Below are 144,179 nucleotides of genomic sequence, written 5' to 3'. Positions count from 1 at the left end.
CATTTCAACGAAGTTGGGAAAACGATGTATCGCGTCTTGTGAATACACATGTGGAGCAGCATGTTTATGGTAGAGGCATTGTGTGTAATCGCTGCGCAGTACTTGCCAAAAGAAGATATTATTTGGGCACAGTCTCCGTTTCCGTCTACGTGTGCTACGAATACAGCAACTCTGTTCGTAGAAGAAGTGATGAGGAAATGGCGTGCCTTTGATGATACGATTGTGATTATAAAATACAATTTTTAATCAACCAATAATTGCGACCTGTCCGGTCGCCTGGAACCCCGACAACTACTATCGTTCTCTGGAAAGTTCATTAGCTAAACCTACACCAGTTCCCGAATCCAACACAGGGCTTTTGAATTTTAGCGCTGTAGATAGCTCTGCAAACAGTGTATACTTGTGTGCAAATATTCGTCTAACAGTTTTGCAACGTTGGAAAGCATCGGAATGATTCAGAATCACTGCGGAGTTGATACTCGGGAAGATAAGACTGGTATTTGGGAGAAACGGACCGTTGTATTTGAAAATTGAGACAGGGGAACTGCCGCGGGACAAACGTGCTACAATCGCATACCCTTCCAAGGTCGTCGCTTGGGCGACCGCGTGCGCCCAAGAAACCTTTTTTTTTCTTCTTTTTAGTGGGGAGGAGGGGAGGTGGTGTAGGCGCTGATAATCTTCTTCCAACGAGACCGGCAGAACAAGCGCATGATTCATTTCTTTCGATGGAGGCGTTCTGTCTGTGTATGCGAACGGGTAGCGGACATTTCGTCGAACGCCGTTTCATCGAACGCCGTTTCATCGAATGGACGGATATTTCATCGAACGCCGTTTCATCGAATCGCTAAGGGCCCTTTCATCGAATTTCTCTGTTATGGCTTTGTCCCGAGTTTTGGGGCATAACAGGGTTTTATAGATGTTCGACTTTGCATTTTTTAAGACTAAGGTAGTCACTTGTGAAATAGTTTTGAAGGTGGTGTCAAATTGCTAGAAAATAAAAACAATTGGCGTAAAAAGAAATAAAAACAATTGGGTATGCGACTTACTGAAAAGCTTTACTCATGTACATGTCTGAAACGACGACACTGCAAATAAAGGACAGACACTTAACACTTTTAAGTGTCTGTGCTTTCTGTTTTTGTCTCATTTTTAATTGTTTCATATGACATGGAGGAGAGGGGTCATTGGTTCATGGAGGCTTTCTTCTCGAAGCAGGATATGTTCACGGTGGAACTTATCTTGTCACTGCACCCAGTGATATAAAAACAGAAAAAAACAGAATTAGATTAAGTTGTGTATAAAAATTAAAGTAAATTCCAAAATATTACAGACTGTAACGTTGTTCGATGAAAAGGCGTTCGATAAAACGGCGTTCGAGGAAACGGCGTTCGATGAAACGGCTTCGATGGAACGGCATTCGATCAGACGGCGTTCGATGAAATGTCCGAACCCAGTATGCGAACATGATTTTTTTCCTCTTTTAGTAGTTAGTTGTTCTTGCCTTGACTCGGGTCCCAGTGGGTGCGTTGTCATTGTATGCCCACAATTTTTTTTTTTTTTTTAGTTTATGGTAGTTTTTGCGCTGATGAAATATCAAAATAGACGAAAAAAAAATGTGTGCCTCGACAAAAAAAAAAAAAAAGAAAGAAAGAAAGAAACAAAAAAAGTTGTTGCGATCAGGAGCGCTTTCAAAGCGCGGAGCACCACGCCGTCGTTCCCGTGACATGTCGCTCGCTTTCGCGTAGCACCCCTCAATTCTGAAGGCCACCGTGTTTTTCAGGGAAGGAGGCGATTTTAGGTGCGCGCAGTGTTACCAAAGGTGCAGGATTGAAAGCGTAACCCAAGCACTTGAAGGGGAAGACGGAGCTCTCTTTTTGTCGGGACTCTCTTTTATGGGTCTCCACATCGCGATTGTCCTACAATATCAACTTTCATTTATTTCTCGCTCGTCGCTTTCAAGTACTGCGCGCAACTATTGAGATTGGGTATAGTCATAGCTGATTAACACTGTGCATATTCTAACACACAATAGTTTTGCGAAATCAAGGTTTCGCTGAAATGGACAACTCACGTGCACGTACAGTTCGACGCGCAATACCTTTGCCGTATTGACTCGCGAGAGATGCTCCCAACACGGCTGAGTCTGGTGGTGTTCCAGACCTAACATCTACATTTTGTTGCCTTACCTGTTACTATTTCGCGCGCGATTTGCGGCATATCGAATTGAAAGCGCATGATGAAAGTGACGCTTGTTTTCCAAAATTTCACGCCAGCTCGTTGTCTTCGCTGGTACTTTGAGCGTTTCCCAGCGATACAGACCGTTCAACAAGAAAAAAGCGTACGATGGCATCATTCGATCGTACAATCATTACTTCTATAACACCGAGCCGTCTCGTATCCTTTTGTTTTTCTTTCATGGTACTAATTTCTTTTGCGCATTACGGCTGTTACGACGCTAAGTCTGGCTGCACCCTCGAATTTGAACTTAGCTTAGATCAGGGACGGACCAGTTTAAATCAGGAAAATATAATTAACACTGTAGCAAAATAAATCCATCATATCGATCGGAAATACGATTTGACACATTCCATCTGAACACATACTGTGCACAGCGAATGCAGTAGAGAGTCAGCGTGCAAAACGCCGCGACACTAGGCTACCATAACATCTAAGCGATTTTTGCATAGCACCGAGCACGGAAAAGAGAAAACAGATATTCATTCACATAAACGAAGCAAATTTTTTTAAAGCCCGGACACTCCGTACGTCCACCCTAGCTAAGGTTATCAATAGACTCGACCATGTCATTTGTCGAAACAGATAAAAGACGTTGGCAAATATGATTAGACTGAATAAGTGAATCTAACGCACGTATTTTACCAACCGACGGTCGCGCGCCTTCAATACCATTTCCAATTATCACTGCGCACCTTGGACACACTTTGGGAAGCAATACATATTTGCATCGCCGCCCGAGGTCTTCATTGAACGTGTAGTGCTGACCAAAATAAAATGCTAACCTGACTCTCAATCGCTCGCCGCAAAGGACGATTTCGAAGAGGCGTTACTCTAGGTCACTTGAGATAAAAATAAAAAAGAAACCAAGCTATAGAAGCGAGCGTCGTAAAAAGGGGGACCGACATTTTTATTACTACCTCCGAACAGAAACGAGCGCCACCCACTGCATCACACAGAGTAGAGGCCGGACTCGGCCACCGCGCGTATTATCACTGGCGTCCGATGCTATGCACACTAAAATTGGTTTGCTCCTTATGTCTATACAGCCTTGATGGAGATGCGCCTCAACGGGTAATCGGTCTCTAAGCTGTAGATGAGAAATTTAGCCAGTGCAGTACAACCGCTAACCTGGGATTCTGGACGTGCATCACGCAGTAGTCATCACACGAACGCGTGCCGGTACGAAACTCATCCAGATCGAAACGGGCGGGGGTGGCGGGGACTCGAACCCAGAGGGTTCCCAGCGCAAGCTTTCGCTCCACGCTCCGAGCTGAGACGCGTTAGCCCACTCGGCCACTTCCTCCCCGCTATGCACACTGAGCTGACTGACCGCAGACATACCAAGCGCGCGCGAGGGAGGGAGAAACTTCCTCCGCCGGGAGAACACGACACATTTTGGGGATCTATTTCACGCAGCGGATAACGCGGGCCTTTTCACACTTCGATACTGGCGCCATCTAGAAGTTGCTCGTTCAACCACGTTACTATCCGCGCGCCATCTGGTGGCTGAAACGGACGAATAAATAGAGGTACCGCGCCCTCTTTAACCTATCAAGCATGTTTTGCGGTCGATTGTTTTAACACATATTTTTAATCTAGCAATTGAGAACGGAATTTCCCCCCCAAAAAATGCAGGTAGCAAAGGCGTTTGTGCTATATAAAGCTGGAGATAAATACAACCTCGAAAATTGTAGACCGATTTCTGTTTTACCAATATTTTCAAAAGGTCTAGAAAAAATAATGCATCGCAGGCTGTATAGTTTCGACGAAAGGTTTTCTATCTTAACGCCCAGTCAATACGAATTAAGGAAGGGTTTCTCTACCGAACTTGCCGTGCTAAAAGGAATTAATTTTAAACACTGAAAAAGTTATTAACGCTCGGTGTATTCACAGATTTTCAAAGGCGTTTGGCTGGATCAATCATGACACATTACCTCAAAAGCTGCATATTTATGGCATTCGTGACGTTGCTCTAGATATGATTAGAAGTTATCTTCGTTAATGATACCAGTCTGTTGAAATAAATAAAAAAAAAAAACATTTGGATCTTAGGAAACAGACTGCTGGCGTACCCGCAAGGGATCATTTTGGGACCACTTCTTTTTAATCTATACATCAATGACATCATAAATATTGATAACAATGTAAGTCTCATTATTTACGCTGATGATACCAGTATATTCTTTTCAGGCGATGATACTGATCAGCTTATAAGTACCGCAAATAATGTTCTGTAAAAGTTAAGCGCCTAGACATATTCAAATTCATTAAAAATAAATGGCAGTAACACAAAGCCGTATTATTTAGATCACGAAATACGAACTGTTTTACACGTCAATTCTTTCTCTTGGAACACACTGCATACACTCCGTGCGACGCGACCGACGCGCCGCTGCGCGGCCGTTATCTAAGGTAGGCAGTGAGAGCCTCTGCGAAACGAAACCACGCCGCGTACATTGGTACGCATTGAAGTCGGGGCGGTGCGGTTGCCCTGGGTTGACAGCATGAACTGCTGCGTGGTTAAGTGCTCCAATAGTTATGCGTTGTATCTCGTGGGGACCAAGTTTCACAGTTTTTCACCTCGCCGATGTTTTGTGGGACAGCGACAACGATAGACCCGTGCCGTACGACGCGAGAAATTTGTTCTTCCGATTATGTCTGCCGCTGTGTCGGCACGGCTGACATATTCTACACTGCCGCTTTGCGCTCTGCGTTTGTTTTCGTACCAGTAATGCCTACACATCTGAGCTCGAACTGAAATGCCATCCCACACTGGCGGTTATGCAGTGCGAAGTTCGTTGAAGGAATGCCCTCCAAAGAAGTTTCGCCCCCATCATACGTGTCGATGATATTTCCGGACCAGTAAGGCACGCAGTCTGTACTTCGTGAAGAAAAATTCGGACGGTACAAAATGTGACAATTATGAATCTAAGGAAAACTACAATGAAACTTGGAATCACTGGACTATCGATGTATGAGTATGGACGTTTATGTGGTGTGCTTTCTTTTTTGATCAGTCTCCTTTTGGATGTGGAAACGCTGACACCCCGAGTCTTGTAGACAATAATTTGTTTTTCTCGGCTTTAGAGCCACCTAATCGCAAAGTTGTCCGAACTGGAAGTACCGTCCACTGGTCCCTTCTTACGGCCAGGGTTTAAAGTTTGGGGGCTCTCAGTGGGTCTCGACCCCCCCACTGATTTTAATGGATGGACTGAGACCCTCCTCTACAGCCCCAGAATTAGTGAAATAAAAATTATATCTTGCAATAAGATAGCTTGTTTTCAGGGATGTGACATTTGGGGTTGAGCGTTGCAGGTACAGCTTGGACAGAGTCAGCAGTGGGGTTTATTTTATGTGATCCTATTACATCTCATCAAAACTCCCCCCCCCCTTTCCCCTATCCTTTTGTAGGGACCCCCCTCAATTTAAGCACTGTTCTTACCTGTAAAGCGTGCACCTCCCGGCCATGATGAGTGGTATTCTCTTCACAGCCTTTGACGGTCAAAACCGGTTCTTATTTAGTTACGCCGCCCAAAAATATTTCCACCTGGTTGAACTATGCTAACTCAATCTTTTAGGTATAATAAGTGTTTTGTCAAGTTACGGTTGTCAAAGTTCCTGTGTGCCGAGAATCAGCACCTCGCACAACCAGATTACTACAGAACAGCTGACCGCAAATGCCTTTGACGGCCAAACCGTGTATTGGCCGGCAATTTGGTTTTCTCGGCTTTGAAGCCACCTTTCGTAAAGTTGTTTTAATTGGAAGTACAGTGCACTAGTCCCTTCCAACCTGTAAAGTCTCCATCTCCCACGACGAGTGGTATTCTCTTCACAGCCCTTTTACGGTCAAAACCGTTTCCCATTCAGTTACGCCACCCAAACCAAATTTCCAACTGGTTTCCCTATGCCACCTATTTTTGGTATTATAACTGTTGTGTCAAGTTACGGTCATGTCCAAGAACCTGTGTGGCCAAATCTGCACTTCGCACAACCCGGTTATAACACAACATTTTGGGTCCAATATGTGATATTCCTGACAGCTTTATTCCTTTATTCGTTCGAACCATGACTTTCACACCTGCTGTCTTAATAAAACTTGGCCCACTTAGTGCACAAACTTAGCGAATATCTCACTCACCTTCAAATATAATCGCCCCAGCAGTAGCAGTCCTACGTTTACAGCGACGAGCGAAACAAATTTCCCACTGAGAGCAATTATGGGGCGGCCGTCTTGCTTTTTGGAAAATTGCTCAAACCCCTTTTTCGACCGCAACTAAAGAAATTACCCATAATAACGACCCAAGCACAATATATAACAAGCGGAGAACAGCTAAATGTCCTTAAATCTGCCCCAGCACTCATGCAACGCCACCCTCAACTTATCGGCTCAAAAAGCAAAAGTTCCGTCCGTGCGCGCTTCCGCCGCCACAGCTTCGCACGCGAAAAGGCGCCGCAGGCTGCTGAGCGCGCCTCACTGTCGAACGCCAGCTCCTCCGTTAGCGACGCTACGCGCGTTTTTCAAAGCGCCCCCTATAGTTCCCGCATGGAGTGTATAGATATAGTTAAAAGCGTAAAAGTTCTCAAAATCATATTTAATCAATACATGTCATGGGACGAAACTGTACATCAGAAATGTCAAAAATTATCAAGAGTTGTAGGTATTATGTACAAATATCGCCACATCATCTCAAGTTCGGTTATGCTTCTTATATATAATTCCCTCTTTTACTTCAAATTTAATTATTGCTGTTAGGTATGGGAGAATACGACCGCTACAGACATAAAACTGATACATACTCTACGAAAAAAAGCCGTTCACATTATATGTAATACTGAATATAATAGTGATACTAGTCCATTATTTAGTACATTAAATATTGTACAGATTCCTAATCAGTATTATTACAAACTTTTTCTTGCATTAAAAATATCTTTTTGCCAAAAAGAAAATGTATTCACGTCTATTTCCAACCTTAGGATGAGAGAGGTTGCCTATGAAACGATAGTCGGTGACAGGTTAGGAACGAAGTGGAAGCTCCACCCACCCCTTTCCGCTTCAGCAGAGCGAATGGTGGAGAGGAGTTCGCATACTCTCCAGCGATCGCTCTCCTAAAGTGGAAAGAGGTGGGAGGAGCTTCCACTTCGTTCTTGACTTGTCACCGACTAGTAGGTCTGTGGACACATGGTTGGTGCCGTACTCCAGAACGAACTACGGTAAACAGACGATGAAATATATAGCATCTCGTTTTTTTTAAATCGCCTGACTGAATTGAATGAACAAGTTTTCAGTGAAACCATAAAAAATGTACGTTCATGTTTCTGAGAGAGAACCCCTGGAATTTGTAAACCTGGCCAGATCGATTACTTTTCTCCCCATCCCCCCTCCCCCCTCCCTGATCAAATGTTTATTTTTGTGCTATATGTGTTCTTACGAAAAACTTTATGAATATGTGCATGATTTCCTCTTTCACTGCTGTGGGGAAGCAGAGGCTCGTCAAGCAACAACTGAGTTGGGTCATTCCATGTCAAACGCCCCAGACGTTGGGCTCGACCACCCTCGATTAAAATAAATAAAATTTATGGCTTTTTTGTTGCCATGTTTGTAGCCATATCCTGAAATAGTTTTGACGAAAAAAAATGTTATGATGATGCGAGCGTGGTTTTAACTTTTAAAAAGAGCGTGAAACTAGGCATCACTCAATAATTTATGAAAAATCCACTGTTTTTTTTATAAAACACCCAACAATATCTTTTTTTTTTAATTTGTACGGCTTTCGACTTACAATGTGGTTGGGCTTGTGCAGTTTTGTTTAATTTAAATATTGTTTTTAAAACACAATTTTCTTGAAACTTTAAACATTTTTGTTATTTTATCAAAAATATATAATTGCTCCCGGGACTTAAAATAACTTTTTACCGTCCTGCCTTGTAGGTATATAATCGATAAAAAAAATGTTTAAAACCGCTCAATTAAACATCTGGCATAAAAAACAAAATCTTGAAGTTGCAAAAAAAGGGCGTTTTGATGCATAAACAGCCGTTTATTTCACCCTGAGATGGTCCAAGTAAAAATACAAAATATGGTGGGTTTGGAAGAACAATCGATTGTCTTTTGATTCTGAAAGTGTAGTCAAAGTAATATTTGTTTAAAGCGAGAACAATTTTTGAATTCGAAATCTCGCGGCACAACCCGGCGTCGCTTCTTAAAGGGGAACTGCAAAGAAAAAAAATTTAAGCAGTGATAGAGCGCAGGTGAGCTTGTAATTAATCGACATCTTGTAAACCCCGAGATGGGGAACGATAAAAAAAAACAAAAACGGACGAGCACAACAAAACCTCAAACGCAGCTGAATTTTATTGATATGAGCATACCAATAAATACTTAAATAGACTTTCAGACAAAAGGAAAAGAGAAAGGGCAAAAAGAACTCAAACGCATAAACAAGACGGGCAATGATTCCGCCCCAGACAGCCTGAGCCACCCCCGGCTCCAACACTTTCGGAAAGGGAGCCGACCGCCCGAACAACAACCCCAAGGTCAACACACAAGGCGACTTCCGAATTGCTAAAGCCTAATCGCCATTGCCTACTTCCAAGCAAACGCTACCCGGTTTCGCCGCCTACTACAAATGGAGGGCAACCGGACTCGCCTTCTCCCATAGGAACAGATTATTGTCGCAAGAAAACAGTGCCCGCCAAGAATGGCGAAAGGGCGGTCAAGGTCAAGGGAAAAGGGTGTGCGCGTGCGCAGACGCTTACTGAAAAAAGGTCCATTTCCCCGCTCGCGATTGCACGGTCTCCTTAATTAGCCTTCTAAACAATTCTTTTTCGTTACACAGAACGGAAGTTTCATCCCAAAGAGGGGAACAAAAATTAGAAGAACTAACAGGAGTTGCCATCTCAGAACCCCGCGCCCTAGTCTTTACACACTTTTTATGTCCAGTAAGACGGTCATTCAAACAACGACCTGTAGAAACGATAAAATCTTAACTGTAACCCGCCGACAGTACACGTTTGATTTGAACGCCGAAAGCGTTACCAACACAATAAAAATAAGATTTCTTCAATGCACTGCCAATCAATGATCAGTTTAGAATGAGCACTCCATCCAGAAAGAACCCTCTTCACGGTTTCCCTCCCGTAAGACCAGCAAAGCCCCTTTTTATTAAATAGTTGCAAGTCTAAAAACTCTAACTTCCCATCTTTCGCTGACTCAGAGGTGACATTCAATTCCGGTGCAGCGGTCAAAATAAAGTCATGGATTTCAGTAGCAGAAACCTGATTCGGAGCACAAACCAAGATGTCATCAACAAACCTCCGAACCAAAATCCTTTCACCACAAAAGAGCCAACAAATATATGTTATTTTCTTGTCAAGAGTGTTAAGATAAAACTCAGTCAACACTGGAGCCACCGCCGCAGGGGAATTGTGTGAGCTTCCTTGGTTATCAGTGATCGGATGAAAGAGTGTTTGCTTGTGTGAGGGGGGCTTTGCAAACTTGAAGAGGGGGGGGGGGGGGGGGGGGGGAGAAAACCAAGAAGCGTTTGCTTGGAAGTAGGAAATGGCGATTAGGCTTTAGCAATTTGGAAGTCGCCTTGTGTGTTGACGTTGGGGTTGTTGTTGTTCGGGTGGTCGGCTCCGTTTCCGAAAGTGTTGGAACCGGGGAGTGGCTCAGGCTGTCTGGAAACTCGTTGCCCGTCTTGTTTATGCGTTTGAGTTCATTTTGCCCTTTCTCTTTTCCTTTTGTCTGAAAGTCTATTTATTGGTATGCTCATATCAATAAAATTCAGCTGCGCTTGAGATTGTGTTGTGTTCGTCCGTTTTTTTATCGTTCCCCATCTCAGGGTTTGCAAGATGCCAAAGAAAAAAGCTATTTTTTTTTAACAGCCTAATTTGGACATGCATGTCAAAAAACAATTTTTCCGCGAGAAAATTTTTTTCAGCAATATTTATTGCGTTAGACTGATTTTAGTTTGCGGCTATTTCGACCGTTTTAAATCGCGCACCACGAAGTTGGTGTTCCGTGACGTTTAGCCCCAATCGGCTGCTATACTTCTCATCGGCTAAGAGTTTGACTGACAGCTTAGATCTTGGTTGTTAAACCTTTGTTATATGTTGTAATTTCCTTTTGAGCGGCATATTTTTACGCTTAAAGGATAACCCACGTAACGAGAGTTATTATTTTTTACAAAAGGTTTACAAGACGGGCACTTCCGTTTGGATCCATACCATAACAAAACAAAAGCTTCGCCATTCTTTCATGGCCGCCGAAGTCTCTGTTCCCGCCTGTCTCATCTACCTCGGCTATACTTTGTCTCATCCTAGGATGGACTAAAGGCCAAAGCCACGGGCCGCCAGGTCCAATCCCATTCCACGCTATACTATGACACGCCAAACAGTGATTAGGGGTGGACGAATAATGCTCCGAATCCAAAAGCGCCGCATCATTTCTATAGATTCGACGCTGCAAAGAGCCTTCATGTCGTGGCTTTCTTTGCGATGTAAAATTGTCGAGTGACTTAGTGCTCTTCGATTGGAGCCACTGTCCACACATCCCATGATCAGTGATCCGAGACGCGGGATCCGATACGTGCATCGAAGCGAAATACCGGAAAATTTCTAAGGGGCTTGTGATTGGATCTGGCGGTCCGTAGCCTTTAGTCCATCGTAGGGTAAGACGAAGTATAGTCGCGTCGCCTAAGTGATCAGTGTTTCGTGTTGACCCAGGTGCTTATTGAGACTTCTTGAAGTGAACTATGTGTGTTAAGCAGCTGTCGCCAGTGTTAGTGATGGGAAGCGACACGGGGTTTTGGATTTCATAGCCCGGTTCGTAACTTTGGTTTTCCTCTTTGCTTTCTTAACGTGCTTTTTTTTTCTTGCTTGCGCCTGAAAATGCCGACCTTTTGGAGATGTCGCCTCCTGTAAAGTGCTGCGAGATGAGTGATCGCGATAGCGAGTTTTTCAGCAGCCATGTCGCCCCGAAAGATCACAAGCTGAATGCTATTTGGCTGCAGGCAATCAAGCGTTCGCGTAGCGATAATCGAGTCCAGGTAGGCTCTCGTCATTTCGCTCCGGAGGCCTTCAAGATTAGCACCGGGTGAACCGAACGTCCGCGACTGAGACAGAGCTGTTACGTAAAAGACCTGGCACAGCCAGGTGATAACGTGATAGCTGTCCGGAGAAGCCTTCGGACGTTTAAATTCTGCTTTAGACGGCAGATTTTTTTTTCTCGGTTTCCGAAGCATTTTATGTTATTATCGTAAATCTTGGCTTGTGATTACGCCTTTGTAGGTCATCTTATTCGTTTTGCTGTAAAGACGCAAACGACGGAAGTAACAAAATCGTTTGCATATTCCGCATACCTCGCAAAAGAACTTCCCCAGTCATCTTGCGAAACACGGAGTTCGCACCGTCCTGACTTCCCAGTCTTTTACTTGCTTTAGAGCAGTTTGTACCTGCTAGTAGGCATGCCTACTGAAACTGCAACTTGGGGCAGTGCCAGAGAGCAAAAAGACAAAGTTCGGAAAGCTTGGTCACCCTCCCCAATTTCCGAACTCTCAAGTGATTGTACCATAATAAATGCACCAACGACTCCTCCCAAATTAAAGAAAAAGCACTATGTTTACTACGTAAAAGAATGGTCTCAGTTCATGCATCTGTGGGCAGGTAGGAAATCTTGGCCAAATTTATTTACACCGCATGATGAGCGCTACGAACTCGCACGATATTTACAGGAAAATATCGGTGGTGACTTAAGTTTCCCTGAAATTCTGTATAACCGGTCGTTTGCAGGACCGAACCATCTACTCGAGCGGTGTGCGTCGTTGTGCAAACACGTTGCTCTGCAAACGCAGTCTAACAACACGAAGCATAAAAACAACAGATTTAGGACAACAATCCGGAGTCCATTGTTCAATTAAAACGACGTAATTTTGTTGAAAACGCCCCGCATTTTTTTACTCACGATATGCGTCGGGAATCTTCCAAAGTTTGAAGCGAGACGAAGGAAGATTAACTTTTAACAACGCTCGCTGCCACAGCTCGCGGCGTCATTTCGGACCGACTGGACCGGATCAGGTGAAGACGACGCGACTAAAAAAGTTGAACGTCAACCCCACAGCAACCAATTTGCGCTCCGTGTTAGTGTGGGTTTCTACTTCCAACCCCCGCACCACACACCACGAACTGTTCAGAACTGTTCAATTTTTTGTCGCATCGCCGTGTTGCACCAAACAGAACGAGATCGCCGAAGTCAACGCAGCGCTGTCGTGAACGTTGGCTTGTGGTTGCGCACTCGTGGGCCCAGTGACTCCCTTCGGTTTCAAAGCACACACGACGATTACGAATGATACTTTCCGTCTTCCGGGAACATCACAGGGGCACTTCTCAGGTCACGTCTTCCCTACATGTGCTCGTAAACCGCGGAGGCTTATAGCGTTCCGTCAAACCAAAATAATAGGGAGTTTTCGTAGATCGTTTTCGCCGACCCGCAAGGCCCTCCGCAACCCGCTACGATAGCGGGAACTCCACAGTCGAGGCTATCGGCGCGCAGGCGCAGTAGCAACTTCTTCGTTGCGGAACGCTTAGCGGAGGGGGCAGCGCGGTCTACGAAAACTCCCTAATACCGGTGCTACGTTCAATGTGCGTTGTTCCAAGATTTTCAACGACCAAACAAATACAACATAAGCAAACCGGCTCTAGCCTTGAACTATGCAGAGAAGGCTGATGGCGCGCATGCGCAGCTGCGGCGTTTCCTTCGGGGATAACGTAGCGGAGGAGAAAAACGATCTACTACAACTCCCTAATCCAAGAGAAAATCCAAGAGTGAGGGGCGGAGCGTACTTCTCCGCGCGGGTCGAAAGAGCGAGAGTTTCAAATGTGGAGAGGTTGTGTCTCCGACTAAATTATGTCCTGTGGCGTAAATATTGCTAAAAAAAATTCTGTTTTCGCGGAAGATTTGTTTTGTTACATGCTTGTCCCAATAAGGCTGTTAAAAAAAAAAAAAACTTTTTTTTTACTTTGCAGTTACCCTTTAACGCCTCTTCGCCGCACAGCACGCCACCTGCTACAATAGCTGACACGATTAGGTCCAAAAAAAAAAAGAATGGAGTTTACTGCCGCTCCCCCTTGTCCATCTTTCCAGCTGCAAGGGAAAAAACGGCGGGTATCGTGTAATAATCGGAGGTACCGCCAGTGCGTAGCCATAACAGGCTCGTGGTGAACTTGGCACCCGAGAGCGGCGCGAAACGCGATGCGTAAACGACGGGGGGCATCAGGCGACGTGGACCTCTCCATACCATGCCAAAGGTCCCACGGCCACCTCCGATTCATAAAATAAAATTAATGGCTCTTTCTCCGTAATGTTTTTGGTGCCTCTCTAAATTATTTTTGACGAAAAACAAATTTCATGGGGTGATGGCGGTTTGAACTCGTAAAAAGGGAGTGAAACTAGAACTCATTTAATAATTGATGAGGAGTAAGATCTTGTTTTTACGGAGGACTGGAATATTTTTGCCTAAAAACCATACAGTATTTGGATTGCTATGTAATAAGGATCATAGAATTAAATATGCTCAAAGCAATTAAAAAAAGGAAAATATGAGCATTTTACTATATTTTTGGTTTTGTTACAAACTATCTCGTTTCTGCAAGCGAGTATAAAAAGTATTATTGACAGCCCTGTAGGTATACTGTACACAAAAAATTTTTCAGACTGTACAACTAAATATCTTGCAAAAAGAAAAAAGAATAATTTTGTGCAAAATTGCGTTTCGCCGTTTAAAGAGCCGTCAATTGTGTCATATTGAATGGGTTGCAACAGCGCAAAAAGACGAAGTACAAGTAAAAGAAAACACGCAGACAGAGCGCTGTGTTTTTTTTTACTGTTCCTTCGTCTTTTTGCGCTGTTTTAACCCACGCAATACGACCATCAACCAACTCGCTCAAATTTACACTTTGTTGCATCAATTCTGCCTTGAGGTGGCCCAACCAAACATACGAAACATGGTGACTTTTACAGGAGGTTGTATTGCCTTTTGTTCTAGAAAGTTTAATCAACATAATTTTTTTCTAAAGAGGAAAAAAAGACATTTTGAAGTTGAGCTTTTGCGCCGCAACTTGGCGTCGTTTCTTGCGCCTTTTTTCTGCGCAGCACGCCACCGTCGAGCCCGGAAGCGTGCGATGGTGTCAAGGTGTGCCGTGACTTTAGGTGTGCCCACGCAGGTAAACAGCGGGACCTTGAGTTGTCGGGTACATCTTTGTGGAAAGGGGATTTTTTCCGCTCTTGTTGCTTTATGGATTTTCCAATTTCGATCGTTTTGACCGGCGGTGTCCTCCTGTGGTCTTTTACTTTATTGGTATCAGCAGATGCTTAGCGCTGCCGGGTCAGAGCATCCACTAGTAAGTTAACCGTTTCCTACGAGCACATCGCAATCACTCTCTCTTGTCAACGTCAGGACAGATGTAAACAACAACACAAAAGCCTCGTGAACGGGCAATGTCAAGCGACGAGGCGATGTGGGGTAAACGAATGCGCGCCGTTGGAGGTTCACGCCTCGTTGTGTTTAAATCGGCTTTGAAACAGCAAATTCTTGCGTCATTGAATAGTTCCGCTTTTCACCACAGTATGCGTGACGGCTAGATTTCGCGACGATATTATCGCGAATCCCTTTTAGGAGACGTTCACGTCAGCTTATGCCGACCGTCGATTAGGCATCGCGTTTCGGAGTGCGAGGAGCCGCCCTCGGATACAAGGAGCACAACGGCCGCACTGGCGGCACCTCCGATTATTACGCGATACCATGGGCGTGCCAACCGGGGCCTGAGGGGGCGCTTGCCCCCCCCCCCCCCCCCAATTGTGAAAGGGGGGGGGCAAGGCATGTGTTTTGCCCCCCCCCCCCCTCCACCCCCCCCCCCCCCCCCCCCCCCGTGAAACAGCCGCCGCTGGGCGCGGCGAACACTGGCCGGCGGCGCCCGAGGTATACCAGGAGCACCGCCCCCGGCCTGGGGTGGGGGGGTCTGGTTTGCCCCCTCACTCAAAAACAAGTTGGTACGCCACTGCACGATACCCGCCGTTTCTTCCCTTGCAGCTGAAAAGACGGACATGGGGAAGTGGCAGTAAACGTTCTTTCTTTGGACCTCATCGTGTCAGCTATCGCCGTCGGTGGCGTGCTGTGCGGCAAAGAGTCGTTAAGAAGCGACGCCGGGTTGCGGTGCGAGACTTCAACTTCAAAAATTGTTTTCTCGCTTTAAACAAAAATCACTTTGATTAAACTTTCACAATCAAAATGCAATCGATTATTCTTCCGAACCCACCATATTTTGTATTTTAGAGCGCAGCTCTTAGGGGCCCGTTCCCGGCTTAAGCGGCGTCGCCGTCGGCGTCGCCGTCGCCGTCGGCGTCGCCGTCGCCGTCGCCGTCGGCGTCGGCGTAACCAAGGTCATCACAAGGTCACGTGACCCCCAAGGTCACGTGACCCCTCCCAAGGTCATCTCAAGGTCACGTGACCCCCTGAAGGTCACGTGACCCCTCGAGGTCACGTGACCCCTTCCAAGGTCATCTCAAGGTCACGTGACCCCAAGATGACCCCACGTGACCCTTTGAAGGTCACGTGACCCCCAAGTCACGTGACCCCTCTGAGGTCACGTGACCCCCGAGGTCACGTGGTCGCCTCCCCAAGGTCACGTGGCCCCCGAGGTCACGTGACCCCCAAGGTCACGTGACCCCTTCCAAGGTCATCTCAAGGTCACGTGACCCCACGTGACCCCCAGGTCACGTGACCCCTCTGAGGTCACGTGACCTCAGAGGTCACGTGACCCCCGAGGTCACGTGACCCCTCCAGGTCACGTGACCCCAAGGTCACGTGGGGGTCACCTTTGGGGTCACGTGGCCTTGAGGTCACCCCCAGGTCACGCCTCCCCGAGGTCACGTGACCCCCTCCCCGAAGTCACGTGACACCCCACCCCGGAGCATATTAAAGAATGAGGGGAGGAGGAGGAGAAGGGGGAGGGGTCTACCCTCCCCTCAGTACCCTTCACTCCTCCTCCTCAAGAGCTGCGCTCCAATTCGGCGTTACAGGGATTTGTAAACGGCTTTCACTTTTTTTTTTAGTTTGACCACCCAATGATAAAATAAACGGATGCTTATGCGTCGAAACGCACTTTTTTGCAACTTCAGGATTCTTTTTTTTTTTTTTTACTGCGAGATATTCAGTGGAGCGCTTTAAACATTTTTTTATAGATTATATACCTGCAGGGGGAGCCGGTAAAAAAATCATTAAGTCCCGGAGCAATTAGATATTTTTAATAAAATAACAAATATATTGTTGGGCGTTTCATAAAAAGGTGGATTTTTCATAAATTAAAGAGTGATGTCTAGTTTCATCTTTCACGCTGTTTTTAGAAGTTAAAACCGCGCTCACGTCATCAAAATTGTTTTTGGTCAAAAATATTTCAGGGCATGGCTACGGATATTGCGGCCAAAGGCAATGCATTTTTTTTTTTTGTAAGTTGAAGGTGGTCGGGCGCAACGTCTGGGAAGTTTGAAAACAACCTTGCTTTTTTTTCTGTCTCCCCTTTCCAAATGGAGAGAAATAAAAAGTTTGAGTTTTAGTTTGAACTATCAAAATCGAAAGAAAAAAAAAGAGGTAGGCCGTCAATTAAATCTGTTTATAATGAAAGAAAGCGCGAAACCGGTTGAGTTTGTACAGGAGATAAGAAATATCAAGAACCAACTAGAAGTAATCAACTCTGAAAGAGATAGGAGGGCTATTGTGCGCGCGGTCCCAGTGACTACGGATGGGCGAAAGACCTTCGAAGCATGTATTGAACGACGAGAAAAGGTACGCACAGCGAAACGAGATGAAAGAAATACCCTACGAAAATACGATAACTCGCGATGAGAAAACGATCAAGCGACCGTTCGTTGAATATTATAGCGATTTGATGGGTCACAGCGTACCAAAAGATGATGGTTTTGACGCCGAGTTCTTGTCGCTTATGCCCACGATTGAAGAGGATGTTCGAGAAAGTTCAGAATTGCCGATCAGCGTCGGCGAGCTTGAAGATGCCACAGACAAATTAACTGCGGGCAAAACGCCCGGGCCGGATGGTCTCAGTGACGAATTTTTTAAAAACGTTTAAGAGGGAGGCAGCGGACGCTTTATTTGAGGTGCTCTCGGTAGCGTGTTGCATAAATAAGTTACCACCATCCTTTTTGAAAAGGCATGTTGGCCTCATTTCAATAGTCGATGACCCTGTAGAGCTATTGCCTTTTTCCTTGTACAGGCCAATAAGACTGGCTAATGTGGACAACAACATTTACACAAAAGTCCTGGCTATACCTTTGCAAAGTGTTATGAAAAAACCTTGTCGGACCGCATTAGACCTGCGGTATTAAAGTTCGCACTATTTTTTCTAACATACATATTGTAGAATATTGCGTTCTAGAATATTGCGATGCTTTTGACGGAGGAGTTGCTATGTTGCAGCTAGACCCGGAGAAGGCATTCGATCGTGTGTCGCATGAGGTTCTTTTTCGTACTTTGGAGCATGCTAATGTAAAGCTCTGTAATTCTAGATGGGTTAAAAATTGTGTACGCCAAAGGTTCGATGTCAATCATTGTAAATAAGAACGTTAGTGAAAGTGTACAGGTCCGATATTCTGTAAGGCAGGGATGTCCACCGTCTCCCTTGCTGTTTGCGATTAGGCTTGGAACCCTTTCGTTTAAAAGTGATCAACAATGATAGTATACATGGCTTTAGGTTACACCTTTGCGAAGTAAAAATATTTTCTTATGTAGAGGACGTTGCTGTTTTTTGTGTCGACCAAGGCAGCGTTCGTGAGGCAATCAGCAGTGCTTCCTCCATCTGTAAAAAAACTTGAAGTGCTATCAACTGGGACAAAAGTGTAAGTCTCTGGCATGGTAATTGGGCCACCTTACCCGGAAATTTTGTGAATGTTCAGTGGATAGATTTACCTGCGAAGTACATCGAGGTGTCACTTGAGCACTACCAGGGCAGCAAGCAACTATGGACTGAAGAGAGGGAGAGGGTTGGAGGCCAAAGCGGAGAGCTGGAAGGGTATACAGGGACTTCTCCATATTTGCACGCGCTACCGTTTGTAACTTATTTTTAACTGCGGATATTTGGTACATTTTGCGAGTGCTGTGCCAGGTACATTTCGCAAGTCTCTTCGGACGTTAAAGGGATACTTCAACGAAATTTGAAATATTCCCGTCGTGTTCAAAAATAGGTTGAAATGATCCCCAATATCCGTAAATGACAATCGCACGTTTGTATTTTGAGCCTGGTGGCTGTATTTTTCGTTATAAACGGCCCACTCTGGCAAGCGCTCGGAGAAGGCCCAGCGGAGACCACGTGACATCCAACGCAATCGTGACGTAGGTCGTCTCAAGACGAGCAAAGCTACAGCGAGGCTGACGTCGAGAGGATGGCCTAGTCGTTCCAGCCACCGAAGCGGCTGCTTTTGTACAAATTTTGAGTGACGGGTTAATCTTCTATAATCTTGTAGGGGGACAACAGCAACTTCTGTGACACACAAAAGGCATTCTCGGGAAGAGGGGAGTTCCTCCTGCCCCTTTTCTCTCGTCGTGGCCGGAGGTGAGACAACCTCCGTCACTAGCTGCCAAGGTTGCTAGACGCGCATTACAAGCGAGGCGTTAGCGACATCCACCAGGTGCTCTTTGCTAATCGTTTAATTTGTTTTAAAATTCCTTTTCGTGACTTTTTTAACAAGATATTGGTATGTTCGATTTGATGGTGCTTTTTTGAACACATATAGACTAAAAAATGAGCGCCGAAATTTCGTTGTAGTATCCCTTTAAGGCGCGGCATGCGCCTCAACGTCCAAAGACAACACAAAGTTTCTGCTGTTTTCATTTGGAATTCGAGCTGGGAGTGTACCAATCGTACCAATTTGTTCCGATCGGTTGATAATGGTGGTCTAAGACTGTCTCATTTATTTCTACAACAAATTGTGTCTAGGTTTGTGTTTTTAAATGATCAGAAATATTTATTTTTGCTTACTGTTATGCAGGTGCGACTGCAGTATGAACTCCCTGAGTTTGTGGTGTCATCTAGTAACCAAAGACGTACCAGTGTACACGGTTATTTGCGTGAAATTGTGCTTTCTTTCAGACTACCCGAGGTGCGCCTTTCCTTGAAGTATCTCAGTTCAATTACCAGAAAACGATTGTATAAAGATTTAATAGGTGTACTGTTGCCGATACCTCTCTATAGCTCATTGTACTGTGAACGTCCAGGGATAGATGTGCTTAAAATGGTGAAGAAAATGCCGATCAAATCTTCGGTGAAATCTTTCTTTAAATTGCACTGTGGCGTACTGCCTGTAAAAACATGGCTAAAAGAGAAAGGTTATTTTGTACCTTGGTCAGTGAATTGTATCCTCTGCAAAAAATCTGAGACGATAAGGTACGTATTTATTGAGTGTTGCGACGTTGTGTTCCATTGGGACATTCTTCAGCGCACACTGAAGAAGGATCTACTTTTAACTGCGCACGGCATCTGGTTTTTGTTTCTGGAAAACGAGCGAAAGTCCCTTACGATTTTGCCACGCGCGTCGCTGAGCGAGCGCGTACGTGGCCGAATGGCTACCGTGATTGGCTGTCGCGCGGAAGATCTGGGTTCGATTCCAGGCAGGGGAAATGTTCTCTTATTTATTCCTTCTACTTGGCATTCTCTCAAATTCGAGTACGTTCTTCTTTGATCGAGTTGCGAATGTTCTACGCGCCGAACGCTCTAGGCCGAATGTTCCAGAGATCAACGCGGCTACAAAAGGTGCTCCCCGTGGCAAGCTGCAGTCAGTCTTTGCCTCAGCGTTTGATCCAGCTGTCTCGCCGACTGCGACACAATTTTCCTTTTGCTTTCGGCACGAGTTCGCCCCATTAAACTTTTAGTTTCCACAGTTATTTGGTTCATTAACTCTTCATTTGTGACATTTTGGTGGAAGTGCGGGGTAACGCATGTCCGTGCCGCGCTCCCCTTCGAGGTCCTGGAATGCAAGTCTGAACCCAAGCCCCCGAGAACTCAATGAGGACCAGACCGAGATCCGATCAAGTCGCCGCAACCTTGGCCTACCCCAGAATTAGGAACCTTGCCACCCAAGACCAAGCAGCCAACGAAGCCGACGATGGACCACCAGTCGTCGCAGACACCGACCGCCGCCGCCGCCGTCTACCTGCCCGTCGCCCAGCGAACCCCGACGACCCTCCATGGCGAGACCTTCGAGGATGCGGAGGACTGGCTTCTGCACTACGAACGTGTAGCACACCATAATGGATGAACCACTGAGCAACGCCTCCAAAACCTCTACTTCTCTTTCGTACCCCGAGGCAGTGGTTCGAGAACCACGAGGCGTCACTTACGTCGTGGGACACCTGTATCGCCGGCCTGAAGGAAACATTCACGAACCAGACACGACGACAGCGAGCGGAAGACCTCCTGCAAGTACGAACTCAAGGGCCCAACGAAACGGTCACCAGCTTCGTTGAAGACGTCCTCCGCCTGAGCAGCCGCGCCGACCCTCAGTCCACCGAGGAGAAGAAGCTGCGCGTCCTAATGAGAGGAGTGAGGAGTGACATCTTCAGTGGCCTTGTCCGCAACCCACCAACTACTGTCGATGAATTCATTGCCGAGGCAACTAACATCGAGCGGGCCCTGTCAATCCGAGCCAGCCACTACAACTGACTCGCCGGCACGCCTGTTGCTTCGACGCTGGCACCTTTCCGATTCAACGAGGGCGGCACCATGCGCTGACAATCTTCGTGCAATTGTCCGCGACATCGTCCGGGAAGAGCTCCGGAAAATTCGACCCGACGCTGATCGCCCCGCCTCAATCTCCATCGCCGGGGTTGTGCGGGAAAAAGTCCATAGAGCCATCCAACCAGAGGCTCCCGTCGTCGTGGCAGCCCCCGAGGAGCCCACGTTGACTTACGCCGCAGTGGGCCGACGGCCACCGCTTCCTCCTCGCGCCTATGTCGCACCGCCCCGACGTCAGTCTCCTTCACCGCAGCACGACCAACGCCACGACGACCTGGTCCAGTATGCCTGTCCAGAGCTCCTGTCGAGACATCTCCCGGTAGCAGCGACGACGATGACGACGAGTGCTTCCTAGGCGCAGTGAACACCGACGACATGGCGCGACGTCAATGAGACGATCCTGAGTTGTGCGCGCTAATCGAGCACCTCGAAGGACGAGGGGGTACTATCCCTCGTGTCTTCTCGAGAGTCCTGCCGACCTTCTTCATTTGACAAGGTGTACTTCACGGAGAACTTCGGAGACAACAGCTCGCCATGGCTGCTGGTAATCCCTGCCGACCTTAGAGAAGAGATCTTTCAAGCCTGCCACGACGACCCAACGGCTGGGCACCTTGGCTACAGCCGGACGCTCACCAAGATTCGGGAAAAACACTACTGGCCAAGGCTACCGAAGACCGTTCACCTCTACATTCGATCATGCTACGAGTGTCGGCGACGCAAGAAACCACCGACGAAGCCGTCAGGGCTTCTGCATCCGGTTGCTCCCCCGCCTACGCTTTTCCAGCAGATCGGAATGAATTTACTTGACCCTTTTCAACCGTCAACATCGGGAAACCGCTGGATAATCGTCGCCAAATTATCTCACGCGATACGCCAGAACGAAAGCACTTCCTTCAGGGACTGCTGTTGAAGTCGCCAAGTTTTCCATCAAGTGTATTGACCTCCGGCACGGCGCCCCCAAAGTCCTCAATACAGACTGTGGATCATCGTTCATGGCTCAGCTGACGCAAGAAATTCTTTGTCTCAGTAGCACCAGCCACCGTCGAACCACTACGTACCATCCACAGACAGATGGACTAACGGAACGGCTAAACAGAACTATCGCCGACATGATCTCCATGTATGTCGACGTAGAGCTTAAGACGTGGGACGATGTGCTACCCTACGTCACGTTCGCTTACAACACGGCGGTGCAAGAGACCAGGAGTAACACCGTTTCAGCTGGTACATGACAGAAAAGTAACGACCATGCTCGACGCGAGGCTGCTTCACGAACCAGCTGACGATGGGAGCCACGACCCCCAGGTGGTGGTTTAAAGAGCTGAAGAAGTTCGCCAGCTCGCACGACTCCGGATTCAAGATCAACAAGCTGTCGACGCCACCCGGTACAACTTTCGTCGGATCAACGTTTCCTTCAAACCCGGAGACCGTGTGGGTCCTGAACTCCTGAAACTCCTGAAACGCTACTTCGGACCCTACGAAGTGCTTCGTCGACACGGGGATCTGATCTTCGAGGTCATGCCCGACGGAATACGGACTTTATCACGCCGCACTCCACGACCGGAAGTCGTCCACGTCGTGCGCCTCAAGCCGTACTACGATCGATAGGACTGTGAATCGTGTTCTGTACTACGCTCGATAAGACTGTATACTTCACCAGTTTCCGTAGTTTGCCATTATTTTTGTTTGTTTTCATGTTTTGTTTTTCGGCATGTTACATCGAGGCGATGCGCTTTTAAAAGGGGGGAGTATAGTGCCACGCGCGTGGCTGAGCGGGCGCATACGTGGCCGAATGGTGGGTATAAACGCGACAGAAATCAAAGAGATAAAAGCAAAGCTAGACGACTATCAACGGGAACGTTATCAAGGCGGGGTAGTGCGCGCAAGAGCTTTTGGGTGAAGAGCCTATACTTCGAGAGCCTTAGCGGATGAAAAGCAATTTGCTTTGTCAAAAAAAATATCAGCCATTGAGCACCACGGTATTTTCAGCCATGATAAAGACGTCATTGAACGTTCTTTTTTTGAATCCTACGAGAGATTATTTGGGGGCCGGGAAACGCCTGAGGATGTGCCAGCCATCAGGAATCTAATTCAGATAACACCCTCTCTATTGGAAGATAGTAAGGAAACTATAGAGCAACCTTTTACGCTGGATGAAATAGAACACGCGATTGACGGTTTGGTGGCCCACAAAACTCCTGGTCCAGAAGGCCTTTGTGCCGAGTTTTATCAGATGTCTAAAAAAGAACTTTCCCCCGTTTTCCTTGATGTTATACGCGAAGCCTACGAGCTTGAAGTGTTGCCGCCCTCTTTTTTGCAGTCGCATACAGTACTCATTCCCAGATCGAATGATGAGGTTAGCCGACAGCGCGTCAGTGGGTACCGACCCATTGCTCTCACTGAGCGACGTGGATTATAAAATTTTTGCGAGGCTTTTAGCCAGAAGGCTGCGAAGGGTTATTACCGACTTGGTTGGAGGGCACCAAACATGCGGCATCAGAGACAGATCGACTCAGACTAATATCCATATCGCGCGGACTATTTTAGAATGTTCGTCTAATGAGGGGAATCCGGTTGGGATGCATCGTTCATATCGATTTAGAAAAAGCCTTTGATCGTGTATGTCATAAAGTACTTTGGGAGATTCTAATCTGAGCTAATGTTGGAAAGCTTATCCTATAGGAGGGGTTAAAATGGCACATAATGGTTGCACAACGCGTTTAGTGATAAACAATTTGTTGACTCGTAAAATAAGCGTTTTTTTTTTCTGTACGGCAGGGATGCCTACTGTCCCCACTCTTGTTCCATCTTTATTTAGAGCCCTTGTGTTTGAGCATTATTCGGCCTAAGCGAGTACGAGGTGTCTATATTGTGACGTGGAAATCAAAGTTCTAGCTTACGCTGAAGACGTGGCTGTCTTTTCCAGCGACAAGGAAAATGTCACAAATACCTTAGAGTTGTGAAACATGTTTTGCGACTCAATAGGTGCTGTAGTAAATAGAAACAAATGTTCTGGTGTATGGCAAGGTGAATGGGCCACAACGCCGTCAATTTTCGAAGGAATACAATGGAGATCCGCGCCCGGTAATTACCTCGGTGCACCGCTCGAGCACATGAAAAAAAGTAATGAATATTAGACACAGGTGCTAGGCGATTTAAGAGTACGAGCAGAAAAGTGGTGCAATCGCGATATGACACGGTCTGTAATATGCTTTTGGTCGCGCAGCTGTGGTATGTGCTTCAATTATTACACTGCGCTCGAACCAGTATTCAAAAAATGCACAGGGTCTTCGCAGTGTTCATTTGAAGAAGTGTGGAGGAAGCAATGCGTCGAGACAAACTTTTTCGACGAGTCTCACAAGGTGGACTAGGGCTGGCGCACCTTTTTACTTGACAGATTGTCTCACGTTTCCTTTATTTGAGCGATTTGAGGGACCAGAAGAACCATTTTCTTCAGGACGTGTTACAGACAAGACTGGCGGAACGTTTGTCAACCTTCATTGCCTCTTCACGAATTGGTCCCCCTTGTAAAAATGGCTGACTTTGTTAAAGAGGTTGTGAGTGCTTTTGAATTTTTGACGGTGCGGTACTCGCTTGAGTACCTGTCACAGTAACCCGCAAAAAGCTGTCGCGTGACTTTATTGAGAGTTTTCTTCCTGCACCGCTGTATCGGACAGTGTATGCGCATGGGCAAGGTCAGGATGTCCTAGTCCGCGTAAAAAAAATGGGCTGCTAAATCTTTCTTTTTTAGACTGCACAGCGCCACAGTACCTGTTAAAGTGTGGATGGGAGAAAGGGGTATAACGGTGCCATGGGGTGTTAATTACCTGCTATGCAAACAATCAAAAACAATAGACTACTTCCATAAAGCCCTGCATGCAACACGGCGCGCGTTGCACTCTGGGAACTAGTTGACCAGGGGGAGAGTGGCAGGGTTTCGGTTTCGATCGACACGTCGACACGTTGTCGTTTTCCGGTCCCGAGAGCGTCATTTGTGGTCTCTAAACTAACCTAAATGGCCAGACCTCGAAGCTTTAGCACAAGCCCGAGACGTATAGCTTGTCTTAACACATGCGTGTTGTATTTTTGTACTTGAGACTTTCTGTTAGCGTTTCGAGGTATGTGGACCAGCCAGTGCTGGGAATGTCGACGCTGCGAAGCTCGGGTATCTTGCTTGTGTACGAATTAACAAGCTGCAGCAACCAATAAGTATGCACACATCGAGCTCGCGCCTTTACATTAGTGTTGTTGATCAGGAAGTTTGTTTGTTTCGTGCGTCCATAGACGAAATATTACTCGTTGCAATTACTGTTTTCTTAATACGCATGAGTACGTGAGGTAAAACTCGGAAGCGCCATTGAAAAGCTCACTTCTTATCTCTTATCTGTACTGACCCGCAGCACTGCACGAAACGAAGTCCCCACCCACTTGCATTTTATTAATATTCAACATCGCATATGCGCATAGCGTTATCCTGCAATCGTATACGCAAATTCGCACATACAAACCGTTTTAAGAAAGCAAAACTCGAGCACTTGTGTGAAAAACGTCGCATCGTTCGCTTGAAGTACGCCGGACGTGCATGAACCCCTATGCGGTGCGCCAAACGAACGAAATTATTCAAAGTGCATTTGACGGTTGCTAATGGCCATAATATTTGTTATGTGTTTGCTTTCTTCCTGCCTGAGTATGCCGAGATAATTTCAGACACACCGTTCAGGCACAGACCTTGGGCGTCAGTAAATGCTTGTCCAAAAAAGGCTTAGCGAGGAGTAGGGACGCTTGCTATAGAGCCTCCGTCGTAGCTAGCCGATCTCAGCGTTTGCGAAAACTTAATCTTCTATCAGCATAAAATTTGAGTGGGAGATACATGATGACACGAGGAAGACATCCTAGTAACTTTGGTGCAGTAGTGAGGTCGAATTTATTGCGTTTCCTTAAAAGTTTATGCGTCAACGCTGGGCTCAACTTTGATACTCCTGTGAGGATGCGGCTTGCTTTTCGCCCAATGAAGTAACAAGAAGAGGACGTTTGGCAAACAAAATACGTGTAAGGCTCCAGGTGACCAAATTTCAGTTGTTGTTCACTGTTACTAGACTTGATTATTGAAACTGAACTCAAAGGTGAGTTGACTAAGCCACGTCTTACTACGTTTGCATACGCACTCATAATATCCGGTATTTCCGGAACCAAGGAAAGTGCCCCGGTGTTCATTTTGTATCGCTCCAAAAGGAGTGTATTGTACGTTCGTGAAAAGTCAGATAATCGAAAACGCAAGCAGCGCGTTCGGTCGCGGCGCGATAGCATGAGATGGAGCTGCTCAGTCGAAACCGAAACTGAGTGGCCAACTAGTTCCCAGAGTGCACTGCGTCGTATTTCGCCGCGATGGGAGGCGTCGGTTTCGGAAGAAGTCCATTGAGCATGTGTTCATTGATAGTTGCGATCCGGCCTTTATGTCGGGTGTGCTTCAACGCACTTTGAAAAAAGAATTGTGTATAACTGCGCAGTTCATTCGTTTTCTGCCTGGAGACGCGAATGGCGGCATTCCATATGACATGATAATGGTTTTGGCCCTATTCGGTCTTTAGAAATCACGAATGATGGTACGCCATGCTGAGCCCTACCCAAAAACTGCACCTATGTGTTTCACTGATCTCGTGACCCAAGTGAAGAGTGTATACGATATGAATGGGAATGATGCTCCCGAATGGGCACCTCTATTAGACAAACTGTCTAATACAGTTTGTCTAATACAGGTGCCCCATCAAGGGCACATGTGACGGCCTTCATTTGCGCCCCATCAAGGGCGCAAATGAAGGCCGTCGGAGGCGCGCGTCGAAGCGCCGAAGCGACGACAATGCGAGCGGATCGACCATCGGAACAGCGCGCTTTTAGTCACGTAAGCGTGTCATTATAGCTAAAATGACAGCTGCACAAAACAACGGGGATACAAAACATTTTATTACACGGTAAAAATAATACACTGCTAAATAATTTGTATGAAATGGCACGAGGTATGCCTATAAGACGTTTACAAAAAAATGTGATTATTTTAAGGCGGAAAATGAAGCCACGCAATTATTGCTCTAGAATTCGTCTTTATGCAGAATTGCTTCCACAAAATGGCGAGACACGCAGTAATTGGACACAGCAAAACGGATCACTGCAATAATCAGGTAGCCGTAGTCAACGCGGAGACGGCTAGAGAAGTGTAGCTTGCAACAATGTCGGCGATTCTAACGCGTGCAGTCACTGAATTCTTCCATTGTACCCCAGCCACATGGCAAAAGTATTGCAATTTTGATCGAATGACATTATGGGGTCGGCAAATCAAGTCGCGACGCTCGTATGCCACTCAGGATCGCGAGCTGATTCAATCCCATATCATTTCATGAAAATATACTACCTTTTCTGTGTGGCAGGGGCACTATAAACTTACTATTTACAGTCGACTACTTTACTTCTCGCCAAAGGGAGAAGTAAATTACTAATTTACTTTTCCCTTAGGGGAGGAGTCAACTAATTTACATTTCCACTAGTCCTGGTGACCAGAGAGCTTTGCAGGAGTGCCTTGAGCCGCGCTTCTTAACCTGCGACAGTCTATTGGTTAGATCTTTTTCATTTATGTGTTGCATCTTTTATTCACACTACTTATCCCCATATGGAGATTTTAGTGTTGAGCCAAGAGGCTTTGTTTGTTCATTCATTATCACAGAGTCTTTCACGCTTTGACAAAGGAGTATCGGAAGACGCGCATTCCGCTGTCTCCACGTTGGGATTCATAACGGAAAACAAAGGCCACCTTCGGATTTGTCAAAACCCGAAGCGCAGGAGTTTTGGTTTTCCCCGCTTTCCCTGTTTAACGCAGCGAATGTACCTAATTCGTGTAGGAAGGTTATAAAACTAAAACCAACAACTATATATGCATTATCTACAAAAAGTATGATTTGTATTTATTTACAGAGCAAAGAATGCTTTCCTTTCTCCTCTTATAAGGTCCGTAATAGACAGGTATTTTTTAGTATTTTTTCAGCAACGGTCAATTTTCGTTGCCACTAAAGCCTTCTTTTTACTTGAACCTTCCGGAGCGAGTAATGTACAAGTCTAAGATACAAAATTTGCCTCGGCTAGGTGGTGTAGTCTGCGGCCTCATACAAGGTATGCAGCCAATCTCTATCCGTTGGAGCAGAAGGGGCGTTAACAGCGAACTATTTCCTTGACTGCGGAGGTGTTTGGAGCGGGCACATCACGCTTGTCGGAGGAGCTTCTACTACCCTCTTGACTTGTAACCGACTGTGGCAAGAAACAAGATATACTTTGCGAACAGTTTCTGGTGTTACGCGTTACATTACGAAACCAAGGCAAAAGCCGAGGAAGTACCTGGCCCCGTCACGTGATTATTGTCTAGGTCATCATCCATCGATAGCAATGGTCCAATCAGTCCTACTATGGGCTAATAGCCAGCGAAAAAAAAAACAGAAATAAAAAGAAAGAGAGCAAATAAAAGTAAGATAGACAATAAAAACAAAACTACCAGCCACAGCATCATGAGACGCCTGCCAGCTAGTGCTCCGGACTTGTACTTTGGTCACCTGATAGTGTTTGATAGTGTTTTACCTTTTCCCTTTAGGCCGCAACGCTCTCGTTGAAATTAAAACGAAGTGTTATCCGCAGATATTTTTGTTACCACAGTAGTAGGGCAGCTTTCTGTTAAGAATCACGCAACAGAAAGCCTACTCTTTGTGCAGCTATCGATGGCTTATAAACAATCGACCTAAACAAGTAACAAAAAAAAAAAAACGCTTGGAGGACGTTAAAGTTTTTTCTTTAAGAGTGGAATGCGACAGCGGGTATCGGGCCCCGTTATAAAGCCTTCTCATAAAAACCCGCGATCGCCTCCAAGCCGTGCAAGCGTGAATGCGTGACCCACACGGTAACGTCACGTGTCACGTTATACGTGACGCCAAACGTGGCTGCGCGCGTTGTATTCTGGGGATTTTTCGGTCTCACCGACGCCGACGCCAGATGTTCGGCTACACAAGCTCCTTAACGCTATCGCGTTAAAAAAACGAGGAATACGGGCATTTCAGAGGCGAATGACTCTTCATTTATAGATGAGGCACTAGGTATTTAAAACCCAACAAGCAAGTCGGATCTTGAATCCTCTCACATAGAAGCTCTCTAGAGTTAGCAAGCAGTTAACATTCACGTATTTCATGAATTAATCTTCTAGTTTATACTAGCAGGGGGCAAAGCTTATGAATTACGTGACAAAATGCAAAGACTATATTCTGCAACTAAGAAACACTCAGAATTTCGTTGTAAACGATTAAAAATTATGCATTTTATAGTATATTTCGTTTAATTATGGTGAGGGCTAAACAACATTTTAGAAGCAATGAGCGTTAATTGAAAGGATGAAACTATGGAGATTTTCCCAGACACACTTCACAAACGTTCTGACGATTAAAATAATCTATAAATTAGTATAGTAATTTTTTATTTACATCTTTTTTCTTTTTTTGGCATGGCTTAAGTTTGACTGAACGGGAACCTCATGCTTCGTGATAGTGAAAAAATGCGATTGTTGTTATACATGACCCTGATAATACATTTCACACGCATTCTCCACTAAATGCGGCTTTTGACATGTCGCTCATTGTTCGAATTTGGCTTTAAGGCGCAAATAAAAAGTCAAAGAATTTTAGAAATCTCTGGAATGCGAAATTAGAGCGCAGTTCTTGAGATATTCTGATTTAGCATATACTCTGCTAAGCAATTTTAGAAAGAAATATATATATATACATGTACAAATATAGATCACTCTCCTCACATACTAGTTGTGCACCCTCCTCCCCTGCTGTGTCCTCTTCCTCCTTCATACCCTCCTCCTTCGTTTCTTCCCATCCTACTATACCGTACCCTCCCCTCGTCCTCCTCCTCAGTACTCTCCCCTCCTCCTCTCTGTACCCTCCCCTCCTCCCACAGTTTTCCTGCTAAATTCAGCTAAAAATATTGACGCCACGTGACCTCAACACCAATTAAATTTCCAGCTAAATTTTAACGAGGAAACTAAATTCGCGTTGAGTTCGTGTGACGTCACTTTGCCGCTAAATTTAGCGGGGAAACTGAATGCGCAGTGTAGAATTATGCGACGTCACATGCCTACACACAAATTCAGTTTCTTCGCTAAATTTAGCGGGGAACAGCATTGGTGTACAAGTCTGTGACATCGCCTAATGCAATGCGCGCGGTTACGCCGATAGCGAAGGCGCCGCCGCCGCCGCTATACGCTGAAACGTGCGCCTAAGAGTTGCGCTCTAAAACACGGGCTATATTACACCAAAGATTGTTTCAAACTGCACAAACGTGTTTTGATCAGTTATGAAATAGTGGGGCAGCAGTTTTAATCACTTCTCGCTCTCTGCTCCGCAAATATGCGTTAGGATATAGCCAATCTCATATTGAGCCAGCTACGTACGCCCACAAGCAAACCGAATATCAAGCCCATTACGTAAATATAAGCTATCCGCCTTATCGATGGGATCTTTGAATGCACGAAAGCGGTTCAAGCTAAAATTGTGAACCCCTAAAGTTTAGTTTGGTAAAGTTCCCGTGTCCTGTTGTCGGGAGGTGGCGCCACTCCTGCGCGCTGGACCATGCTGCTGAACATCGTTGCAGGGTTGGACAGAAGTTCAGCCACGGGTCCGTACTCCATGACTCTCCCGTCGCCCATGACTAAGATCCTTTATAAAAAAAGGTACATAAAAATAAAGAGAATAATCATACAAATTACGAAACTGCTTACAATATATATTTCCGTATTGGCACCAATCGTAAATGCGTGACTGCTTATTGGAGGATCACGGTCCCAATAATTGTATGGCCGGAATAGCCTATCACAGATCGCAACAGCATTTTTAGAGCATCGTAAAGCCGTCAAAGAGTAGAGGCTATGGCATTACATCGTTGCATGTCTCAATCAATGGCGAACGGTGGGGATGTGCGAATCCTTTTTTCTCCAAAGCATAATGTAGCGGCAATGGGCCTAGTTATTAAAACAGCGTGCTCATGGACGGGACTCTGGCCGCAAAAAGTCCACTAGCTTCCATCTCAGAAATTACGCGACACCTCACATTAAGTGTCAAGCTACGAGTTTCAGATTTGTGTTGGAGTACAAAGGCTGCCAACGAAGAATCTTTTCCAATAGATACACAATAACGGATAAGACGATTCTAGGTATCTCATTTGAACTAATACCGCGTAAATAACCGTCAATAAAAGAACGGAATTTTGTGTCTTCAATTCAACTTTTCCGGTGTGAAATATTGTTCAACGTGTGACATGCAGAAGGCATCCAGTACATACTTGTCGTAGTCGAGCACAGTATGGATTTGGTGTGCGATGGCCATCACAGTGCACTTTCCGAAACTCTGTCGAAGTGTGGCTTGAATGAGGCGGTCTGTGTCGCCATCCACCTGCGAAGTGGCTTCGTCCAGAATAAGAACTTGCGGTCTTCGAATCAAGGCCCGGGCAAGACAAGCCAGTTGTCGCTGCCCAACGCTGCATAGGATCGTTGAGGCATATTTTCATGAGAAAAACAATACACCAAAAACATCACCCACCAAGCGCTTGGTGCGCCAAAGTCTCGACTCAGAAAACCGACGCGCGTCTTCAACCCTTGAATCGCATGATCTACACGGAATATTGTGTATTTCTCATTGAACGACCTATGAATTGAAGGCCATTGGCGTAGATGTTCTCTTTCACACTTCATTTCACCTTAAGTTCAGAGGCTGCCTACACTACGAACTGATGGGTCCAATCGGACATTGTCAAAACCCCGGCATCGTGGCGTTCGTCATGTTTTTGTGCGTTTTATGCCACCGCTGAACGAATCATGAACAGAAACAGAAGCCTAGTGACTCGCGCTTTTGGCGCTGTTTGATTGGTTGCACTAACTCGTACAGCGTCGTCTGTATCTGAACTTAGGCTGAAACGAAGTACAGTGATCATAAGCGAGATTTTGGGCTGGAAGTTTGAATAGTCACTGGAAGATTTTGGAAAGAGAGTATGGCGAGTTTCGAGCGTCTTTTTATCGTTCCTCGGTCAATGAGATTGCCCTGTTAGCAAATCAGGCACCCGAAGAACGAAGAATGAAGCAAAAATATACTAAGGTACTCCGTTTTGTTATATATCAGCGTCTTAGTCGTTTTAACAAACGACATTTTTTCAAAGCCGAATCTGTAATACCGGCATGCTGTTTTGGTATCTGGTCTCTCAATGTTTACAGTGGTGCACTTCTGGGTAAAAGTACAGCTCGCTTTAGTGACGTAGGTGAACTTCCGTAGTCATCTGTGTTCGGCATATGCTTAGTGTGTTGAGAGCGTTACCTTGCTGCCTGACGACGTAAAGGGTGCTTGATATTATCGCGTGTATGGTATTTGCTTTTTTGGTGTTCATTTGGTGTGCAGTCTTGGCTTAGCTTTAACCTCTACACTTAGACTTTACCACCTAAAGTTTCTAATTTGTGTAACAGCCATCTCATCACAAATAAACAGCACTACCACAACGACAATAGACAAAAACACAAAACACGAGGACCTAGTTCAATTGTCTTCTGCCTACCAGTGTTGCGGAATGGGCACCCCCATTCCATTCCAATTCCATTCCGGGGAATTAGAGTTTTCGATAATTCCATTCCTTTCAACTCCTAGGAATGGGGACACTGGGCCCATTCCCACTCCTGGAATGGCTGAGTCGCTCCATTCCACCCCTCCAATTCCTAAACGTTAAAAGTGTCACTTGACAGCTACATTGCGTTGCAGGGTTGGGCAGAAATAGTCAAAAATGTATTTGAAAATTCAAATACTGGGATAGATAAAAATAGTAGCTAAAATACTGATACTCAAATATATCTGTAAAAATGTATTGCGATACGTATAGGAAATACATTTTAAAAAGAGTCAAAAAATCTTTGGAAAATCAAATAGAGGAATACATTTTAGGGATGGCAGAAATATAAATACTGATAATGCAATACGTTTTTCAAATTTCTTTGAGACGCCAACTGAGATGAGGCTTTAAGTTTGAAGTGGAAGTTCTTTTATTTTTTATCCCGAAATTACTTTCCCGCAGGCTTGGCGCTTCGCCTTAAAGGTAGTGGTTCCGGACAAAGCGGAGTCTTCAATGGGTTCAAAAAACGTTCCATGAAGGATTGACCGCGGTCCCTTCTCTGGCATCCTGTCTGTCTGACCAGTGAAAACGAAAAGACTTCGACCTCTAAATAAGTTCCATCAAAACATCATCACTTCCCTGTCCAATACTAATAAGGGCACCCCTGTCAACACTGATCACATGACGTCACTACGGAATGAACTAGTATTCTTGTATCTGTAGGTGTGGCCTTGAACATGAAACTTTGCCCACGCTTCTGTAAGAAAGTACAATACATACTCTCGTTGTATGTGACCTCGTTGAAGACCATGCAGGCAGTTGCATTTGGAGTTTTCGAGAATAGGGTGGACCACCTGAAGCATCCTGGAGCACATGTCGTCTGTTCTGTTACAGTTGAAAAATCGATACGGTGGCATCTCTGTTGTGACGGCCCTACCTGCCGACCTTCCGCCTCCAACGCATGAATGCCAGTCCTCAAGTTTCGGTTAGCATCATCCAAACAGAGATCTGTGGATTGCGACCTGAGATGGCCGGCACAGGTGTGAGCACTCCGAGAAACAGCGCACTCGAGACGAGTCGCAGGAGTACGAAGTATGGGTCGGCACAGCGAGGCCACGTTTGGCCTCCTTCCTGGGTATCGGATCACCAGAGGAGCGGGTCAGGTTCACGTCGACTGGTGGCGTACCCTTGAGCCATGCAACAGGCGCAGAGGCATTCGGATTTGTGTTGAACTTCACTGATGAAAGGCGCCACCCGCCGCCCCCCTTCCCCCCCCCCCCCCTGTTTTTTGCTTTGACGCTTGTTTTTTGTATTGCTTTTTTTCTTTTTTTTTTGCATACAAGTCCGTTAAGTCTTCACGCGGGTTTGCAGTTTCCCGCTCATTTTATTTCTGAACAACTGACTCGCTGACTACTCGACTAACTCAGTATAGCTAAACGTAAAAAAAAAAAAAAAATGAAATGAATAAAAAAATTATATAAAGAACCGGGCCCATTCCATTCCCATTCCATTCCGGGAAAAAGGCATATAAATCCATTCCCATTCCATTCCCCTCAACATTTCCGCCATTCCATTCCCATTCTATTCCGGGGTCGCGAAAATGTGGCATGATTCCGAAATCATTCCAACTCCGGGGTGGCAACTCCGCAACACTGCTGCCTACCAGTGTTGCGGAGTTGCCACTCCGGAGTTGGAATGATTCCGGAATCATTCCGAATTTTCACGACCCCGGAATGGAATGGGAATGGAATGGCGGCAGCGTTGAGGGGAATGGAATGGGAATGGAATTAGATGCCTTTTGCCCGGAATGGAATGGGAATGGAATGGGGGCCCGGTTCTTCTATTTTTTTTTTTCTTTAGTGTTTACGGTCAGCGCATTTGAGCCAGTCGGCGAGCCAGTTGTTCAGAAATAAAATGAGCGGGCGGGAAACAGCTAACCCGCGTGGAGCTCTAAACTTCTACAGAAGAAATGCAAAAAAAAAATAAACAAAGAGGCGTCAAAGCAACGAGTAGAGGGGGGAGTAGGGGGGGGGGGGGGGGGTGGCGGTCGCGCCTTTCGCACAGGCGACGGGCTTTACAGCCGTTACTCGAGAGCGAGCGAAACAAGAAACTAAGCACCAAGCAAAAGAAACGAAGGCATGGGGAATACACGCGCGCACAGACTGAGATCTGAGAGCGGGAAACGACTCATAACTCCCAGAGCTCCGATAACTCGTTGACTCGCGCGCCGCCGAAAGATGATCAGTTATTGTTTTCGTATAGTTGGAGGAGCGTTGTTTAGCAGGCGGGCAAACCTGCTGCCTTCCACGTTCATTCGCGCGCACTCCTTTGAAGTGCGAACTGTGGGTTTGCTTCGACAATAAAACAAAGCAAGATTCACTTCTCTCGTCTCCTCTTGCGCTTTGCTCCTACACTTGTTTTATTATTCTGCATTTTTACGTGTAAGTCCGCCTTTTACTTGAACTTTCTTCCGATGCTTGTTTTCTGGGTTATATGTTTTACATTCAAGTGGGTTAGGGTTACAAGCAAGCTAGCAGATTCCCGCTCATTTCCTTCGACTTTAGACTCTGCCTACTTTTTTTCACCTTGTGATGGACCGCTGCGGGAGCTATGAGTCACCCCAGGCAATCCAGCACCATGAGCGGGACTACACGCAAGGCGCGTTGCTGCGCCCCAGGGTCACGCGACACTCAGAAGGCACTGGATTGGTTTCGATGGCTCTCGTGCTGTCTGGTGCGGTCCATCGTAAGGTGAAGTAGATTGTCGTCACCGCTCTTGTCGCGTGACCGCACTGACTAGACCTGCAGAAAGCCTGTTTCGTGACATGGTCTCTCGTGTTGCGCCGCAGAGGTTGCACTTTGTCAGAGGATGTGTTCCTGCTACTGTGCATGGAGTCGCTTCCAGCAGCGTACTAACCGTTTTGCTGTGCAGGTAATTGAAGAATACAGTACTTAATATAAACGCTTTCAGGCAGCTGTGCATGGACGTCACCATAACCGACCTTCAGTTTTCATTCCCTCTTGATCCATTCGCTCCACTTCATAATTACCACAGCAGGACAGGTTATTGCCATTTTGGATGTTACTGCGTCCTTCTCCCTGGCATAGGCCGTTGTGGAAGCTTGTCAACGTCTGCTTCAGTGGCTTGGCATTTCGGTAAGACAAGAGAAGGTCGGCTATGGCGGCTCAATCTGGCGCGTGTTGAAAGCGTCTATAGCTTATTTCTGCGCCACGCACAGACTGGATATTTTTATGGTCTTATCAAACAAAAAGGCTGGCCGCGTATGTCCTAGAAGACAGGCAAAAAAAAAGTTTGCCAAAGAAAATTAGTGGATTTACGTTTTGCTGTTTGTTGCGAGCCACGTGGTCGAAAGACCGACGTTTTAAACAAGCATCGACATATCAAGAGGCTTTCTCGACGTTTGCAGTACAATGTAAACAAGCACTTCGTGCCACTGCGCTTCGCTTAGTAAAATCAGTGCTTTTTTTAGGCATTTTTCATTTTGTTGCAATTGTCTATGCGTTTGATAATGTCAGCTCTATGGTGCTTATGCCGGCAACACAATGTAGCTGTCAAGAGCAAATTTTTACGTTTTGGAATTATAGGAATGGAATGGAACGATCCAGCCATTCCAGGAGTGGGAATGGGCCCAGTGTCCCCATTCCTAGGAGTTGAAAGGAATGGAATTCTTGAAAACCCTAATTCCCCGGAATGGAATTGGAATGGAATGGGGGTGCCCATTCCGCAACACTGCTGCCTACCAATGATGGATCGTGCTAAAGGCGGTTGTGTATGGTTGATTCTAAGTATTTTACTTAATATTGTTGTCGTTATTATATTGTACTATCGTCTTGGCAATGTTAGCCTTTTACAAAATAACATAAAATTAAACTCGGTAGGCATGATGCTAGAGGATTAACCTGAGATTGGCTCCTCCATCCCCAGTGTCCAGAAGGAGCCTTTGCGGATGCTTGGATACAAACTCGTCCAAGTGAGATTTTTGCAAGGCATCCCAAAGTTCTCCATCCGTGTGGGTGCCGGTCGGGTCCAAGTTGTCTCTAAGGCTTCCGCGAACAAGGATTGGGTCCTGAAACATAAAAAGCAAAACTAAAGATTTATACACCGTATTTTCAGTCTATAGTCCGCACACGGCGTAGAGTCCTCAGGGGCAAATTTGGGGTCAAAAATATAAGTTTTTGCTTAGAGAGTCCGCACCTGGTGATTAGTTGACATGCAAATCTTCTCATACGGGTCGCACCTTAAGAAATGTCTGCTTTCTGAGCTCACGAAGAAGCTTGTATTATACATAAATCATCATTAACATAATCTTTCATTCACAAAATCCGTCACGTCTCGTCATAATGGACGATCTTAAAAACAAAATTCCTGTATCGTCGGCAGACGTAGATAGTCCGAACTGCCTAAAATTTTAACTTTTAAACGTGCATAGTCTGCGGACTGTATCCCGAAAAATACGGTACTCGTCATTGTGTTGTTTCTTATATAGAAGCCTTGCAGAATAAACCTGAGCTAAAAGTAACAGCGCAAAATATATCTCACACACTCAGACCCCATGCACACCGTCAAAGGGTATCATCTCACGTCACGCTGACTATCAACTCTAGTTTGCATTTTTTCCTTCGTCCATATAACGATAAAAAAAAAGAAAAAGATGAAAAGAAAAAGATTAAAATTGTTATCAGACTTCGATGTTTTCTTTCTGCTGCTCTTCTAAACGATAGTAAAGTCTGTCGCAATTGTTAGTTTCGAGTGGAGTCTAGGTATAATAACTACTCGGAAATTGACGTAGAAGTATTGCCAACAGGTGTCTCTCTGCTTCACGAAACTTGCTGCTTCGATGATTTCTATTATGAGTGGGTGATGATTCTTGCTGACTACGGAGCAGTTTTTGAAGTTGGCTGAGCATCAGCAGTCCGGCAGTGAATGCCTAACAGTCTTGAATTGGCTACACAGACGTTGTTGTTTTTTCTTGGTCGATCGTTAACAGACCTTCCATATTGACCTATATAAAGTGTGCCATATGAAAGGTGGAAGTAATACTGTATCAGTGCTTCAAAAATTACATGTTTCAAGCCCTGCCCACATTCAGTCCATTAAGATTTGCAGCACAAGTATCAGAATACAGAAAGCGGTTCACCCGTCGCACCTATTAGCCTCAGTCGCTGAAAGCCTCCCTTCGGGCGCGCTGCCCACAAACGTGGACACAACTTTCTAGATTTTTTTTTTCTCGAAGAAGCATTGTTTGTCACGTTTGAGACAGGGCGTGCACGCCTGGTGACGCGCGGAGAACAGGACGGCTGGCGCCATCTATGAGTGGGAATGCGAACCATGAAGATTTTGGCGGGAAAACATGGACGCCTCCGCGTTCTATGGTGTCTTGGGTAAGTGGCTTCACTTCTGGGTGAAATACCTCTCGAAAGTCAGTCTGAGTGATAAATTTAAGCTTCGGATACGTTTAGGAAGATGTGTGGATGACTTTGAAGTAGGTTGCAGCATTTTATGTGAATGTAATTCAAAGCTATCATTCAGCATGTTTTGGCGTCCTGGCTCATGGACGTTGTGCCCCAATTCTTAGAACTGAGATTTGTTGGCGCATATTTGAATTTCAGTGTAGCACGCTTTTACAACCTATTGGGTTTTATTTTAACAACCAGGTCTTTGTGCCCATGCTCGAGAACGACGGAAAGTTGAAGGACAATCAGTACAAGAGTTACTTGAATGGATCGCCGACGGCAACATCTCCGATGGCGGCCTCTCTGATGACGAGTTCGGAGATCTGGAGCCTGGAACTAATGTAAGTAGCTACTAAGCAGACAGTTTATCACGTCGTAGTACTTTTTATGGCATATAATTTATATAACACCTTTCAGGAAGCCCTTGACGACCGAGAGGCAGGACAATCAATACCAGCGTCGCTTGCCGACATGCCTCTACCAGCCACCAAAAACGGTCACATTCAGTGGTTTGTGCGAGATTTCACTCCGGGCGCTCAGGACTGCACCTGTCGAATGAAGGGTGGTTCAACACCACTAGAACCACCAGTGTACTTCATGATGTACTTTTCGGAGAGTGTGTTTGAGCCACTGGCAGAACCCACTAACATCCACTACCTTCAAACAAGCGGAAAAGAGCTGGGAACAACGCCACAATAAGTCAGGGTCTTCATGGCAATGGGAGTCCTGAAGTATCCTAGAACTAGGATGTACTGGCAGGCTAGAACGAGGATTCCAATGGTGGCGGACTCCATGGCAGTGAACCGCTTTTTCAAGATCAGGTTAGCACTTCACATTACAGACTCAAACAGCCAGACTGACCCGAAAAATCTTGACAAATTCTGGAAAGTCCGCCCGATCCTCGAGGCAGTTCGCCTTCGCTGTCTTGAGGTAGAGCCAGCGAAATGAAACAGTATAGATGAGCAAATGATTGCTTTCGCTGGGAAGGTCGCGGCAAAACAGCTTGTTCGCAACACACCGAATCCCGAAGGGGTGTGGGTGTTCGTGCGGTGCAGCACAGACGGGGTAGCACACGACTTCGAGTTCTATCAGGGGAAGGGGACTGGTGTGGATCCAAGATACGCCCGCCTTGGACTGGGCTGTTCAGTCGTCATGAGGCTAGTCGAAAGTCTACCAAAAGGCCAAAACCTCTCTTGATACTTTGACAATTACTTCACTTCTGTGAGGCTCCTGCAGGAGCTGAAAACAGTGGGGATACTCGGCACCGGTACCATCCGATCCAACCGGCTACTTGGATGCACACTAAAAAGCGAGAAAGGAATACAAAAGGAAGGAAGAGGAACTATTGACAGCAAGATCTCTGAAGACGGAGACGTGGTGATCGTCCACTGGCAAGACAACGGTATAGTAAACATGTCTTCAACACGTGTCGGAGTTGGCGAGAAAGGGACGGTAAAGCGCTGGGGTGAATCAAAGAAAGAGGACGTAGAAATAGAGTGCCCTGAGGTTGTACTGGAGTACAACAAGTTCATGGGGGGAGTGGACAAACTGGACTTTATCATGTCCATGCACCCAATCCAGAGCAGGACGAGGAAGTGGACTGTCCGTGTAATTTCCCACTTCACCTCATTCGGCTTGTTCAACAGCTGGCTGGAATACATCAGAAATGCAAGCGAAGAGACTCCCGAAAAAAAAAAAAAAAAGACATGTTGGCTTTTCAGAAAGACGTTGCACAATGCCTCATCTCATCTAACAAGGCGCCCCAGAAGAAGAGAGGACGTCCTGGCATCGGAGACCATCCAACCGTCTAAGAAGCCTCATAATGCAGAAGCTTTGCCTACCAACACCGTGCGCTATGATGGACAGAGTAACTGGCCCTAACACGGGACAGCCTTCTTTGCTCACAGGTGCCGGCGCGAGGGCTGCAAAAGGAAAAGTCGGATTCGTTGCCGTAAGTGCAACGTTTTCCTGTGTCTCACAGTTAAAAACAACTGCTTCCTGGAGTTTCACACAAAGTAAAGTGAAAAATTCTTGGAGCTCCTACCAAGTAGAGTAGAGAGTAAGGCTGTCCTGTTGTAAATTAGTCAACGGGCTGCATTCTGTGTGCTTTATGAACAGATTTTTTTCAAATAAATTGTTTCAAACATTTTTGTTTTGTTTTGAAGGGACTCAAGACACAACGTGCACAATTGAGGACACGATGCAAAAGTGTGTTTTGATCGAATGTTTGGCAAATGATTTTTTTAGCAATCTAAACCACCTCCTGTGTTGATTTAATCAGGCAAATAATTTTAGGCGCCCATTTTCATACCTTGTGACCTGAAGGGGTTAAACACAAAAAAAAAAAAAAATGAAACGACCCTCGCTATTCACGAGACAGGAACAGAAACCAAAAGCCGGCAGTTATACCCAACATCCACAACGTATCCCATACCTTCAAAAATATTGGTTACCGAGCAAATAGTAATGTTGCGTTTTCGGGCCACCACAAGCTCTCTGGTTGACGTAAAAAAAGGCAACACTACAGCAAAAATCACTGCAGGCGGCCAGAAAAAGCATAAAACCACTTACATTCCTGGTTCAGATGAAGAGGTTTACTTCTTCCCCCCTGCCAGTGGCAAACTTTACATAGGAGGAATAGGTAGATGTGTGAACGACCGATTAAAAAGCAAAACAACAACATCCGAGTAGCCAATTCAAGACTTCTAGGCATTCCCTGCGGTGACTGCAGACGCTCAGCCAACTTCAAAAACTACTCCGTAATCAGCAAAGGTCATCGCCTACTCACAAGAGAAATAATTGAAGCAGCAAGTATTGTGAAGCAGAAAGACACATTGGCACGAATTAAGGCAACGAGAAGACGAAGAGTGAACTGAAAATAAAGGTCTAATGGGCGAACTTGTGCCAACCAAAAATAAGTAACAAAACAGAGTCGAGGCAGTCGAATAGGGAGCCGGCAACGGCCAGGCGGCGCCAGCAGGGTGAGAGCGCACGGTTATGCCCTGTCTCGTTGTAACTTGGCAAACGGCGAACGATAAGCCCCACATTGCGTGCCGAAGGTTTCGATATGCGCAACGTATACGACCGCAACGCACACATATTGAAGCATGACACAGCGAAAAGCCTGATAGTTCTTCGGAGTTGAGGCGCGCTCCGGTGATACGCAGTCACGTTCCGATTGGCCCGCCAGGGCCGTAGCTTCCGTTCTACTGGCATGTTACGCGATCGCGGCTTCCTGGGATACCCAGTATTTCTTGTCTCAGACACTAGGCTCAGCGGCGCCACCAGAGTAATAGCTCACGTTTGAACAATGCAACCGCCACTCCCAGGGGTACCCAGTATTTCTTGCTTCAGTCGCTAGATGGCACCAAACCAAACAGCATTGCAGGGTGCCTATACCAGGCCGCGATTCGGCGGCGAAACAGAGAGCGCGAGCGAGACTGACTCGACAAGGTCGCGGGCAGCTGCTTATCTACCGTGCGTCACTATCTCGAAAGTTCGGCAAAGAAAGTTCGAGCGTCGCGCGCTCGGGGCGAGGATGAACTGGAACTTTCGAGAACAAGAAAGCAGGGGGAAAGCCACGCCTGGTGCGAGAATGAACGCGAATCTTCCCGAAGTCCGTGACCGAGCGTTTCTTGGGCGGCAATATGTTAGCAGTCCTTCTATATCACTTTCGAGAGGGAGCTATACCTAGACCCCACTCGAATGTAACAAGGGCGTTATACTTAGAAATTGTTTGGAAGAGGACAAAATACCACGCAGAATAAGAGTTGTCTTACTTAGCAGCAGAAAGTAGACAACAAAGTGTGTTAACAGTCTTTTTCTTTAATTTCTTATTGGTGTAAAGGGAGAAGGCAAACATACACACCAGAGTTAATAGTCAGCGCGACGTGAAAGGATTCATTTTGACGGTGTGCGTATGGTCTGACTGCGTGAGTTACCGTTTGCCAACTCGCCCAAGTCTCCCTCTCAAGAATAAACCTGCACTGGAAGTAGACCCGCCTTTTATCTGAAGCAGTCAAACCTTTTTACAAAGTGGACAGCTTGAACGCAGATAATCTACAGATGCGGAAACTATAATCTTACATAAAGCACAAGGCTCCCTAAACTTAACGCCACCACGAGTTGGTTAGTATAGGCTATTCCTGAGCCTACCCGTTGAACTACTTGTGAAGTCTTGACTTTCCGATCACAACACAGTTTGGGGAAGACATTCCAACTTCTGCAGTAACCAATTTCGCTTTGGATAGCCACCAACGGATGAACATTTGGGGGGCACTGCATCTTTTTTGTTATTCAGTTTGGGGAGCACTGTATCCTTTGCAGGCGAATCAACTCAGCAATGGACGCGCTAATTGTATTTTCAGATATAAAGCTCTTTGATATTACCCGTAGAGTAAAATCTGAGAGGAGGAGAAAGGAGACTTCGAAGACACATCTCAGATTCAATTTTCGGTCCCTAAAGTTCCAAAAACGTTATCTGGTTGATTATAAACGGGGTGATTGATGCTGAAAACAAGACAAGTTCTGGGCTCATGTCATGAAGTAATCTATTTCTCGTCGGTATTTTTTTCATAATTTTCAAACCATTTCATTTGTTAAATTGATTCATTAAAACGTATGAAAACGTACCTCGCTGAAATTTAAAGAGTTCTCAGACGTTAGTTGATCATTACCTGAGGGATGACGGTGATAGCAGACCTGAGCCTCTTCAGTGGCACTTGAGTGATGTCCACGCTGTCGATTGTTATCCGGCCCTGCGAAGCCTTGAGGACTCGGAGCAGGGCTAGGACGAGCGATGATTTGCCGGCACCCGTCCGCCCTACCACTCCCACCTTCAATTTAATCAAAGATAAATAGCAGGTAATTCAAGGGCAACACTTCCATTCTAAACACTGATATCTGCTAATTGATTTCAAATCAGTTCATTTTATTAGCCGGAATGCATATACATATGTCACTTAAAGAAGCGATGGACCCAAACTAGCCATCTGGTTATGGGTTCATTTGCCCTTTCAGAACCGTAGCCTGTTAGCAAGTTTGGGTCGATTCAAATGAGGCAGCTGCGGCGTAGAGTGAGAAACACAGGTGATTAAAAACCAAATGGAAATACTACAAAACACAAAATGTAAATATTTGTACGATCATAGGAGGCAGACTAAGTTCACTAAACCCAGCTTATGACTATATGAGGATGAGAAGGCAATAGGTAGTGCTTGGAGGGCTTGGCTAAAGTTACGCAAACTTTGAGTATCGTTACTCAGGGAATTCCATACTTTCTAGTCTATCTACGTATATGGAATGACAATGTGGTAGATCAAAATACCCAAGTGAATTTCTTCTGTCAGAAATACACTTCCTTTATAAGTATTTGTTACTGGAGGTGGGTTGTTGTCGGTTACATTTAAAGGAATATCGTTACGATTTTGTGTTTGATGTTATCAATGTTACCAGCTTGGGTTGGAACGTGTTGCATAGGCAACCTAGACATTTAAGGAAATAAAAACCTTATAAATTGAGCCTTTTAGAGAACCCAATGAGGTATTCTCATGTTAGCCTTTCAGTTTCAAAAGATGCAATGTCGTCTATGTCAAACAGTTAAACAAAAGGTCCTTCACTGAGTATTCCTAGATTATTTGAAATCAATTAAACGAAGCTTCGAACTCTGAAAATAAAAATTCAATGCCTTGCTCAAGCTTTCTTTTTATGCTTAGTCTGATGAGTTTAATCAATAATTTTACTCGAAATCAACAGAACCGCACACGGCAAAAAAAAAAAAAAAAAAAATCAATTGCGGCAAATTGAATGAAAGGTAAATAACTACAACTACCGAATAAAAAACGATTTAAGAAAAATTTGTTATGTACATTTTTTCCTGAACTTTAGAGTCCGCAATTGACACAGAACATTTCTAGATCGGAGTTCTAGCAGACTCCGATGTAGTTCCAAGGACTGTCAGCGACAGTCCTTGGAAAAATGTACATCCAAAACACAACGTCGTGTTTTATATTTATTTATACTCTCACTATCATTATTTCCTGTTATTCTATAAATTTAGTGGTAAAAACAGTTAGAGTTGATATCACGCTGGAAACTCCCGCAGAAACCCACCTTCTCGTAGGACTGAACAGAGAATGTCACACCCTTCAACACATCCGGTAAGTCTCCTGGCCTGTAGGACGCCGAGTACTCTTGAAATTCTATTTGACCTTTCGTCGGCCAGCTATCGTTGACCAAGAGGGTTCTTGAACGTAAACCTTGGTTAACGTTCTCTGAAGTAGCAGTCGTACGCTCGTTTTCAACCTGTTCCTGAAAGATAAATTGGCCTCATTTTCATACTCAGCCTCGATTTAGGCTGAGACCCGTTTTCACACTGGGTCTGACAGCAGACAACATTACGATCCAACGCAGCCAATCGGGCAGCTCTAGAAGTGCAACGTCACGGTGCTCGACGTTTTTTGTTTGAGTGTTCACGACCTCCAGCTTAACAAATCACGTAAGAAAAAAAAGGGCGGGGTCACGCCACAGTTAGTGTGCGTGATTGTTTTTTGCCAGGGACAGCGAATAGACAACAACTGTAATAATATGAATAATACATTAATGCTTTATTTTTTCTTAGTGCCCACAAACAGCTATGAAGCCTTTTGTGTGATGCACTTTTTGTTCGTGTTTACAGCAACACTATTTAAAATGTTCAGAAACATGGGAAAGGACATGAATACATAATTGAGAGGCAAATGCAACTCCTACTCAAAGTTTAAGTGTGATGAAATGCACTTTTGCAAGGCTGGTTCAAATTGACAAAATCAAGTAATATATCCAATTCACAATTGCCTAGGTTATTAAAAGCAGACTGCGTACGAGATAACGGTGACAATTGACAAATTGTATTGGGGTAAAATGTTAAAAAATGGAGACTAGCTCTAGTTGGCACATGAATGTCTACACATACAAGTACCATATTTACTCGAGTAATAGCCGCACTGTTTATAAAGAAAACCTGAGGGTTCGCTTTTTCGTGGAGCACGCAGGTTGCCAACCACTGCGATCGACAGCATGATTCCAGCTGTTTACAGGACAAAGATAACGTCTTCGTGCAAAGGTACCATCTGTGAAAATTGCATTTGTATGGAGAATCGTGTTCTCGATCTGGTTATTCGCTATGTTATTTATGCGCAACGCAATGATTGGCTGTATATGTGTTCTGTAAGAAAGTAGACGCAAAGGCTTTGTTCTTAAATAGTGCGGCTATTGCTCGAGTAAATACGGTAATTTCAACTTGGGTTAAAGATGGTGAATTCCAACTAAGTGAGCTGAATACAAGTCCTGAGCGTACGAGGCTGCAGTACAGACGCACCACAGATAATGGTGAGGTGAAAGAACGTAATAACCGGGTGGTCATACCCAACTTTCTTATCGCTGAACCAACGATCTTACTTACATGCGCAGCAAATGAAAGAGTACGATAAATGTAGACGCCAAGCTCTCATACAAGAGATACACGAACTATCGCATTGCCCTTAAGCACTTAAGGGAACAGAAAAAAAAGTCCCGTGTTATTAATGAAGAAATGAATTTAGTTTTTTCTTTATTCAACGAGAAAGCGTTTTTGCACACCACTCGGAAATCGCACCAATATCATTTTGTAATAAAGTAAGATCAACAGAGTTTTAGATATTAAAAAAAAAAAAGCTTGACGTCATCAGCGAAGCGAAGGACATTCGAATGCTTGACGCATCGTACTGTATCATTTACAAACAAAATAAGCAACAATGGTTTCAGGTTCGACCCTTTAGATACACCAGAAGTCGATATAAAACACTTCGAAAATGAGTTGCCAACACGAAGGGTGTTACTACGTAAACTCAAGTAGCTCCTGAACTATTCATACAGCTTAGGGCACAGGCTATAAAAATAAATTTTGCAAAGGAGTAAAGATTGATCCACACGGTCAAAGGCCTTCGACTATGTCAAAATATACAAAATCGAGTTGGCCTCTGCTTGTGATTGTCGGTACAAAGAAATTGAGCAAAGAGCAAGGATTTGTTTCTTCGGACTTTTGTTTTAAAAACCATGCTGAACAGGACGAATCTCTTGACTGACATAACTAGAGGTCCGGTTATGCATATCTATGCCTATCTATAAAGAAAAGGGACGAAAGTTATTTACTTGTGATGGATCACCAGCTTTGAAGATAGGAACAACAATAGAAGACTTCCACAAACCAGGTAATACACCCTTCATGAGTGATTGGTTAAATATATGTTTCAAAAGGTGAGCAAATATATCAGAACACGCCTTAATAAAATTTTGTATACCAAGAATTCTCGCAGAGAACTTAGGTTTTAATTTTCTAATAGCTGTGACGTCGACAGTAAAAGCCTATAAATAGTGTGTGCTTTCCTTGAAGTTGTCTGTTCTACCAGCAGTTCTTGAACTAGAATATCAGCAACTAAAGTAACCAGAAAAGCGATTTGCTATGCCAATCGCTAAGGACAGAAAGCCAGTTGATTCTCGATTGTAAGCACAAATTTTGCGCATTGTCGCGTACGTGGTCTTTACCATAGCGCCAGTACATCCGAGGTTATTTTTTTCAGCATTCGATGAGTGCAAAGGTTTATCAGTCTTATATACTTTTTCACTAAAGCATCCGTTGGTGTCTGTTTGTCATTGATAGCATTACTTACGCCGGTGGCCGTTGTAACGAACTACTTCTCTTATTATTCGGTGATGTAGACACTAACCCCGGAATGATTGAGGCTCAGGAAGCCCAACTAGAATTTGTCCTGGCTATTGTACGGAAGAAGGGCAAAATGACGTTTTAAGCGAACTAAAAGAACTGAGAGAAGATAAGTCTCGTACTAAGTTAGCCGTGAGTGCCCAGGATTAAGGGAGTAGCGAATATGGACGCAAGGGTGTCTTGTTTGGACAATATACGCAAAGATGCAGAAAGCACAAAAATATCTTTAAAAAGCATGACAGAACAAATTCATACTTTGGAATCACGGTGTGAAGACGCGGAGAATAGAATGCGATGTTCCAATCTTGTGTTCTATGGCCATGATGACAAACTAAATGAAACGTGGGCCCAATAAAAAAAAACTGGTTCTTGACATGTGCTCTCGCAACCTGAGTCTTTCGCTACAATCTAGTTTCGTGGAAAGAGCGCACAGGCGAGGTCGCTTCAACGATAATAAAACACGCTCAATGATTGTCAAGCTTTCGTCTACCAAGCATAACGATAAAATCTTGAGCGCGTGTTACAAACTAAAAAGTACGGGTTTTGCCGTCAGCGAGTATTTTTCACCAGCAGGACGCGAGGAACGGGGAAAACGAATTGAGTTTTTCGAAACAACAAAGAAAGCAGTACAAGATGCGCTCGAAGAGTTTAATCATAGATAACAAAAAATTTTGCTTCGACTCTGCAAAAAACTGTATACATGAAGAGAAAAAGCCATAGAGCTGTTCGTACACGCCGCCGCCCACCCCAGTCTTGCCGAGTACGCAGAAACACCAAGTCGTGTTCGGTCCTTTTTACAAATATAAAAAGTGTTTTAACAAACCGCGACGACCTATTATCACTAATTGAATCGTGCACTGCCGTCCTCGTCATTCTGACAGAAACGTGGCTAGAAGCCAAAATTACTGACTCAGAAGTGTTCCCCCCAATATGAATTATACCCTATAGAGATACGACAGACTAACAAATAGAGGTGGCGGTGTCCTAATCACTATCCGCAATCATATTAGTCCGTCACAAGTTAATGTTCCGGGTAACCTTGAGATGGTATGGCTTCAACTTCACTCTCAATCTTTCGATATCTTGATTGGTGTGTGTTACAGATCACCCGATCATCACGCTAGCTTTATAACCGAACTTCATGACTTCCTCTCGTTCATCTTTAATACCCTGAAACAAAATGCGTCGGTCATCCTATTTGGCGACTTCAATTTTCCGAATATTGATTGGAACTCCCTGTCATCAGGTCATCAGTTTGATAATGAGTTCATCGAGCTAGTTCTCAAGTTTAACCTCTCCCAAATGATAACTAAACCAACAAGAGTGAGTCATCACTCTAGCACCATTCTTGACCTGTGCCTTACCACTGACCCCTCATATGTGAATAACATCACTCATCTTCCTGCTATTGGTGACCACAATGATATACACTTAAACCTGCAGTTTGACGTCGTCATCAGATCATGTCATTATACATTTATTAAAAACTACAATAAAGCTGACTCAGATACAATTAATAGAAATCTTCAACAGTTTTATGATACTTTTCATATCAGCTTTTATGAAAGAACATTTGAGGAAAATTAGAATATCTTTAAAAACAAGGTAACAACTCTGACTGGCACTTACCTTCCAACCATCAGAATTAAAACAAACAATGCAAAGCCTTGGTAGAACAAGACAATTTCCAAATTAAGTAGTAGAAAGACACGACATGTCAAGCAAGCTAAAGAAAAGACAGTACTATTGCATGGATTAATTACAACGCGTCTGCTAAGGAATATAAAAGAGAAGTGAAAAATGCAAAGAACAATTTTTTTAACTTCTACCTTCTTAACATTTTAAAGAGTACGCCTAATAAGCTCTGGAAGATCATTCATCCTAAAGAGCATAAATTCATCCACCTGACTAATATTTATTTATTTATTATTTATTACATGTACCCTCAGGGCCGTTGGCATTGAAGAGGGGAGTGGTTACAAAAATGGTGTTGAAGTAAAAGAAAGCAGTTGCTAGAAATACAAAAAATGGCGTCTATTCATACAATATTAGTTAAGGCGTTCCTGAACAGGTGGAGGTCTTCAATTGAAGCTGTTGGTACGGGAAGGCGATTCCACTCTTCTGATGTGCGTGGGAGAAATGACTGAAAAAAAGCATTAGTCCTGCACGATGGGACACCGACCTTATGGACGTGATCTAATCGAGATGAAACGTATTGGGGAGGTAATATAAGTTCGGCGCGGAGATGGGAGTGATAAAACAACTTGTGAAAGGGGCAAAGACGAAAGTTTTTACGACAAGATGACAAAGACGGTAAGTCAAGGCTGAATTTCATGAATGGAATTCCCGCATCTGATAGCAAAAGCGCCTCACTAATAAATATTTACTTTAGCTTAGTATTTACACTAGAAAAAAATGACAATATTCAAAAAGTAAGGGCGCAAACGAGCTGGTGTACATTGCAAATGGTTCCTTCCAATATTCCTCTCTTAAATCAACTTTCTCAATCTGCTATACCTTCTATCGAAATTACATTTTAGGGTATATTGAAAGCGATAGAAAATCTCAATACTTCTGCTAACTTCGGTAATGACCAAATAAATTCAAAATTACTGAAAAACACAAAACATACCTCATCCCAGTTTTTAACCCTTATTTTTCAACAGTCACTGGATGTCGGGAAGCTTCCGCCGAAAACTCGGTAGAGCTATCCCTATGTTAAAAGTGGTGACCGTAATGTTGCATCGAACATCGCCTAATATTTCTAGCCAGTATCTCATGTAAATTACTAGAGCACGTCATTTTCTCTTCTATCATGAAATACCTGGAAAATTATTATCTGCTTTTTCAAAATCAACATGGTTTTCGTAAGACATATTCGTGTGCTACCCAGCTAATACATTTCGTTTATGAGCTTCATAGTAACCTTAATAAGAGATTACAGACCGATGTGATTTTCATAGATTCTTCTAAAGCGTTAAATATAAAGTGCCCTATCAACATCTGCTACAAAAACTAACCCAACTGCGTATTCACAGTTCAATAATCACTTGGATAAAAAAATTTCCTATCTGATCGTAGACAAAATACTGTTGTAAGCGAGTCCCGTTCACCTCTTTCTCATGTAACTTCCGGTGTACCCCAAGGTAGTGTTCTGTGCCCCTTTGTGTTTTTAATATACGTTAAAGGGATGGGGAACCGAAATTTGGATTTCAGAAAAAAAAAAAAAAAAAAACAATGCAGGAGATGTAAGCGGGACGCTACAATCCCTACAACGCTACTCGTAAGGCGATATCTGGAATGGACGGCCGTATTTTGGGAAAAAGTGGTCGAGATTAAACCAGGCCGACGAGCCGCGTGACGTAAAGATATCTAGTTTTCTCCTCTCGTCGCTTCGCTCCCTCAAGGCGGCGAGGCGGAGAAGACGCGAGGCCGTTCCCTCTCCTTCTTGGAGAAACATGACGTGAATATTTCTGTTAAATGCGCCTCCTTTTCTTGAAAAATGCGGTCATCCGTTCGAGAGACCGCTGTTTGAGTGATGTTTTGGTGTTTGTAGACCTGTTGCACGCTTTTGCCGCGTGTTTTGTGAAATCCAGATTTTGGTTCAGCATCCTTTTTAACGACTTTCCTGCTAACCTAACATCTGAAATTCATGAAAAGACTGTGAGTGCGCAGGCGAGCTGGTGGATGTTGATCATAATGTAGAAAACCCGAGACTGTGGTAAAAGCAAGGAAACGGAGTCGAAGGAGAAAGACAGGGGAAAAGAACGGGTCTAGGACGTTTCGGTACCGGACAGTTCGCGACCGGACGTTTCGGTGTGGACATTTCGGTACGCGGTCGTTTCGGGACGCGGTCGTTTCGGTACCGGACATTTAGGTACGTGGTTCGTTTAGGTACCGGACATTTCGGTACCAAAAATTTCGGCGAACAGTGCATTGAGAAATTTTGATAGCGCCAGAAGGCATGTTTTTTTTTCTTTTTTCTAATTTAAATATTACTGGCCGATATACTTTATCTGCTCACATTCAAGATAACACTTTAACAAGTTTATCTTTTTTTTTATAAATACATAATATCTAATGTTATTTACGCAAACGAAAGAGCGTCGAGGCAGCAGAAAAGCGGGCGGCGATTCGGCGGCACTACAGAGCGCTAGCGAGACTGACTCGACAAGGTCGCGGGTAGCTGCTTATCTACCGTGCGTCACTATCTCGAAAGTTTGGCAAAGAAGGCTCGAGCGTCGCGCGCTCGGGGCGAGGATGAACTGGCACTTTCGAGAATAACAAAGCCGAGGGAAAGTTACTTCTGGTGCGAGAATGAACGGGAATCTTCTAGGAGACCGTGACCAAGTGTTGCTTTCTCGGCTCTGCGGGCGGCAGTATAGATGTAAATTATATACTTCTTTCTTGGCATATTTTGTATTTGCATATGTCTTAATAAAGTAAGAAGTTTGCATCGTGAAAGCTAGATGGGACGACTCTTTCCAATAGCGGGTACTTGGCAGTGTAAGCCGACATAAAAAAGTTTGTGTTTGAATATCAACGTTCACTGATAGCTACAGAAGTCATGCTTAAGTGGGTAGCATTTAAATGCAAGTCATAGAGCATGTATTTTTTTACGAAATATAAGACCGCACATACCTTGTCGCCGTTCTCTCGTTGCTTGACGTATTCGAACCCATCGAATAAAAGCTTGAGTCCTCCTCGTTTGCTCGGTAAAAAGGAAGCCATCGCCGAAGATCTAGCCCCGATGCGCGAAAACAGGCAATGACGGACAGGAAAACTAACCCTCTTATATACATGGCTTGCACCGACTTCACATCGCATTCTTTTCACCACCATGTAAGAGGAGGGGAGGGAAGCTGCTTTTGTAAAAATCTTGAGTAACGGGTTAATCTTCTATAATCTTCTGGGGGGAGAATAGCGACGTCTGTGCAAATCCGGGAGGCACAAAAGAGGATCCTAATAAGAAGGGATCTCCTTCCTTTCTTCTCTAGTGGTCATCAAAAATTTCTCTGAATGATATCACTTTATTAAAGCCATGTCTAACCAGAGGCTACACAAAACGTCGCAAGTACGAATGAAAAGAAAAGGAAGATACACTTCTTGTTTTTGGTGTATGCATGACGGGGATATATAGGTCAGCAGGGCAGGTCAAGGTCAGCGGCGCATTCAACTGAAATGACCGGTACCGAAAAGACCGGTACTGAAATTACTACGTACCGAAATGACCACGTACCGAAACGACCGAGCACCGAAACGACCGCGCACCGAAACGACCGTGTACCGAAACGACCGCGTACCGAAACGTCCGCACCGAATCGTCCGGTACCGAAATGTCCGGTACCGAAACGTCCGGTTCCCGAAAAGAACGTCTCAAACTCAGCTACTGCGTTTATTTCCTCAAAGTCTTATATACCCACAATCTAACCATCGACCACCGACGTCACAAGGTCATCCTTTGTTCTCTATACAATCCTACCCACACTGGTCTTCATTTTGTAGTCAAATCCCTAATCAGCAACGCACTGGATAAGTCGTGCGCCCATTTTATGGGTTGTGCTGTAGAAAGGCAGTGGTCAAGGTTAGAGTATGCAGGCTATGACAGTGTGTTCATAAAAAGGCAATTGGAACTACAGCAAGAGGCTAAGCAACGACCAGAAAAGGAAGCGAAAAAGCATGATGCGGTTATTCCGTATTTTCACGCAATTTCTCATAACCTTAAAGCATGCGCAAAAAAAATTTGGGATAGATGTAGCGTTTAAGTCCGACTTTAAGCTGAACCGTTTGACACCGTTTTAGACGAGCCAGAAAGTGTGTCAGAAAGCGCACCGCGATAAGTCGGTTGATTGCAAGGAAGGGGTGGTCTATGAAATACCACTGGAATGCGGTTTCAAGTATGTGGGGCAGACGGCAAGGTGTGTAAATGATAGATTGGGAGAGCACAAAAGAAATGTAAAAATAAACGAATTCAATTCAGAAATTGCTAAACACATTAGTGAGTGTAACAACTGTACGGCACATTGGTCGCAAACTGACATTCTGCACAGAGAACGCAACAACACTAAGAGGCTCATAAGAGATACAGTTCGTATCAAATCCATCGGCAATTGTATCAGCCATGCTTCGATGCAATTCGGAAGCAGTTTCAAGAAATTTCTTAAAATCTAAAAAGTTTCTTTTTTTTTTTGTAGTAGTTGTAAGTGAACGTGGGATTAGTCATATTGGGGGCAGGGGTTCAGTCGGAAGTCTTATCGGTTCTCGGTTAGATATTGCACTCCGGTTAGAAAAAAAATGGTTCCGTGTGCTTTTTTTTAATTTGTTTTGTACTGGTTGTTTTGTTCGACGTCCTAAACTTTCAGTTGGGATTGAGGTCACCGTGTACGTTGAGGTGAAGACCAGTGTCGGTAGGATTGTATAGAGAACAAAGGATGACCTTGTGACGTCGGTGGTCGGTGGTTAGATTGTGGGTATATAAGACTTTGAGGAAATAAACGCAGTAGCTGAGTTTGAGACGTTCTTTTCCACTGTCTTTCTCCTTCGACTCCGTTTCCTTGCTTTTACCACAGTCTCGGGTTTTCTACATTATGATCTGAAATTCGCCTCTTTTCTGACGATTGTGCTCTATACAGACCAATAAGTAATAATAATGATCACCTACTCTTACAGGCTAACTTACTAATAATAGAAGAATGGTACCAAAAATGGCGAATGACAGTGAATGTAAATAAAACAAAACTAGTGTCTTTCACCGGATCACAGTCCCCATCACTCTTTCCATATCAACACAACAATTGACCCCTGCACATCGTAAAGATACCTCGGTGTTCATTTTTTCTGTGTACTCTCTTGGGCAACTCATATTAATTTTATTTTATGTAAGGCTAATTCATCATTGGGATATCTTCAGCGCAACCTCAAAATGGCCTCACCTGAAATTAAACAATTATCATGCATGACATTTGCTAGATAACGTCTAGAGTATGCGTCTCCTGTATGGTCCCCATGGCAGCATTGCCTGATTATGAAATTAGAGGAAATTAAAAACAAAGGTTTAAGGTTCATTTTCACAGACTGCTCTTGTTTCACTAGCGTAACAGGTCTAAGGAGCAAAAGCTAACTTTCACTCACTCTCATTTAGGCGCATTCTTTCGCGACTAACCCTCTTTCATAAATTATACTATAACAATGCCTCTATAAGAGCATCCCTCTTCCTTCCACCTCAGAGCATATATCTCCGCCACGATAACTCCCGCAAAGTTCGCCCGATTTTTAGTTAAATTGTAGCACTTTATAATTCATATCTGCCTATGACAATCAAGGACTGGAATAAATTACCCGGTAGCGTTGTAACCGAGACTGACTCTGATAGATTTGCCTAAGAACTGATCAGTTACCTTGAACTTACAAGCATGTCTTGTGCTAATTCTTTTTTCCCTTCCTTTTTTGCTGTTCACAGTACGTACCATTAAACCATAATAATAATATTTTGTAATGTTGATAACTACTTGTTGTTCTTTAATTCACCTGTATTCCTGACTTCCTCTCCGTGAGTGTTAATTCATTTTAAGCGATGATTCTTAGTGTGTTATTGACCCCCCTAGTATAATTCCCTAACGGGCCCTCAACGAATAATAAATGAATGAATAAATGAATGAATGAAGGGAACACTTAATATAAGGTACCAGATGTTCAGTCCAGTTTTCTTATGGGTTCGATCATAGTGCAACTTGATACAAAGCAGGCGCTTTAGCTCTCTCGAAAACCAGCCAGGATACTTAAATTTACGAGCCTGTTGTTTTGGAATAAAATCCCTCATTTCATTAGATACTAATGGAGTCAACTTAGTAGTGACCAGATCAGCAATTCGGTCTGATAATACGTCAGACCAGTCTCAATGAGCGAGGCGATTGTAAAACCCGTAGTAATCAGCACTGCGATAATAAAACGGCGACAGCTGACGGCTAGCACGGCGCCTACATGACAGGCAAAACTGAACAAAGGGAGGATGATATACGTCAACACACATCAACGGTATGACAGCCGGCACAATAGACTTTATGGGAGCGCTTGACAAGCATAAATTAAGGACATCATCAGCTGTATTTTGGCAGGAGTTTAACTGAGTAAACCCATAAAAATTTGAATAAGAAAGTTAAACATATAAAATAGCGCAAAAAAGACAAGGACCAAAAGTATACAAGACAAACGCTTGTCCTGTATACTTCTTGTCCTTGTCTTTTTTGCGCTATTTTGTATGTTTTACTAAGATCAACCAACTAGCCCAACAACGTACCCTACTGAATAAGGAAGTAACCATGCCGCTTTCCTAGAAGTAACACCCTTTATATGTGACACCGTTCCAGTCGACCAATCAAGACCAGGCAGAGTAAAATTTCCATATAACTGAACCCTGATCGCCATGACGATGCACATTTTACGCTGATTGATTGACTTCATCGGATTGTATAGGGTTGGCTGCGGTTGTTCTTAATGTAAAACGAAGTATAAGATTAATCGTTTACTTTTGCTAATTAAAAAAAAATGAAAGTCGAGATATGCAAGTAAAACAAAAAGAAAGATCAAAGCCGCAAAACTTATGTAACATATCATGAGACATAGAGGACGTGTCGTATATCTAGTGTTCTGTGTTTTCGGAGTTTATTTTTCGTCAAACTCGGAGGGTGTTTTTCGGAGTATATTTTTCTGCCAAAGATTCGGAGTTTATCCGAGTTTATATTTGCTTGATTCCCAATTCTCCGAAATTCGGCGTTCAATTTCGCAGTCAGGGATGGGCAATATTTCTAATACAAGTATTTGACATACGTATTTAAAATACTTTGTGTATTTTGCATTTGTATTTAATTACAAATTGGGTAATGTATTTGACGTGTGTATTTAAATACGAAAACATGGGTATTTCAAATACAATTGTAGTTAAATACATTTTTGTGGGCAAAAATACATCCCTCAAATTTATTGTCTCCACTCATTTTGCTCATCCTAAGACGTGTCCAGAGCAGGGAGAAAACTACGTTCTGCACCGAATGCAGTGTCTCTCAATCAAGCACAAGCGTTTAGTGACTGTGATTACGGTGCTAGTCCAGGGCAAGATTAGTGACGAAATCGACGTTCACAGGCAGACTGGCTAAATTAGTGCCTGTGTGGCACGGTTCAGGGTCCAACCGTTGGAGAAAAAATGAGTGCACGACGATGGAAGGAATGAAGGTATATTACACAAAGAAAGACGAAGGAAGAGCACTAAGAGACTGATACAAATGTACAAAAGTTATCAATAGTTTCACGTATTCGTGTGCACTCGACAATCTGCTGCTCGTTCTGGGGGGTTGATGGTACAGCTCAGGTCGGTCAAGTCACTTTGCTTCTTGAAATACCCGGTGGTGGTATCTTTTCGTGTCACTGCCGGGATTTGCTGCCACTGATTTTGGTCACCATCGAATCGGTCAGATGTAGGTTCATTGGCACCCTTGTGGTTGCTCGGGTCGCTGCCGAGAGTCCCACGGCAGCGTGGCGTCAAATTTCGATGTCTCCTTTCCTCTTCTTCGGTGGTCGCCGAGCGTTCCCCGGGTCGTCGCCGGGTTCTTTTCAGTGGCTTCGGGGCACCATCCAGAAGCTGCGCCTCTCTTCGGGTCGTCGCCGAAATCCGGGCTCCGCTGCTTCGGATGATCCTTTTTTCTTCCCGCCTCTTGTCCGCTTCTTTGACCTTTAGCTTTCGGACTAGCAGTCCATACGGCAATGGCACCGGCGGCAATCTGGGCGGCAGGATGGAGTGTCCCAGCGGTGCTGGAGCGTGGCCAGCCGCTGGTGCACTTGCCCCTGAGCGATGCCGAGGTCCAATCCTTGCGCAGAATTACCGGCTGCCGTTCTTGGATGCTCGCGCTTCTCTTCTTCTTCTTTTTCGTGAAACGTGACACTGTGACAAGTTGTGATGCTTTCCAGCCTGATTTCCATCCATATTTTTGCCTGGAACATTCTAAATGCGTGGGTTGTCCAGATTTTCGTAACTGGTGCGAGTTGCAACAATAAAAAAATTCTCTAGCTAGTGCTGCGCGTCTTGGTCGTCTCGGTTTTTGTTGGTCTATACCAACATGTATTCGATAAAAAAAGTTGCTTGAAGCTCTGTGCTTTTTTCAACTATTACGTCCAAGCTGATTACATTTTCTTTTTTTGTGATTATATTTTTATTACGTTACTAGAGCCTCGCACACTAACTCCCGAGTGTGCGATGCAAAAAATTAAAATGAGATACCGAGAAATCCGTTGCAGGTGCCCTGAAGTCGCTGAACAAATTTTGTGGAATGTATTTGGAAAAGTATCTGGAGGAGACCAAATACATTTGGTTGTACTTGTATCTTGTACTTAAATGTTTTTTTGGAAATGCAATTAGATTTTAATTAAATACATTTTGACGAAGTATTTTGTATTTGTATTTCGATACATATTTGCATGTATTTTGCGCATCCCTGTTCGCAGTGTATCCTATTAAAAATAAATAAATAAATAATTAAACGGATGTCAACGTATGCCAGACAAAAAAAAAATAAAACTTGATTGTATTACTCGAAGTTTCTTCAGTTACTAATACTAATACTTTATTCGTACTTTGGAGGGGTTTATCCAGGCGCACAGGGTCGCTAAAGGCAGTGATGCCCATACCACGGAGGCTTGCAGTCCCAACCTGGGGCCCATTATCGCACACGCACGTGAAAAAAAAGGGGGGGGGGGGGCGGAGTGAAAGGGAGAAGAAAAAAAAGGGGGGGGGTGTAATGTCAGAACCCATCACACGTGCTGCACAGCCTTCAGGATAGGTCCAAGGTCGTGGCAATCAGGGGGAAATGTTTGTGTGAGTTCAGGCGGCAGCTGTCGCCACAGTGCTACAGCACGAGGTAACCACGAAGAAGCATGCCTTGCTGTTCGGGTGAGGAGGGGCTGCAGGCGGGCTGTGCGGTTGTTGAGGCGGGGAGCATCCACTAGCTCTTGGTGACCAGGAGTCAGGAGTCGACAAAGCAGACGGGTGGTGGCTGCCTGCACCCTCGATGCAAGAGGATGCCACAAGGCAAACCGCAGCAAGCCTGGGTATATGAAACGCGTAAAGCCAAAGGCGTGCTGCGGCTGTAGTATGTGTAGGCAGCACGCCGCTGCACGCTGGCAAAGCGAGCCCGGAGAGTGGTGGAGTGGGCCAGCCAGATGGCAGAGCAGTACTCTAGGCAGGGTAACACTAGGGCTGTATACAGCAGCCGAAACGCATTTGGTGGCATGCCAGTGGTGGTACGAGCAACAAATTCAAGCATGCGGCGGGACTTGGCGACTGTTCGGTGAACATGGGTTGCGAACGACAGCTGTGCGTCGAGCTCGACACCAAGCACACTCACAGAGGACACACGTCAAATTTCCCTGTCCCCAAAAGTGAGTGCGGGTGCTCCTGGGGAACGGCACAGTCCAGTAAAAGTCATTGCACAGGACTTGTCAGCGTTGACGGGCAAGTTGTGCTGCTTGGTTCATCGGTGACACATGTCAAGGTCGGCTTGGAGGGAGACATAGTCAGCGGGGCTGCGAATGGGCTGAAGTAAGGTAAGGTCATCAGCATACAGAATCGGGAAGCAGCTAAGACTCTGGGTGATACTGTCAATATATATCGTGAAAAGCGTCGGGCCGAGGACGCTTCCTTGGGGTACCCCCGCTAGGACAGCTGTGCTCGTAGAAACTGCGCCACGGTATATAACGCGTTGAGTCCGGTCACTGATGAAAGATGCAAGCCAGGAGAGCACAACACCTGAGATGCCCTTAAGCTCAATGCTACCAAGCAGAGCAGTGTGAGGCAGGGCGTCAAAAGCACGTGACAGGTCAAGCTGTATGAGTTCGCTTGGGATACGCCGATCGAGGTGGGCACTGGCTGTATGAACCAGGGCCCCGAGAGCAGTCTCACAACTGCGGTTGTGGCGGAAACCGTGCTGGGCTGGGGACAACAGTCCATGCTCCTCAAGATGGGCATGAATCTTTGCGTTCAGAATGCGCTCAAAGGTGCGGCAGACAATTGAAGTGGAGGCAATGGGCCGATATGATGACAATAGGTCAGCGCGGGCACCATGACCCGTGTGAACCGGTGTGATATAGGCAATCTTCCACGCATCGGGTGTCATGCCGGAGTCCAGAATTTTTTGGGACATAGAACAAAAGAATCGGGCCATGGAGGGAAAAGAGGATTTGAAGATCAAAGGATGGATGCCGTCGGGACCAGGACTTTGGAATGCAATGACGAGGGAGACAGCCTCTAGGACATTGTCAACGGTTATGTTCACGGTGGACAACCTGGGTGAAGCGGGTACTGTGGGCGATACAATGACGTCTGCGGGTCTGAGGACGGTACAGGACGGGTCAGGAGTAGCTCTTCACACGGAAGAAAAATGGCGGCTAAATGCTTCTGCAAGGAGAGACGGAGAAGAGACCGTGTCACCACTGAGGAGAAACGATGGACACTTGGACTGCTTTCGCTGGGAATTGACGTAAGCCCAGAAAAGCTTCGGCTCCTTAGCTGCTCTGCTGGCGATGTCCTCAACAAAGCACCGGTGAGCTATGCGAATCTGCTTCTTGACCTCCCGCTGCAGTTGCTTGGCAGCTAGGATGTCATCCCGGGAGTGGCTCTTCTTAGCACGGCGAAACAGATTGTCCTTGGACTTGCACATGGCAATTATGTCGCGTGTAATCCACGGAGCGTGGTGCTTGTGACGAAAGCGTTTAACTGGAACAGTGTCGGACGCCAGGGAGCACATTAGAGTGGTGAAGAGGTCATACATGTCGTTGATGTTTGGCTCAGATAGCACAATATCCCATGGGGTAATGGCAACAAGTCGCTGTAAATGACCGGAATCTAAATTCCTATAGGAATGAACGAGCCTGGCATGGGGGCCGCGAGTCGGGATGGATGTGGACGTGGTGAGGTGAATGGCACAGTGGTCAGACGAACTTAGGCCAACTGTGACGGCACACTCCCGGACAAGTGTGGGGTCCAATATGAAGCAAAGGTCGAGGTAGGAAGTACCACCAGCAGGGGAGACGTAGGTAGGCTCAGTGCCCAGTTGAATAAAGCCAGACGACTCCATAGTCTCAAGGAAAGAGTCTGATGCGGGGTTCTGTGGAACAGGGGTGAGGGGGTCACTCCAATCGATCTGGGCGTTGAAGTCTCCAAGAATGTAGACGTTGCGGAAAGTGCTTCGCAAGGAGATGACACGTTCAATTGACGAGTGGAGGAGGCTGTAGGATTCAGCACGCCGACCAGGCGGGCAGTAGGCGCAGACCACTAGGTATCTCTGGTGCTAGATGGTGACCTCGATGAAGAGCGATTCCAAGCTTTCTATTTCAAACTCCTGGCGCCGGCGGCACAACAGCGAGCTCGGTACCGCTACAAGCACGCCACCACCACGGGAGGTAGAGCGATCCCTGCGGAACACAAAATACTGGCCAAACGCGTCGAGCTGTCCGTCATGATTTGATGCATCCAGCCAAGTCTCACAGAGAGCGAAGATCGTGTTGGGCATTGATGCCATCGTTGTCTGGAGTTCGGGTATCTTGTTCCGAATGGATCGTGCGTTCGAGAACCAGATCATGGGACTGTTAGGAATCGAGCGCTGGGGCACAGTGGAGTTAGGAAACGCCAGGGGTGGGGGACTTGCTGGTGGGGCTGCAGGGGTCGGGTCGAACCGCCGCGTAGCGCAAGCAGCCACTGGGTCGAGGGGAGGGGTTGAGCACCGAGGAGCGGGCGTTGGGAACAGGGCATCGTCGAAGTCCGGGAGCTGGCAAGCGGCACAGTACCATTCTTCCGATGTCAACGACGGGCGTCTGTAGGAGCGGAGGGAGAGCGATTCACACTTCCTGTGCAGCCAGGCATTGCACTTGTCACATTGTAAAGCGGCGACACTGTCGTAGACGGCTCGGTCGCAGCGGGGGCAACTGGGACGAGGGCCAGGATTCAGTGACACGTCACCAGCAAGCAGGAGGAGCAGCAGAGTCTGCGGCTGACGGATCTGGATAGCGCGGATCAGCGTCCCCTTAGGCTTAGTGCTCAGCCAGTAACCGAGCGAGTCCCGAGTACAGGCGGCGTCGGGGATCCGTGCGACCAACACAGCACGGGCGCCGGTACAATCCAGGCAATCACCGTCTCCTGATGTGACGGGCGAGAGGCGACGAAGTTGGAGAATGCCCACAGTACAAACAAGAAGGCGGAGGAGCGCAAAAATGCGTGCGTCCGCCATTGTAGCCGGCGACAAAACGTTGGTTTTGGCGCTGCTGCCATTGCCATTGGCAACACTCATTTGTCGCACGACAAAAGTCCGACACAAGAGGTCTTCGATAAATGTCGATACCTTAAAATCAATAAGCTCCCTGGAAGTAGTCGCTAGGAAGGTCGTGGTCATCCCATCCTTGTCCATCAATCTAGCCCGCGGTGGAGTGGATAAGGATGTAATAGAGAAGTTTCAATTGCCCCTCTTTCCTATTTTATACAATCTTTATGGTCCTTAGCTTTCACTGTTACTCAAACATACCCTCTCCTTTTTCTAAATCACAAATCGTATGGCTCAAACTGGAAACCAAAAGAGTGACGTTTGTCGTGACCCGACTGTACAATGACCTGTTGCCCTAAATCAACCTCGACGAGACAGGCGGTAACACCACTTTTGAAAAAGAAAAAGAGTTTTTTTTAGCCATAAGACATTCAATAAAGTTCAATTTACTTGTTCATTGTTGAGGAACATGTTATTATATATGTTTCTAAAGCTTATGTGCGAATCCCGTAATGCTCTTTAATATTGCGTTTCAAGTTTTAAAAAAAATCATTTATCGCGATTTAGTCGTGGACTGTTAATAATTTCATAAACATATAAAACTATCACTTTAATCACATCGACACTTGGGAAGTGTGGGCTAATTCACGCTAGCAAATTTACATTTCCAGTGCAAATGAAATTCAGTTGTTACCACCAGAGCACGTTACAAACTTATAAGGTACAGGAAATGATGTGTTTTGAGGAACCTTTAGAAACATTTAAAACATTTAAAAATCACCACGTGGCAATCCAACTGAGAACAGATTGATGTACCGTTTAAGACGCCTATAACAAGAAAAAGTAAATCTATATTATAAAAAATTGGAAGATATTTTAGTGTTGTCATGGAAGAAAGTGCAACCTTCGAGAACCAGTGCTATTCGTCGCTTGCTGTAATGATTTACTTTAGAATATATTTGATCTTTGTCAAATGTTCAATAACTCCACAGTGTTGAATGCAAAGTAGTAACTTGTTGAGGTAAAACACCGACCTCTTTCGGGAGCCTGGTGTACTCCAGACAGCGCTCCAAGGATACAATTTGTTGAAACACATTGAACATTATTAAGCAGATAGTCGACAAGGTCAACGGAACCTAGAAAAAAAAAACACAATTAGCGAAAAATAGACAAAAAGCGTACCACGTTAAATAAACATTTTAATAACACTATAGTGACAGCTACCAACTGCTAAATGCCGACTACATGTATACTCTTGAAGTTAACGTGGAGCCAGCAAAATCAGAATTCAAAGAAAGAGCAGGTTATTGGCCAACTACAAAAGTTCAGAGGGAACGCCCGCCACCTTCCACTTTAGCCGAGTGAGCGGCGAAAAGGAGGTAGCCTCCTTTTCAGCGTTTGCTCTGTAAGGTGGGAAGGGATAGGAGTGGTTTCTACCGAATTCTTAACGTATCACTGACTATTGGCGAGGAGATAAAACTATAGGGTATGTTCTTTCCAGTTTGTTTTCCCTGTGGCTAAGTGTGTATCCAACTCAAAGCCTGTGGACTTGATTCTTTGCGTACGTCGTGAGTGCTCAGGGTGTAAGCCCTGAACCTGCAAAGACCTCTGCTGTAGCTGAATTTTCGAAACCATCAGACGACAAAGCAGTGCGAATATTTCTTGGGCGGTACGCGCACTACATACATTTTGTTCGCTATTTTACGAAAATTTCTTTACCGCTCACGTACCTGACGGAGGACAACGTGACAATTCAGTGGTGAAATGAGCAGGAACGAGCGTTCAACGAACTAAAGCAAAGACTTCAGTCGCCCCATATCCTCGGACATTTCGATCAGTCAGCAAAGACGGAAAATAACAGGGACACCAGCACCCCCGAACTCGGAGTGGTGCTCGTCCAGCGAAGAGTGGGAGCAGAGAGGGAGATCGCTTACGCAAGCAGGGTCTTATCCAAGACAGAGCGAAATTACTCAACGACCAACAAGGAGTGTCTTGCCGTCGTCTGGACGATAACAAAGTTCCATCCGTACTTGTACGGGAGCCCATTCTGTGTAGTCACAGACCACCACGCCCTCTGCTGGCTCGTGAACCTGAAGCATTCGTCAGGACGCCTCGTTCGTTGGAGATCTTCGTCTTCAAGAATTCAATCTTACCATTGTGCACTGACCACAAGCACAACGACGCCGTCTGTTTGTCTGGGGCCCCAGTTGAATCTCCTCCCACCGGCAATGAAGACGACGACGACGCTAGTTTCTTTTACGCTGTTAGTGTTACCGGCATGTGAGCACTTCATATAAACTACTGGAACTTCGAGCCGTGATCGACCACCCCGAAAGCGAAGGAAGTTCAGTTCCCCGAGTATTTTCTCAAGATATGTCAAGTTTCGTATTTCGACGAGGTTTGCTCTTCAAAAATAGCTTCGAAACCAGCAGCCCTGCGTTCCGGCTGGTTCTCTCTAGACCAGCCTTCGAGGCAAAAATTTTCAACCTTTCCACTACGACCCAAAGGCTGGACTCTTCGGCTACACTAGGACACTCGCCCGGATTCGGGACAAATAGTACTGACCAAGACTTCCTCCATTTGTACACCACATCGTGTCATGAGTGGCAACGGCGTAAGATGCCACCAACAAAGCCAGCAGTACTCTTACAACGGATATTTGCACTGACTACGCCCTTCCAGCAGCTAGGAATGAAATTGCTCGGGCCCTTCCCACCGTCGACGCGGGGCAACCGCTGGATAATCGTTGCCACAGATTATCTCACACAATATGTGGAGACTAAAGCGCTTCCGTCCGGAACAGCGGTGGAAGTCGCCGAGTTCTTCGTCGAGGCCATCCTCCTTCGTCACCACGCCCCAGAAGTCTTGATTACAGATAAGGGGCGATCTTTCATGGCACAGCTGGCGCAGGAGTTCCTTCGTGTCAGCCACAACAGCCATCGTCAAACCACCGCTTATCATCCACAGACCAACGGGCTTACGGAGCGGCTCAATAAGGTGATCGCTAACATGATCTTCATGAACGTCGACATAGAGCACAAGACATGGCACGAAGTACTGCCGTACGGCACATTTGCTTACACCAGGGCTGTTCAAGATAGCACCGGGTTTACACCGCTTGAGCTGCTGCATGGCAGAAAGGTGACGACCATGCTCGACTCGGTGCTGCCCCATGAGCCAGTGGATGACTGAAGCGACGATGGCCATCTGGTCAGTCAGAGAGCAGAGGAGGAGCCTGCTTGCCCGGCTTTGGATCCACGATCAACAACCGTGCCAACGCTCGCCGATACAACCTTCGGCGCCTTGACGCCCACTTCCGTTCCGGAGACAGAGTGTCGGTAGGGACACCGATTCGTCACAGCGGTCTCAGAAACTCCTCAAGCGATACTTCGGACTCTAAAAGATCACTCGACGCCTCAGAGATCTTAACTACAACGTTTTTCCTGAGGGAAAGCGGACACCTGCAAGGCGCTAGCTACAACCCGAGGTGGTGTACGTCGTCCACCTCGAGCCATATTCCGATCGATAGAGATGCGGACTGACTGAGAACTGTGACTTCTGAATGTTCCGTTCCGTTTTCTTGTATATTATTTTGTGCTGCATCGGCGCGATGCGGGTTTTAAAGGCTGGAGTAATTTCGCGTGCGTGGCCGAATGGCAACGCACGCGAAAGCGAGCAGTACTCCTACAGCGGCCGAATGGCAACGCACCCGACCCGCACGCAGAGGCCTCAGGTTCGAATCCTGAGGGCCGCGCAACATTCATTATTTTGTTGTAATAATAGTTTCTACAAAACCCGAGAAATTCGGAAGCAATTCAGAAAGCTTTCTAAAAAATGCAATGCTTTTTTTCTTCTTCTAAGACTTGGTTTGTTTGATGTATGACCCTGATTTTGATTGCCCCAAAAAACTGTAAAACAGACTTTTTTTTTTTAAGTGTGTCGGCCCAAAACCGTTTCCGTATTTCTTTTTCTTTTTTAGGGGGCGTTTTTTGAATCAGAAGTGGGAACTGTGTTTAGAATAGAAGTGGAAGATATCCTTTTGTTAAAGTTTGAAGGTGGACGTATATTGCCTTATTGCGTCGACCTGTAAGGTTGTCAACGTTCTTACATTGTGTGATGAAGACTGGCGCTTGAACTGTATGGACTTCATCCTTTCTATTGGTGGAGATGACCTTCAGATTGAGGCTATGTAACGGGGGTGGCCACGCTTGCCCGACCTAAGAGCCGCAAACAAAACCACGAAACTTCCAAGAGCCGCGGGGAGGAGGGGGGGGGCGAAAACTTTTGTTCAGCGAAATAAACGAAACTCGAACTACTTTTAATCTACCCGATTCAAAAGCAGTCCAACTGTATATAAGGTACCAGTAGCACGAGACTACCAAACTGCAAGCTCTCTTTCAATTTAAAACGCGTTTCATTTCTTTTTTTGGGGAAGTGTTCGTGTGACCGGGAGGGAGGCGGGTGTGTGCGTTTGTGTGTGTTTGTGTGTGTGTGTGTGTTATTTTTTTTTTTTTTGGGGGGGGGGGGTAGGGAAGGGAGGTGCGAGCCGCACTTTAACACTCGAAGAGCCGCATGCGGCTTGCTAGCCGCAGCTTGGCCACCCTCGGATAGGAAAGTGGACTAAATAAACGAGTTAGCTGAGTTTGAGACGTCGTATTGTCTATTTTCTGTCTTTTCTACGTTTTCATGTCTCTTCTCCACCCAGTCTCAGGTTAATCGAACATGGCTAGTTCGAATAATCGTGAAACCCGTGCGTCAACAAAAGGCGCTCCGCGTGTCTCTAGCCTCAATTCTTCACCAGCGCTCGATCCTGCCACTACGTCGACATTCACACTCGCCTACGACACCTGCTGTTATTCTTATTTTGTTTTGGCCTTAAGTTCGACCCATTAAACGCTTAGTTTTTTCGGCTACTTGCCACCATTTCATTCGTCATTCGTGACAATAGGACGCAACGTGGGAGAAAAAGTAAAAAAATGTGTTTGGATTATTTTTCGCCTAGTCTTTTGGCAAAGTTCATGCAAATAAAATTATTTACTCCTTCTCGTTCTCGTTCTCTCTTTTTCCCTGTTTTTCACGTTGCGCCGCCTTTCGGGACAACGTGTGATACCTGAGTATTCAGGGCCTTCACCGATCGTCTCCGTACGAAAATTGGGAGAGTCGTAAGGGATTTACCCCCTGCTTTCTTATTTAGTTTTCTTTTTACTAATCATTGCGCCCTTTTAAAATCGTACATTAGAGAAACGAGCGCCGGCGTAATGAAAAGGTTCCAAAGATTTTCTGCTAAGCTCGGCGCCACCGCGCCCTCAACGCTCACGAGATTTGTTGGCGGCACGTACATACAATAAATCGAGCGCGTTCATGACACCACCTTGGAATGCTGCCGCAAATTGACCAAACGAGGTGCTTCTTTTTTTTTTTTTTTTGAACGGTGTAAGTTTGTCAGTTGATATTTCTCTCTCTAAACTTCCACCACCTTGCCACACCTCTGCAGTAAATCGAAGCACGACATCAGGGTGTAAGATAGACGGGTGGGGAAACGGCCCATAGAAGCCTACCGCAGCGCCGTGACCGGATTGTGTACTCGTCTGCTTGCGGGTACCCTCGACTTGCGACAGATGGCGCCGCGGCGAGAGGAAAAAAAATCGGAATCGGATTTGCGTGGAACACTATGGGAGAGTGCGCAAAATAAACCGAGAGCACGACAGTCCTCCATTGAAAATCCACGAGAAACCATCTCCGTGAGTTTAGCCGGTCGCCATCGGATCGCCCACCCGGAGTGAGAGTTCGCGGTGCTCCACATAGATGGCGCCACAGAAATAGAGAAAACCGAGGGGGACACAATGCGGTCGCTCATTTGGCTCTCGTTTCCCCACCTGTCTATCTTACACCCTGCACGACACGTTGGTGAAGCTATTTTTGCCAACCATGTAACGACAGGTTTGAAATGTAAATGGGGGCGAATGTGATACGGAAAATCGACGAATTTTGCCCGAAGACTTTTGCATTGCACGTGTCATCAGCACAGGAGCTTACACGTCGCACGCAAATCGAGTGTGCCGTCGGGCGAAGTTCGTCAGTTATTCGTCGCATTATTGGCTCCATGGAGTTCATTCGGCCTTCAGTGTACATCCTGTATATTAAATCCAAAATTCGTCGACGTCCCAGGACATTGCACGTTAGTGACCACTCGCGCTGCACCATCCAGGGGCCCCAATCTGGACACTAGGTGAAAAAGTCGGCGAGAAATCTGGCGACCGTGTGTGGACGACGCAGCACTTGACCTTGGCGCCGGTCAATCAGAGCCGCCGAATTTCTCGCCGTCTTTCTTGCCAAGTATCCAAATAAGGGCCCCAGGAGTGTATCGTACAATCCTTGCCTCTACTCGACTCAGTCTGGATGTGCTTGGAGCTACTATAGTAACCGACAGCTTAAGAGTGCAGAGTAGGGCCAAGGACGCTCACGCTTAATTCTCGCTTCCTGATTGGCTCTTTGGTGGTCTTACCAGCAGAGGCAGCAATCTGACTGACTGCCGAGCGATAATGATATGCTCAAAACTCGCCACACATTGTATTTCTTAAGCTGTCAGCACAGCAGAATGTAGTACTTGGGAGACTCCTGCAATAATTAAGTGCCTCCTGTGGGGTCTCGTACGAGCGCCACCATATCTCACGGCCAGACTTCCCTGTGGCTTTGTAGACATGAACACATTTTATTATTTGTATATTTTTTGTCTCAAACATATCGTCCCGAGATTTTATAAAATACGGTGCTCGGAACGGGTATTCGACTGGTGTGTTTCGCGTTCCACACCGCCCGTGCTTCGAAGGTCGTCACGGGATGTCAGCGAAATACGACACCCGAGGTGGCGTCACGTGCTGTCAAATGTGGCAATCCTGGCGGTTGGTCGTAGAACTTCAGGCAAAAACGACGAGCGAACGATAGTGTCATTGCCGTCGCGGAGTCTCAACTCCTGGCTGCTGAAACTTCCGTAGACTATCCAGCTGAAGAGCGACCTGCAGCAGAACAGGCGTCTGCCACCTCTACCACCGCAGCTGGGACACCGCCAGGATCGCTTCCGGCGACAGCAGAGAATTTCCATGACGTCATCAGGCGGAAATGAAGGAACCACTTTTTTTAAGGAGGTAAACCCACTAGTCGGAAAAGCGTTCCAGCGCATCGTAGCGTAGACAGCTTCTTTTACGTCTAATCACAATTTCAGCTTTGCCATTCAACAACCTCCGTAGCGTTTGGGTCTCCCAAGTGCTCTGCGGACAAGTACACTAAACGGATGTCTTAAAAAATAGTATTAGAAAATCTCTCAGCTCACCGCAACTGAAGAGCTCAGGGTCAGCCCAACACTGCTGGCCCTGGTGACGTCATCTGCCTCGGAAGAAAACGTGGTGGTCAGAATAAGCGTGGTGAGCACGACCACGAAGCCCAGGAGACTGGCCATGGTCCTAGTCATGCGAAAACAGGCTGTAAAGCCGTAGACCACTCGCATGCCCTCGTCCGTGAGCCGATAGAAGTGGTTGCAGAAGCGGTCTACGACGCCGTAAGATCGGACGGTGCTCAGGGTGTCTACGGTCTCGGTGACGTGCTGGAGCAGCCTGGACACGTAGGTGCTCTCGAGGAACCGGAGGCTGTTCGATGCTCGCACGACGATGCGCTGTGAAGAGAGGGGGACTGACATCAGAGACAGTGGAGCTATGGTCACCAAGAGGTTAAGAATGGCAGGGCGTGGGTAATCACGAGCACCTTATCATTGGTCCGCAGTCAATCAGTTAGTAACATCGGCTGATAAAGACGCTAAAAAAACAAATCACTAAGCAAAAAAAAAAGAAGACACGAACAAAATAACTTACTTTTTACGTTTTTTTAGCTATCAGTCAGCCAACAAGGTAAAAAGAAGGGCGTAAGTGCAGATTGAATCATATTAACGCAGTTTAGATTCATGTCCTCAAGTTGGCAAGATTGCGCAATACGATTCTCGGCGAGGCGCTACGCCTGCAGTTTGGCCCATTTCCCACCACATTTAACGGAAATTCAGCAATTGAAATGAAAAATTAACGATTGACTGTTTTTTTCCGGTTGGTGTCGAAGACACAGTTTATTTTTAAAATTGGCGAAAGGTTTCATTGGGAGATGGTTTGTACTGAGAATCTTTCATAAAAAAGGTCCCCCCCCCCCCCCCCCCCCCCCTCAGATGAATATGAAACAATATAAACAAAACAACCCAAACCATCCTCACTTTGCTTTTCTGCCGGGAGTAGGTAAATAAGACTTCTTCCGGTGATTGTTTGTTTTCGACATTATTAGACGAATGAATGTAAAATAAAGCGAATAAATATGCACTGCGCGGCACAACATAAACAAGAAAAGACGTTGTTTTTTTTCACTTTTACTCAAACAATATATTAACAGACTCAGACGTTTACCCCTTAATGCTGCACCGAAGATACATTTTTCACAGCACTAGAAGTTTTTCTGTTAACGTCTCAATGCTGTGAGAAAAAAAAGAAACACAAAAAAAAAAACTACCGATCGCTTGTTCTGGCTAACAATGTTGAACAGTTTACATGCGCTAGTGTTTTTCTTGACTTGTAAGGCTTCATTAACTTTACGAGTGCTTCCGGTTTTATTAAAACTTTGTGATATTGTCACTAAGGGCAATGATCAGGCGTCAAACAGAGAAACAAAATGTTTGGGCGAACTTGCGACCAAAACAAAATTAAACAAGGTTAGCGCGGCAAGCGTCGATGTTCGGCGGAACAGCAGGATCGAGCGCTGGGGCGAGACTGACTCCGGCTTGCCCCGCGGAGTCCCTTATGTACACGCGTGGGCTCCTAAAACAATCAGCGTAAAATGTTCAGCTCGCAGAACATTCGGTCCTCTAACAAGCAACAGGGTTCTTGGCGATGGCCCAGACAACAGCGAGGCGTTCCTTTTTCCGTCGTAGAGTAATTACCCTCCGCCTTGGACAGTGTCCGGCTCGCATAGGCAATTACCCGCTTCGTTCCCTCCTGTATTTGAACCACCACCGCGCCAAGCGCCGTATTACTCGCGTAGGTGTGAATTTCTGTTTGTGCATGCTAGTCCAAATGGCAAAAGAAAAGAGGTGTTTGAAGTCTTCGTTTAGGCTTGTCGAACACCAGCTAGTGCTCTTCTGTCCACTGAAACTTGGCGGCGTCTTTTGTATATTATGTCAGTGGAGCAGAAAGCTTCGCAAGATCAAGAACGAAGCGCCTGTAGTAGGCAAAGAGGCCTAAAAATCTCTTACGGCCTTTTTTTTTTTTTTTTTTTGACGGCGGGAAAAATGCGGCTATGGTTCTCGTCTACTCAGTGTTAGGACGAGCATCGTTGCTGCTCACGACGTGTACTAGGAACCTGAGCTCACCATGAGCGAACCGAAATTTCGTTGGTTTGAGAGTTAGTCCGGTGGACCTGATGGCTCGAAGTACGGCGCGGAGTCGTCGTAAGTGCTCGTCGAAGTTGCCGGCGAACATCACAACGTCGTCGATGTAGACGAGGCAGCTCTGCCATTTTAAGCCTGCTAGCACGGTGTCCATGGCACGCTGGAAGGTCGCCTTGTGCTGCGTATACTCTGAAGGGCATCACTTTAAATTCGTCCAGTCTGTCGGGTGTGAGGAAGGCAGTTTTCTTCGTGTAACGTTCGTCAACCTCAATCTGACAGTAGCCATTCTTCAAGTACCGTACAGCAACCAAAAGTATCGGGAGTCGCGCAGACGGTCTAGGGTATCGTCGATACAGTGAAGCGGGTGTCTTTCTTTGTCATAGTAATGAGTCGAGGATAGCTCCACACAGAATCTCAGGGTTCCGTCCTTCCACTTTACGAGCACGACTGGTGAAGCCTATGGACTACAAGACGGCTTGATGATGTCATCGTCGAGTATTTCCTGAACCTGTTCTTGGAAGAATTACGTCTCTTTTAACTAGACACGGTACGGTGACTGGCGGACTGTGTGCACGTCGCCGTCGGTAATCATGCGATGCTTCGCCACTGGTGTTTGGCGAACTTTCGACGACCTGGCAAAACAGTCACTGTAATAATCAAGGAGATCAACCAGTTGTCGGCGCTTTGGAGCTGGGAGCTCGGAGTCGATGTCGATCTTCGGAGGCGACGTGATTTGTGCTGTGACGACGAGGCGCCGGAAGCTCCTCTACGTGGCCTACGGTGGTACCCTTAGTTAGGTGCTGCGCGGCTTCCCTCGAAATTTCGTCACAAGAAGAGTTGCGCGTACTTCTTGGAGATCCGTTACGCCTCGTGCGACGCCAATTTCTTTTTCAAGGAGTAGTTGGGCGGTGCCTTCCAGTAGAGCTTGACCGCACATGGCTGCGTCAGTTACGACGGTTACTAAAACACTCGACCGCGGCGGCAGGTTCACATGGACGACAATAACTCGGATCGCGGGTGACGTCATGTTGGTCTCCATCGGCGTAAGAACAGGCTTTCGCAGCGTCAACTGGTCTGCACCGAGGCTGATGACTGCGCCATACTCGCAGAGAAACTGCATTCCGAGGATAACGTCTCTCGCACAGACTGGCCGAACTACGAACTTCGCAGGGCACGTTGCAGCATGGATCTCGGCCAATTGGTGTGATGAGGTGCTCTCCGGCGGTTTGTATTTGAACTCCATCCCACGGCGTCGTCACTTTGCAAAGACGGCGAGAAAGCTTCGCACTTGAGACTGAGTTGTCTGCTCCGGTGTCCACGAGTGCCGATGCGTCGAGGCCTAAGATAATAATGTGTAGGCTGTTGGGCACCGTTGAAGAAGCGTCGTTGCGATGCGTGGCCTCGGGAGAGTAGGAGCGCTCCGTTGTTCTTGGAAGCTCTTTACTTCGGTCGTCTTCTGCTACGCCACCTTCTGGCGTTGCCGTATGCAGTTTTCCCAGACGAGATAGAAGGAAGGGGGGAGAGGTCAGGCTCTCCCGTTGAGAGGGGCGGAAGGACGAAAGCGCACGTCGAGGCGAAGGCGATCGGGAGCCTCGTGGTAGAGTCTGCACCGGGAACAGGGGTCGTCGGAGGTACTACTCGATGTCCCTTGATCGCTCCCCAAGGCGGGGTCGTGGTTCACTCGGCGCAAAAACTCGCGGTCCCATTTGTCGGTATGGGCACCTCCGGTATTCGTGGTCGGCCTCGCCGCAGTGATAACAGAGCGGTCGTCGATCGGCCGTATGCCACACATCCATCTTCCTAGACGCCATTTCGTGCGGACGAGCTGGGGCTACCCCTCACGACGTCGGAAAGGCTGCGGCGCTGGTAGGTCTCGTCGAGGCGGCGTAGAATACTGCCAGGCAGCTTGCGGCGGTTATTGAGCCACACCGGCGTAGGTCAAAATGGGCTCTTCAGGTGCTGTTACACTGGCAGGAGCCTCCGGTTGAAATGCCCGCTGAACTTCCTCGCGGACAACTTCGACAGAGCAGGCAAAAACTTTCCGAGCTCTTCCCGGGTGACGTCGCGAATGATCTTGCCAATGTCTGGAATTCTGAGTCCAAGATAGCCGCTTAAAGGCCCGAGGGCAGCGACGCCGTGTAGTCTCTGGAAGTGACCGGCTCGGGCTTTCAGGGCGCGCTCGATATTCGTGACCTCGGTGACGAAACCTTCGACTGTTGTCGGAGGGCTGCGTACAGGGCCGTCGAAGATATTGTCCTTCACGATCGCATGAGGATTCTTAGCTTCTTCTCCTCTGTAGTCTGAGGGTTGGCGCGGGCGCTCAGGCGCAGAACATCCTCCACGAAGCCGTTGAAGCTCACGCTAAGGTCCTGGCTGCTGGTTCGAAGTACGTCTTCACATCTCTCTTGGCGGTGTTTGTTGACAAACAGCCCCTTCAGCTCGCTCTTGGAAACGTCCCACAATGTCAAAGAGGACTCACAATTTCCGTACCAGTGCATGGCAGTCCCCTCAAGCAAATATTAAACGTTGTGTAGGCGCTGCCCGTCGGTCGAGTCAGTGTAGCGGGCAACGCACTTGTACTGATCTATCCAGACTTTGACGTCTTCTTATTGTTCGCCGTGGAACGGCGAATAATAAGAAGACTTCAAAGTCTGTGGTGGACGGTCAGGTAAACGATGGTCTGTGGTGGACGGGCAGGTAAACGATGGATCGTTTACCTGCCCGTCCTACCCCAAAGCCTTTGTGGTGGGGCGGGCAGGTAAACGATGGTAGAAGCGGCAGCGGTCCGCGACTGCTTGGCCATCGTCTTATTCTTCGGCTTGGGCTCGTCCAGCAGCAACAAAATTCAGAAGGCTGCCCTTGGGTGCGGCGGTTGGCCTGAGTTGCAGGTTTTTCAAAGAGCTTTTTTCTAGCTGGGCTTGGAATCCAACTTAGTTGACGGGTTCGCGGGGACAAATGAGGAACCTTAAGCGTAAAGTGCTCCCTGCTCCTCACCTAGAATGTGATAAATGACAAATGATAAGGCGGCGAGTAACTGGAGGAACAAATCATTTAATGGGGCGAACCTGCGCCCAAAACAAAATAGTAGAAAGTTAGCGTCGCAGGCGTGGCTGTCGGCGGAGCAGCAGGATCGATCGCTGGGGCGAAACTGACTCCGGCTGGCAGCTCGGAGCCCCTTATATACACGAGTGGGCTCCTGGAACAATCGGCGTAGAATGCTTGCTGCGCAGAACATTCGGTCCTTGAACAGGCAAAAGGGTTCTCGAATTAACCAGAACGCGACATTCACAGAAATAGCAAAAAGGTACATCGGCCCCCAGGCATCAAACCTCGGACCCTTTGCATGGGAGTCAAGCACCGTTGAAGCACGATAACCATGCATGCTGTCACGGGCGTACTTGCTCAGAGATGCGCGTGGCAATATCGAAATTACCTACACTGTTTGCGAAAAGAGGGTCTTGCTATTGAACGCTTCAACCATACTGGCACGTGATATTTAATGTTGACAGTCGTCACAAAATTGCGTTAACGTATCTGACCGAAGATGAAAGAAATAATTCCTGTCGTCTTGCTTCCTAAAGCAGTTCACAACAGAGGAGAACGATGCCACCGCAATGACCACTTAACACCTCATCTACCATCGAGAATGTCGCCAGAATTTTCCAACCCGTGATTTCCGCTCGGCTCTAAGCACCAAATTGATGGCACGTACGGGACGCTGGTGTGTTAACCAATGCAAGGTGACGCCGAGACGGATGAATAGCCGCAACAGCTTTGTTGAACAGTGGTTAAAAAACAAACAAAAAAACGTAAATAATTCTTAACGTGCCTTTCAATTGCTCTAGGCTTACCATTCCCAACCCGAGTAAGATGGCGGCGACGAACCCCACGGCCAGAATCAGCGGCACCTGGCTGCCGATGACAAACAACCGTGCTAGCATGAGCAGGGTGTTCTGGATGCTTTGTTTTCCGGTCAGGTACAGTCGGGTGTCGATAGCCTCGACGTCGACCGTGAAGCGGTTCAGCAGCCTTCCACGCGGATGGGCGTCAAAGAAGGACACCGGACTGTTGAGCACGTGGCTCAGCATGGATTGGTGCAGGCTGAGGGACAACTAACGGCAGCCGATGGCCAGCAGCGCACCTCCAGTGATCCGGAATAGCCCTGAAGAAAAAGTAATTCCACGTTGACAGTGTGGTTGACCTCCGAAATGTTCACGACCGATATTTTGTATTTAGTTAAATATGTATAAGTGTGTATTTCACCACTTATAATATGCGAGGAAAATATGAGAGCGAAAGAAATAGAGGAAAGCACAAGAAATGTGCAATTAGTAGTTCTTGGGAAGCACGGTGATGTGATTGGCCTAAGCCATTTTGGCGCACGTTTCGGAGCAACCAAAATAGTGTTTTGGAGCAGCAATCGCGGCCTTTGGAGCAACCAAAACAGTGTTTTGGAGCAGCAAAGGTGTCGTTTGCAGCAGCCAAGACAGTGTTTCGGAGCAGCAAAAGTGGATTTTGGAGATATGCTTAGGAAAATAAAAATATTCGTTTTAAGTGCTGTACAAACGAGGGACACTTTGTGTTGTGTTGTGTTCCGATGTGACGTGTTGTGACGGAACTCGCTGCTTCTGTTTTTACTGGTCAGACATCCCACAAGTGTACAGCGCCACATAACACACGCCTGCTCAATTACAGTACTCAGTTTAGTTTCGGTTTTGAAAAGCGACCTAAATTGGTCCTTTAACGCAGGCTTGGCGCCGATTATCCATATTTTGGCGAAATGTAGCAGGATGTAGCAGGGTTAGCCCCTTGGCGCAGTTTAGCACAATTGGCGCAGCAATCACATCACCGGAAGCACGTCTATAGACATTTTCAAAACAAAGTGTGTTTCATTTTATTGTACAAACTGTGGTTACGTGGTAAATACCGTTCAACCACCTCTTTTGTTTTGTTGTGAGATGTGAACGTACCGAGATTCGAGTTCAAAAGTTGTTTAAAATAGTTGTAAGGTTTGAACTCGCAGTTTGTAGTTTTATAAGATTGAAGTCCGAGTTTAGTGGGCTCACATTTTCTTGAGGATGAATATAAACACATTTTAGGCTTTCTATTTTTTCTTGAGGTATCAAGCTCAAAATATTTATATTTCTTAAATTTCTTTCACATTCAAGAACACCAAGTTTCAAGTCTTTAAACCTCTCAGAAGTCCGATTTCTACATTTACAACCTGCACAGGTTTCAAGAAAAAGCTGCCTAAGTCATTGCGGCCATCAGCATATGTCCATAGCATGCATCTCTGTGGTACTTATAAGTCTAATACGTGCATCTCAATGGTCAGTCTTTTTTGTGCATCTCTATGGAACTTTAGGATAGCAATAATAATTTGATCCCTTGATCGCTTGACGATGACATATCGTTGCCAGCAGTGTTTTAGCGTACTCGCCACTGATTCTTAGCAATCTAGGGGCTGAGAAAATATAAAGTAGCTTATGACTAAGAGATGTTTGGAAAACAATGTATAGTAGAATTAATTTATGTTGAAATTGTTTTATGGTTAGAAGATAGTGGATCTTTAGAACTCCTTAGGTTTATTTGCACAAAGTTTAACAAAATACTTTTTAAATATTAAAAATATTGAATTTTGTATTTGAGCGAGTTAGACAGTCTAAAAATGGCCAAAGGTTTAACGTAATAAGTTTAAAAGGTTGTGCAGTTTCTCAACGTCTTATGGTCGAGAGTTGGAGACGTTTCGAATCTTTAGAATCCTATTGTTCGACCTTTTAACTTCAAGTTAAAAAAAAAAAGGCGTTTACATATCTGCAATGCAAAATTAGAGGGCTAGCTCTGTACTTATTTTGACTTTGAAATTTACCATGGTAAACAATTTGAGAAAAAAAGACAGATATATGTACAAATATAGATCACTCTCTTCACATAGAGGTTCTGCCCCTGCTCCTCTTCCGCGTTCTCTTCCTCCTTGGAACCCTCCTCCTCCGTGCCCTTTCCTCCTACTCCTAAGTACCGAGCTCCCCTCCCCCTCCTCCATACCCTCCCCTCCTTTCCCGTTCCCTCCCTATCTCCTCCTCCGTACCCTCCCCTCCTCCTCCTCCATACCCTCCGCTGCTCCCACAATTTACGCGCTAAATTTAGTTCGAAAATTGACACCACATGTCCTCAACACCAATTCAGTTCCCCCGCTATGTTTAGCGGGAAAAATGCCGTCACATAACTTCTCACGCCACTTATGAACAAATTTAGTTTCTTCGCTAGATCCAGCGGGGAAATTGGTGCCACGTGATCTCAACACTAATACAGTTTCCCCACTAAATTCAGCGGGGAAAATGACGTCACATGACTTCGTGGCACGTCAGCAATGAACACATACAGTTTCTCAGCTTGATTTAGTGGGAATATTGATATCAAGTTACCTCAACACCAATTCAATTCCCCTCCTTATTTAGCGGCGCGGTTATAGGGAGGCTCTAGTGAGGGTGGGTGCAACTCAAAACCTAGAGAGCGTTTGCAATTCAATGGCGGCGCCTGAGAGAGAGGATTCGGGAAAGGATATGCGCCAATGTTGCCTACACGAGAGCAGACGCCGGCTTTGTTGCAACTCCGTTGCTCCATGTTTGTGAGGGTAAAAGCGCTAAAAACAACGGACAAGTAAAAGAAACGTACAACACAGAGCGCTACTTGAACTGAAGTTTATTCTCAGGAAACACACATATATATACACCGTGAAATCGCGACATGTACTTCAGAAATGCGACATCACCCAATCAGTGTTCGTCTGTTCGCTATCTATACTTTAAGAAAGATTTCAAAAACGCACCTCAGCGCCAAACAGGGCTATAAATGGAGCGCTGACAGACGTTCCTTCAACGCACTCAGATATCTATAGCCCTGTTTGGCGCTGAGGTGGCGTTTTTGAAATCTTTTTTAAAGTAGATAGCGAACAGACGAACACTGATTGGGTGATGTCGCATTTCTGAAGTACATGTCGCGATTTCACGGTGTATATATATGTGTGTTTCCTGAGAATAAACTTCAGTTGCAAGTAGCGCTCTGTGTTGTACGTTTCATTTACTTGTCCGTTGTTTTTAGCGCTTTTACCCTCACAAACATGGATCACCAACTAGCCCAAGTGCATACGCTTCTACCGTTGCTCCATGCGCCTTTCCTCCTCTCGCCTCCCACTGCAAGCAACGAACGCCTTGGCGCAGCCTCTCTCGCTTCCTTCTCGCTCCTGGAATCGCAAACGTCGAGAGGAGAAAGCAGGGTTGCCAGACAAGCAGCAACGTCCAAGATGGCAGAATTTACCATTTTTCGCGTTAAAAAACACTTAACCTATCACAACAAAACTGGTGGACATGGAAAAGTAATCATTTATACCTTGTGTAAATTATTCAAGCACCTTAATGGGCTCTTATGACCTCAGTTAGGATATAAAACGACCCTTTGCCCCATAGACTCGCAGCAAAATTTAGCACTTAAATGGCGTACATGTCCCGTGATCCCCGATCTAGCGGTTACACCCACCCTCACTTGAGCCTCCCTACGCGGTTACGCCAACGATGACGGCGACGCCGCGAAACACGGGAAAGAGCGCATAAGAGCTGCGCTCAAAGACGTTCGCGGCCCCACTTGTTTTATACCGTTCAGGATCTTACCATCGCACATGCATAAGACTACCAGGCCCCTGACCCAGAAAGGATCCTGTGGATCGCTGGTGGACATTGGAGAGCTGGCGTCGGTCCACTGCTTGATCCACAGTTGCTGCCACGCGAGGACTGCCGCACTGGCCACGAAGAAGGTGACCGCCAGGGGCATCCAGATACCCGAAAGCCTCAATAGGGACCACGAAACTTCTAATGAACCCTGCAAGCGAAGTGATTGTCATATGGTATCTTTCGTCGCTTGGTACTTACTAGGAACCGCAAATTTTTTTTCAAGAAGCTTCCGCGTTAAACGTCGTATTTGCAGGTTGTTATAAACGTCAAGAGTGTTAGCCGCCGCCTATAATGATGGCCTCTTACTGAGGTATGTCGAAGGTTTGGAGATATTTCAAAAATATTGTCAAGAAAAGTCAAGGCAAGCCTATCCTTTCCAGACACAAAACAATAATAAGCGAAAATGCAAGAAATTTTAAATGTATCCCATAGTTGCTTGCAATATGAAAAAGAGTACTTCTGCACCTCAAACGGACGTGTCATTTTAACGTGGTAATCGCTTTTGACATATTCTGCCTTACCCTTCACAAACCATCTCAATGTCTGGCTTCCATGATTAATGTCGTACTAGTCCTTATAGAGCTAGTCTCACCATAAAGGAGGACGTTCGTTCATCTTGAGTCATCCTCCCACTTGAAATCTCTTGTTGCGACGTGGGCTTATCCATGCTAAATCGGAGGGAAGGATACCCATAAAATTATGTTGGAATACTTTAGTTTGGTAAGACATTCTAATCAATTGGCAAAGAAATATTAAAAGCAAATGACATCAACTGAAAGACGCATGAACCATGCAAGCTCCGCGATACGAACATTAATAGAGGGTGGTTTGTTGGGAATCGTGCGGACACTGACGACGCAAAGAAAAGGGTGATATATCTTCATTCTGTGCGGTCTTTATAAATTTGTTTTCTGTCAAGTAGAAAGAAGGATTGTGCACCCACCTTCATTCCCCTTACTCTCTAAGAAGACCAAGGTGTGGCTAACTGTTTGCCATCTCAGTGAAGCATAGGGAGAAAAAGAACTTATTTTGTTCCACTGTTTAGCCCTATTTTGCTTCCGATTACCCGTTGCATCATGAAATCAACTGTAGAAAAGCATTAGCTGCAGCAATGTATCATCATCTAATGAAGCTAGAGTTTAAAATGAAAACGAATCCTCCTGGCCTGGCATATGTTTATGCTTCTGGCTTCGTGGTTCGTCGTACGGCATTCTTATCGGCGAATACCGCCATCTCATAGGCCACAGAGCGATAATAAAGTGTTCTGGGCTCTTCATGCCTTTTGTTTCGTAAGCTGTCTGCGACTATAGTTGTATATTTCTGAACTATGTTCGTACTTCAGTGCACGCAAAAATATTACGCACCTTCCAGGATCGCCTGACAGTGATCTCTTGGGAGACACGCCCAGCCGAAGTGTTTCTGGGGCTCGTTCGTCTTGGATTAGATCGGTAATGCTTTGATGCGTAATCACCGTTTTGCCGTCCATCAACAGTAGCTTATCCATGTTCTTGAGTATGTTGCCCTGGTTGCTTACCAGGATTCGAGTCTGTAACGTATGGTCGCATCAAAGTAATTGTAATTCTGTTGCGCGTATGTTTATACAGTGGAAAGCTATTCAGCCACAATGGGCGTCGAGCACCTCCTTTGTGTAGATGCAAAACGTGGCCAGCGCGCTACCACTGCTAGCCCGGGGTCTCCAACGTGTATCGCTCAGTAGTGATACTTGATCACACGCCAGCACGATGCTCGTCGAGCAAGCAGGGGTAGGGAATGAACCCAGGGGACTTGGGTCCTGTAGCGTGAGCTTTCGCTAAGGATACTCCGAGCTGTTGTGCGTTAACACACTCGCGGCCATTGATCCCCCTGGTCGCAAAATCAATTGTCACGGGTTTTGAGTTCTTTCCGCTTAATTTATTTTAGCGCGCAGCTCTTAGGCACCCGTTTCCGGCTTGAGCGGCGTCGGCGTAACCACGCGGTGCATTATGGGTAAATTTTTCCCGCTAAGCTTAGCGGAAAATTTTCAAAGCTAAATCTAGAGGAAAACATTTTCCCACTAAATTTAGCGGAAAAACTTTCCCCGCTAAATTTAGTAAACAAATTTCCCCGCTAAATTTAGCAGAAAACATTTTCCCGGCAAGTCAAGCGGAAAAATTTCCCCACTAAATCTAGCGGAAAAATTTTCCCGCTAAATCTAGGGAAAAAATGTTCCCGCTAAATCTAGGGGAAAAATTTCCCCGCTAAATCTAGCGGAAAACATTTTCCGCTAAATTTAGCGGAAACGTTTTCCCGCGAAATTTAGCGAAAAAAATTTCCTTGCTAAGTTTAGCAGAAAAATTCCCCGCTAAATTTAACGGAAAATGTTCCCCTAAATGGGAAGCGAGCAGGAGAGAAGAGGGGGCATAGCCCCCTCTCCGTATCTTCCCCCCCTCCTGCTCAAGAGCTGCGCTCTAATTCGGCATTACAGGGAGTTGTAAACGGCTTTTATATTTTTGTACCTACTTTCACCTACCAAAGAAAAAAAAAAACGTACAAATACAGGTAAAAAAAAAAGAAGAAACTCGATTTGAAAGTTTCGTCGTACATCGAAGCAAAAGAGATGTTCCAGACACACTTTATTTCCTTTCGCTATTTTTATTCCCATTTTCTAAATTGGATCGTTGCAGCAATGAATATATAATTTGATTAGTAAGGTGGCCGTAATAGGTAGCGTAAATGCGGTTGCTTTTATAAAGAAACACGCTTGTGTACGTATGATACAAAAAAACGTATACATGCATATCCTACGTTTCTTGTACGTATTGGGGCATTTTTTCGTGGCTTTTTGGTTTGGATAGGGCTCAAAATGAATAAACTGGGAGGTACATGATGTTAATAATAAGAAAATAATGAGCGTGCCCTTAAGTAAAGGAGTCATTAAATGGTGCGCAAACGCAAAGACGATTGACTGTAAAAGCCTAGACATAAAAAAAGCGATTCAAGTACAGGACTATTCAAAGGCTGGCTGAAACACCGAAGAGTTTTAGGTGATTTCGTTTCCTTACCCTGTTCTTTAGAAGCCCGGTGTTTCCCACAACTTGCGTGAATACCCTTGCGGCCACCGTAGGATCTAAAGCACTCAGCGAGTCGTCAATCAGGCATATGGTGGATCGGGAATACGCCGCCCGTGCTAGTGAAATGCGCTGCTTTTGCCCGCCGCTTAATGTTTCACCCTATTAAGAAAAAGAAATAAAAATTCAGCTGGATTTTAGTCGACCGTCCAAACTGTCATATGAACAATTGCGTCTTATGAGACACGCGGCGGACGCTGGTGTCGCCTCGAGGTCTTGAGATGGCCTTCATGGCACGCGCAGTGCTGTCTTTTCAAAGCGTCGCCTCGTGCTCATTTGCCTAATCTTTTTTGCAAAGCTTTTGATTGCTGATCAAGTAGCTTTCGAACCATTGTGGCGTACACTCGTCCTTCTTTCCTACATGTTATTTTTTAATGTTGTTTTCTAAAGCTTTAGGTAGCTGGTCCAGTCTTTTCGAAGAGTCGCGGCGTGGTCTCGACCTCCTCTTCTACCACTTTTTTTTTTTTTTCGTTTCGAATATTTTTTGTTAGCTGACCAAGCCTTTCAAACCGTTTCGACGTCGTCTTGTCTTTCTTCTCATTGCCTCCTGTTTTCCTGATGTTATTTTATAAACCTCTTTGCTGTTGGCCTAGTCTTTTCTAAGCGTTGCTGTTTAGCCTCATCCTCTTCTCCTGCTTATTATGTCTTTATGTTGATGTTGTCTCGGAAGGTCAGTGGCCTCTGGGACACCCTGGTCCTTTCCATTATGGCACTCGAGGCACGTAACGAACGATCGCTAGCTTTGGTTTTCTTAAGAATGCAATTATTACTTTAGCTTCAGTAAGGATGTAATTCTGGATTAAAAGCTTATAGCTTAATAATTTCAGGCAAGTTCTTTTTGCAGACAGATCCACTACGTGTTACGATAAATGGGCTGTAGCACCTGAGATCCATGGGAAAAACCACACGTTAGAAGCACCAAATAGAAACAGGTATCATGTGTTCGATTTACTTTCAGGATTTTAAAGGTCATTCTATTTTCGTAGCCGGTTATAAAACATAAAAAAAACTGCATGTACTCAAGTGACGGAAGGAACTGGTAGATTAGCCTATCACATACTAGCTTCCAAAAACTATATAACACTACCAGAATTGTTTTTATCTAAAGCGAAAGAGTACTAAACAAAATCTCCACATCACTATAAATAAAATATGATAAATTGTTCGGTCCTCGCTTATTGGTTTCAGCTAGTTGTAGTGACTGACGAAAAAAAACGTTCTGATATTGTATTTGCTTTATTATAAAGGTAAGCAGTGTTTTTTTAGGACATTTATAAGAGAAATAAGATGACCTATTAACAATGGTCGGATGGAATGAATGCCTCGCGGATAACAGGACCGTAGTTCTTCATTTTGACGTAACCTACCGGGCACCAGAACAGGGCCCAGATGGAGCACGAATGTTGTGGCAAAGTTCGGCGGGAATTTCTGTTCTCGCTGACTTGACACGTATCTCCACCAAACTGTGACGCTGCAGATAAAATATCTGGCCCTTGCTCCTTTTTGTTAGGAAACGATTAAAAGTGCGTCACTATGGCTTTGTTTGCTATCCAGGTAGCAGGTTTAGAATTGAACGACAAACCGCTCCCTCAAAGCTCTCTTATCGCCGTAATTGGTACGTGTTTTTCACCCGTCCAAACGCGCCTCTTCCCCAGCGCTCGTTCTGCTAAGGTAAAAAGAATTCAGGATTCCTTTTTTTTTTTTTGGGGGGGGGGGGGGGGGGGGGAGGAGCTTGTGCTGCTATTCTTAACCTGCAACAGACTCTCTGTTTCGAAGGCTTCTCTAGCTAGTGTGTAATCACTCACCTTTTCCCCTACTTCAGTGAGGTCTCCTGCAGGAAACTTGTTGATATCGTTGAGCAGCTCGCAGGCCTCCAGGACTCGGTCGTAGCGCACCGAATCGAACTTCTCCCCGAAGAGAATGTTGTCGCGGACGGTCATGTTGTACACGCAGGCCACTTGCGGGACGTAACTGATGCGGCCCTGCGTCAGTAGTGCAGCGTCTAGAATGCGCGTCATTCTGACGTTACTACGCTCCAAAGAATCGAGCGCGTCTAATTTTATTTCGCAAAGTGCTCGGGAAAGCAAATCGGTGCAATACACGCAGAGATGTCATAGAATCAAAGCTCTGCTTCAACGTAACTTCATCTGCCCCCTCTATGCCAACGTAACTTCATCGCATTCCGACGTTGCCGAGACGCGATTGGGCTCGAGCCCGACACCGAGCGTACTTCGACGCATTGATTGAACATAAGGGCCCACCGAACGCTTACGCAGCACTCGTGCCCAATCAGTGTCCGCCCCTCAGACTCACTGTAATGACGTCATGGTTCTAAGGCACAAGCTTTGATTAGTTTAGACGCTGTTGGCTAGGCAGACGAAACAATTGAAAGTGTGTTCAGACATAAAAAAAAGATTACAGGAAGATTCATCGGTGGATTGTTAATGAATGCGTTAGCATGACCCTTGGGAAAGGCTGCACACGTCCCGCATTGAGAAACGCTAACGCTGACCCCTTCAGTTTTTTTCTTTTGGATTTCTCTTTTGCTTCATCCATTTTTCGCTGCCTCTTTTTCGCCCCGTTACGGGGTCAGTATTAGGGCTCCTTAAAGGAGACGCGTGTGGCGTCTGCCAAAGGTCATGCAAACGGATTCCTTAAGGATCCACCGATGGAGCTTTCTGTTTTTTTTTTCGCAACTTTTTTGTACTCTCTGCCTGTCAGACTAAGTCGATGCCCCTGGATCCCGTGATCCATGTCACTCGTGGAAAGAACCACATCCAGACCACTCGGAGAAGGAACCGGATCCATACCATTCGCGGAGGGAACGCATCCATTGTTTTAACTTCACACACACAAACATACACATATGCATTCAATAATTGAAAGTAGAAATAGACAAAACCTTCCAAATCAAAACCAATACAAAAAATAAAATAAAAATTGGGTTTGTCCATGGAAAAATTATCGCTAAGCCTTTTATCTCAAAATCATCAAAAAATCGTTGTGAAAACCCAAGATGGGGGAGAGAGGGGCTGCCGAGCGCACGCCACCATCTCTTTAGTTGCTCGTTTTTCGCGGTCACAGCCAAGGGCGACGCCGCTTTGCGGGAGAGTTACTGCTTTCACATCAAAAAAAAAAAAAAAAAAAATACTTGTAGGTCATGGACACTGCATTAACTGAAAACAGACGAAATCCCAAATTCAAAGGTATTGACCGAAGTCGTGCTTTAAGAGCGCCGATCAGAGCTGTGCACGGGCACTCTTCACTTATTCTGAAGTACACACCACATAGTTTTCTCAATGTTTACAAATTCAGAGCCCAGCTTGTGATGTCCACAGTCGAGCATGCGCATGTTCGCCCGGTCGGAAGACAAGCGAATCACGTGTCATACGCAAGAAAGCTGAAAGTGGACTGAGGTGGCGAAACGGCGAGTTTGTTTATGACTTATAAGATTAAAAGTGCTGACAAAGATAAGAAGAAAAAAAAAATAAAAGCAAACAGGGCGAACGCTTATTCTAAACTGAACATTTATTCTTGTCCGGAAAACTGAAGGAGCACGCGCTGTTCACATCAAATGCAACGATGACCTTGACAATTTGTAGACAACTCGGAGGCCAACTAAGTTTTGACAAAAATGGCTGTGTCACCCCCAGTAGATTGCAGATACTACGACGATTCATTTTTTAATCAAACATATCAAAGTTATAATTCACATTTTTCCTTGGTACATTTTAATACCAGGAGCATAAACAATAAAGAAGACAATCTAAATTTGTTTTTTGAATCATTATGTATAAATTTTGATGCGTTGCTTTGTACGGAAACGTGGATCCCTGAAAAATCTGAGCCCCCTCATTTCAGTGGCTATAAATGCGCCAGCCTGGGCAGGAAAAATAAAAGGGGAGGCGGGGTTGCGATTTATTTAAGAGAAGACATTTTTTGCCATGTGTTAGACAAGTTTTCCGCTATCTCGAAAGACGTCGAGTCTCTTGTTGTTGACGCCGGAAGTGTTATTGTTTGTGTTGTTTATAGACCACCGACTGGAGACAAATTTGTGTTTATATCTTACTGCGAGGACTTGCTTGGGTTTCTTGGCTCAACAGCTAAGCCATTTTTTATAATGGGTGATATAAATATCGATTTACTTAGAGAAGAAAAGCATGCGTTGGAATTACAAAATGTCTTGTGCACCTTCGGATGTATTAATACGGTAACACTGCCCACCAGGGTGACCTCAGATACCGCTACTTGTCTTGACGTGTGTATAACTAATTTAAACACTCATGAGGTATCTTCTGGCATTTTTACACACGACTTAAGTGACCATTTACCTATTTTCTGTTTTGCACCATTCCTTAAAAAAAAGCAAACTCAACGTAGAGGTTACAGTTACAGGAAAATAGACGAAGATTCCCTGATAAAGTTTCGTGACCTAATCACTGCCATCGATTGGAACAGTGAGTATGTTGAACACGACCCAAGTATCGCGTAGGCCAGCTTTTCGAAAAAACTTAAAATAAGTTATGACACTGCCTTCCCACTTAAACTGACGAACAAAAGAAAAGGTAGATTGCGCAAACCTTGGATGACCAATGAGTTATACGCTCGGATTAAAGAAAAAAATAAGAAATACCATGCTTTTCTTAAAAGCAGAGATCAAGATCTTTTAGCAGCCTACAAAAAGTACAGAAATAAGCTAACAACTGATTTGAAAAATACAAAACAAGATTATTATCAACGCCTATTTGTTCGCGTCCAGAATGAGCCCAGAAAAGTATGGGAAGCGGTAAATACCCTCACAAACAGTAGCAATCGCACCACAGAAATACAATCTGTGATTGTGGATGGCAAGCGTGTGAGCGGTTTGGACTTATCTAACGCAATGAACGAGCATTTTGTAAAAGTTGGCCAGTGTACTGCAGATACGCAAGCATATTACAACACACCTATGACGACGTCCTTAACAAACTCGATAATGTTATCACCAGTCACCCCACAGGAAGTAGAACTACTAATAACAAAAATAAAAAATAATGTAGCTGCTGGCATCGATGACATTAAACCAGTTCCTATTAAATACGTTTACCAAGATATTAGCAACGTCTTATCGCACATCATAAATTGCATGTTAGAAACTGGTATATTTCCTGAGCAACTTAAAATTGCTAAAGTTACACCTGTCTACAAAGGGGGCGGAGAACACTTACAAAATTTTCGACCAATTTCGGTCTTGCCTATATTCTCTAAATTATTTGAGGGCGTCATACAAAGCAGAATAGACCAATTTCTATCTAAGTATCATGTGATTAACAAATCGCAATATGGATTTCAGAAAGGTAAATCCACTGAGCAAGCACTCGTAGAGGCAAAGGACAAAATAATATACAATATCGAGAATAAACTATATACGCTGGGAATTTTTTTAGACCTAAGTAAAGCGTATGACACTATACAACACGACATACTGTTCAGAAAACTACATACATATGGAATACGTGGAATAGCTTTGGCTCTCATAAAAAATTATCTTGAAAATCGATTCCAATTTGTTAAAAATAATAACATTGTCTCAAGTACAATGGCAATCAAATGCGGAGTCCCACAAGGTTCAATCTTAGGTCCCCTTCTTTTTCTTCTATATATAAACGATATTACAGCAATCACGGGATCTCATGAGCTTATTTTGTATGCGGATGACACCAGCGTATTTTTTGCAGACTCATCCAAAGCCCAGTTAGAACTATTGACAAATAGCTTTCTTGCCGACCTAGCTACATGGCTTCAAGCAAACAAGCTAAATTTAAATACGAAAAAAACGAAGTATATACTATTTGCACCTAAAAACAAACGCGACAGTATAAACTTAGTTATACATTTTAAAGATGAAATTATAGAACAAGTCCACTAACAAAAATTTTTGGGAGTTTGGTTTAATCAAGAGCTAAGTTGGAACACACACGTGAATAAATTAAGTTCCGAGCTTTCACGGTCGATTGGATGTCTATATAAAATAGGGAACCTTATACCAACATGGCTAAAGAAAAACTTATATTATTCGCTCTTTTACTCTAAGCTCTGTTATTGTCTTCTAGTGTGGGGCACGACATCGACCACAAACTATAACTCGTTGCTCACACTGCAGAAAAAAATGTTGCGCTTACTTGAAAATTATAAGGGTAAAATACAAGACCTGCATACTGCACCACTTTTTAAAAAATATGGCATTCTTAAGGTGAATCAGATATATTATTTTAAATTATTACAACTGATTCACAGACAAAAACTATATGTGACGGATTTAAGTGACGTAACCCATGCATACCCTCTTCGACACACATATAGGCGGCCCCCTCAGACCCGTACAAATTATGGAACACAAACAATGGAATATCAAGTCAGTAAAGCTCTAGTAGCATTAAAGACCACATAAATTTTAATAACAATTTTAGTAAATTTAAAAGGGATCTCAGGACACTCATGGTGGGCAGTGATAACCCCTTATTATTTGAATTTGCATGTAATAACTAGTTGTTTTTCTGGTATATTCAAAAAATGAATATAGTGTTTAATACTAAGCGTTAACTTTGTAAACTGTGTGCTGCTGGAAAGCGCTGCTTTGGGGACAGGGACCTTTGTCAGGCTTTGAGCCTTTAGTCTCTGTCTCCATTTCGGTTGATTCCGGAAAAAATAAACATTCATTCATTCATTCATTCATTTAAGGACAACTAAAGCAAACAACCTCCGAAAAAAAAAAAGAACGCTGAATCACTCAGTGACGTCAGTCATCACCACGTGTCAATAAAATCTCTTTTTGATGCAGAACAATTGACGCCTGACTGACGCAGCGTTCAGTGCGCCCTTTCCTTATCGCATGCGCTTCAAGCACTTCCCTCTCAGCTTTTTCACGGGCCCTCCTCATTATCATGGGGGAAGTCCGTGAAAGTGGCGCTGGCCTGATGCTCTTTTATTGTGAAACGTCTCTACGAGGCTGTTTCTAGAAAGACGGCCCAAATGAATCTTACCGAGGTCGTAATGGTGCCTTCTACACAGTGCATATCTCCCAAGATGGCTGCCAGGAGCGAAGATTTGCCGCTGCCAACGAAACCAGCCAGTCCCACGAGCGACCCCGGCGCTATTTCCAGGGAAACAGATTTGAGCGTTGGATCGCTTAGGCATTTTTCCCTTTTGGTCCAGACGAAAGAGCAGTCGCTTAGAAGGATCTCGCCTGCGAGGAAAGCAATGGGCCGCGTATATAGCTTTCGAGCTAGCGCTCATCAACCAGGCAAAAAATGCTAAGCAACCGGGCTGTCGACGGACGCGCGGTGTCTCATATACAGCCCAAGATAGCTACTGTGCATAAACAGAGAGCGTTCAACAGCCTTTGTGAACAAAGCTGACGTCACACAGACGGCAAATTTTGGAACAGCCTAGAGTCCTAGAATTATTAAAATAGCCTAGAGCCTAGAATCACGGTATAATTTGAATAGCTAGAGCCGGGTCACAGCATTCAGTGTCACTATAGAATAGCTTATATAAACTAGCCCGCGGCTGGGACGCGATGCCTGTGCGGCTGTGGGGCTATCGACACGACGTCTGCGCAGACTCCTCACCTTACGTGAATCTAACTTCTGCCTTATCTCTCCAACTGCACCAACCTCACTACTCTGGAATGTGATTTTTAGGCGTTCCATACCAATATTAAAGTAACTTGACATCCGTCCCTACCCGTATAACAACATCGTGAGGTGCGTGGACATGTCAGAACGTAGCCTCATGGCTATGTAAGTGTTATTGAAGGCGACGACAATGGATACAAGAATTCTCACTGCAGCGTATAGGTGTTCTGCATTAGTTAAAAACTCACGAGCCGCGACTACCAAAGTTTAATAACAAAAAAACATAAAATTATTTCGAGGAAAATTGCGAAAAGACAGCTTAACAGTAATAAAAGAAAAGAGACATTCTAGAGGGACGTGAACCAGTTTTAATATACAACTGTATAAGTATGATCATAGCCGGGTAAGGATTTGTGTTGTAGGAGAGGCCACACCTCCTCCGGCTATTTTCTCTTTTTTCGTTCCTTAAGAACAACACCAGTTCTAGTCAGTGCATATAGTGTTTCATAATTACAGTCCCTGACAAATTAAGAAACACAGTGTGTAGTGACTTTCGAAAATATAAATATTGCTCTGCAGCCAATCAAAATTCGGGATTGGTAAAAAAAAAAAATAGGCAAAAACGAGTAAAAAAAAAAGCGCAAACAATAAAGTCCCTTCCCGTGTTTTTTCAACTGTTATTGACGACAGAACGCGAGAATCGTGAATATAAAATTTGAACAAATCAATCGAAGGACGTCGCGTCGAAAACAAAAAGAACACGTAAATACCTATACTACATTTCAATTCAAGCCCCCGGTTTGATGAAATGAATTAGATAGCACGAAATGTATAGATAGTCACGGCTATTGTCGTCTTGGTGGGTTTGCTTAGCAGCACCAATCACACACAAAACATAAGCGACTAATCGCGGCACATTAACCGTGCGTGATTGACTGATATCCCGATTCACACGATCAGAAAGTTATACCTTAAAGGGATACGGAATCGAAACTTAAAATATAGAGAAAACATCAAGAAATGAGTTCAATATGATCAGCTAAGCCTGTAATGAATAATCGCACGGTCGTATTTTGAGCAGATGGCTATATTTTATGCTCTAAATGCCGCGATTTTGGCGAGCGCTTCAAAATCAGCCATGGAGAGCGCGATGCATCTCGGGAGATCCGGGAGACGTCTTGACGTCATCATGCCTCGGACGACCAAGCGTACCGTAGTGACGAGTTTTGCCACTTGGAGGCGTCAACGCGTTACAATCTCGCTTTGTCGAAGTACCCAAGGGCTGTAGAGATCGCGGGGCCAGCACGCGCACCAAACCTGAGAACAACCGAAGCACGCGTTTGCACGTCGCGCGAGAGCTGAAACCAAAGTGGCTCACTTCGTTTTGGCTCTTTCCACCAAGACGCCTCGGTATTGCGTTCAGGCCTAGGCAATCTATACCAGTGAGCGGACATACCGCTGCGGCGCTGCTTTCAGAGGCATGTTGTCGTCACGACATTCCATTGAAGCTTCATAACCAACTACCAGGTGGTTTTTGATTATCGTTTAATTCACTTCAAAATATGTTTTCTTGCGTTTTCTAGCGCAATATTTATGTTTCTGTGGTTGTGCTGCTACCTGCGTCGTGTTGAAACAAAGAAATGAGCTCCAGAAGTTGGTTTCCGTACCCCTTTAAACTAAGGGACCTTTATGGTCGCCGATGAATCAGTTCCCAATCCTCCACGCGTGGCGCGTATGGGTTCACGACCCACAGAGCCCGGGCTCTATGGGTCGTGAAGGGACCTCGTTAAAGGTATGTGGAGAGCAAGTCGTCTGCTTCCTGCGCAGGAGTGGCCGTGACGTCAGAACGACGTCGAGCTCTGATTGGCCGATCGAAAAATAGTGGGTAGACCTCAATGCTCGATGCCTTGAGATCTACCCGCTATTTTTCTTTTAATCAGCCAATCAAAGCTCGGTGTCGTTCTGACGTCACCACCACTTCTGGGCAGGAAGCAGACGACTTGCTCTTCGCATACCTTTATACGGAGCCCGTGTGAAATCGAATATATCAAACGCGCAACAAACGACTAGAGTCGTAAGGATGGTCTTTTTGGTTCTGCCTGATCGTCGTCAGGGGGACTTTGTGTGAAACGAAGTATGGCACACCTGTCCCGTGTAAAGCTTTTGATTCCGCGGAGCTTTCTTCCTGCTCTTCCTCCGAGCACAACTTTGCGATTCTGCCGATGCTCAGCGACACCTACGAAAGAAAGTAATAGTTCGAAAGTTAGCGTGTTACTGGATTCGGCGAGGCTAATGCTTTGTGGCGGGGTCGTGTGCTTGTTTACTTACGTGCGTGCATGCATGTGCGTGCGCGTGTGTGAGCGTGTGCATGTATGTTTTCGCACGGGTGCACGGGAGGGCACTCTGACGCAGAGCAGCGACAGAGTTACTTTACGACTGCCAGTTTGTTCTTCTTTTTTTTCTTTCTTTTTTTTTTTTTGGGGGGGGGGGGGGTAAGATTTTGATTAAGAATAGAGAAACCTTAAAATAGGTCGGTGAACACTTAAAAATACTAATTTAGGATAGCATCGCCAGCTGTGAAACACTGAGTAATGCTGTTTCTGAGTAAAATTTAAAAAAAAGGAAGAAAGTGCCGAATTCGTGTTTGCGCTAACGGCGCTAACAGTGTTGCTCAGTGGGTGTACGCATACACCAACGTTACTAGAACACTCAGTTGGGAAACACACTTTTGAAAGCTGGGCCGCTGGCGTCCAGCGAGACCGCGCTAAATACGACAACAGCGCCACCCTTTCGCGACAAGTTGAAACACGAAAGTTGCCTTATATGACTATTGCAAGAGTCACTGAATGTTCCCAAAGTACCAAAACTTCCAGCCTCGAGGTACCAAGATGGCGGCTCAATATTTTTTCTTTGCTGCGGTCACCTTGAGCTTTTAGAAAGCATGTTTTTGCGTAAAAACAAATGAAAAAAAAAACTATTCTCTAGGAAATTGTGGTTTAGTACAAAATAACAGGGGCGTGATGTTTTCTAAAACCTTTAGTTTACGAGGTTTTGCGCTACAATTAATATCGTTTTTATACAACCATGTCTCTCCGGTAATTTCAGATAGCGCTTCCCGACCTGGGCGCATCCTAACCTCGGTTATAATTCGCGGCACCTCCGCTTAGGAGACGGGGACCGGCGTCCCTGAGACCCCTTTCACCGTATATGTTTCGGCGCCAAAATGGCCGATTAAAACCGAAATAGAACAGTCACAGCTTACGCTATTGAATGCGATAGTCGATCCCGAACCAATACAAGCAGCCGTGCCGTTCTCCGAGCGGCCGCTACGGGAGAAATGGCGGCGTTGCGGTTGCCATTAGCTCGGTTCTCGAGTACGGATTGGCGCCACTTTTTCTGAGCAGGCTCTGAGGCAGTTTCCATCCCGAGTTGCTTTAGTAATTTTGGAATGCACGTACGGATACGTATGTACTTACATACTTTCGCGTACTTATGTAGCATGTACAGTGAATGGCACTGTTCATGCTAACACGTCATTAGCATGTTTTCCTACCTTAAGGGGACATAAAGGCAATTTCAAAACTTTTTAAAAATAATGTGGTTTTGGACGTATTAGGGTCCTAGCATGCCGTTCAAGGTTTTTTTTAGACCTCTTTGACTCTTATTTCCGTGCCTGCAAATAAATATGCAAAACCAAATCAATCATTCGGACGTGACGTCAAGGAGCAGAGTTCGTTTTGGTATGATTTAGTGGATTCCCAGCGCGGTTCCTGCGGTTGGCTCTAGTGCACGGTGGACAACGCCGCGCTCGCAGACGAGTTTGAGCTCCCGTTCAGCAGCCTCACGCCGACTAAACGGGAGATGCTTCTCAGGACTCGAAACTCTAGATTGGCGCTTTACGAGGACGCCCCAGGCTTGCCACGGATACCATGGTCACCGTACCTCGGTCGCCGCCGTTGCCACCTCAGAGAGGGCGACTCTCTCCACTCTAGCCAAGAGTGCGTCATTCGTTTGAACCAATCGCCTAACGAGAAGCCCGTTGTCGTCATGCATCGACGTCACGCAGCGCACTTTAGTTCACATTTCTGCCGTGGTCTCGAAGGTTCTCGGGCATCGTTTCCGGAGCAATTTTAACACGCCTGTTTAATTCATGGGTGCGGCACTTAAACTTCTGTACGGGCTAGAACTAGTTCAACCGTGTCTGACACCTGCGTGACGCTCGTTTTAATCGACAAATAAAACTTCCAAATTGCCTTTATGGTCCCTTTAATTGAATACTTTCAGTGCATGAGTAATTTTAATGAGAATATTTCAATCAAATAAAAAAAATTGACTGCTTGCTCGTCTTAATTGGCTCGCGCTGTATATTTTACATAAATGTTATGTAAAAATGGCGTACACAGTAAACTTCAAAACATCTATAAAGGGGTTTTACAGGTCTTTCATGTTAAATACACCTCTCCAACACGCTATACTGTTTCACCCTAGGTGTAATGTCTTTGATAGAACTATTCAGCCGGTCAGAGAGGTGACTTTTCATCTCTTGGCGGTTTCGGAAATATTGAGGGGAAATATTACTCATTTTACAGGGGAGAATGTGGTTTTGCTTGAAAACACCTTTTTTTTTCAAGTTTGCTAAGATAAACTCCATTGAAATAATAGAAAATCGTCCCACTAAGCTTTGAGTATATGACGTGTTCTTCAGAACGTTGAAAGAGGGAGGGGAGGGGGGGGGGGCAAGTAAAAGAAGAAAGGGGGGAAGGATTATTCACAGAATTAGAAGTGGCTACCATTTCTCATAGTTTCGTTTTTGAATATGATAAACCGCGGAGAAATCCCATCGCCATCGCTAGCAACAAGAAGACATGGCGGTCAAACGGACGGACGGATTAGAGCCAGCCGTCTCAAAGTTAAGGTAAGGTTTGATTTTTTTTTTTCAAATTTTTGTAGCAAGTATACGATTTGGAATTTTTAATAAGAGCAATATGAGAACTTCCAATCTTTAAGTGCCAGTTTTGTAAACAAAGCTGTACTAGAATGTACGAAATGGGAAATTATTGGAACTGCCATTCGTATTGTAGGAATTAAAAAGGAAAAGGTCTTCCCGAGGTAAATTGGGCGCATTCGCCATAATTAATCCAGTGATTCCCCTTAACGTGAGTAAGACCTCGTTCAAGTTTCAGCAACGAAGCTGTGCTGGTGGTTATGTTTGCGGCTCAAACCTAAAATATCCAAATGAGCGAAAACAATGGCGTTTACCTACGTGACGCCGAGATACGACTGCTAGTTACTAGGACTCGTATGCTGCGTGCCGAGCCACTAGTTGGTTTGGTAGCCACGCGAAATAAGCAGGAGTGTTCGGTCGTATCTAGGCGTAAACCCCCGCTACTACTTCAAAAAAAAAAAATAATTCAATGCATAAAAAAAAAACGCTAAAAAACGCTAGAGAAGCGAAGGCAAGGCGCACTTTTAAGTGGGGTTGATTTTAAAACAACCATATATAACCATTAATAATCCCCAAGTCATCACGTATTGCGACACAGTCTGTATTTGAAATATTTCTATTTATCTGTAGTTAAGGCTGACGTACATATTTATGCATGTTTTCCTTTTAGTTTTAATCCAAAGGTCTCATTAATTTCTCTCGCCACTTTATTTTTATAATGCGTCAAAATCTTGGTGTCATTGAAGGCAGGGTTGCACGTGCACCTGCTACAATGAACAAGTTGTCCGGACGGAGTAGATCTTGTGGAAGCTAGAGTCACTAAATAAAGCTACGCTTTTCAGAGTACCGCATTTTTTTTTTCCGCACTTTGCCGACAATACAGTCGCTCTATTCAACAATATTCTGGTTCGCTGCGGCATCATTGGACAGCGGCAGTCACGTGAGTCGCTATCATCATCATCGCGTTTTTTGTAACGCCATCATCTTGGGTCCATCGATCCGCTGCCTCCTGCTGTTTACTGCGCGCTCATGCTGATGTCCATCGCTAAGCATGCACTTTTTCCTTCTTACGTCGAGATACAAACAGCACGACCTTGATTCGCTGCCACAGTTGCGGCTACGGCAGCTGACGCAGGCGACGGCTACAGCTCGACTTGGCTCAGCTACAGTCACTCCTCCATCTGCGCGTGGACCCAAGATGGCGGCGCCTGACGCGCTTCAGACGAGTAGTTTGGGAGGTTCGGTACTCTGAAAGCGTAGCTTTATTTAGTGACTCTAGTGGAAGCTGCATGCTCAAGGACACAATCGTTCACACATCTATCCGTCTGACATCCCACATGGCATTGATATAGGACAAACAACCCCTTTGGTGCAATCAGTGAACTTGTTTTGGTGTTTAATGCTCCACGAGTCTATATTTGACTCTTAGTTAACGATTTGGCGCAACAATCTCGCCATCTTTAAGGTGCAGAAAAAACAATCGATACAGTGTAGCGTTGAACAACTCTTTTTAGGTTGTGGATTACAGTGTGCATGTAACGGACGACTATAACTCCTGAACCATGTAACTGCAAGCTCTGAAACTTTGGCATCTCGTCCAAACCGCTAGCGCTACTTTTCGGTGAAAACAAAGCGTTTGGCGTTGCAAATATATATATATATATATAGTCCGGCCTTCCTGACGAAGGCCGGACTCCGGCCGAAACGGCGAAGATTAAATCGTCCGTTGTTGCTGTTTTCACTAAGGGTTTTTTCTTCTCAGTTATATATATATATATATTACGCTAAGGGAAAAGCACAATTTTTGTTTTTTTTGTAAGACGTTTGGTCCACGTTTTTTTGGTAGTCCTTTAGTGCTAAAGTCCAGTTCTGAATGGGGATACACAGGCGAAATCAAGGTCACTACAAATAAGTTTTTTTTTATATGACCTACTGAATTTATGTTTCATCTCAAAGCAGGAAAGCTGTTCATAGTTGGACAGCTTCTCGCAGTTGAAAGTGAAAACCTCTCATAAATTTAAAAATGAAATGTACTGAGGCCTTAGCTTTTGAATTGTGTAATTATTAATTTTTTTAATAACTTGCTTTTAAATAAAGTTCTATTGGAAGTTACTCAAATGTCAAAACTGCATTCCATTTTTGACATTCCAGTACCTGTTCTTGTCATTTATGCTGCTTCCGGAGCAGAGACGCACTCACCTCAAGCGGCCTGCCTTGCATTGTGTTCCACGGAGACGGCCTAAAAGTTTTCGAACGCCTGTTTGTTGTTTGTCCATGTGGAGTCAATGAAACTTCTCACAGCAATCAACATCACCTAAAACCTAGCAGCTCTGATGGTAGCTTTCTGTATTTGCAATACTAAGTGTATGCTAACGGGTGCTTCAATACGACATCTGTTGTTGAAAAGTTATTTTTCAGGCTAAATGTAGCGAACCTGAAACGTCCTGCCATCATGTTTATAAACAAGTACAGTGATTGTGGATGACAGACGTTCTTGCCAGTTTAAGGGTTTCCTTTTAATCTTTAGCTGAGGTGAGACTTGTCTGATGGGTAATTGTTTCTTGCAGGAGGCGGGTTTCTTATGGATTTTTCTATTCATTGTGCTTATTCTTTGTGGTTTGTATAATTTTTATTTTTAATTAATATTAGGGTAATCTTTGTGGAAGGTAGTACCATAGTGCAGATTCATGTTGGATTATTCGTAATTAAATTTAAAAAAAAAGACTTTTGTTACCGCTGATTTTAAGGGCGTTTTCATACCCTCCGACGCAATCCACATGTTTTAAGTGTTCTGTTTTGTAATAGCGGCATCCGGGTCGTCCAATAATGTATGTAACTTTCAGCAAAGAAGTCTCAACATTTTCTTCAATAGCCCCCCCCCCCCCCCCTTTTCCCCCGCCTCTTAAAATTCTTTTTTTATGATTGGCTATGGGACCTGAAATTTAGAGACATGACTACTGTAAGTTACAACTAGGGTGTGCATTTTCCGGTTTTAACCGAAAAACACCAATAAACATCCGTCGGTGACGAAAATATAAAATCGGTTAAAACCGAAAAACATCGGTGGTTGGATATTTTCGCCCTGGTTGAAACCGAAAAACACCGGTCGTTGCTAGTTTCCGACCTAGCGAAACCCTTTCCCCGTAGAGGTTCGTCGAACGTGTTATCTTGTGGATCCTGCATTCTTCCAGTGTTTATACATGGCTTGCAGGTGGCGTCAGTCCGCCCTCCTTTCTGGGGGTCAAAAGCGTCTAGTGAACGCAGTAGAAGCTAAGCTCTCATACGCCTTTCCTCTATTGAGTCTCCCATGGCCCCTTTTGTGGAAAAATTAACGCAGTGGAGGGTAGGCTCTCACGTGCCTTTTCCTCATTGTGTCTGGCCGAGTGATGTCGGCGCAAGCCATGCATTCAGAGGTTGCTGTGGTTCCTGGAAGACACTGCCAACGTCCGTGTCGTACTGGAGCGTGCGTTTGCATAATTGCGGGTTGCGAACCGCAAAGAACGTGCTGCCATAAGGGCAGCACGTTCCTTGCGTGTAGATGCAAGCATGAAATTATGCTTGCATCTACTATAATAACCAAGTGTGAGAAATAGTTGCTTCCTAGAGAAGAGTGTATGAACTATGTGAATAAAATTGGAAATCTTTGTCTGTGATCAATCGCTTTTTTTTCACCGATAATCACCAATTTTAGCCTCGGCGTGAGACGTTCCACCGAAATAACACCGGTGTTTTTAAAATAAATAAACACCGAAAAACATCCGCCGATTTTTCACACAAATAAACACCGGAAAGTACACACCCTAGTTACAACTTAAGTAATGTCAGACGACCCACATACAGCAACCGCAGAACAGAACTATGTGCAAAGCATGCTGATAACGTCGGCATGGTGTGGGCAGCACACCTAAAATCAATCGTAAGATCACACTTACGTGTATTTCTCACACAATCTGGTGATGAAGCAGGGGACGTCTTTCTGCGATCGTATATAGTGTAACAAAAAAATAGTGAGTGTACAGGCGAATTGATTATAGTTATTCGTTTTGTGTAACAGCCGAGACTGTGTTGAGAAAAAAACAAGCAAAAAAACTTCCAAGTCGTAGAAAAGGACACAGTGGGGAATGTGTCAGTCAAAATTAAGAAAATGAAACAGGACAGGTTATTGGTGAGACATGGCTAACCAAAAGTGTCGCTGTGGGAGGCATTGTCACAACTTAATCACCTACTACGATATGGGACGTTGAGTGAAGAAGAAATTACAAACCATGCTTCGCATCCTCATGAATTGAGCCAGGATGATCGTCAGCAAGTCATTGATAGAAATAATGTAAATGACCGAAAACGACAGGGCGGCGTCGAGTGTTCGACTTGGGTCCAGGATTGTCAAGGAACCGAAGAGTATGATGAGCATCTAGAAAAAAAGGTAAAATAGATGTCAGGGCTTATACTCCGAATGTGCTAAATTAAGATAATGTTGAGCTACAGCTATGCATGTTAAGAGATTTAGGTCGTAGCGAGCACCGAGTGATCTGCAGCCAACAGGGTTGCGTCCTCAGCCGGCAGCAATGCCGAAGAACAAATCACAATGCAAGAAGCGTGTTCATAATACGCACGCCACGCCAGGAGTTCCTTAAGCTCTCAGTGACAATTACAAAATCAAGGGGCAGAATTTCGTATACGTTTAATTTACATTTTGCGCATAAAGAATTTGGTAATTGAAAATTTAAGCGAAGTATATTCGTTATGACGTTTAATAAGATCATTTCTAGAATGAAACTTTCCTTGTAATATTGTCGTGGTCTGATAATATCAACTACCGGTTCAAAAGTTAGTTTATGTTACATACCAATTAAGTGATTTCTTTCTGGAAATAAATAAAAACGCATTTGTGCTCTTATAGAAATTTCAAAAGGTGTGTCAAAGTTCTATACAAGTATATAGGTAAGCCTGAAAACTATTGCAGGGCACTATAAACTTATCAATGGCGGAAGCCCAGGAGAAAACACAAATAACTTTATAAGAAAGAACAACAGCTCTGCTCCGTTCTTGTTATGTGCGCTATACATTAACATATATTCACGATTTGTTCTTATTGGGGGGGGGGGGGGGGGGGGAGAACATTCGTCAGAGGGGTTCTTTGAAAACAAATTCTGGACTAAAATATCAAAAAATTTCACGATTACAGAACACATAAAAATCCCGCGTTCGTCTATAAACAGCTAGGGTCTCGCCTTTTCCGTAAATACCAATAAAAATATTACCACCAAGCCTGCTTAAAAACAATTCAGAGAAGCCGGAAAAAGAAAAGAATCTAAATTAAACTTCTTAAAAAAAAAAAAGAAAACAAATTCGAGTTTTACAGAAATAATATTTTGCAGACAGCTTTAGTTTATGTCGACCCCCCTGCACCGAATCCTCGCGGCTTCCTTTTTCTCAAACCGTCGTCGCAGTGCAAATGCCTCACACAAAAGAAACGCTGTTTGCTGCAGACATGTTGACAGATGTATCTGCGGGCACGCCTGAGTAATCTTCGAAGAATGATTTCTTCTTACATTTATATGTTTCGGATATGTATGCAGACAGTTTTTGCGTGTAACCCGTGTTACAGGACCACTGCCACAGAAGGAAGAAACACTTCTCAAAGAGTGTCTTTAAACTGCCTTTTGTATGATGTATTAGCAATTGTGGCCTCCTTTTTGGGGAACTACAGTCTTCGTCTGGATTTCTTCTCTCAACTGTACCGCAATGTTTTCCAAGTTTTACGGTCACGCGTCATTACCCTGTGAGGATGGAGAGTCCTACGTCCTTATCCCTATTTTCTTCAAGCTCGACTAAACGCCGATTTTTCCATAAGGAAAAAAAACTAAACAAACACAACAACAGAGACTGGGAACAATAAAACTAGAATAACGGACAAATGCACTCACCGTCTCGCAACGGAGTGTGTATTTGTCCCTTATTTTATCTTTCCCAGTTCCGGATTATTTTTTTACGGAGTTAATACACCAGTTAGCCAGCGCATTTCGCTTTACTTCGCTGATTTTTTGCTCGACACACATCAACCGGAAAAGGAAAACAACAAAATTTGTGGGAAAGGACATACCCTGAAAACCACCGCTAAATTTGAACAAAAATAAATTCTCAAAACAAGGAACTCTATTTTTGTTCTATAGAGGGTAACATGCATCTTGCAACGTCTACGCTCGCGCATTACCACAGAGCTGGATGCGCTGTACAGCGAATCAATGAAGCCGTCAAGTAGGTTGATCAGAAATATGGGAAGCATCTCCTTCCTTCTGAACCTGTCCACTGCATCCGTGCAGGCGTCTTCCCAAGCGTACATCTTGACCAGTCGCACCGAAGACAGAAGGTCCGAGAGACGTTTCAAGCGTTCGTCGCGGTACACCATGATTCGCCGCTGAAGTAGAAAAAGAAGAGAAAGAAGCCGAACAATTAGGTGTGCAACGCGCGGGGCATATTTAAAGAGGGTTGTAGAGATGAGTAGATCAATGTTTTTGTCAGTAGCCATAATGAAGCAGGGCCTGAGCATGACGTCACTGTTAGTGAATTTCCAACCTACCCTGAGCGGCAGACGCGCTAAAGCTCAACAAGAAGCGCTGGAAACCAGCAGACGCCATCGTGTTGGCCTCACCACGCGATAGGCCTTTCGCCCTGACGCATTAAATAAACTGTGGCGCCCTCATTTTGGCTAGTACAAACTGGTCTGACTTGGCCTCGCACTAACTTGTACACCTTTGCTGAGCTTTTATCTTTCTCTGTAGTGCACTGCTCGAAAAAGGAGAAGCACCTTTCGACGTCCAAAATCGGCTAGGTTCAACGCCGTAAAACAATCGAAAGTGCCAGAGTCACGCCACCACCGCTATGGTACGCGTCTCTTATCTCTTCGTGGTTACGACGGACCATCTGGCGTCCCGACAGTTTTTTTTCCCCCTTTTTTTCTTTAGAACGCGTGAAACGGCATGTTTTGGCTCAAGCTCGTAGCGTCCTAGCTTTGACTCATGCTTTGACGGTGTTCGTATTTTTGTTGTTTCTTTGTATTTTCCTCGTGATATCGCGGTCCGCACCAGAGCAGGCACGTTTCTACATCTGTGACAGTTTGAGACGCTCATGTTTGTGCTACCTAAAACAAATCCTAACAAGTCGCTTTTCGCAGAGTCCCCTGGCAAGTGCAGGAGTCCTATGGGCACTGAGAGAGCGATTGAAAATACGGAATGCGACGTACAGCGGAAACGCTACCTAAAATATCTGATCTTGCCCGCCAGGGGCGCTGTTCGAAACTTGAGCGCTGCAGGCCGATTGAGTCCGAAAAGGCCTTGAGTCGGCCATTTCGCTGAACATGATTAAAACATTGACCAAGCCAATCACTGCGATATATAGGGTGTGATCAAAATCAGGGCTCGTTTTAAAATCAGCCGGAAAATCAGTGTCTTCGCACAGCAATGTCAATATTTATTCATAAGCGTATTTTAATGGTGGATTTTGCCTTGTGAAATTAGAGGCGTTGATCCCTCTCGGGAAAGGTTAGATCAACACTTTTCACGAGGTCAACGGCAGACTGCCGTGCTGGCAAAGCCATCTCCCGATAGGGAAATGACGCAAAAAGGAATTTTATGACGTCCTCGTCGATAGCCAACAACGCCGTCGTCTTGTAACTGCACCTATCAGGAGATATCGCCACAAGCAAGACTGTGGAATAACTTTGTCGTTTTGAGCCGTCGTCACTTTTAACATCGCAATCTGTTACCGGAGTAAAGGTTTCGTACCTTCATATTAAAAAGCTATCTGCGTTCAGCGTTCCTCTGTTTGTGTTCTCGTGTGATAGACCCCGCGGGACTCTAAGTTCGGTTTCAATTGTGCCCTCTCAGCGTAACCGGCAACGACGGTAACTCAGAACCAGTTTCTTCGTGTAGCTGTGCACACTGTGCGTGTGTGTTCAAAGACGGTCTGCTAATATTACGGAACGACACACACAATACTCAGCGATTGATAAAACAATTATCGAAATTCAGCTCGGCCTACTGAAAATGAACCAATTGCGGCTTTTTTTTTTTTTTTTTTTTTTTTGTGCAAACGCAAAAAAAAAAGGGGGGGGGGGGGGTTCTGGCCGCGATTGCGTCTGTGGCGCGATCATCAGGCTAGTAAACAATACATTGATTAAAAACGACTAAGGCAATGCTTGCTGCCCATCGGCTGCCACCCATGATGTGCACGAGAAATGCCTCTACCAGGAGTGATACCACGGCGCCACTGTCTCGTCGCAGTGCTCCCATATAGTATACACAAACCCAAATGGCGTTCTGGAGCCTCGCCACCGGAATGATCAGGAGAAGCGATCCGAGCATCCATGCTGCGCAGCAGAGCGCCGGGTCGGTTCCCACGCGAGCGGCCAGGAGGTAGACTATCAGCGGCATGATGAGGACGCCGACCACTTGCGTGGAAATGTGTGTGATGCTCATGGACAGCTGCATGCAGTCGACACCGAGGACAGAGACCAGGTAGCCAGACGGGTTGGCGCATCGGCTCGTCTGGGAGAGCCGGGTGATCTGCGCACGTGGACCGTAAGGTCGCATTCACAACGCTCATGTGTCGTACGGACAAAATAGCACGGCGTTCGCTGCAAACACGATGACAGGATTGTCTGCGGAGACGCCTGAAGTACGTTCCAAGCGTTTCATATTCATGTAAGAATAATACATATCTGCAGACAGTTCTTCATTGACTCATGTGACAGGACCGTCATTTACGAGGAAGAAACAAGACTCAGACAGTGCCCCCAGACTGTCTTTCTGTACGCTGTATTAAAGGCGTGAGCGGGGCTTTAGACATTAGCGCCCGTACACTGCGGTGCCCGGAACACGTCTTGGACTAGTTCCTGTACCGCCCACGCATCCAAGGCGGTTTCGATTTGAAATGTTGTCACAGGAGCCGGGCGTGTCACACTGCCGGACAGGTCGCAACCCCGGTGGTCGGTCGTAAACAGGCTGACGATAAAAAAAAAAAGAAAAGGTAAGGGGACCCGAGGGTCACTGTCGGTGCAGCGTCCCATCTCCCACGCCTGTTTTAGTTTCCGCCGACTATGGGACTGCAAGTTAAGCAGCAGTAGAGCAGGCGCCTGCCGCCTCCAACTCTGTGTGCAACCGCCAGGATCGTGGCAGGCAGCAGCCTGACACTTTTATGACGTCATCGGGCGAAAATTGAGGGGCGATCCTCGAGGCCGCGGTAGACCCACTAGTCCGAGACTATAGCACCAAGGCGCCATAATTTTTATATACCACACGCACCCGGCCCCATGATTATATCCACCCCTGCTGCATTTAGCAAAGACAATGCATTCCTCTCGTTGCTCCTAAGTATCTGGTCTTTCTTGTATAAAACTCTAGCCATATACATATTCCGTGTAGAAACTATAGACACTGAAAAGAAAAAAATAATTTTATTACTAAACTATATCTTTCACTCTTGTTGAGACACGCTTACTGTACCTGGTAGTCATGGCTCAGGGAGCCGGTATTGATCGCTTCTAAATTTAGTTCCGGTTGTTTCACTCGCGGTATTATTCGGGAGTCTGCAAACGTACCTTTCTGAATATCGCCGCCTGCAACATGCTGCGAACGCGAAGTCCCAACAAAAAAACCAAGTGGAGCTGTTGGCAGGCCATGAAGGATTCAGCAGCCGTGGTGGCCACGAATAACAACGATAATTGGCCCCGCTCCGCGTCACAGCTGGTGGCGGTAAGGCTTCTGAAAAACAAACCGGCAAGTGTCGTTAGGTCGACTTTGCCTAAAAGAAAGATTCTTTGATTAGGTAGGCGCAATTGAATTCAGCTTTTATTTAAAACAAATATGCTTATCGCTTGTATTGCTCAAAATTTGTAACACCGCCGGAATCTGCAACACCGCTGTCTAGTATTAAACTACGCGTTATAAGCGAAAATTCGCGAAATTAGCAACATTGGTGCCTCCATTTTGATACAACTGCAGGTTTTTTATGTTTTGTTTTTTATTCTCATCCTGGAAACTTCTAGACACTTGAAATAAGAAACTGTGAAATACATATCAGAATTCATCGAAGCAGGTTCTTTATGCGAATCTCTTCGTGTTACCCCCCATAGATGATTTTAGGCTAGACCAAGCGGCTCAAAAGTTTCCAGTTTTAATGCTTTGGATGATAGCTCACAAATTCACAAATTTTATTGTCATCGAGCGTTCGAATCAAACAAAAAAACTTACCACCGTAAACAGTATGAGCGCGAACGTCGGAGCCTATGACGACAAAGTGAAGAGGGGAAAGGGGGATGCAAGACGGTGCGGTTACTCCAATGTGTCACCCTCGTAGCTTCCATCTCCAGTCTATACTTTTATCAGCCTTGAGATAGCTCAGCACGTATCGAAGGCCAGGCGCTCCAGCTTTCCCGCTCATACTGTTCACGACAGTGCCCATAAAGGTATTTTATTATTCCTCATTTAGCCCCGAGTTACGTTCGTGATTTGAGATTTCTCGAAGGGCGATAACCGACATTGCCCTATATCTTAAAAGCGTGACCGATCAAGAATCGAATGACGACAGTATGTAAGGATACGAAATTGCAAAGGCTATGAGAGGCACCTAAAAGTTTCAAGGCTAAGCAGGCGTGAAAACTGATAAATAGGCACATTCACGTTTGCTCACGCCGCTAAAGAAATAGGTGGCTAAAGGCCGGGTGCACCAACGACGCTTACCTTAACCCAAAGCGGCTGTTTCCTAAGCCGGCTCAACGTCCAAAACAGAGCTCGGCTAATTTCCGTTTGCACCAACATTAATTCGGGTTTACAGTCGGGCCTGCAGCCAATCGCTGGCTTTGCGTGGGGAGTGTAGGGACAAACAGAGCGAAGCTAGGGAACGCTCAGAGGGACAAATACGATTGGCGGAGAGCCATCATGTGATGTAAACAAACGCTTTTTCCCTAGTGGACGGTGTCGGTGACTGTTTTTCGCTGGGTTTCTTTGGTGAGTAGCGAATTAAACATTCCCGAATTTTCTCCTGTTTGAGTTAACCTTTCACAAAGACCGTTCAGAACCCTTCCTGGCTGGTCTGAGGCCCTCGAAACAGCGATTGCCCTACGACCAAAAGCCCACCCGTATATATAAAGGCAGGCCCGCTGGCGGCGGCCCCCTCGTTTCTAGGGATTTGTGAGGTGGAGGCGAGAAGGGCCCTTGGCGTTGAGTGCAAATCCACGTTGAGTGCAAATCCAGCTTGCCTATGCTTTTTTATTGTGAGAACTGTAGCCGCAAGTGCCTCATACTGACAAATGTGGCGGCCGTGGCCGCGGTTGCTTGCGTGGACGACTGCCTGGTTGTCACAGTGCACCGTGGTTGGCCGAGAGGCGAGCAGGGGATCGAGAAGGACTGCTAAGAGTTCCCGGTGGCAGACGGGGGTGAGTGAGGCGTAACGACGGCTAGGTTGCCTGCCGGAAGGCACAGTCCGAACCCCGTATTACCTGAATCGGCGTAAACGTCGTGACCATGGATGACAATGGACAAGAGTTCTTTCTGGGGCAACGTGGTGTAGGTAGTGGCAAACAAGCGTGTCCAGGCAAGATGAGGCGGCTTGCCGGTAGCTGCTGTCAGATATACTGGGCGAAGGGCATGGCACTGGGCGATAAATAAGGAAAAAATAAAAGCACTAAAGTCCAGCTAACCGCTGATAAGTCTTCTGGTTCTGGGAGGTTTAGAGGACGCGGAGAGCTCGCAAAAAGTCGTGTTTGTGGGTAGGGGTCTGGCCGATGGTCGCTGAGTATGAACCGAGGACGAAGCCGAAAAACTTGATGGTAGTCTGCGTGGGGACCTGGGTATTTCTCTCGTTGATTTTTATCCCCTCTTGCTTTAGTTGCAGTTGAGGTGGGCGGGCCTCTGTTGCCTAATATGTATCGTCGGGATCAGCGAGAAGGAAGTTATTAAGGAGCACCAGGCTCGGTGCCCCCCAACTCGAGCCTCGCGGGTGATGGTAATAGCGAAACTCTGCATATAGAGGGGCGCTGGCCGCACGCCGAAAGGCAAGACGCGGTTGCGATAATAGCGGCCATCGAGCCTGAACGGAGTCCGGTGGCGGGCCGCCAAGGCAAGGCCGGACTGGTAGAAAATGTAGCGTAAGTCTAACTTTGTAAAGTAAGGGCTATGCGGGAGAAGGCACTGGTGCAGGGAAAAAGGTACGGGTGGTAAGCGGCAGCGGGGACTTGCGGTTACGATGTAAGGTGACTACAGTCGAGGGCGAAGCGGATTTTGGTGAGGTTCTTGGGGACCAACTGGATGGATGGGTTCGCAGGCCGTCTCTTCGATACCCCCTGCCTGGAGCATGGACGGACCGCGTCGCGAAGAACAGGTAGTTGGATCGACGGAGGGGGGCGCGCTTTGAAGGCGCCGTAGCACTTGGCGGAAAAGTTAAGCGCCGCTGGGTTAAACGGGGGTTATAGCCAAAGTATTTCGCGATTGTGTCTCAGATTACTACGGGGGGAGAGGTGGGGGGGGGGGGGGGGGGGACTCTCTCACCGGACAGTGGGGTGGCCCTGTTGAATAGATCGCGGAACTGTCGTCGTCGTCCTGTTCTAAGTTGTCGTCGGAGTGACGGTCGGCGGCATTTTGGTGAGCAGGATCCTGGCGTTCGAACCACCGCAGGATTCGCTCCGCTTCGAGCGCAAGGCGTCTTTTCGAAGTCGTTGCCAGAAGGGTCGCCGTCAGAGGAAGGCTCCGACGGCGGCCAAGAAATCGGGGCTGCACCGGGTCCGAGGGGTTGCTGCCAGAGGAAGGCTGAGGCGGGGACACACGGGATCCACGAGTGTTGTTGTCCGATGGGCTAGCCCGTCGGAACGGGGTATTGGTGGCGAGCTCGGGCACGCACATAAAGGTGGTAGGGAGAGAAGGCCAGTTTAACACATGGTTTGGGCGAGGTCTTCGGAGGAGATAACGTCCTGGAGATGGGCGAGGGTCGGGACACCATCAACGGGGGTGGTCACAGGTCAGGCATCGCCGACGAGAAGGTCGAGGGTGATGGGTATGCCATTTGGGGGAACGAGGTGGTCCAAGTGTTCACAGTATGCGATAAAGAAGCCGTTGGACTTTAGGGCTCTAAATTTCACCGAACGCTAGAAGGACGCTCTACTATAGACATCGCTGAAGGTTGAAAAAACATCTTCGAGAGTAAGTGTTAGGGAAGATGACTAGGAGAGTCAAGAGTTTGGCGTGAAACCAAACAGAACGGCTTTGTACCATCGTAGGACATCTGTTGCATCCCCAAACGAACTTGAGATTGACAATAGGTTGTTCGAAGGTAGCTATGCAGCCTGAGGAATTTTCGTTGGATGTGTTCTTCCGCAGTCGAAGATTACTTTCTTACTTTATAGTATACGTCCCAGTACGTCAATATCTTGAAAACTGGAACCATGGTGAGCGGTTTGAGGAGCCTTGGATCCCCAACTTGATAACTCGAACCCGAGTCGTTTGGTAAGCGTTTAATTGAGAGAATACACAAAACGTTCACCGGACTCTTTACTGTTACGTCTTTATATCCTTTACCGCAATCATGTCGAATAATCTTAATGAACTAAAATAATCTCCATTTACCTGAATGGTTTTATAATAACTCAGACAACTACCTGAGAGTTGGAAGCTAGGCTGTTGGGGTCCAGAAAATAAGTTATAACTAGGGCTCCGTGTTTTCGGATAAATCCGAAAAACTCCGAAATACACCCGCCGGTAAAGTTCTTGGCAATTCGGATTTATCCGATAAACTCCGAATTGTTGTGTGCCTGCCCATGCCACCCCCCCCCCCCCCCCCCCCAAAAAAACAAAACAAAACAATAAAAACAAGTTTTTTTTCTGTTTGTTTTTCTACATTTTCGGCAGCGCAAGCTCAATGATCCTGGGAAAATGACACCATAATTATCTTTCAAGCCTCGGACCGTTGTCAAAAGGGGGTCTTACGGCTTGTCTCGTCAAGCTAGGTTCAGGGGAACAGGTCATCGTACCATTCGTGTCACGACAAAAGCCACTCTTGTGGTTTCCAGTTTGTGCCATGAGATTTGGGATTTAGAGAAAGGAGAGAACATGTTTCTGGGGGTAACAGTGAAAGCTATGGACCATAGAGATTGTATAAAATAGGGAAGAGGGGCAGTTGAAACTTCTCTATTACATCCACCTCGAGCGGCAGCGGGATAGATTGATGGGATGACTACGGGCTTCCTTGCGGCTATCTCCGACAGTGTATTGATTTTAAGGTATCAACGTTTATCGAAGCCACATTGGTGTGCAACTTTTGTCGTGGGACAAATTAGTATTGCCAATGACACCTACGTCAAATTCAGCTGAAGAAATCTTAATTGATACAAGCGCGTTTTATTTTTTATCTGGCATAAATTTGCATCCGGTTATTATTTATTATTTTTAACAGGAAACACTGCGAAATTAATCTCGGAATTTTAAAGAATTGGGGATTTATGAAAAATAAACTCCGATAAACACTGAATTTCCGCTAAAAAATAAACTCCGAAAAACATCCTCCGAATTTCACGAAAAATAAACTCCGAAAACACGGAGCCCTAGTTATAACATGTAAGTTGTAGAAAAATACTGATATTTCAAAGTTTTAAGTCGTATTTTAGCTCATTGAACCCTGTTGTCTAGGTCAGTGAAGCACTGGGAATATGGACAATAGGTTATGTCAAAAGGTGACTAGAACAATTCAGGAGAAAGTACTTGTGGCTGGTCTTGCTGAGACATTTATAGGTGAATAATCTTCCTTTATGCAAAGCAGCATGTTGTGTCGGTTATCTTCATATCTGTCTTTCTCACTTCTTGTCTTTCCATTTGAATTACCAACTCGTTCAAGTTACCTTTTCATACAAACACATTTAATGAGAAAAAGTAAGCGGTTAAAGTACGGGCGAGCTGTGTATGGCAAGGGCAAGTTGGCTGGTTAGTGACCTTGTGGCTGTGTGTATATAACAAGGTGGGACTGAATAAATCTTTTAGCTGCGTTTGGGACGTCTCTTCCTTGTTTCTGTCCCTTCTACGTCTAAGTTTCTACTTAAGACGTCTCTTCTTCCTCGTTTCTGCCACCTTTACGTTTCAGTTTCTATTTCATACACCAGTCTCGGGTTAAGTTGCAACATGGTAAACAGATTTGTTGAAATAGAGAAAAGTGGTAAGCTGCGCAAGTTGGTACTGGTTGTACATAATGAGAAAAAAAAAAAAAACTGGCTCACTAACACGAGGACAGGGGCAGGTACGGAACACATCTTCCTCCTCGTGCTCATTTTTCTGTGCGTACACATAGTCGTTCCTGTCCGCGTTTTTTGCGCGGAACACATCGTCGTCCTTGCATTTCAGTTATTTATTTTTCATCATGTTCAACCAGTACCGATTCGCGCAGCTATTGCTTGTTTGCCTTCTGAGTTCAGTCCCTTTCCCCGTCCTCGTCGTTTTGTGCGCTATTATTTTTTTCATAAACTCAAAATCTGCACCTGTCTAGTGCATATATAAATCATTAAGGTTAATCCTTTTTATAGCTTATTGTATATAAACTTTACAAAAGCCGTTATTAAGAATTATAACTCTAGGCTTCCCTTGATGGTTCCTCCTATTGCAAACCCTTAAAGTAGTGAACTTCATGACCCACGCTATGGAAATTCTACGTATCAGGCTATTTTTCGTAATACTGGAGGTTTTCCTTACAACACGCTGCTTGGTAAAAATTACAGTGACCTGACACATTAAAGTCAAAATAAAGAAGCAACACACCCACAACACATTCTTGAACACAGTATTTTGTGTTACAGATAATGTTGAATGGCTTCGTTAATTTACTTTTCCATGTCTGTGGTTAGCTGTCTTTCTTAGGTTTGTTCATTTGGTCTCACCGCCAGCCGCCACCCGTGCACAAAGTGCAGCTCATATAAAATTGCTTTACTTAATTTATTTTTCCATGTCGTTGGTTAGCTGTATTTTTTAGTTTTGTTCACTAGGTTTCTACCGCCAGCAACCACCCTTGCACAAACTGCAACTGATATAAAAACACTCTACTTCTGTTATAAAAAAGGGGGATTCAAGCCCTGCCATTTAGACAAAGAAAAGCCCACATTCCTTAAAGTAAATGCATCTGGCTGTTTGCAACGACCAAATATCAGGAGCACCTATGCGCAGTGAGATATCACTTAGGGCAACTTTGACCATTCATATTGTCAGTATTCCATCTGGAATAGAAACGGCAGTGCACTTACGTCTGTCTTTTCAGAAAATTTTATATGATCTATTTCTTTATAAGTCATCTGCCTGTTTGCAACATATCAGGATTGCAACATTTTCATGTGTACATGATGTTTAAAAACTTCAATGATTACTTTCTTTTATTTTACGAATCACCTATCTGTCTAAAGATGTAAGTAAGAAAATTTAATGATGCAGTTTTATTTCTGTAAAATATTTCTCCTTATCCCCTTTCGCCGTAATCCACCAAGTTGTGTCGCCAGATTGAAAACTTTGTTTTATTAGTACAATACGCTAGGACCAATGACTGATTACGACATGGGAATGACGGCCTGTCCGTGATAGCCCTGGGAACTCCAGTTCGCTTTGAGGGCAAGTTGGATCACCAGATAGAACTCCCTGTTGCAATAGCACCGTCTATAAGGCCAATAGTTGACTATGCTTTGGGGACAACGACCTTTTCTTGGTAGTTATCAGCATTTCAGTGCCGTCCGAAGCTAAATTGGTTCAACAGATAGAAAAGTCTGTAGAAATAGCAATGTCGGTATTCAATGACTGTCTACTATTTGGGTACGACGGCCATTCCGTGATAGTTCCCAGCACTTCAGAGTTGTCTGGGGACAAGTTAGGTCACCGAATAAAAAAGTGATACAATAGGACCGCCTAAGAGTAATAGTTGACTACGATCTGAGGACCACGATGATCCCGTGGTTGTCCCCAGCACTTCGGTGCCCTTTGGAAGTACCGCAATGGCCTGCGGAGGTTTCTCAGTATCTTCCAGACTCAGGTTACGAGACCGGTTCACGTATGTGCAGCCTCTACAGGCCCTTAACAGGCATACACTGATGTTTTTTTCACACTGTGGCTGTTGCAGCTGAGTATAGAATGATAAAAAATTCCAGAAATCACTGGCCAAAAATAATAACCTTGCTCACACACAAAAAAATACACACACACACACACTTTAAAAATGGCATCGCACAACCTAGCATCCTTGCTCTCTGCGGGGCAATAAATGTATAAACTATAAACTGAACAGAACAAAATAACAAACACTTAAATACGAGGGTGCTACAAAATTTTTCACTCTGGCTGTAAAATTTATTGTGATCAAAACTTTTCCAAACACAAGCCTGTCATGAGTCATTGCACAGGCAAAGTCTTGGCTGATTTGCAAATGATTTGTTACATCATCCATTGTAACTCGTCTATCCAACAGAATGAGTTCACGTGCACGCTCAATGTCGTCATCATTCGTGAACACGCATAGCCGTCGAATCCTTCTGTATGGCTAAAATTCGTGCATAGTTCCTAAGACTTCGGTATCTATGGAAACACACTTCTTTGCGAAAATAAATTACTTCATACTGTCCACAAAGTTTTCAATAAATATCGGCACCAGACACTCCGACCACGAAAACAATGACACCTCCACTTGCACAAATTACACATGGGTACACTTCTTTTTTCACGCCCTCAGTCACAGCGTGACTGAGGGCGTCACAAGTAAACTGACTTAACACATTTAAACCTGTACAGAAGTTATTGGAGAGACAGCAACTTTGTATAAAAAGCGCTGACAAGACAGTGGGATCAGCAGAAGTTTTAAGATAACGGAAGTGTGAATAATTTTTAATCTCTCTCTTATGAAATCAATTCCCTTAGCATCTGTATTCTGGCTCCAACCACAGGTATTTCTGGTTTTGTTGTTTTCACTAGCCAATTTTATTAATAAAATACATGTAGTGTATACATCAAGACATTGCTTGCTTGGTCTTAGTGTTATATTAGATATGTGATGCATATTTGCATAAATTAAAACTGATCTATGTTTACTTTAATATGAATATGAAAGTCAAATTCAAACGGGTTGTTTAATCTTCAGAGAGTTGTTAGTTTGTCAGCTATGAAATCAGAAGGTTTGTATCTCTGCTGCAGAGGGAAAACTTGCCTACATCACGACTGCTAACTTAGGGTCTTTAAGAGGCATTCTTCTAATCTGACATTGTTATTTATACGTACTAGATCGGTCTATTCGGTACTGTTAGCTCATGGAATGGCGAATAATTACTTTTAGGTTAGTCGGTTCAAAAAGTGAGCTGTTATAGGCTCCGCGTTCCTTCCTTGTTTTAGAGAGTCAATATTGTTGCGCAAAGTTGTCACATGTGGTAAAGTTTTAAGTCTTTGTGACAGATGCGTGTCTAGTTCCTTTGATTATTTTATGTTATTCTAATTCCTATGCTTGACTGTTGAGGATTTTGTTTTATATGCATTTGCTAGATCTGTATTTTAGCGAATAATTACCTGCTGTCCGTTAGGCCTCTATATTGTATGTCGTTTCCTTTCGTTTATCTCACCTGTTATATCTCTAATCTCAATCCTGAAGACCAACACTGGAATCATCATCTAGGCTTAAGTTATTTATGACCTACACACTTTCCTAAAATAAATCTTTCAGATTCCCAAATCAGATATCATGTAAGCACATTTCATGTTTTAGAGCGCAGCCCTTAGGCGCCCGTTTCCGGCTTGAGCGGCGTCGGCGTAACCGCGCGGTGCATTATAGAAGCGCCCCATAATGCAACGCGCGGGACCGTCGTGGCGTCACTAATCTCCTGGTGACGTCACTCGTGACGTCACCAAGGTCACTGGTGACGTCACGAGGGCGACGTTTCGGCATCCTGCCGAAACGTCACCATGACGAAACGTCACCGCGCTGCATTATGGGACTTTTCACATAATGCACCTCGGTGACGCACGCGTTGCATTATGTACTTTAAGCTCCCCAGTATGAACCTAATTTTCACTTTTATAGCATTCACAGATTTCCCATTTACAACAAACTGATATATTCGCTTGATGGTTCCTGTCTACTGGATTCAAAATAGGAAGAAAACGCCTATGGTATTTCTAAAATTACATTTTCTAAGTGATTAGGAAATGAATAGTAGCTAGAAGAGGTGTAAAATACTAACAACTGTTAGCTTATGGACAAGCAGAACACAAGAAAGAGTTGAAACACACAAAAAAAAAGAAGAAAAAAAAAGGGTAAGCACTGACAATGTTTACATTCTAGTGCTCTATCGCTGTTACCTTCCGTTTTTCATTTGAAGTTTCTATCTACTTGGACACACATATCAATGGGCAGAATAGGCAGCTGTCTAGTACAGCAGAATTTGGGATTGGTGGTGAAATGTGGTGAATGAGTCGAGGAAAGTTAGTGATTCATACAAATGAACTTCTAAATCGAAGAAACACGGACTCAGAGAAAAAGCAGAGAACGAAGGAGACGCTGACCAATGACAACTAAAAATATTGATGGCGACTACATGCCCTCAAGTAACAATTCGTCGACGTCATCCTGACTGATTTGTTTTGTATTCCCCTGCCCAGCTGTAGGGTACTTCACCATCAAACGGTCCTCTTTCTGCTTGAAACGGGTCAAAAATGACCCGCTCCCAATCAAGTCTGAAGTTCTGCACTTGTCGTCATTCGACGGCATCATAAACAGTAGCAACTTTGGCCTCATACGAGTTGTTATGGAAGTGGCCATTTGTGACCCTCTAAAACGTTTCCTAGAACAGGGGTGCGAAAATCCGTGCGCCTGTACGTTTATATGACCGTAGGGGGAGGCGGGAGGCTGCACCTTCAAAGCGTATCATATGGCGTCAAAATGCTAAGTCCTCCTCTGCTACGTCCTATCTGCTAAAATGAGACAAATAGCCCAGCTTGCGCTTCTGGTCTAGCAGTTACAAAACGATTCAGGAACCACACTAAATCTTTGTGTTGTTATATTTATGGGAACCCTTTTTGGGTCAGAACCAGTGACGCCAGTGCAAGTAAGGTACCGCACTGCTTGCAGAAATTAAATGTAGAAGAGTATGTCTGTAGTATCGGCCCCCTAACACATGAGTACATAAAAATGATCTCCCACACAAGTACACGCGAAATAAATAAAATACATAAAGCTAAAGTTCAATCTGTATAAAGCAGAGCATCCACTTGTCGACCAGAAAACTTGTGAAACGATTATGTTGATTACGATGCCCAACCAGCATCTTGAATATCAACCTGGGAGTTTTTGGGCTCGTTGAAAACACAGTTCATGAGAATGGCCTTAGTGCCACTTTTTTTTTTTCCAATCTCGGTACGTTTTTACTGTGTTCAACTACCACCAGCTCGCTTGCGCCCAAACTTTCTGTCTAATGTTCGATTGGCAAAGCTGGAGAAACACGCCAATGTCTTACCAGCTCCAAATTAACTGGGAATTCGGTTTCGACCAGTTCATACACCATGTTATAAAGAACTGCTGTGGCCCCAATTCCAGAAGGTTCAGCTCTTGGGCTGAACTTGAAATCAGGAAAACAGCATTTCTGCACATCCTACTGCCTTCCAAGTTGTGGATATGATTGTGTCAAACATCATTTTAAGTATAGATAATTGAAGGGCATTGTTGCCGGGATGTAGAAAAAAAATCTCTAATTGGGTGTGATGGTCACTGCATGCAGCGGTTCGAGGGGGGTCTGAAAATACTATCATAAAGATGAAAATATCATCCATGTCTCACCTTTTTTCGGCAATTGTATCAGGCGCCAAAACTAGCTTCATGAATAATGATAATAATATCGGGAGAAGGGGAGCAATGGGGACAAAAGACGAACAAAAATCACCAAACACAGCTAGGGGACTGGTGCGCGACTGAAAAATCCGTCTGGTCCTGGTATCGAACCAGGAAATTTTCTATTTTCAGTGGAACGCCCTATCGACTAAGCTAACCACGAGTTAGACGTCGGCAGAGCGAACCGGTTTTATCAGCTGCCAGAACGGCCTGCATTTTGAGGTTATGATGATACTGCAAATTACTGCAAAGGGGCAAGCAATCTGGGCAAAAATAGCGACACTAATTGCTGGAGGAAAGAAACAAGAGAGACGAAGGTCAAACAGAAACCTGCAAACATAGCTAGGTGACTGGTTCGCGACCGAAAAGTTGGTAGGGCGCTCCAGTGGAAATGGAGAGGTCCCTGGTTTGATACCAGGGGCAGATGGATTTCTTCGGTCGAGCCCCAGTGAGCTAGCCGTGTTAGAAGATTTGTGTTTGTCCTTCGTTCGCTTGTTTACATTCTCCGGGAATTATTATCGTCATTCTTGTCCAACTGGCTTGCATGTTTGCATTAATTTGCATTATCACCTTAGCGGCATGATGTCGTGTGAACAAGCTAAAAAACCCTATCTCCCAGGAAAATATAATTTTCCCGAGACCTGATCGCTTTCAACATCTGCTTTGAAAACCCATTTGTTGAAAACAATGCTGCCACCCACTGACCAGGCCACCATGCCAGAATGCTTTGATTGAAATGTTGGCGGCTGTTGCGTATGGCCCGCGGCAGGGTTAAACGCCATTATGAGTGCGCCCCCCCCCCCCCCCCCCCCCCCCCGGACCATTTTCTGCAATGTCTGCACCTGGCCGTTTGTTTTCGCCGAGCGCCTCTCACGGGTTCAGGTCATCCGACTCAGCGAGCCTGGCGTCATCGTCGCTTCGGAAGCACGCCGGCCCAGCGAACGAACCAGACGGGCGCCGTAATATAACATTTGAGCGACGTAAACAACGGCTAAGGTTTCACGACCGAACCACCAGGGCACGATCCGGGGCGATGAAATCATCCGGACGCCTTCATTCAACGCGTAGACACGAAGGGCCGAAAGTCAGCACGTCACGTCTCGGCCCCGGACGGTGTTTTGACCAGCTGCGTGAATTCCAACGAGCCGGTGTTTTGGTGAGACTCTCGGCGCCGTCTAGACCGACAGTGAAGTGTTTACGGCGGCTGAGTGTGCGTAACAATGGAATGTGGGGCGGGATTTGAACGGGACACCTTTCTGTGATTGGCCGACCAACCGCCGATGTGGGGGTCCCTACCTAGGGACCTAGGGAGAACCACGTGTTTAAAATGAGCGAACTTCGACCAGCAAATCCTTCTCTGTTCTTGAACCAACTGTTCATTATGTAAATAAACAGTGTACTTTTCGATAGAGAGCGCGGCTCATCGTTGTTCCCGCTAAGCTCTAGCCCGGTGCCTGGCTCGAGTCGACCCTCCACCACCACGGACACCGCTCGGTCCCAACACGGCCCAACATTTTCCGCAGAAAGATGGACTAGTAGCCGCTCTACCGGAATTGAGCTTGCCATGCTCTACTGTTTGTGACTGCATTGAAATGCGTGTCTAGTCAACCGCGCAAATGACACCTTGTAATGCCTTGATTGTGTCAATCCTTTTGATAATAGATCTAAGTAGTCTCTGTTTTAGTTATGGGAAAAGAAAGTAACTACCCATATCTCAAAACGATACCACGTCTGGATCCCTTGATGATTGCACACTGTCAATTTAACACCCATATGTCTGTTTATTTGATTATTTCTAATAGAGAACAACCTGTAGCTCGTTCGTGAGTGATAACAGGAAGATTTAAGTTCTCTAAGCGTATTTTTGTTGTCTATCTGGTTGAACAAATAGACGGCTTCGGGGTTTGAAGTGCATAAACTCTCACTAGTTCATCGCATTGTGTCAACGAGAAAGGTCGTTTCTTCGCACCACCCGCCGTAGCCTGCAGTGTTGCAGTGCTGAACGGATCTCGCATCGTAGTTGCTATGATTTGTCATCGCAACCAAGGAAAGGTATAAAGCCCAATATCTCTAGAAGGTGAGATCCACCAGAAAAGTTACGATTGTCTAACGACACAATTTTTCGAAGCCATTATTGTATTCGTGAGGCACTAAAACTTCGCTGAAGGTTGTCCCGAAGCTCTAAGAAGGAAAAACATGACATTTTTTACGGTTTTATTTTTCAAACGAGTCCTTCACTATAACCTGATATGAACGGCAGGTGGGTTCAAAATGAGCTGATAGTCCAGATCATACACTGCTGCTATTCAGATGACCGATCGGAATGAAGGATATGCGTTAAAAGCGAAAATAAACCAGGTTGTAGGTAGCAAAACGTTACTGATATGCGCAAATAAATACACATCATTACTAGCGCTGAAAAAAACAAAACCAACGGGAAGACTGACGTGAGCCGTACAGTTGTGTTCCTTCTCCGGTTAGGGCTAGAGCACACAGAGTAGAGAGCTACTTTGAAAACAGAGGTTGATAAACACTTCACATTACAATCTATTGTAACCTTTCACTATCAACGGTAATTTTGTCGAGACGTTAACATTGTTGTTGCCTTTATGCTCTTTTTGCAACAAGATCTGTTCACCATGTATGCGGCAGCAGGTCCGTCACGATGTTTCAAATCCTTTGTTAAAAAACACAAAAAGCTAAACGCCTAATTTAGACATTGATTTTAGGTGTGGCTTAGAACCAGGTGTAGCCATAAGCGACTTTGGTGCAGGAGAACGAAAACAAAACTCAGCTTTGGTTTCGGGCTAAGCTCCGATTGGTGCTAAGCGGTGTTGGTGCAACCGGCCCTAAAATATGTTACTGATTCCTTCAACCCCTCGGCGCCACTGTCAGGGTGCCACTTTGCAACCTGAATCTAACATATCCTACTTAGATTTGTAGAAGTGAATTGAGAGCGGCGTATTTGATTAGCTTGACCCATCTCGCGAACTATAGATCACGCGGTCACTGCAGTCTACAGAGCATGGTGATTGAACGTACGCAACGGGATGGCTTTCCTCGCAAAATCGATCTCGTGCAAAAACGCAGACTGCGCCATGACCGTCATTACAGCGTCTCTCTTTTCCAGTCTCTAGGCGCAGCATTTATTTCTAAAGTTTGGAGCTTTTATATTATACCAAGTCTGAGTAGATTACAGGAATGAGCTCTTGGTGTTCTGTGGGATAATAATGACGAGTGGTGATTGTGGCAAATTTGCCCTATTCCTCGTCTGCCCTGAACTTGCTCGCGAAAGCAGAGGCAAGGCCTCGCGTATTTCGAATAAAGAAATCGAACAAAAAGGCCCTGACTTCGCTCAAAATACCGTTATGTGTAGGTTCATACAACCAGATGTTGGTAAGGTTCCGTGGGCGTTTGATGTCTTAGCTGTAGATGAGAAATATAACCAGTGGAGTCTTTAACGTGCGCCACGCAGTACTGGTTCACGACTGCACGCCGGTACGATTCTCCTCCAGATCGAAAAGGACAGGGGTGGGGATTGAGCCCAGAATCCTTGGATTCTGCAGTGCGAGCTTTCACTACACATTCTCCGAGCTGGCGTATGTTAGCCTCTGATCCCCCTTATTCGTTCAAAGCAAAAAAAAAAAAAAAAAAAAAAAGTACTAAGAAAAACGTTTGGAAATGGATCTTTCTAAACTTTTTACTCACTCGAGCACGGGGACTCTGGCTATCAGACAAGCGTAGTAGCCAAACGTAGACACGAGTGCCCAGAAGCAATCAAGCCAGACGACACGGCAGATTGCGGCTAGAAGGTCACGCTTCTGCACAGAACTCCTGCAAAGGTTTACACAAATTAAAAAAAAAGGCCTGCACTTACTTTCTTGTGACTCTAAATGTCTAACGGTTTCTTTGCTGATGGCTACTGACACCTCATAATCACAGACATAATAGGATTATTTGCGCAAGTCATTACCAACTTTTTCATCCTCACCCGGCCCATAGTCCGCACACGAAACAATCCTCCTACACAAAAAGATTTGAAAATACTTCTTTATTAAGGCACAGTAAAAGCCTGTATAATACAGAAGCCATTATTAATATAACTTATTATTCCCGAAATTCAGGACGTGTCGTCACAGTGGCCATATTTGAAAAACAAATCCTAGTCTAGTCCGCACCTGTCCGCATTGCGTAAAATTTTGACTTTTAAACATGTGTTGTCCGTTAACTATAGTTCAAGAAATGCGTTGAGGGATTACTTATCGAGAACGCCGAAGAACAAATCACTAAGAATTTGGCGCAGAGATGATAAGTCGCACCTTGTGCTTCTTAGGCCGTTAGTAACTCCACTAATCTCGCGATAAAGCACCGGCGAATTGGATCTTAGAATTGCCATACATATGAACACTCTACCAAAACCCTCAACACCCTAAAGCATGTTCCTCGTTGTCACGAATAGCTTACTCGATGATAGTGTTGTTAAAGTTTCTTATTTTATTGTTACTTGAAGGCTAATGCAATCGCAGGGTCACACAATCGGGACTAATTGCGGAGCGAACAGTTGAGTCAGAACTAACATCCTCTTCTTTGTAAAAGTCTAATGACACAGAAATGTGGTTTCTCGATAATATCGCCGCGTACGTTGTCCAGTAGACAGCGCACTTGACTATCACGCGGACATTCGGAGTTCGACTCCAGCCAAGGGTTATTGCTTTTGCCTTTCGGGGGTCCTCTAGAATGTTCTTGCAGAGTTGATGTTGATAGCACTCGTACAAAAACATCTATATTCAGTTCATCACTAAGCTGATTCTGCGATAGAAGGTACGTCCTCGTTGGACGAGTCATACGTTTGTCTTTCGATAAGTGACCACAATCCCGCCCATATCTTCGCGCTGAAAGCCGGGTCGGGTGACAAAGGGGAGGCAGATGATTGGTCCAGTGACATTTCAGCTGTTAGTTGGTCTACTATTTTCCATCTGTGGTAATTCAGTAATTCATTGTAGTTTACTGTCGCGTAGGTTCTGGAGAACCATACGATTAGAGACAGGAAAAGAAAGGACGGGGGTTGAAGTTTTTTTGCGAATCGGGTTTTGTACTTTTCTGTTTAGACATCACGCTTTCGATATTACGGAGAGTTCATTTGATCGCTCCTCTCACCTGAGGAGGCTAAACTCCAAGACAGCTCTGCAATCTTATGTCAGAAACGGAAGGTATGACAGTCGTGTATTACAATACTCTAGTTTCTGAAAGAAACCCCGACACTGCCACTTTTCATGTGCGTAAAACTTTTTTTATATGTCCTAAAATTTTAATTCTGGCCTGGTGGTGTTTTTGTTTTCAGGCTTCATTTGTTTGTGAGCCCAAACTATACATTTGCACCATTGCGTTGCAGTCGACGGCCTAGAAACCATGAGAAGCTCTACGCATCGCCACCGTAAGTAAAACACACCTTGTAAGTTTATGATATAAAGTAAATCAAGACGCATACTTTTTCTTTGTCAGGAGCGAATACAGGCGGTCGAGCATCAGGGAACAACGCAATCGTTCACTCAGTGTAGGTAAGTTGTCGTCTCCTGTCTTCGACGTCATCACCATCTTTTTCAAGTGCCTATAAAATACAATAGGACGAACCAAAATTATTACTTGTTATAGTTTTTTTAGTGCGTATACGAACTAAACTTGCATACGACGAGCCCACATTAAAAAAAAACAAACAAAGAAGATGCAAGGTTAGGTGAGATTACCGAAAATTCAATTAGTGTGATGGTGAGCTATGGGACATTTAGCAAAACGATGTTAAGCTTGTTTGTCTTATACCCCATTTGCACGGTCAGCATAAAGGCACCTTTAACGCAGGTTCCTTTGCTATCGGCGAATCAGCCCGTGCTCTTGGGTCGCGAGCACGCGCCACGCGCGGAAGATCGTTAATTGATTGGCCGCAGAGAATAGAGGCCCCTTGGCTAAAGGTACCTTTACAGTCGTGTGATGGGGTATTACAATGCTTGGATTGGGGCTAGTTGGTTTGTCATTCCGATGTATACTGCGCTGCAAATTTACACTTAAAGGGAAGCTGAAGCGGTTTTAAATACGAGAAAAAACACCTGAGCCTAGTTAACGAGACCTCAGCCATCACGAATATCGTATTCGTTTGGTCATTTTCTGCGCGGATTAACCGGAACAGCGCCTTCAAAGTAGCGCCGAAGCCACGCCTCTCCGAAGCAGAGGGAAAGGGGAGAGAGGAGGAAGCCCGTCAGCCGCCGTCACAAAAGGACCGGGTGGGGGACCCCGCCGCGGCTGGCCGCGCTTTCCTCGTAGGCTGCTCTAGTGTCTTTTTGAGCCGTCGTTGTTCTGCCGCTGCATAGCGCTTGCTTTTATCCGTTGACCGGTCATGCTATTGACTCAATCGCCTTACGTGCTAATTGTTCTCTTGTTTGTTCACGTGTTCGCAGAATTCTCGTGGCACCAAACCAAATGACTCGTGCTGTTGCACGGTGCCGTACTCGTGTGTAGCCGCCAGCTTTCATGAACAGCGCTCGTCGTAGTTGTTCTTTCCGCTTACCGTCTTTTCCACTTCGTCACCGAGATTTTAAAGGGGTAGGTGGGTTTGAGCAAGTACACCGTTTTTTGTTCGAAACGGGTTTCGGACGGCGCATATGAAAACTATGTATGTACATATGGGTTTTGATCTGAAGAAGGCTCGCTTGAACCCGACGCTCTGCCGACCATCTTTGAAGGTAAGAAGGCAATTCAGCGCATTAAAAGTCACAAGCAAAGAGGAAACGTAACTGGGTAGGAATTGTAGGTCGACTGTTCTAGAAAAAAGCTGTTACGTTATTAGAAGTGTGCAGTATGCTAGAAAAGCCGCGATCATATAGCCGAACAGCGGGTTTCTACTGGCTCTCTTGTGTTAACCGCATTATTAGTGTGTTAGTGTTGGTTTCTTATATTGTTGAAGTGACTATATTTTCCGGACCGACTCCGGCCCGGGAAGTCTGGGAAAAAAAAGAAAACAATCTTGGGTAGCCCAAGATTATTTTCTTCTGCTTTTAATCTACTCGGCTACCCAGTCACTTGGGAGAGGAGGGCTTGCTCTAATAAGTAGTCATGCAATTCATAATGCGACTTTCACGGTGCAACTTGTTTTAACATAAACTTTTGTTTTAAAGTTGCTGACATTATTTGAGGCCACATATATTTTAAACGTAAACATAAATTTTGTTAAATTTTCCTTTCAAAAGTTCATATTCTCTTCAGGAGGGCTTTGTGGAAATACGACGCATGTGACCTTCTGTTCTGAATTGAGTTCTTTTTTTTACAAGTTACGCAGTGTTTTTTGTGTAAAGTTTGTGTAATGCAACAAGTCTTTGTGCCGTAGAAATGCGATCGGACGATGATAATGCCTGGTGGCGGTGTGATGCAGTAAACAAAGCTTGGTAGAAGTATGCGAATGTAGAGACCCAGGAAGCTTTCACGAATTCGACGTCGAATTAAGGGGTGCGGGCACACATCTCCGCTTTTTCTAAAGCTATAATGGCGCCATAGTTTGTGGCAAACAAACTAAACGCAGCAGTGGGTACCGCTATCACAAGGATGGACCTTTTGCGCAGTTATTCGCATAGTGCGCAAGGACATGGCGGTGGCAGAACGGCGACCCTATCTTATCACCCGTCTCATCTCAGGGGAAGCTTTCCCGTCACCCGAAGCCGATTATACTATCCCTTCAAACAACCTCAGCTTTGATGAACAATGCAGCCTGCACGCTCACGCGTCCCGCAGCTGGCAAGCACGAAGGCCGATGTGTGCAGAATTCTTGTCCTCTGACGACCGTTTTGGGGAGGGTCACGCTAATCCGGCTTGAGGTGTCCTGTCAATAGCACTCCGTTTATTGTCAACATTTTAGGTTACAATAAATAGCTGTAAGTACGTTCCTGAAGGTACAAAGCCAGCCATCTTGCGTCCGCGCAAGCGGTTCCTCGTCTGTGTTTATTACTGCGGGGGTTCATTTTCCTACCTTGCCAACGGCTGGAGCGCGTGCTTTGTCACGTCGAGGGTCGTCTGGACACATTCCTCTTTCGGATCCACCGAAAGATTTCGAAAAATCAGAAGCCGAACCCGATTTACGAGAGCAGAAGACCCGGCGCCCGGCTACTTCCGCAAGCGACGGAGCAAGCGAGAATCGAGATGGTCCTTTTATGACGTAGAGGCGCGTCACGCGTGGCTAGCCAATGGCGTGCCGCTGCGGCGATCGCTTCTGATCTCTTCGCTTTTTTTTCGCGTTTGAGGATTATTTTGGGTCAAATAGTTGTGATATTTGGACTCAGCAGGCACAAACACATCAGAATCAACCATTAACTCATTTTTTTCGAAAAGCTCTTCAGCTTCCCTTTAACACATAAAGACGTAAACTACGAGATGATATGAAAGACAGTTAAGAGCGCGACGTACTTGTGAATGCGCAGACTAACAACAGTTTATTTTTCGTTTCTTTTTCTTTATTCTTTACACCTTTCTTTTGAAGGGTGAAGATTGCCTGATAATTTACGGAATTTAAAATTAATGTCTTTGCGGGCAATTGTAGACAAGGCGGGACTGAAGTTTGGATGACGCGTATATGCCTGAGAAGTCGTGGAAAAGACTGGGACGATTAATGTCTTTTCAGCCATTTGTAGACAGATGACGTTGGTGGTGTTTGTGCTTATTCTCTTGCCACCCTGCAGCTGATGCTTGCCCTGTTGTGCTGGGGGATCTTTTTAAGCAGTTCTATTTCTATTTGCTCTGAAAGATCACAATTACGCACGTGCCATACCTTCCGGAAGCCATGTGAAAGGCTCCCATAATTTCGCGCTTGGTCCTGTTTTGTGATCTATCTCAGATGGTTGTGGTTCCAAGGAGAGCTTCGCAGGTGCATCTTGCAGAGTGTGCTGCTAGGCTACCAGATGCCTGCAGCTGCGCGCAGGCGTATTTGTGCTCCCTCAGTCTCTCATTGATACGTCTTGGCGTTTGTCTTATGTATGATTTTCCACACCTTAGTGGTATCTTGTATACAACACCTTCAGTGCAGTCAACCAACTTGTGTTTGTGTTTCACTTTACACGATGCTTGGCCTCTTGTGTTGTTTTCCGGTTCGTTCACCTTCTTGCATAAGCCTTTTAGTTTAAAAGGGGCGGATAAAGCCACTCTTACTTCATGTTTTTCTGCTATATTTTTCATCCTATGGGAAAAATTGTGGATGTATGGCAGCACAACCACTGTTTTTTGGTCAGTAGTCTTCTTTGTTTTTATCTTTGCCTGTGAGTGTGCCTTATTGAAAAAGATCGTTTACCGGAATCACATTTCCTGTAAAAAATCAATTTTACTGGATTATGGAACTTTTTTCACTTCCAGTAAAGCCGCAATTCACAGGAACTTATTGTGTTTTCATTTTTCTTTCGGACGTCAACGGAAGGCACTTAGGAAGAAGCCTTTGAACCGTGGGTGGTATATGTTTACCAGATGCTGGACGATTCGGTAACAATTAAAGTGGTTAGTCCATATAGACCTGAAGGTTCCGTGCATTTATTTAACAGGGTCGATACAAAGCAAAAGCCACCAGACCAAAGAGGAACAACCGAGTTCTTTGTCGCAAAAAAACATTTTTCAAGGTACTCACAATGCCGCTGGATAAATTCCTAGATGTGCGGTAGTTCAACTTGTGGGATTTCCCTTGCTGCTACCCGTCTCGGAGAATGACACAGCACACCGGTTCAACAACACGTACACATTTAATGACCGCTATTGCCTGCGCCGCAATCCCAACAGCCCCCGCGCAAAAAGAAAAAAATTGGCTTGCTCTTTATGTTTATACAGCCTTGATGGAGTTGCGCTTTAACGGGTAATCGGTCTTTTCGTTCCACGAACGCGCGGAACGAAAATCCGCCGCCGTTGAATCATGGGCACAGTCACATTCACGATGTCGTCCCTGTTGTCGCCGCTGGTACACCAGGCGGAAGCATACACACTGTCAGTAGCACGCTCAGCGGAAACCACGAACGCGCAAAACGAACATGCGCCGCCATTAAGAAACCTTGGGCACAGTCTTTTTCGCTCGCTGGATGCTTCTGAAGCCGGACGGACAAAGAGGCGTAACACAGGTAACTAATAATATTTTTTTCATCTGCACACCTAGCTGCTCTGGAAGGTACAGGTAGCACACATGGAACGCGAAGCCGAGACTGAGCGTTCCTTGTTGCTTGTTGTTTGTTGACGGACAAAGAAACCGGTTTTCTTCGAAAGTGCCAGCAAAACGAGCCTCTCGCATTTTCCCCACGAACCAAATGCGAGGGAGAGAGGGTGCGTGGGGACTCGTCCTTGGTGCGTTCTATAGGCACCAAAATTACACACCCAGTCCCCGGCTCGTCTCAGCTTCTCCCTCCCCTCACGTCGACTTCGAGTGAAGTTCGGTAAACAGGGAAGCGAGTCGTTTCGTGTAAGATTTCTAGCAAAACCGTGTCGTCTGGCAAACGAAAGTGGCGTCAGGTGACATTCCAGCGAAATCTGGAAACCCGCTACCGGTGACATTCCAGCGAAATCTGTGTGCCGGCAAATGATCTAGCAAATACTGGTAAACTACGCTGGTTTCGGATGAAAACGGCTGAAACTGCCCACTTTTTGGATCGTCAAAACAGTTCGCTGCACGCACTCCTTGCAGGATTGCAAGGAGCGCTTGCAGCTCGCACTCCTGCGAACTCGCACTCATGAGAATATTGCCGCCCAATTGGTCTCGTACCTGCTCTGGCCCAGACTTTTGCCTGTGGCAAATGGCAAGTCGCCGGTGATCGCTGCCCACCTTTTTGGATCGCCAAAACAGTTCGCTGCACGCACTTCTTGCAGGATTGCAACGTCGTCTCGAGCTAAAACACGCACTCACAAGATGCCGCTGCATTGGTGGCCGCCATTACAAACTCAGTTCCCCTGCCCGTCTTGGCTTCCGTGCCTATAGCCGTTCCCCTTGCGTCGGCTTCCGGTGCGTCGGCTTCCGGTAGGATTCCAGCGACGGGTAATCGAAAGTGGTTCTGGTAAAACTTCGAGCGAAAGTGGCTGCCGGTAATATTTCCACCGAAGACCGGTAAACTATGCTAGTTTCTGGTGAAAATGAGTGTAAATTAACCCGTTTCCGCCGAATGTCACTGAAAGTTTTTGCCGGATTTTTTCAACAGGGATATGTTTATGCATTTTTCTTCTATGGCCACCATTAGCGATCCTGGATAACTACTTGCTTGTAGTCATCTTATCTGTATTTGTAGGCCCTCCGACACTCTGTAGAAACACCAATTTCTTACGGCTTGCCAGACACATCCTGAGGCGACGCTCCTCTTCCCTAACTTTGAGTGTCCTGAGTCGTACGGGAGTATTCTCTTTCCCCCTCTCGTCTTATACACCCAGCACGTGCGTCTTCCTCCGAATATCATGTTGATATCTAAAAACTGTAGGTTGCATCTGTGTAGTAATTCTAATATGAATTCCAGTCCTCTGTGTACTTCCTTGAACTTCTCCATGATTTGTGTGCCCATCTCCTTCGTCATTTTGTTCATCGGAAAGCATACCAAAAAATCATCTACGTACCTGAAACGCCTCACTACTCCGATCTCCTCGAAAAACTGATGTAATGTCCTATTGCCTCGTGCGAGGTATATGTCGCATAATGCTGGTGCTATGCATGAATGCGTGAACCTATGCATGCGCCTTCTTTCTGTGAGTGCACTTTCCCTTCTTGCATGACGTGTAGGGAGCATAAATAGGTTCGTATGAGACCTAGGAAATTCTTTGTGCTAATCCCACTCTGATTTTGAAATGCTGCTGTGCCGTATGCGTCGATGCATTCTTCCACTGCCTCTAGTGCTCGTTCCTGTGGAATGCTGTAATACATGTCCTTTACGTCCCCTGAAAATGCGGTGATGGGCTGTGTTCCTTCCAAAAATTGAATCACCTCCTCTGAGTTGCGTACTAAGAACGGATCGTTTACTTGGAGGAGTAACAGATGTTTCTGCAGTTCCTTGCAATCACATGATGCCAAGTTCCTTTGTCTTCCACTATCACTCTGAATGGGATGTCTTCCTTGTGCGTCTTTACCGCAAAGAATGGATGCAGACATAGTTCCTTGCTTTCTTTAACTTTCTTTGCGATCGAGTTGAGGCCTAACTCTTCACACTGTCGCGCTGCTTGTGCTCTTGCGTTTTTCCTGCTTCTTTCGGTCATGTCTTTCCGGTCCTTGAAGATTTTTTCCAGGGATTCTTGGGCTTTCCTTTCGTACGTCCCTTGTACCAAGATGACAAATTCGCCTGTCTTGTCAGGCAGCAGGAAGCAGCAGTTGTTTCTTCTAAGTCATAGTAACGTAATGTTGGTGTCCAAGCCTGCTTGCCTGGCAATTCGTCGCCTGTTGGAAACCTGGATGCCCTCATATAAGCACCCCTCAATCTCTTTTTCCGGAACTTTCCTTACGACGTCAGGTGCCATGCCGATCAATTCTACTGTGTTTCCCTTAGGCTGTACTGCGTATTCGGGACCCTTCCCTAATGCAGTGATGTGATTGCTGCGCCAATTACGCCAAAGTGCGCCAAGGGGCTAACCCTGCTACATCCTGCTGCATTTTGCCAAAATATGGGTAATCTGCGCCAAGCCTGCGCCAAAGGACCAATTTTGGTCGCCTTTGAAAACCGAAACTAAACTGAGTACCGTAATTGAGCCCACATGAGCTAGGTGGTGCAAGCAGCCATCCGACGCAAAGTACCCTGCATCAATCATTCATCCGGTCTTGCATGATTTTTCCCGCCGTCTCGTCTCGCGTCTTTTTAGAAAAAATTTCAATGATAGACGTGGGCCAGTGCGGACGCTCCGACACTAGCGTGCTGGGTACCAGCCATGCCGTCATGCTGTGAAACGAAACGATGTTTTTGCGCGGCGGGGGTTACTTTATGGGCTCAAGCACTCGCTCCTGAAAGCAACGGCCGTGGCCACAATATATTTGGTCCCTGCCTGCCAGCCACAATGGTCGCGCGGCGTCGGGTGTTGCCATCCCCACGTCACTGCAGCTATATATATGACACTTTCCAAACTGAAACGTAAGGACTGCCGCATGTTCATCAACAATCCTGTTCTTGTTTATACGCTACTACAAACATCCCTTTAGCTCAAAGACAGTATGTGCCGGAATAATGTTTCTCTTTCTCAGTGGGAGGTAAGTATATGTGGGTCGCTGCGGCCCCCGTAGATATTTTCAGATAACTTTCACAACCCATAGGGGGCGCACTGGTGCTTATCAAAATTGCGGTCATCAGGATGATCGTCGTAAAACAGCGGTATACTAGGCTGGGTCTGCGCGCGACGCGTAAGTAATTCTAGTTATGCTATATACGCGCAGTATCGAAGCCTCACTTTTTTTTTTACGTCAGTAAAGTGTAGGCAAGCCATTTTATTATGAGGCCAATCATCCAGGAGCAAGGGAATGCGATTCTCACACCGCGGTACCACCATCGCTTAAAGTGGCTTCTCTATGGACCCCGTAGGGACTCCGTGCAGACCCTGTATGGCTTCTCTGCAGACTCCATAAAGGAGCCCGTGTAGACCCTGTATGGGTTCCCTGTGGACCCTGATGGCTTCCATGTGAACCCCGTACATACTCCCTATAGACCTTGTATGGCTTCTTTGGAGACCCGTAAGGACCCTACACTCTTTACATGACTTTTACAGAGCACGTTTGTGCGTAAAAACAAATTGGAAAAAGCTCTTTTTGTAGAGACCTTTATTGGAGATCAGTACAAATGACAAGAGCGTGAAGTTTGCATACACTTTCAGCTTACAGGGTTTTCCGGCAAAATTAATATTTTTTTTTTTACAGCCATGCCTCACCGGCGACTTCAGGTAGCGCGTCCCGACTTGGGCGCGTCCTAACTTCGGTGGCAATTCGCGGCGCGTCCGCCTTGGAGACGGAAGTTGGCGTCCCTGAAACCCCTCTTCTACCGTATATGTTTCGGCGCCAAAATGGCTGATTAAAGCCAAAGCAGAACAGTCACACGCTGTCGAATATCGATAGTCCCAAACCAGCACACCAGGTCGTGCAGTTATCCGAGTGGCCGCTGCGGGTGGAATGGTGGCGTTGCGATCGCAATTAGTTTGGTTTTTGAGTACAAATCGGTGCCGCTTTTTCAGAGCAAGCTCTTTAGCAGTTTCCCAACTGACTTGATCTAGAAACGTTGGTCGGTGCGGACCCCGTAGCAGACCCCCGCAGACTGAGAGGCTTCTCTGCGGACCCTGTAGGGACTCCCTGTAGACCTTGTATGGCATTTCTGCAGACCCCAGAGGACCCTGTGTAGACCTTGTTTGGCTTCCCCGTGGACTTCCTAGGGACTCCTTGTAGACTTTGTATGGGTTTTCTGCAGGCACCCTATAGACACCGTAAAGACCCTTTGTAGACACCCTATAGAGTCCCTATGGACTCTATATGGCATCTTGCCATAGAGGGGGTACAGGACGACCACACATCATCCATAGAATAGGACGTCCGTAGAACGTCCGTTGGCCAATATTCTATAGGGCAGCCATAGGACGACTTCACGGAGGCAACAGAGGTCGTGCTCTGTCTATAGATGCCTTTTGTTCTGCCTATGGACGCTGCTCTATAGAACGTCCTAGAAGTGTCCATACATATTCTTGTAAGGGTGCTTTGTCAAAGTATTGATTGCCTAGGTTTCTATCGGTAGGCTTTCTCTCGAGAAGCACCCCGGTACGTGAAAAATCGGCCGCTAAAGATGGTGGTGAAGAAAAGTGAGATAAAGCAAAGAAGGCAATGTCCGCATGCTGAACCCGCACAGCGTGCGTATTTGTCTCGAGTTCATTCGTTGCACAAAGCACTCCAAGAACTTTTTGACCCTGACCCGCGATGTCTTGCATCAATGCGCTGAGGTTTTTTTTTTTTCTTTTCTGTGATTAGCTTGTACCTCGCCTGCCGGACTGGCAAGCACGTGCCGCTGGACTGTTTTCTTTTTTTTTTTTGTCGTATGTTGGACAGGTACATTTTGCATACAATTTTAGGAATTAACTTGGAGACGGAGCAGAGTGGCATGGTTTCGATCGAACAGCCATCTCCGCTCGCGCGACAATTTCGCATTGCACGGCAGTAGTTAGGTGTTTCATCAGTTAGAGACTACTTCCATTTATTATATTACTAGTCAACCTAATGATGTGATAATAGAGAGTTTTGGTAGATCGTGTTTTCGGGTCACGCTATTTGTGGCGGGAGCTCGCGCTACCCCTTCAATGCATGCTCTGAAGCGCGCGCCTGTAGCTGTAGCGGGCCTTTGAAAACGATCTACTAAAGCTCTCTATTTACTACTAAGCTGGTCATTTTCAAATAAATTTTAATAAGGGCAGTTTCGTCCGATATATTCGTATTATTTAACTGAAGCATTGTGAAATGTGTTATGTCATTGGCATTTCAGTTACATGTTGAAAGACTCCCAGGTGGTCTATCTTGACAATAATTGGTTGATTGCGGCGAGCAATGTGTCCTTTGTCTGTCCACCACCTAAAATTAAAAATTTTTTTTCTAAGAATATCTGCTCCAAAAGCCACTTCCGATGCTCCAAAGAACTGTTTTAGCTGCTCCAAAAGCCAGTTTTGCTGTTCCAAAACTCTGTTTTGGCTGCTCCAGAAGGTGCTCCAAAACGGCTTAGGCCAATCACCTCACTGCTAATGTCTCGGAGATCATTTCTGGAATTCAGGTTGGTCATGTTGATTATTCTTTCATTTCCGTTTCCTAGTAATGAAAGGAAAATAACTGAATTTCAAGGAACGGAAAGACATGACCGAAAGAAGCAGGAAAAACGCAAGAGCACAAGCAGCGCGACATTGTGAAGAGTTAGGCCTCAACTCGATCGCAAAAAAAGTTAAAGAAAGCAAGGAACTATGTCTGCACCCATTCTTTGCGGTAAAGACGCACGAGGAAGACATCCCATTGAGAGTGATAGTGGAACACAAAGGAACTTGGCAGCATATGATTGCAAAGGAACTGCAGAAACATATGTTACTTCTTCAAGTAAACGATCCGTTCTTAGTACGCAACTCAGAGATGATCCAATTTTTGGAAGGAACACAGCCCATCACCGCATTTTCAGTGGACGTAAAGGACATGCATTACAACATCCCACAGGAAGGAGCACTAGAGGCAGTGAAAGAATGCATCAACGCATACGGCACAGTAACATTTCAAAATCGGAGTGGGATTAGCACAAAGGATTTTCTAGGTCTCATACGAACATATTTATGCTCCCTACGCGTCATGCAAGAAGGGAAAGTATGCCCACAAAAAGGAGGCATATGCTATAAGTTCATACATTCGTGCATAGCACCAGCATTATGCGTAGGGTTCCGTGTTTTCGGTGTTTATTTTTGAAGAAATTCGGCGGATGTTTTTCGGAGTTTATTTTTTATCGAAAATTCGGTGTTTATCGGTGCTTATTTTTTTTAAGTTCCCAATTCTCCGAAATTCGGAGTTTAAATGTTACTGTATTCTTAATGTTATACTTATAAATAAATAGAATACTTAAACAAAAACGCATCAAAACGCTGAAAGCCACTTTAATCGCGAGAAATACTTACAGTGAGCACAGATCTACACTTCAAACAAAAGCACATATATTTACATACGGGGCCGTATGCTTGTATATATTACAACAAGCCTTACAGCTTGTTATAATAAATGCAAGCATACTTAACTAAGTTCGCATCACTCATGGCAGCGCGCTCCTTCCGACTGATTACCCTTAGCATAGAAAATGCTCGTTCGACATTAGCGCTGGAAACGGGTAAAGCTAAAAGTCTCAGCGCACAGCGTGAGAGAACTGGCCATTGGACAGCATGAAGTTTCCAAAATGACAGAGGATCAACAATGTTGGGGATTGCATAGCTCTGATAATTTCCGAAATCATCAATGAGTTGGCGCATGTCGTCAGTTTCAAGAAACACTAGCCTGAAAATGTGCTCATAGTTTTCAAACGGGCGGGGCAGCTCAAGCTTCACATTTGGATTCACAATTTGCACGTTGTACCAAAACGATTCGCTCGTGTACTTCAGTTCATCAGCAAGGTTTCTCTCGACTGTTTGGGACCACTTTCTAGTTACAGCAGCATAGTATTCATGAAGGTCCGCAATAGTTCTGGAGCAGTTACATTCATCAAAGAGGTCTAGCAGACTAGCGACATCAGATGTTAAACTTGTCTCGGATGGGTCACGCCATTGACTGAGCAGTGCGCAGAAACGAACCCCTAGTATCGGATAAACCTCGTACACTAATGTGCTCTCTGCTTTAAGTTCCTTAATAATTGACAGCACAGCTGACGAGTTTGTCTTGAGAAACTTCAGCTTGATCAGTAAATCATGCACATCATCAGGGGATGAGACAAGAGCCTTCAGCTTCTCGCACTTCTTCCCTTTAGCATCATCGCTTCTCAAAAATGACATAATGGCACGCCAGTAGTCCAGGATGTCTTCGAGGGCTTCGTGAAAAGAAAACCACCGGGATGGGCCCACAGTGGAAAGGCACTTGATCTTCATTCCCATAGTTGTGCACATCAGACCGAAATTACGGCGCAGCTCTCGGGACGACTTCAACAGGGCCGGAAAGTGCACGACGAAGTCGTGTACGACCACAAACGAGTCCGTCTTAAGTCCATCATCAAGAACATTGTTGAGGAGGTGGCATGGATCTTTGAAGTGGAGTGCTTCGAACTCGGGGCTGGATAGTTGCAAATCCTTGTGAAGCTTCTGCATATAGGAGGCTGAATCAGAACACAACACAGCTACGTCGGCTAAGGTCTTTCCAACTTTCTGGAGAGAGGCTTGTATAAGCATGCCAACTGATACTGCGTTGCACTGTTGGAGCACTTGCAAGTCTATCATCAAAGTCTTACGGCCAGGAAGATCGTCATCGTAGAACGTTGCTAGTACTGCTACTGTTGGACGACCGCGAATTTCTGGAATTTCATCAACGGTGATGGAGATTGGTCGTTCTTTCAGCACACGGCTTATGGTTCCGATGTCTTTTTCGTTAACCTCGTGCAGGTATTTCCGGTAAAGTTGATCACTACCCGGCATTGTGCGCGTCGCTGGACACTTGCTTCGAAAAAGGCTGCCAAGGGGTCCGTCAGCCTGGTGCAGGGGTACGCCAGCATGGCACAGTGCACGAAAAAACTGGTGTGGAATGTCATCTGCTTCTTGTCTGTTAGATCTGGATCGAGTGATGCATTCCTCGATTGAGTCTTGGTGCGACGAGTGACCTGAAGAATACCAAGGCGAAATGAGAAAAGTGGCTGTAAAGATGCGATTCTTATCAGGATAGATAAAAACCTCATAGAAATTTATGGCAAAGCGGCGTGCGATGTAATTGTAGGTTTCTAGGAGTCGCTTTAAATCGGAGCTTTCGCTAGTCTCACGTAACCGAAAATGCACAGTATCAATGGTTCAAAAGGACTCACCTGTGTCCAGACGAGGTTTCTTCAGTTGTACGTGGCGTTGGGTGTGCATATGCTCTGCAATCCTCACGGCGCCTTTGCCATTGTTCACGCTGACCGTCACTCGACAAAACTTGCAAACGAGGGTTGCTTCAGCGGACGTCGATACCTCAAAATCAGTGAACTCCTTAACGTAGTCGCTAGGAAGCTTACGTTTTCTCCCCATGTTGAAGTCCTTGCAGTCGCCAATTTCACAGACAAGTGCTGTGTTTTCGCGAAGTGACGGGGTTATGTAGGGACTTCAGCTGACCCGCCAGAATCATAGCTTCCATAGCAGTCTTAGAGAAACACATACCCTCCTCCCCGTAAAAAGCACAGATAGTACGGTCCAACCTTGAAACCGGCGCTCCTTTGTCCCGATCGGACCTTGATGAGATAAGATAAGCTCCCCTTTTGTCAGTCAAAAGTTTGAAAAGAAACTGGATGGCCCTCTCCTCCGGACAACTGCCCCGGTATTCTAAATAAACTTATGCGACTTTTTTTTTTTTTTGTATTGGGATTTTGAAAATTGGTGTTTATCGGATAAAACCGAGTTGACTAAAATTTTACCGGCGGATGTTTTCGGCTTTTTTTCGGTTTTAACCGAAAACACGGAACCCTAATTATGCGATATATACCTCGCACGAGGCAATTGTACATTACATCAGTTTTTCGAGGAGATCGGAGTAGTGAGGTGTTTCAGACACGTAGATGATTTTTTGGTGTGCATTCCAGTGAACAAAATGACAAAGGAGATGGGCAAAAAATCATGGAGAATTTCATGGAAGAACTCAGAGGACTGGAATTCACATTCCGATTACCAGGTAGAGGCAACCTACAATTTTTAGATATCAACATGACATTAGGAGAAAGACACACGTGTTGGGTGTATAAGACGAGAGGGGGAAAGAGAATACTCCCGTACGACTCAGGACACTCAAACTTAGGAAAGAGGAGTGCCGCCTCAGGATGTGTCTGGCAAGCCATAAGAAAATCGTGTTTCCACAGAGTGTCGGAGGGCCTACAAATACAGATAAGGCGACTACAAGCAAGTGGTTATACAGAACAGCTAATGGTGGCCATAGAAAAAAATGCATAAACACACTCACAGGCAAAGGTAAAACCAAAGAGAAGACTACTAACAAAAAACCTGTGGTTGTGCTGCCATACATCCAGAATTGTTCCCATAGAAAGAAAAATATAGCAGAAAAGCATGAAGTAAGAGTGGCTTTATCCGGCCCTTTTAAACTAAAAGGCTTATGCAAGAAGATGAACGTACCAGAAAACAACAAGAGGCCAAGCATCGTGTAAGGTGAAACACAAACATAAGTTCGTTGACTGCACTGAAGGAGTTGTATACAAGATGCAACTAACGTGTGGAAAATCATACATAGGACAAACGCCGAGATCATTCAATGGGAGACTGAGGTGTGAGACACAGACTCTTATATAGCGCTGTAGTCTCGTTGTATATATGTACAGCTTGTAAAGGAAAAGGAATTAAAGAGCACGCGCCTCGCGCATCGCGCTGCGCTGGACATTCTATCAAACATGGTGTCAGAAGTGGGATGTGCTGACCACTGCTCTCCTCCCGAACGACACGTCAGCACACCCTAAGGGCCCTTGCCCTGAAGCCTTAACCTGGCTTTAACCTCTACGGCCTTCACTACGCACCTATGCTCTTCATCTGCCGACAGACCTTACTCCCCGTAACCGGATGGAACGTCCCAGCCAAACGCCAACGAACGTGACTTCGTTCCAGATTACGCCGCCTGACCCATTCACGATTTCGTCGCCGTCAGACTGGCCTCAATGGAAGAAGCGGTTCCTGCGCTACCGCGCTGCTTCGGGACTCTGCGACCGTCCAAGGGAGAGTCAAGTCGACACGCTGGTGTACCTCATGGGCCCCCAGGCAGAGGACATTTTCAACACGTTCAAGTTGACGTCCGATGAGCAGAAAAACTTCGACGTGGTGCTCAAGAGCTATGACAACTACTTCATTCCTCGAAGAAACGTCATCTTCGAACGGGCGAAATTCAACACCAGAGTCCAGCTGGACGGTGAGTCCGTCGAAGATTTTGCTACAGCTCTCCATGCCCTAGCGGACACCTGCAACTTCGGAGAACTCCGCGAGGAACTGATCCGAGACAGGCTAGTCGTAGGCCTCAAGAATCACAAGGTGTCGCAAACTCTTCAGTTAGACCCCGACCTCAATCTGTTGAAGGCACTCACCGTTGCGCGTCAGAACGAGTCTGTTTAGCTGCAACAGGCAGAACTCCGTCAAGGCCATCTCAAAGAAACTGCAGCCGTGGATGCACTACACGTGAGAAAGAACAAGTCTGCTAAACACGACTCCGACGCCAAGCCACCGTCTAAGACTCAGCATCAACCCACAAAAGGCAGCGGCAAGAAAAATCAAGCCCGCTCATGTGGCTGGTGCGGTAAAGAGCGGCACACGCGAGCTCTCTGTCCAGCAAAGAGTGGCACGTGCCAAAAGTGCAGAAAGAAAGGCCACTATGCGACTGTTTGCCGGTCGGTGCAAATGCTGCAGACAATCGAAAAAGAGCCAGGATTCCTTGGTTTGGTGGGTGAAACTGCCTCGTCAACCTGGGAAGTCGCTCCGCAAGTAGAAGCGAAAATACTGATCTTCAAGATCGACACGGGGGCGGACGAGACTGTCATTCCTGAATGACAGTACCATCAGCATTTCAAGCATATCCCTCTAAACCCCACAACGCGTCGTCTTCAGGGACCTGATGGAAAAGCTCTTTGCATCTCGGGGGTGGCCAAACTCCATTTCAAGTTGAACGGCCGAGAAAGCGTCGAAGACGTTTACATCCTTCCGCTACTCCGCACCGCTCTTCTTGGCAAGCCAGCCATCAATCGCTTGGGACTGTTCAGCTCCCTCAACTCTGTTTCGGTGTTGAACGTCGACAAAGACTTCCCTGAGGTCTTCCAAGGTCTTGGCAAGTTACAACAGGAGTGTGACATACTGCTTCGACCTGACGCCACTCCACATGCTCTCACGTCTCCTCGTCGGGTGCCTCTACCTCTGTATGAGAAGACAAAAGAGGAGCTTCTACGGATGCAAGAAATCGGCGTCATCAACCCCGTAACAGAACCCACCTCTTGGTGTGCTCCAATGGTGGTGGTACCCAAACCGTCAGGAGCACTGAGGATCTGTGTAGACTACACAGAGCTCAATAAGTTCGTCCTACGTGAATGGCATCCCATTCCGGCGGTGGAACACACCCTTGGGACGCTGCAAGGAGCCACCTGGTTCTCAAAAATGGATGCCACGTCAGGATTTTGGCAGATTCCTCTAAGCGAGAAGAGTAAAGCGCTGACCACTTTCATCACGCCCTTCGGTCGCTTTTGCTTCAATCGCCTACCATTTGGTATCTGCTCTGCCCCGGAACACTTCCAACGGCGCATGAGCGACATTCTCCAGGGTCTTGAAGGTGTTGCTTGCCACATGGACGATATCCTTGTCTGGGGATCAACGAAGGAACAGCACGAGCAACGACTCCGCGCTACTCTAGAGCGAGTTCGAGACGCAGGCGTGACCCTGAACAGAGACAAATGCCAGTTTGGCGTCACGAAGATACAGTACTTGGGGCACATCATCGAGAACAACCACGTTCGACCTGACGAGAACAAGATAAAAGCAGTCACTGAGATGCCGAGGCCAACCTCCAAGACTGAACTCCGACGGCTGATGGGCATGGCCACCTACTTAGGTCGTTTTGTACCTAACATGGCAGAGTTGCTACAACCACTGTCAAGCATGTTGTCATCAAAGCAAGAGTTCGTCTGGGAGACCGCGCAGGAAAAAGCATTCTCAAACTGGAAAAGACTACTCTCATCAGATCCAGTCCTCGCGATGTACTCCCCGAAGAGACCAACTAAAGTCACGGCGGATGCCTCCTCGTATGGCCTGGGCGCTGTCCTACGTCAGCAGCAAGACGACGGTCGCTACGCTGTCATTGCCTATGCTTCCCGAGTACTAACCGAGACTGAACGCCGTTACGCTCAGATCGAAAAGGAAGACCTTGCTCTCGTCTGGGCCTGCGAGAAGTTTCACGACTACGTCTGCGGAACTAAGTTTTGCCTGGAAACGGACCATAAACCTCTTGTCTCGCTGTTTGGGTCGAAAGCGATTGACGACCTGACACCTCGACTGCAGAGGATGCGCATGCGCTTAATGCGGTACGCTTTTGAAATCATGTACATTCCAGGCAAAGACATCACCGCCGCTGACGCTTTGTCAAGGTCTCCGCTGCAAGGGAAGATCGAAGACAACGAGCTGGAAAAAGAGATCGAAGGCTACATAAACCAGCTGTTTTCAACGCTGCCAGTTGCTCCCCCTTCGTTGCAAGAGCTAAAAAGGGAACAAGAAGAAGATGAGTCCTGCCGCCAACTCCGCTCTTTCACACAAAAAGGCTGGCCAAGTCATCGTGATCTGCAGCCTTGCCTAAAGGAGTTCTGGCCGCATAAAGACCATGTCACCGAAGTCGAAGACGTCCTTATGCATGGCATCAGAATCATCATCCCGAAAAAGCTCCAGGAAGCAACTCTTCGCATTCTGCACGAAGGCCATTTTGGCATAGATAAATGCCGCGCGAGGGCAAGAAACGCAGTCTGGTGGCCAACAATCGACGCTGACATTGAGAATTTGGTGAAGTCATGTCGGACTTGCCTCCAACAGAAAGGAAACAGGAAAATGCCACTGAAGCCCACGGAGTTTCCGGAAAGACCATGGCAAAAGGTCGGCATGGACCTTTTCTTTCTTGGAGGGTCGTGGTGGCTGATTGTCATAGATTACTACTCGAGGTTTCCCGAGTTAGTGAAGCTCACTAGCTTGACTGGCAACGCTGTCGTCACACACTGCAAGTCCATCTTTGCAAGACACGGCATACCGGAGGTAGTCATCAGCGACAACGGACCACAGTTTTCCAAAGGACCCGACTCATCGTTCGCATTGTTTGCGAAAGAATATGGGTTTAGACACACAACTTCAAGTCCCCACTATCCACAAAGTAACGGTCTAGCAGAAGCTGCTGTAAAAATAATCAAAGGATCCCTGAAAAAGTCGGGAGACCCGTACCAGACCCTTCTTACCTACAGGGCGAGCCCCCTCAAGAACGGTTACTCACCTGCGGAGTTACTAATGGGTAGAAGAATCAGAACAACTCTTCCAACTTCTTCAAACAGCCTGCTTCCTCGTCTCCCGGACAAAGAGAAACTAAGGGCGTACGAAGAAGAAAGCAGGAAGAAGCAGAAACTCTGGTTTGATTCCCGCCATGGGGTGCGAAATCTTCCTGACTTGAACGTCGACACGGACGTCTGGTAGTGGACCTCGAGAAGTTCGGCACTGTCCACAGGTCAGCTGAGGAGCCGAGATCATACTGGGTGGACACTGGCGATACGTCCGTTCGCCGCAACAGGACACACTTAGTCCCGATGCCTGAAGCGACCGCCGAAACCACCCATCGTCGAAAAAGTACACCGAATGTACCTCTGTTCGTTCCTGCATGTACCGACACGAGCCACACACACACGACAAGTGGAAGATGTGTTATTCGACCAAAACGTTACGCCACCTGACTTCCTTGTTAGAAAAGGGAAGATGTGAGACACAGACTCTTATATAGCGCTGTAGTCTCGTTGTATATATGTACAGCTTGTAAAGGAAAAGGAATTAAAGAGCACGCGCCTCGCGCATCGCGCTGCGCTGGACATTCTATCAAACATGAGGGAGCACAAATACGCCTGCGGGCGGCTGCAGGCATCTGGTAACCTCACAGCACACTCTGCAAGATGCACCTGCCAAGCTCTCCTTGGAACCACAACCATCTGAGATAGATCACAAGACAGGACCAAGCCCGAAATTATGGAAGCCTTTCACATGACTTCCGGAAGCTGTGGCACGTGCGTAAGTGAACCCTCAATAGATTTAAAACAAAAAGAAATAGAACTGCTTAAAAATATCCTGCAGAACAACAGGGCAAACATCAGCTGCAGGGTGGCAAGAGAATAAACACAAACACCACCAACATCATCTGTCTACAAATGGCAGAAAAGACATTAATCGTCCCAGTCTTTTCCACGACTTCTCAGGTATATACGCGTCATGCAAACTTCAGTCCCGCCTTGTCTACGATTGCCAGAAAAGACGTTAATTTTAAAATCCGTAAATTATCAGGCAATCTTCACCCTTCAAAAAAGAGGTATAAAGAGGGTAGAAGAAGAAACGAAAAATAAACAGTTGTTAGTCTGCACATTCATAAGTACGTCGTGTTCTTAACTGTCTTTCATATCATCTCGTCGTTTGTCTTCCTTTTTATGTGTGGCATACCACTTTGAAACGTCTTGTTCCTGTCCCAGTGGGTATATCCTTCAAGCATGGTGAGGTCCACCGTCTCAATCTGAGAAAAAGCACCGGACTACGTAACCTCGCTTGACAATTTCGAATGCGCGGCTATGGTGTCTACGGCCCGTGTCCCCTAATAGCGTCCAGGCTCTTTAAGTCGACCGTAAAAATCGGTTTTTAACGTATCGCGTTCCGATTTTGTGCAGCGTTGGCCACAGGTGGTGCATTTTTTCTATCAAATTCGCAAAGAGCAAACTTACGTGAGGAAAAAGTAACAAAAAGAAAAAGGCTTAACTCCTATGGAAATGCAGCGAAGCAAACGGTCTTCGAACCATAGGGCGCCCTATGGTTTAAAAACCGGTGGCTTCGCTGCGTTTTCATAGGAGTTAAACATTTTTATTTTTTTACTTTTTCCTCAGGTAAGTTTACTCTTTGCGAATTTTAGAGAAAAAATTCACCACCTATGGCCAACGCTGTACAAAATTGGAACGCGATAGGTTAAGAAACCGATTTTTTCGGTCGATTTAAAGAACCTGGCTCTATTTGAGGGCACGCGGTAGTATGACGGAGGTACATTGCGGAGAAGGTATACCGGGGAGTCGAACTGTTTGCGTCATATAGAAATAGTCCCATGTAGGAGAAATTATTCATGAGTGTTTTACTGGAACGTGCCATATGCCGATCGGGAATTTGGCACGTAATAAGTCAGATTATGGTGAAATCGCAGCTTTACCTACGTTTTAGTATTCTTTGAGTAATTTACGATGCCTATATATTACTTTCACTTTAAGTTTTATTGATACATAAGTATATTCACGTGTATCGGCCGACTTTGTGTGTTAAACTTGTACATTTTAATTTATCCTCCTTTATGATTCATTGCCTTCCTGATGCATGGTCGCCTCTGTAGAAATCCCCTTGTTTACGTACTAAATAGTGATCATCAAGGGTGAACTATACGTTACTAGTAGGATGATGGTGAAGGTAATAATAAAATTTCAGAATATGCTTGTTCTCGCTATCAACATCACTATCACAAACCTCGTGATCTTCCTCATGAAACTCATTCTCAAACATATTGCGAACTATTTTTGGTAAATGCGCCTCGTGAAAACCAAAGAACGTCGGTGGTCAGGTTTATTTCATGATTATAAATTTTTCATCACGAATTTAATTGTAGTAGAAATCACAACTTTCCTTACTTGAAGATGCAGACGCAAAACGCCACACCGAAAGGTGAACGGTTGTTTTCGGCGGTACCACTCTCAAACTAGAACATGAAAGAAAGAAGACACAAAATATAACGCAAGTTGCTCTGTGGGGAACTATACACTCTTAGAAAAAAGGGTATGGATAGTCCTCCCTTAGGGGAGGAACGGTCTTGTAACCTATGTTCCTTTAGAAAGAGAGAAACTTTCGTCCCTGAAGCAGGGGAGCAAAGTTCCTCCGTCGCCTGCATCTCAATATGGCGGCCCCGAATCGAGCAAATCAAGCCCAATAAGGCTTGGCGAGGACGCTAAGTCTCTTTTACAGGACGAGAGCAGCAGCAAATGAAAGCGTAACACGAGCTTTCCGCAAACTGTGTTTATTTCCGAAGCCAGATTCCCCCCACAGGTACAGAAACTTGCGTTTCGAAAGCAGTTACTCAGTCTTCTCGTCGACAGCACTGCGATGTTAAACGGAGACAACCGACACCCAGTTACTTCGTGCACTTTGCGTCTTACCTTTGGTGTTCCTCGAGTCACAACTCCTTCGTCAACCGCACATCACGGAGAAGGGCAAACTCAATCCGCGAAACCAAAAGCCGCTCTCGAAAGAACAAACTCGAAGCCGCTGTTTATCGCGTAGCGTGAAAGAAGGTTAAATCGCTAGCCACCAGATGGCGGGGTCAAGCAGAGTAATTGCAAGTAGCTAGGCTAGGTGGCGCTAGGTACCGCCCAATTCCTGTTGTACAAAAAATAATTTGCTTCCCGCAGCTACTACTGCGCTTGGAGATCCTCTACAGTACACACATTACAACATCAGGTGAACATACATTGAGCACATACACAGCACACACAAATATCAATACAACCTGAACACCACACTAACCCGAACACTACACATGTGCTCTGCGTTTCCGTCTTTTATACTGGTCGTTTTGAACGCACGGAACTTTTCGGTGACTCCCTAAGCAATAAAAAATATTCCTAGCACGTTGATTTTTTCCCAGCAATGTCATACCTCTAAGAGTATTTTGAATGGCTCAGGCGATGAATCTCTTATTAAAAAGTAAACGCTCGATCATGCCGTAATTATTTAAAAGCCAATAAATCAAGCCGCTCCAATGCAGTTCGAAGCCATGAGTTTGTTTCCCCACACGGCACGTCGTAGCCTGTATTTCTATTGGTTTTTCTATTTGTGCTGTTCGCGCAAAGCTGCAATTGCCGTCTTGACTTAATCTCTGTAGAGCGGATATTCACTCAGCTGGAAGTGATGCTTCACGGACTGAGAAATCGTTTTTCGATCAACTTGAATGCAGTCAAAGCCGCGACTTGCGGCAGGTGTTAAGTGTACGGAGCTACGCCGCGGCGAGCCCGAAAACTTCTAGCGCTCATCCCAGCGCGCCACGGAGGGCAGTTTCTCCAGGAACCGTAGTATATTTAAACAGCAAAATAAAGGGTAGCTTTTTTTTTTTTCGGTTTTACCTGCTATTGTTTTTTAATGCCGAAATTCCAGGCTGTAAATATACGTACTTTCCGTCACGATTTTGTACTGGTCAGTCCTTGCCCCAGAGCGCAATCGCTCTCGGGGACGAGACAATTCCGAGTCACATTGGCTACTGTACGATAGGAGCTTCTACAGTTCAGACCAGCGTTCCAACATGACTATCCGCACGTTGATCGATTGCACGTAATCCTTCAAGTGTCATTAAACCTTTTAATGTAAAGCGGAATGTCAATCTGCGACACCCCGCCCCCTCCTATCACGGCCCGTCCAGCGGCATCAATGCCCAACAGTTTACGATCTCATCTTCTTGTTACACCACTGATACGCGAACACACGGTCACATCGGCGATAATTCCAGTGTTCTGTTCACACCCCACAACACTGCCATCACGATGCTGCAGCTATGTTGCTGATACGCACAAACACAGAACCACGTTGAACGCCGGTTGCACTCGGCATCGGAAAACAGAACCGAGCTCAGGGGGGAAGGCACCCAGGCAGCCGGCAGCAAAACCTGCCTGTCTTGGACGCAGTTCCTGCGGTTTCCATAACGTCGAAAACGTCGACACAGCTCCGCGTGGTTTCGCTACTGTAGTGACTGCAGTGCTGTAGTTCCGTACCGCGCGAGTCCCACAATCCGGAGACGGCCATCGCCCAGTGTACGTGGCGCTGCTGGCACTGCTCCGGAACTTCGCTGTTTCTAGCGGCTTCGTTTGCTCATTTGATAAAATTAGTGATAAAAACGTCAATACAACCGAAATGTTCTGCACGTTTGGACTAGAAGACGGAATTACAGACGGCCTTCGCTGCCGCTGAAGCTCAATCAACTCAACAGCTATTTATTAAACAACGTGCGCGACCTGCTCGAAAAACGAAACCGAAAGACGATGAGTCGGGAGGGCGAAAGCTTTCTCCCGTCTGCCTGGAGAAGGAGAAAAACGTTTCGTTCCTCCCCTTTTCTCGTGTCCGCTTGGGGGCGCGTCGGTTGAAGGGAGGAAGACGCGCCGTTGCTACTTTTTTCCTCCATTTTTTCTTAGAGTGTATGTTAACAATGCTGGATTGGTTTCTGTCCGTTAATAACATAATATATACGGTTTTTGCCCTAAGTGTAGCAAAGTGTTTGCTGTTTGTTAAGGGGGCACACGACTTTAAAATTTCAATCTTTTTTAGGGTCACAATTTTAACAAATAATCTTATTAACTTTCAAATATTCTGGCGGATAATGCTAGAATCTTTCACTCCTTTAACTAAAGCATTTTTTTCGGATACATTACTACCTTTCAGGTAGCACCATTTAAAGTATAGCTTTCTGTACTTTCAAACGCGATTATCTTAACGGCACTTTTTGGCATCAAATCTCGATTCACGAAGACAAATCATTTGATAATAAATTGATGTTGGAGCTAGTTTTTGAAATTTATGTACTTAAAGTGTCTAAGTAACGCAGCTGTGAGTTTGATTTTTACTTAATTGTTATGGTATTTTGTAATGAAAAGCCGCAGTATCTTTAACCCGATGCAGGCAATAAAATAACGTTTTTCACATATTTTTGTAGTTTCGATTACAAATAACATAATTTATGTGAATTATTTCCATACCCGCATGACATAATCGTTATACTGTATGTTTCACTAAAAAAAAAATGGTATTATTATTACCTTTTCTA

General features: G+C 45.5%; 1 pseudogene; it reads right to left on the bottom strand.

The window, feature by feature from the left end:
• Positions 1–30,625: 30,625 nt before the first annotated feature.
• LOC121046310 lies at positions 30,626–133,036 on the bottom strand (annotated as a pseudogene).
• Positions 133,037–144,179: the final 11,143 nt, after the last annotated feature.

Source organism: Ixodes scapularis, unplaced genomic scaffold (genome assembly GCF_016920785.2).
Source record: "Ixodes scapularis isolate PalLabHiFi unplaced genomic scaffold, ASM1692078v2 PGA_scaffold8__174_contigs__length_109621045, whole genome shotgun sequence".
Lineage (NCBI taxonomy): Eukaryota > Metazoa > Arthropoda > Arachnida > Ixodida > Ixodidae > Ixodes > Ixodes scapularis.
This window is presented reverse-complemented; position numbering and strand designations above follow the sequence as displayed.